At 40.4% G+C, this 142,694-nt stretch overlaps 6 protein-coding genes and 2 long non-coding RNA genes across 9 annotated transcripts; all 8 read right to left on the reverse strand.

Moving 5' to 3' along the window:
- Positions 1–35,893: 35,893 nt before the first annotated feature.
- On the reverse strand, positions 35,894–42,342 carry LOC117542675 (trypsin-3-like). The gene is made up of 4 exons (XM_034210481.1): positions 39,967–42,342; positions 38,794–39,047; positions 38,017–38,153; positions 35,894–36,906 (listed from the first exon to the last, which is right to left on the reverse strand). The coding sequence occupies exons 1-4, from the start codon at positions 39,969–39,971 to the stop codon at positions 36,757–36,759; spliced, it is 546 nt and encodes a 181-aa protein (XP_034066372.1). The 5' UTR covers positions 39,972–42,342; the 3' UTR covers positions 35,894–36,756.
- Positions 42,343–42,815: 473 nt separating this feature from the next.
- Positions 42,816–78,336, reverse strand: kmt2ba (lysine (K)-specific methyltransferase 2Ba). 2 transcript variants are annotated; one of them, XM_034210479.1, is made up of 36 exons: positions 77,925–78,336; positions 69,802–71,230; positions 69,397–69,569; positions 68,887–68,970; positions 68,425–68,581; positions 66,246–66,528; positions 65,770–65,831; positions 65,371–65,616; positions 65,156–65,265; positions 62,208–62,312; positions 61,758–61,871; positions 60,615–60,761; positions 59,993–60,085; positions 59,724–59,841; positions 59,470–59,583; positions 59,011–59,201; positions 57,924–58,025; positions 57,625–57,735; positions 57,049–57,125; positions 56,706–56,887; positions 56,238–56,323; positions 55,942–56,076; positions 55,633–55,791; positions 55,033–55,150; positions 54,824–54,902; positions 54,250–54,410; positions 53,917–54,078; positions 51,337–53,812; positions 50,698–50,823; positions 50,280–50,398; positions 49,935–50,060; positions 48,271–48,523; positions 47,866–47,976; positions 44,772–44,855; positions 44,546–44,675; positions 42,816–44,018 (listed from the first exon to the last, which is right to left on the reverse strand). In XM_034210479.1, exons 1-36 carry the CDS (start codon positions 78,222–78,224, stop codon positions 43,743–43,745), a joined length of 8,799 nt encoding a protein of 2,932 aa, XP_034066370.1. In that variant the 5' UTR covers positions 78,225–78,336; the 3' UTR covers positions 42,816–43,742. The 2 variants fall into 2 exon arrangements, with proteins under 2 accessions (XP_034066370.1, XP_034066371.1); XM_034210480.1 differs by lacking the exons at positions 68,887–68,970; positions 69,397–69,569; positions 69,802–71,230; positions 77,925–78,336 and adding an exon at positions 67,067–67,129 and having other exon boundaries at positions 43,743–44,018; positions 68,425–68,477.
- A 3,280-nt stretch (positions 78,337–81,616) lies between these two features.
- Positions 81,617–84,433, reverse strand: LOC117542562 (zinc finger protein 595-like). Its single transcript, XM_034210298.1, has 5 exons — positions 84,386–84,433; positions 83,798–83,929; positions 83,604–83,719; positions 82,909–83,052; positions 81,617–82,809 (listed from the first exon to the last, which is right to left on the reverse strand). Exons 2-5 carry the CDS (start codon positions 83,895–83,897, stop codon positions 82,081–82,083), a joined length of 1,089 nt encoding a protein of 362 aa, XP_034066189.1. The 5' UTR covers positions 83,898–83,929; positions 84,386–84,433; the 3' UTR covers positions 81,617–82,080.
- A 1,655-nt stretch (positions 84,434–86,088) lies between these two features.
- On the reverse strand, positions 86,089–94,407 carry ndufv1 (NADH:ubiquinone oxidoreductase core subunit V1). The gene is made up of 11 exons (XM_034210261.1): positions 94,277–94,407; positions 93,001–93,110; positions 92,831–92,913; positions 92,513–92,683; positions 91,977–92,160; positions 91,633–91,822; positions 89,800–90,012; positions 87,727–87,893; positions 87,558–87,639; positions 86,748–86,893; positions 86,089–86,358 (listed from the first exon to the last, which is right to left on the reverse strand). The coding sequence occupies exons 2-11, from the start codon at positions 93,103–93,105 to the stop codon at positions 86,269–86,271; spliced, it is 1,431 nt and encodes a 476-aa protein (XP_034066152.1). The 5' UTR covers positions 93,106–93,110; positions 94,277–94,407; the 3' UTR covers positions 86,089–86,268.
- Positions 94,408–96,473: 2,066 nt separating this feature from the next.
- hcn3 (hyperpolarization activated cyclic nucleotide-gated potassium channel 3) lies at positions 96,474–110,837 on the reverse strand. Its single transcript, XM_034210397.1, has 7 exons — positions 109,805–110,837; positions 105,409–105,838; positions 105,153–105,314; positions 104,409–104,627; positions 103,744–103,890; positions 98,360–98,600; positions 96,474–97,900 (listed from the first exon to the last, which is right to left on the reverse strand). Exons 1-7 carry the CDS (start codon positions 110,287–110,289, stop codon positions 97,698–97,700), a joined length of 1,887 nt encoding a protein of 628 aa, XP_034066288.1. The 5' UTR covers positions 110,290–110,837; the 3' UTR covers positions 96,474–97,697.
- Positions 110,838–112,541: 1,704 nt separating this feature from the next.
- Positions 112,542–114,557, reverse strand: LOC117542662. Its single transcript, XR_004568465.1, has 3 exons — positions 114,096–114,557; positions 112,965–113,076; positions 112,542–112,883 (listed from the first exon to the last, which is right to left on the reverse strand). It is a non-coding gene; the product is annotated as an uncharacterized LOC117542662 (long non-coding RNA).
- A 19,211-nt stretch (positions 114,558–133,768) lies between these two features.
- Positions 133,769–134,966, reverse strand: LOC117542550. The gene is made up of 3 exons (XR_004568453.1): positions 134,837–134,966; positions 134,045–134,317; positions 133,769–133,855 (listed from the first exon to the last, which is right to left on the reverse strand). It is a non-coding gene; the product is annotated as an uncharacterized LOC117542550 (long non-coding RNA).
- A 787-nt stretch (positions 134,967–135,753) lies between these two features.
- LOC117542564 (IgGFc-binding protein-like) lies at positions 135,754–137,440 on the reverse strand. The gene is made up of 4 exons (XM_034210300.1): positions 137,058–137,440; positions 136,344–136,911; positions 135,879–136,078; positions 135,754–135,810 (listed from the first exon to the last, which is right to left on the reverse strand). The coding sequence occupies exons 1-4, from the start codon at positions 137,397–137,399 to the stop codon at positions 135,754–135,756; spliced, it is 1,167 nt and encodes a 388-aa protein (XP_034066191.1). The 5' UTR covers positions 137,400–137,440.
- Positions 137,441–142,694: the final 5,254 nt, after the last annotated feature.

Genomic DNA, 142,694 nt, shown 5'->3' on the forward strand with positions numbered 1-142,694 from the left:
GTACAATTTCCACATCATATATGAAAACATCGATTACAACTGAGCCATTTATTGAGACATAAAAAATATATTTCAGCCCCCTCGGCTCACTGACTGCCTACACAGTATTAACTAATTGTTAGTGCATGAGTGTGACATTGTATTTGAAGAGCTAGGGACAGGAAACAAAGTTTTTTCTAATTACTTAGATGGCAATGTATAACCAACTTAAATGGCCTTCTTTAAATGTAAGAAGACACACGCATTGGCTTCAGCTGATATTTAAATGCATTTATCTTAACTATCCCCCTTATTTAAAGCAGTATGTTGTACCCTACTCACCAAATCATGAAGTTAGACATTCTGTTCAGATTTATTTCTCTGTCCCCTCTGCAAAAAAATTGATTGGCAGAAGAGCGTTCATGTTCAAAGCCCCAACTGACTGGAATACTTTACCTGCTGCTATTAGATCACTTGCATCGTAGGGTATGTTTAAACATGCATTATCATCTCACTTTCAACTGGTCTGTACTTGTTATTAATGAAACTGATATTGATGAAACTGATTTGCTCGACTGTCTCAAATTGTAATGATTGTATGCATTGCTTGAATTTTACTTAACAGACTGTATGTGGTTTGTCTTGTGTGTCATGTTTTGCATTTTGTCTTTTTGTTTATGTATGTCTGTAAGTTGTTGCTATTGTCGGGACCCCCTTGAAAACGAGATGGTGCATCTCAAGGGGTTTATCCCAATCAATACAAATGTCTATAATACTGCACAGGTCATTTTGTTTTCTCATAAGGTCATATCATATGTGCTCTGACACAATCAACTTCAGATACTTACATTAAAGTTTAAAGAGGAATTCATTTACATGAAAATAATGAAAATGCTGATGGCTGACACAACTGCTTTAGTTTATATTGTTTAAAGCGAGACTACGCAACTCTTAATAGAAGACAGTAAAAATGTTTCAATTCAATACACCTCAGGGTTTTGCTGCAACAGACTTACATGCTTGTGGTGGTCATACAAATCTAAAATGTATATACGTTGTAAATTAAAAGCAACTTAATTACTTATCATCACGTATATATATATATAGTTTTCAAACGTCATATCACATAGAAATAGTCTAAGTAGAACAAGTACCTTAAAGTTGTACTTAAGCAATACAAATGATTAAAGAAACATACACTTGTTATTTTCCAACATTTAAACTAAGACAATAAAGTTGTAAGAATAAATATCCTTGATAAGAGTTTCAAAAGACTCATACGGCATAAGATAAGTTTATTGATCCCTAAGGAAAACAATCACAGCAGGAAAACGTTGATTCATACTTGTAACCTTTACAAACTAGAATAGGCCTAATGCTACCGTTTATATCCTAAATACTATTAACTTTAATATTACATGTATGATTGTGGATCTGTCTTCGATCAGTATCAATTTAAACTGAGTTTATTAATTGCTTTCGCTTCCTCATGTCTTTCCTGTGCTTCACCACAGAGGGGAACCACATTGTCCAAGAAAGGAAATATATAGGAAGAAAAAGACCTAGAAAAATCAGAGGCAGATTATGTTGCAGAGGCTAGTTGGATAAGGGGGTGGAGTTTGAGGTACGGGCAGATTGATGAGGTCAATAAGAAGAATGCAAGAGAAGAGAAAGCAATATGCAAATGGTGTTTATATGACTGTGAGGAGAGCCAGAGAGGCTGTCGGTTCAAAAGGGGGAGAGGGAGGCTGAGAGAAAATGACAGACGTGGCCGGAGGAAAGGAAAGGAGCGTTTGAGAAAGACAACCCCTGAGAGACAGCGAGCTGAACCCGCTGCCCCAACTCAACCCCCCTCCTCACCCCAACCCCTCCCTGTGTGCTTTGCCATGGTTACCAGACAGGGCTCCCAATGCAGCCAGTTAATGTGTTTTTCAGCGGCAGGAGCGAGCTGGGTACTAATGTGTTTCAGTCTGTCTACTGCACAATCAATGTCAACTGTCCTGGGATGCACAAACACATGGAGGGGCTGAGAGCCAGGGAACACTGAGCCCCCTGGCTGAGAGTCAGGGCCACACACTGAAAGAGGACAGCAACTTTCATTTATTCACCTGAAAACTGCCGGCTCTAGCTTTGTTAAGCAGTACAACAAAAAAATTGACTTGTTTTTTGTGTTTTGTATAGGAGCCAGATATTAAATTGATGATTACTTAATTATCTCACATTTAATCTGATTTGAAATCAAACATTTATTCTACACCGCTTACAAACCCCAAAACGCCAGTCAATAGAAAACAGCTGATCATGTTTTATTTAAATCCTTCTCAATGTCCTTTTCAGTATTTATTGGATTTATATGGAATATCACAAAAACAACATGTTTTTACCATTTGTTGAATTTTATTGACATATTTTCATCAGAAAGAGAAGATTCAGAAGGTGCAAATCATTCATCCATAAAAATCATAAAAATGTAAAGCTGCAACAAGCTGTTGATTCATTAATTAGTAGATCAGGAGAAAAACTACTTTGCTAGTCAATCCTTTAGGTTTCACTTTTTTCTGACATCTTATACGGCAAATTATTAATAGATTTATTGAGAAAATAATCAGATGATGGAGCCCTGTGAAAATTCACACCTTTTAACCAACATGTTCCCTGTCAAAATCCAACAAATGAATGGGCATCAAGGTGATGACACTTGTTCTCTTGAAGACACGTCTTGGATGCCGTTGATTTTAAAATCCGATGTGAGTCATACATCGGGGTCATGAGCCTTGGCTGTCTTTTTATTGAACCGTGTAAGTGTTCATTGCACAAAGCCAGCCGAAAGGTACTGCCCCCTCCAGAGAACACGTCGTCTCCTCCTGGCTTTCCATGATGTCTGGAACATTTCGGGAATTCTCTCCTGATGAGTTCCTTCAGTCGATACGGCTCTGCAGATTATTTTTCCTATGTTTCTCTTAATCTTATGATTTATAAAAAGTCCATGCCCTCAGATGCAGCTGCATGCGACTTTGTTCCCAAGGACCTCACCTGTGACCTTTCACATCATCACAGGTTAAGGGTCTCAGGGACAATGAAGCACACCGCCAGACAAACAGCTGATCAAACAGCCTCGTCTGCAGGTGAAATCCAACTCAATGTTTTTTCTGTAAACTGTGAAATTATAACATGAAAAAGATCCCGTGACGTATGTTTGTGTGTAAATGACATATTGGTCTATTATTCATTATGTTGTTCGTTAGCTTAAGGAGATTAATTTTGACATGAAATCAACATTTCAACTAGAGACAGATACATCTCATCTTATATTAAAATTAAAATAGGCCGTTAATGAGCGACAGTGACTACATCATATCGGCTGGTTACCGTTGTTTGTTAACCGATGCAGTCCGACTGTTTCGTCTCGACACGTCTTCACAAAATGGATTGCATCACATCCTGCGGAAAAATACATATTTAGTTAGAGTACATTGTAAACCATAAAATCTCGTTATTTATCCGTGGCTCCATCGTCACGGCCCGTTTACCGTCCGTCCTCCTGAAATAGCCAGCGCCTTTTGTCCAGTGCAGGTCTGTGCGGTTAGACATTCAAACGAAATGCCCCCTGCTGGCAGACAGATAGACAAAGACACATGTACGCAGAGGAAAATCCTCAAATTCTATGTATAAATCTGGATTTTGCATTTGGGATGAGCAAACGGCCTGTATGAGCGTTAAGCCCTGACCAAGCAGTCATACATTTCACAAACACGCTGAGACTCGACTTTCCGCTTATGCACATGCATGAAACATCCACAGACAGCTGTGCCCGGAGCCGCAGACAACACTGTCGTCTTATATTTCCTACAGGCCCTGTGATCTCACAGGATTATGCAATCACTCCCCCGTGACAAAGATGTTCAGCCTTGAGGGAGTTACACTGATTTACTCTTCACCAGACAAAATAAATGCCACACAAGCCTTACACTGCAGATGCCACATGAATATGAGCCAGGGTCCAAATAACTGGTAACCAGCTGAAACGCTCCTTTTGCATCACATGCAAGTCTGTGCAGACGACAGCTTCATCGTCTGGCAACGAACCAGAACAATCCATTACTTACTAAATCTGTATGTGGCCAGGTGCGCACACATGCAGACAAACATGCGACTCCACAAAGGCACACAGAACATGAAGCGTTTGGCTGCCAGTGTGAGAAATCTGACTGCCTCTCTGTTTCCTCTTTGTCTCTGTAAGATGTTTTCCTCTGTCCCAGTTTCATGAGCTCCACTGCTGCTCCGAAAAGCACCGGAGACAAAGACCAGAGGATAAAAACCAGAAGCTAGAGAGAGAATTAAGATAAATGTTCACATGTAAAAAAAAATTGACCTTAGTCTAAAAAGAATGAACATGAAGATAGACACAAAATGAAGGAAAGATGGCGGGTGGACGTGGACAGTCGAATAGCTTGTCTGGATTTGTTAGCTGGCCCATTAAGTCATTCTGAACTCACCGTCTGCCCTTTCCGACACACACAAACATTTGTCCATGTACACAAAACATGTACTCATACACACACACACACATATATATATAAATATATATATATATATATATAACACATGCTCTAACAATGAGTTATTGATCCACTTTCCCTTTCGGAGAAAAAAGAAAGCGATAATTAATCCAGTCGTAAAGAAAATAACGCTTGATAAAACCTATCCTGCCTCGTCTTCACAGTCTTCTTTTTCTCTGAGCGCTGTACGCGGCGGCGGCAGACAGAAAGGCTTTCCCCCCCTCGCTACCCCTCCATCTCTCGCTCTCTTCTTTTTGTCTCTCCTCTTCTTCTATCCCTCTCTCAGGCGCTGTCCCTGGTTCTGTGTGTGCCCGTTTCCCCTCTGCCAAGTCACATCACTAATTCTCCAGGCGATAAGAGTCCGAGCCGGCAACGTCTGTGATGCAGGTACGCTACACATGCACATAGTAAAACACACACAGACAATTGATTCCATTTTCTGGTGCTGTACCAACACCCACCAGCAGCGCCTCCATCTATGACCCCCTCCTTTCATTAATCTGTGTCACCTACATACATCAAACACACACACTCACTTATGCAAGCATGCAGTATCTCCAGCTATCGCTCTTTCTTCTTCTCTTGCCTGAACACTCTCTATCACTCTGTCCTCGCCTCCTCCTGCTCTGTCTCAGCCCTTCGCCTCATTTTCATCCTCCACTCCTGGTCTCTCCCTCTCTCCCACTATCACCCGTTAAAAAAAAATCCGCCGTGACGTCCCAACTTGCCCATCTTGCAGTCTAGTTCACACGTTGCCATGTCTCTCGCAAAAGGGTGTCTATTACTGTGTTTGTTTGTGTGTGTTTGAACGTACGTGCATCTGGAGGAGAGAGTTAACATTTTCGGAGGGAGGTGCATGTGTGTGAGTGTCCTTGTGCACCGCTGTGCACATACGCATCTGTGTGTGAGAGAGAGTGTGTGTGAGAAGGGAGGGAACGGGGGGGGTTGGGGCGGTGGAGGCAGCTTACAGAGGGAGGCTGTGGATTTTACACAGCATGAGGATCAAAGCCACGGCGAGCCCAAAGGTGATTAACCTCGCAGCCGTTCTGACCACAACACCGCTGCTCCTCCTCCACAATTCATCACATATCAATCTATCCGCCAATGTTACACAAATTCCCAAAATAGCCTTAATCGCATAGTTAGTGATACATTATCATCAGAAATGGTGAAATCCCATAGCTGAACTTTCATCTTTGACAGAAAGCTTCCCAAATGACAAGCTGTGTGTGAATATTAAAAATCTCTTGTGACAATTTTCACTAAAGAATATCTATTTTTATTTTCATGTGAATAAACGGATTAATACAATATTATTAATATTTAAGAATAATTTACGGGAAAATAGAGCTGGTAAGAGGAACAAACAAAAGTAGAAATCCTGTAATAAATATAAAAACAAATGCAGGAACCGGCCACGTTTAATAAGACAACGGGAGGCAAGCGGCTTTATTGTGACGCTTGTATTTGCCGGGGAGTCTTCTCTTTGTGTGCGTACAGAAAAGAGCAGTGCTCTGCAGATATGCTTATATATGCTCTTTTTTTCCCCTCCTCGCTGGAGCACTGCAACGCAATGCGGATACCGAGTGTCTGAGCCACTAGCCAGACACACTGGGGGACAGAGGGGGGTGGGGAGCGAGGAGAGGGGGGAGGGGGGGTTGGTTGGGGCGCAGGGAGGAGAAGAAGGAAAAGGAGGCGGAGGCGGTGAGCAAGTTCACATACTGCCTCGTGCTCCAGGACACTATCGTCTGGGCGCACTGTAATTATCTACCATGACTCTACAGAGGGGACAGTGTGTACAGATAGTTGGGGCATTCTTATGAGTTACATGGAGGACTGCTTTCAAAATTATTTTTTCTTTTTTAAATAGAAAGATTTTGACATGAAATGCTAAATATTTGTGGAATAATTCAATCCAAAGTCCCTTTTCATACAGCAGTTTAAAATCTACATTATCAACCATGGCAAAAAATCTACCCGACCCACAATACATTCATTATTTGAGGTCTCGAAATGTTCCCGGGGTTTTCTATGTTCTCGATCACATTCCAGTGCAGTGTCGCCTGAAGCCTAGATGCCAACAGTTATTGATAGTTGGCTCTCTACCCCATTGGACTGCACCAAATAACAAATCAAACAGCACTGCAGAGCGAGCTGGGTGTATTGATGTCTGGATTAGCTGGACCTCCACAGCAAAACCTGATTAGTACTTAGATGTAAAACCGGTGCAAAAACTGTAGCTAGTTCTCGTGTTAGTATGATTATGGGCTTCAAATTAAATGTGTTAAGGGGAAAATGTGGAATTAATTTTCAATTGGTGTTGAATGAGAGCGCATCTCTTTTGTTCATCACTGAAAATACATCCATCAGACCTTTTATAAGACAATGTTTCAAATGTACTATATATTGTTTTACACCTATGAATGTTATATTATTACTATTTTGTCATGTTAAATTTGAATTGTAAGTTAAATAGAATAACAACTTTTGCCTGTAGCCCTACATAGAGTCAGTCGATTATTTTCCTTTTTTCTTTGTCAGATCAGTCGTTGTACTTACCTCTTCGAGAGGAATCAGAGGTGATGTCCTTCTTGAGAAAGATGGGTGACACCGCAGGGAAAGCTAGAAGGTTGTACAGTTATCTCCAGGCTGTTTATGATGCGAAACCATACAACCAACTACCTCAAACTGCAGAGCACCAGAGCGATGGAGTCTCTTCTCTTCCATGCAGAGTCTTCTTTACCTTTAACACTGTCTGTCTTTGTCTTTTCCTGTCAGCTGGGTCGTTTCATTGATAAGCTCATTTATTTATATCAGAATAACACGTTTTATAAAGATAAGACAAAAATGGGTCTGCTGCTACATGATTAAAGCTTAACATTGTGATACTATTGGAAAGTAAAGATAATATGAGCTGAGGGTGGATAAATAACTGCACAATATGATTTTCGGTAGACTTGTCTCCCTCTTGTGGGTAGACGCAGTACGTGGCCCACCCCCAGCCCCCACTAGAGGCCATGGCAGACCTTCACTGTCTCTGAATACAAAGACAAGCACTTAACCTGCAGTTGCAAACTGTAGGCGTCTGCCTGACCTACTTCTGCAAGTGGAGCTGGAGGAATCTTCCGTATCCTCACAGACTCGATTCAGCACTACTGAGCACACTTCATTGTCTTTCTGAGGTTAAAGTCGAATACTCCTTTTCTGTTTTCATTTCATCGAACCAATAGTTAAATTCCAGTCCTGTCATAGTACCTGAAGGAATCTGATACAGCTGGTTGAAGAAACAACATTTCTTCTTTTTACTTGTCTACGGTACTAGTATATTATTCAAGATGTTTTTTCTTAGGATTAACACATTAAGGCTGCAACAGACATTTATTTTCATTACCCATAAATATACTGTGCAACTGTTTTCTTGTTTTTCTAAGGGGCATTTGATGGGTTTTGTTTGATAATGATAGTGGGGAGTAAAAGGGAATGGTTGGAAAGAAAGTAGTGAATGATATTCAGCTTACAGTTTCGGCCAGTCGGGGACCAACTGGAGAACCGCTGCTCATGGCATTAGCGCCTACTGTATGTGGTATGCGCTCTAACCACTTGGCTATCAGGTTGCCCTCAATGGGGAGTTTTTCATATAATAAGTTGGCTAATAGTGAAAACCACAGGTCAAGGTGGCGTCCCCTCAGACTGCTTGTTTTGTCCTACCAACTAAAAAATAAGATATTATGCTCGCTATCATTAAGACGCAGAGGAGTACCAAACATAACGTTGTGGCATTTACAACGACGATGGATTCATTAATATTTACATTTTTGTTAAATATTTTTCTGGAGATGTACAACTTGAGTAATAGACTTCTCATTGCAGCTCTGCATTATGTCATTTCTTATGCTTTTTAATTCATTTATCTCACTGTACTGTGCAAATGTATCTTTATTCATAATGTGATAATATTGTTTTCTTTAAATGTTTGATTATCTTTTATCTCTTTTGTAAAAATTATTCCCTGTTCAATTGAAGTATTCAGACCTTAACCTGAGTCTCTTTGTGCTCATCTCTCTATCGAATGTGATACAAAGGTACAAATATTCTTTGAAAAGCTATGGTACTTAAAAAGGCAAAACTGACTTTGTGGGGGAGGATTATCATCAAGTGTTACCTAATAGGATAGCGGGAGTAGTGAACAACGCGTCACTGCCCTCAAGTCCTAACATTAACATGGGCAAACCGTGCCACAGATGTGAAGCACCCTACAGAGGCCAGATAATGACCTCTGTAGAAATGGCCATTCCTCCTTTCAGCCTAATGTTAGTGAGTGTATTAATGAATGTGAGGGACTCTTACCTTGAAACCAGTAGCGTGGCGTGGGGAAAAATGTAGGGGAAGCCCATTTTTTGGGTCGGGGGGCGGTCAATAACGTAACCAGATGAGTGATTACAGCGCCCGGTATCATTTTACACACATTTGTATCAGACAGATGCAGGACTTGCACACGCCTGTTATCTAACCGACAGGTCCGCACGCACTCTCCAGCTGAAACTCTCTTCTTATTAATTTAAGCATTTTACTTATTAATGTATGCAGACAATCACACAATCTATGTGATTTTTGGATTTACCGTGCCTCTCAATTGCCCGTGACAGGTTGGCAAGGTCGATGAATCCTGAAGTTGCCCAAGTATTGTTCAGGGAGCACGAACCCTTGTCAAAAAGAAGACATGGCCAGCCAAATAGACGCTGAAGTTTAGCGCTTCCAGTTAGCCACTCTGTGCGGACATAATTGTCCTCATTGAACGTCCGATTATCTCCCTTTTTCCTCTGTGTACACACAGCTCGAGTGCGGGCATTGGCCTGTCATCTGATTTAATTTTTAGTTGCTGCTGTAGCGGAAGTTTAGTAAAGTTATGTTTGATTAAGTACGCCAAATCTCCACCCTCCATAATGCTTCATTTGCTTGATAATTTCTAACGGCGGTGATGACAGTTACAGTATTAAAACTGATGTTGATGTGATTTGATTGGATGGCAGTGTCCAATCAAATCGCCAGCCGCCAGCCGCCCCTGAAGGGAAGCTAGAGGCGGCTGGCTTCCCTTGGCATGGCCCTGACCAATCACAGGTTGGCAGGGGCATCACGTGGGCCTCATCTGATTGGTCAATCCCTCCATTTTTTTTCACCAAAGGAAGCCAGATTCGGCTGGCCTCCTCTCGCAACAGTGAGTGCAATCTACTGTTTCACCATAACATCTAGAGGGGCGCTGTTTGTTTCACTCTTTGTAAAATACTCAATGAGAATGGGGGAGAGACTGGCCGGCAGCAACACACAGTAAAGGAAAATTATCGAAACAAAACAAAGTGTTTTTATTTATTTATTTAAATTATAACTACAATCCGAAAAAACAGAGGAAGCCTGGCTTCCCTTGGCCTCCGGGAGAAAACGCCACTGCTTGAAACGTGACATTATCACAGCAAGTTCAGGTAGCTGTAGTCTTTTATCGTCATTAAGTGAAGTTAGGTTTTGCTGATGTGTTTATGTACTTTTACCCTCATCAGAATTCCAGAAATGGTTAATATATCTCGACACATTAAGAAATGATAAGCTTATTTTCAATGTTTAATAAGCTACGTTCTGAGTAGCACATACATTGGCACAATTTAGAGCTGTTTTCAGTATCACAAATAGGATCTAATGGGTGAGTAATTGGATGACAATTTGGATTAACAGCACTATCCAGTCAATCTCTCCCCATAAATATAAAAAGGGCGCTCCCACACATTGGACTTCTAGCTGAAGTGATCTCCTGCAAAAGCAGCAAATTGGCCGTTGTTAACAGTCAATGGCTGTGTTTTGAAACTCCTCCTGTGAGCCTCAAGGACTCATTGATTACTTGATAGCTGCTGTGCAGCTCTGTTGCTTGGCCTCATTTTCAGCTTGGTCAATGCACCAAAAATACAACCTTGAAGTCTTGGATGACTGGGAGACAGAGCTGGATTCAAACACAAATGTTTTAGATCCCTGAAACCTCAAATGTTAGCTCACTATATCCTGCCAGGAACACAGATGCATTTTATTATGTACTGCATATGGTACGGTATGGCATCACTGTAGGCTTAATAGAGACATATTGGTTTTTTGTATTGGCCAGCTTCCAAACGCAAACCCATTCACCTCGCCTCTCTCCACTGCCCTCTGCCAGGCTAAAAGCCCACCCTCTGCCTACCCTTCATTTTCTTTCTTTGGCCGTCCTCCCACCTCTCCAAGTGTCTCTTATTTGTTCTCGATCACTGAGCATTTCAGCCCTCAAATTCTCCTGAAACTTCTTTCTTTTTTTTCCTCAGACAATCTTTCTGTTCCTAATAAGTCTCCCCCTCTTGATCCCCTTGATTCTGCTCCACCCTTTTTTAAACCTCTCTCAACGCCTCATTCGAAGTCGGATCACGCATGAATGCGGCATGGTTGTGCCAATGCAAGCCCTTTGCCAATCTGCCTGGGTGTGTTTGTGTGCCAGTGGAGGCTGGTGGGAAGCCCCTGCATTGGAGGCCAGGGTGCTGCATTAGCCCAAACCCCGGCTGGTGTCGGGTCAGGTGAAGCTTTGTGCGGATTACAATTTGGCCTCTTGAGAGAGCAACAACAAATTAATCATGTTGAGCAAAAGTATATTTTGGTAGGCCTGAATCATCAACATATGAATGAAGCCAAAAACACACGGTGTGCTCTAATGCAGTACCAATAATCACAAAGATATCTAAACACTGATGTTATTTTCAACAAAGATGTTCTAGAAGGCCAAAAGAAGATAAAGCTTGGTAATAAGTGCACCTGAATTAGGGCTGCACGATATATCGTGTCGTGACGATAATCGCGTTATGCGCATTATTCACATCGCAGGACGTGCAATGTTTTCTCTTTTTTTTTTAGGACGTAAGATATTAAGTAGGCAAATTAACTCAAACACGTCATGTTACAATTCTTTTGCTGCTTGCTACAAAAGGAAAACTTGCATGGCTCTCTTTTCAGGGGTACTTGAGTGAGTGACATGCATGCGCAGCAAACCACCAATCACAATCATTCTTGATCAGATCACAGCAGGATAACCGAGCTAGCTCAGCTTGTTGCTCTGATAACTTAAGATCCAGAAGTCCGTGACTAAAATCCATCATCCGGTTAAATATTGTTAAAAAAAAGACCAATTGTATAGCATTAAAGTTCAAGAAAGGATGGTTTGCGGACAAAACAAAACGGTCTTTTCTTCAATTCCTGTATTTTTTCATATCGCAATATATATCACAGGGGAAGAAAATATCGCAATGTCAGTTTTTTCCAATATCGTGCAGCCCTAACCTGAATACTGAAGAAAACAGTATTATGCTAAGCAGGTGTATTTTTCCAAGGAAATTAGCCCTTTTGTTAGTGAATTAGAAGTGGCTTATCGAAATAAAGATTTAACATCAGGCTCATAAAAGTGTTTATATGAATACATTTATCGGTAATGCTATTTTTTTCTAATAATGGGCATATGGATTATCACGAGCATGATCAAAATGTTTTAATCCTGCCTTGCAACAGACAAAAATGAATTTAAAATCTAATATCTTTGTTGCTTATTTCACCTTAACTTAATGTTAAATATATGGCCATTTTCATGTTATGAACCTATAAATCTCAGTCTGCATTTCAAAAATAGGCAAAAATAGGTGTATAATAAATACATGGAGTCTGTGACCAACAATGGACTGGTAGAGAGGAAAGTCTCAAATAGCACCATGTGGTTGCATGAGAAATGTGGCAAAAAAAGAAAAGAATCCATCGACCAACCGGAGAGATAATTATTGAGAGAACATCATTGAAATCAATCACACATCTGCCTAGCAACAAGACATTTTGGTTAATTAAAGCAAAATCCTTTCTTGGCAAAAAAAGAAAAACCTTTCAGGCTCTGCCCAGTTATAGGACAAAACAAAGACTTCAGGTGACTCTCCACCACACCTCCTCTTTGAGAAGTGACGCACAGAGACTACAGCGCCACCCAAACAATGTAGGGGCACGGAGGAGCCGAATCTGCCCAGTGACAGCCAACAAACTGTTCACCGCAGCTATGAATCTTCTGGAAAGTGCCAGCTCAACAGGAATGCCGGCGTCAGACAGCGGTTTTCAAACTCTGGGCCGAGGACCGCTGATAGACCGTTTGTTTTTAAAGAATGGCACACACTGTTTATGAAATCATAAAATGAAAATGTTTTGAGAACAATGAAAATGTGTGCAAAACTAAAGTGAATGATTAGAACGAGAAAAGACAAATGTGTACATAGACAAACAAATAGATAAATATACATGAAATAAATGAGATATTCTTTCACATTTAACTTCACCAAAGCTTGAAGTAGATTGGAATTATTACTTTTAACGATTATTATTTAAAAATAATACATTTGAAAGCTAGCGGAGGGATTAAGATGAAATGCTTCTGCCAGGTCTTCCTTAAAACTGAATCCGACCCTTTGTGTGGGAAGGATTTAGACGTGAGCCCTGTTCGATGCTAATGCACCTCTTGCCTCAGATGATAGCTCAGTGCAGGGCCAGGGTAAGTATTTACTACTCACAAACCACAAATTATTAGTTCTCTCAAGACAGAAGAGATTCCATGGTGCAGTTTCTTCCAAACCCTCCTATTTCGCTCTCCAAGTACCTTATTTACAAAGGCAGAAAACGTTGCCATGGGAACACAGTACCAGGCAACCTCGGCGGCTTGGCATGATGCCCAATGGTTGCTAGGGCACTGTTGTCAATGGCTATTGGGCAGTATCGGCCAGTATGTGTGTGTATGAGTGTGTATGCCCTGTATAAGTATGAGCAGGAGAGGATTAATGGTGTGTCTGTGTGTGCATATTCAGAAATGTGCACAATGCACACAGCATGTCTACATTTAAAGAAAATTGTTGAAAACTCCTATTCCATTATGAGGGCTTTTATATGTGTACAATATGTAATCATTTTAAATAATTCCATTTTGTATGTTGATTTATACTGGTTTGACTGCATCGGTGAGAAATTATGAGGCAGCTTTTGTTGCTGGCTTGTATACTTGCTTATGCAATTTATTTTCTTAGTCATTTATGTTTTCCAAAAAGAAAGGAAGAAAAGAGAGAGTTCAGCTAATAATCCCAGCAGTTATGCAAGTGCTATATATAATTATGTTGAATAACATACAGGATTGCGCTCTGCTTTAGTCTTCTTTTAACAGGTTTGAATGTGTGACAGCTAAAAAGTAGTCAGTTTATATGGTGCTGGAGATTAGGGCTGAACGATTAATCGATTTTAAATAGAAATCGCGATTTTAAATGATGCGATTATCAAATCGCAAAGCCTGCGATTGTTTTTAAAACATTTTTATTTTATTGTGTATCAGTCATCCACACCAATCAGAAGTGCTGTGCTCCACATGTACCAGCCATTGTTAATCAATCAGAAGTGGCCCATGATAGAAGGTGATAGACAGATTGATCCAATCACCTGCCAAGTGCTTTTGAAAGTGCCTGCCCTTTCCAAATGGCTTCCAATGGAGCTTTCCTAGATGGTTTCTGAGTCAGGTTAGTAATGCTCCATCACGTGTTTCTATTACAGGGTGAATCTTAAACTGAAGCTTGACTTTAAAGCAACCCAACGGAAGTTTCATGTAAGTTTAGTTTTTTCACTCGTAGCTCGGCTGCGGGGGTGCTAGAGACGGGAGCACGTTGATACGACCTTCCTAGCCGGAGTTATGGCCGCATTTTACAATAAACTTCCGTTGGGTCGCTTAAAAACAAATATCGCAAATCGAATCGCAATCGCAATATTTGTCAGAAAAATTGCAATTAGATTTTTTCCCAAAATCGTGCAGCCCTACTGGAGATATAATCATTTTGCTGTGATACATGCTGTCAATAAGAACAATTGTTCATATGTTTGTGTGATGAGAGTAAAAATGAAAAAGACAGGGAGGAGACAAAATTAGAGGAGGAAAAGAAGCTGAGAGACATGGGAAATGTTGGCGTCTTTGAATACCGAGCTGATGTTCTCCATCACTAGCTGAGATCTCTCAAGCTGTTTGCTCTCTTTCATTTCAGTTAGTATCAAAAGAGTCTTTGTTGGTATAAAACGGGAAGAAACAGATGTTGCCAAAGCATTTACCTCTCAACCGGGATGTAGTTGGTTTTCCCATGGCTCTCTCCTCACTAGGGTGCTTCTTTGGTTGACCAAGGCATTCCTGAAATCAGTAGAGCATCATGCAAACTATTAGCATACCACAGGATAGCAAGGGGAACATCAATAAACACATTGAGCCATGAAGTTTGGATAGGTAAATAAATAAAGTCAGTCACCCAGACACAACCTTATCTAACCTTTTATCCAGGCCACATAGTCTAAGAGAGCCGTTTATTAGCAAAAACCAGCCTGGACTCATGAAAGTATACTACGATAATTAAGCCATAATAAACCAATCCCTGATTAGAGATGACGCACTGTGCAGCACAAAGAAATGAAGAGAAACACTAGCATTTATGATGAAGGAAGCAACGCGTGCGAGTATGAAATGGATTACCAAAGTGGGAGATAATGGAAAGAAAGAATACTGTGCCGTCAACAAAGCATGTATGAGAGAGAACAGCGAAAAACGTTTAAAGCCAACGGTAATGAATAATACATTATTAACGCTGGAAAATCAAATTCACCATCATAAATTAAACAGCAGCGAGACAAACAAATGCAGTAATTATGACACTGCAACACAATGAAAGACGGAGATGTGCAGCTTTTGTGTTGGTGTGCGCTCATTAATTCCCACATGTGTAAGTATATATAGGTCTCTATGTTCCCGTCTGCATGTACTTAGGGAGAGTGAGTAGTGCCTGTTGTGCATCTTATCTAATATTAGCGAGAGAAAACACAGCCTCTCCCTCTTGCCTCTTTTCCCCCACGGCCCTTTGAACTCAAGCCGCTGCTGGAGATGTAGTCTGACTGAGCACAGCATGTCCTGAAAGGAGGTCAGAGGGCAGGACAAACAGTCTGGTGTCATGGCAACTTGATGCCACCAACCAAAAATGTTGAGTGTCTGGGGGTCGCGGAAAAGGCTGGTCAACCTGTCGAAGCTTATTGAATACGAAGAGCCGCCGCTTGGCTAACTAAATTAACATTCGAGCCATAAAGGACAAGGCTGGAGATATTCTTTTTTTTTATTTAAATGAATTCCCACAAAAACGCCAAACCAACCATGCACTGACCCTTGTAACAATCAATATTCTGTTTAGTAGGGATGTTCCGATCCGGCCGCCGATCGATATCGGCCGATACTCACTCTCTGCCGATCGATCGGTGCTCTCTAAAAATGCCGATTGGGAGAGCCGATCGAATGACGTAAAATACATGACACTTTTCTCTGTGCGTGGCAAAACAAGCTCGCCAAAATGGCTTCACGGGTCTGGAAGTATATTTTAAGGTGTCCGAAAATGACAATAAAATAGCGTATGCAACGTGTGTGAAGCAAAGTCCTGCAGCTCCACCCGCTGTGACGGATCGGTGAGCGGAGCGAAACACACACTAAGAGTTAGACCTAACACACTTAGCTATTTTATCTACCTCTGGAACTAGCTAAACTAGTTATTATATTTATATATTTATTCTTCACTGTCGGGTCACTCATTACTGGATCAGTGAGCTGCATGAGGCTGTCAGGAGAGAGAGAGAGAGAGAGAGAGAGAGAGAGAGAGAGAGAGAGAGAGAGAGAGAGAGAGAGAGAGAGAGAGAGATAGAGAGAGAGAGAGAGGAGAGAGAGAGAGAGAGAGAGAGAGAGAGAGGAAAAGAGAGCGCTTCCGCTCATTTCTCCCGTGTTATTATCCAAAGTTAATGTAAACTTGAATAATGTACTTCATTTGAATGTAATAATTATGTTGGTTGTTGTTTGTGGAAACGCCAGTGAATGAGCCCCATTAACTGAGTTTTAAACATCACTTTAAATGGAAGATCCCCATAGGCCCCGCCCACTCGATCGGATCGGCGATCGGCCGATACTGATTCCGGCGATCGGCCCCAAAATTGGCGATCGGAGCATCCCTACTGTTTAGCTATATCTTGATATATTTTCTTATTCTATATTTGATTATTTTGCATCATTGAGGTCTTTTGTTGTACAAAAATGTTGGTTGCTGTGGAGATCAGCGGCTCGTAAAAATGCAGCGGCGGGTAGCTCTCCTGAACTTTTTCCATCGTTGTCTTTATTTCTCTTTTACTGGAGCATGTACAGCCAATGACAGAGATGCACTCATTACAATTGGAGAAGGAAGCAGGAAGACTAGATAAAGTACAGCAGAACTTAAGACGATCACCACCCACAACATCAGACCAGATGGACCAAAAGGCAGAGTGACCGCCCCAGGAGGAGAGCCGAGTTGGGAGCTAAGCTAACCCAGCTAGGAGCTATTCAACTACCCAGCATGCTCCTTGCTAATGACTTGTCACTGAAAAACAGATGGAAGTTAAAGACTCAGGCGAATGCTTGATTTATTCTTGGCGCATCAGCAAGGATTTTTGCTGCATTTTACATTCATCTTGAAGCAAATGTAAGGATGCACTACCAGCATGTAATACTTTGTAGATTGGTTTGTCATGTTTTTTTTTGTGTAGCATAAATGTTCTACAAGTGCATTTCTTTGTACAGCCCTGTATTGCAGAGTGACAATACATAATTTTCTGTTTTGGGCTTTTTGCACAGTACATCTGGTTCTTACAATCTTCTGTATTCCTTATGATAAAGACCATCAATCAACGTAGGGTAGAATACAACTTGATTGACTTAATTTATCTATTTTATTCTGACAACTATGAAAGGTGTTCAAATAAAACTCTATTACTGACACAAATGACACTTCAGCTCAAATACCTCCTGGAACAATTGCCATTGCTAAATTCATATCATTTGTTGAACTAATGACTGAGTATGATTCAGAAAAAACATGAGAAATTAACTGCAGCTGTAATCGTGTCGCCCCAGACTGCCTGTGTTTTCATCTCACTCTTGAGGTGTTGGATCAATATGGAATCCAGGTTTCTTTGTCATTAGCTTGTCTGATGTTCGAGCTGAGATCCCTCCATCCTTTGTTTGCCTTTGAAATCTGTCAGATAAAGAGTGTGTGATTGCAGGTGTGTCTGTCTGCAGTGTGTGTGTATTTTTGCGCATAATAACCTTCAAACCAGCAGTTCAGCTATAACGGGTGAGTAAACGAGCGTTTTGACCCTTTTTTTAATTGCAGATTGCACGAGACGCACATGTACTGCATCCTGCATGGGTGGGTGGGTGGGTGTGTGTGTGTGAAGCTTGTGTGCACATGGTGTGTGTCCTTGTGTTTGTTCAATGCGGCAGAGGGTGGAGTGGCAGATCAATAGGAAACAAATGAATTCAGATCAATATTAAGCCAGGGAGTAAAGGAGAGAGAAGGAGAGACTGAAGCGATTGAGTGGGGTGATGCACCAAAGAGGAGGAGGGGGGAGGGGGAGGGGAGGAAGAGTGCTGATGGGTTGGAGGGGTGAGGTGTTACCAGCAGCACAGCAGCTAACTGTGCTCACGGGAAAGACCGCTAACTTCTACAAACCAAAACCTCAGTGATTTGAGGTCATTGACGGTTAAAATGGACAGTTAGGAGAGGTAGAGAGGATTCAGAGAGAGAAATGAGAGCAGCTGTGCACCGGAGACAAGCAGGCATTCCTTCATCACAGGGCTGAGTATTCACAAGAATAAACAGTGAAACATATATTTTTCGGCAAATCTATACAATATAACAAAACTAAAAACAGCAATACTAAAGTGTATCGGGATGTTTATTTTTCCTTTATAACGCTATTGTTAATACAATGTCATTGTTAATTAAAGTTACATATTTGATAACATTATTTCACTTTGTTGTAATTTATCTTCCATGGAAAGCCATTTGAAATATGCTCGAAAAAATTATGCCTGAAAAAGATAATTATGTTTGTGTTTCACGCTCGATTAAAGGTGGGGTAGGTAAGTTTGAGAAACCGGCTTGAGATACACTTTTTGTTATATTCCATGGAATGCTCTTAACATCCAGATAGCAATGAATATCTGAAGTGCTTTGACAAAAAATCCATTAAAAAATGTCATCTGTGTAAAAAGCACGACCAATCATCTGAGCCGGCCCGGCTAAAGTAACTGGATGGCCTACCTGCCTGTCAGCCTTCCATCTGTGCACAAACTTATCTCGTGCCCTCATTGGTCATGTGCGCGTTCGTGTGTGTTGGAGGAGGGGCTCTGTAAGGAAGTAGCAGATTTCTTCCGGCTGTGTATTTTCAAATTCTAGCGCACTCGAGCTGGTTTCTCCAAAATGACCTACCCCACCTTTAAGTATTTCCTGTTTTTATTCAATCCACTCTTTTTTAAATGATTAATGCTTGTAGTGCCATGTTTTCTAATAAAAGAGCCTTTCTGTATTACTTTGTAAAACTATTTGTCCTTCCACCAAGCATGATAAGATTAAAAATCCCAGGCTAGCAAGGGTTTCATTCTGACATTTCTACTTAACTCCCAGTTGGAGCTTGGCATTTACAGACAAATCTGTAAGGACCATTCAGATGTAGACTTGTCTAGACTCTCATTGCTTTTATGCATGACTGAACACAACTGTCTACACTTTACTCTATCTTTAGTTGTTCATTTGTTTTATTGTTTTATATAACTATCTTGCAATGTTTTCATTGCCATTTCTACACTCTAGCTAGTAAGTGTGCATATGATATTTAAGCCTTTGAATCTTAAATCGATCTAAAGCTACAAGTACCTGTTATTCATTTTGCAAAGTAATTTTTTTAAATGTCTCCTTCCTTCAACCAAAGTCTAAAATCCAAAGATAATCAGTTCAATTTCAACAATTATGTAAAATAGGGAAAATGCTGAAAAGTCTAATTTCCAAATCTTGAATGTGTGGCACTAAGCTTGAAAAATGTGTGAAAGAGATTTATCTATTATCACCGTTTCAAAAAGCTGCATTAGATTGGTGAACTGATACATCAAAAATAGTGCTATAGCTTCAAATGACAGGTTTTAGTTTGGGTTTCATTCACTTAATACTCTCCCTATTGGATTTGGACAAAGATTGCTGCTCTAAAATGTGCTATTGAAGCTGTATTCCTGTCAAACAGCACATGTAAGGTCCTCTGCTGAAATATGATATTCCTATCGACTATATTTGTCTAGACTGTGATGGATAAATCCCCAGAGATGTTATCGAGTATCATGTTTCTATTGTTGAGAATATTATTTTGAGCTGAGCAATACATAGGCAATGGTTTGTAGCAGTATCAATTGCAGCCGCTCAGACTCTTTTGAGTGTTGTTAAATCTTTGTGTGTATTTAAAACAATTATTGAAGTTTACAACTTTGCTAATTTGACTCTTAGTATTAAGATATATCATACCAGTGCCGTGATTATGCAGAACAAATATTTGAGCCTCTTTTGCTTCAGAGTATCGCCTTGAAATTACAAACAGGATTGCTTATCTTTAAGTATCTGCTCATCTCCTTGCAATGAGATCAAAGAATCAAGAGCCATTTGGGAGTTGGAAGTGAATGAGACTTTGAAGTGATGGTGGTGAAAACAAACACATGGGGGCTGAGTGCTTGTTAACGGGCACTCTCCAGCTCAAGGCTCCTCAGCTCTTGAGGAGAATTTCAATGATAAATGCCTGAGTTAGCTTTAAGTGCAGTATGTCTGATGCCTTAGAGAAAACGGTATGTAATGTTGTTTAATTGAAGAGGTTACCTATAGAGGTGCATTTCCCACAATTCACGTTTCACCTCGAAAGAGAAGCATGAATGGCGACGGGGATATCACACACAGTTATTAATCGCAGTTATTATGATTTGCACATAATGCATCATGCGTACCAGGTTAAATATAACAGGCTCTTTCATTTCATCTAAAACTTTGATCTGATTAGATGTTATTTGATCATTTACAGTAAGATCGGCTAAATGCCCATTATGCAACGTTGCTATTTTTACTAGTCTGGTGGAAAAAATGGCAGCACTGACTATCTACCTAACAAGTTATTGAGTTATTCCTGACACATTTTTGTCATATTAAAAATAAATAAGCATTGACATATGATGACATTATTTTTATAATCCTGGGGATTTAACTTTGCCTATTTGAACAACTGTGGGGCTACAAATAACAATAATTGTCACTTGTTTGGATTCATAAATGTCAGAAAAAATGAAAGACAAGGTGCAAGATGATTTCAAATAACTCTTTCATCTATGATTGTGCTTATTATTTTTCTTACAATTGACATATCAAATAGTTCTTAAGATCTAAATGAAATGCGAGTTAAACTTTATATGGCCATCAAATCTGTTTCTTGCCTGTAGCCATGGCCTCTAGACAGTGAGCAATTCTTTCACTTCGTATGTAACACTTTCACCATTAGCCAGGTTTCAGATCATACAACCATTGTCTTTTAATAAGTTTCTCCGTGCTACATAAAGGCTATTATCACTTTATATAAGTCATTATAAATTAGCATTCAATGTACCGACTAGAGAAAATCAGGGACTGTGTTGCAGAAAGTATTTGCAGCCAGCGACAGCAGCTCTCCGAGTCGATACATCAGTGTTACGTGGAGAATAATGTCTGAAGAAGTGAGCTCAGCAGTCCTTCAACAACATCACTGTCACTCATCGCATGCTTGTAGAATTCACACCACAATTTTACCCTTTTGAACCATGAGTCAAGTTGAGATAGACTGGTGGTGGATACAAATGAGACAAAAAGGGACAAAAATTGACATGAGAGATTTTGCGGATACAATTTGTAATGTCTGTTATCCGAAAGCAAAAGAACATTAGAGAGAGAATTCGATATAGAGAGATCACATGTAGGACTGCTAAATTAATGTTATTTTAACTGTTATCAACTCTGTTATCTTTTTTATCTAACCGCTTTATTCTCTAAATTGTCCAAAAAGGACTGAAAAATGCCAATCACAAGCTCAAGATGGCGTCTTCTGAGGCCTTGTTTTGTCAGATCAGCTGTGCATAACTACAAAGAATTGACTGACAATGACATGAGAATGAGACAAGCTGAAATTCCTCACATCTGATAAGCTGGATTCAGCAAATGTTTGGCATCATTCCTTGTTAAAATAGTTATCCACTATTATATAACTTCATATCAACGTTTTTCTAATTTTCATGCAAAGACTCATTTTGTCTGATAGAGGAAGTCAATCAGACAGACAGACAGACAGACAGACAGACAGACAGACAGACAGACAGACAGACAGACAGACAGACAGACAGACAGACAGACAGACAGACAGACAGACAGAGATACCTGAGGCCATGATGTAGAACTCCAACCAGACAGACTGCAGAAAAAAGAAGAAGCCTAGCGAGGCAAACATCGCCATGTCTCTCAGCCTTTCTTCCTGTCTCTCCTCTTTAATCTGACAGCCTCCCCCCTCTCCTCCTCTCTTCTTCTTTGTCTCTCTCTCTGTCTTTCCCCCTGAGCTGTGTTCTGTGTGATCCATCCCGGCCTCTCTCCATCTCCCTGCCTCTAATGTGCTTTGGCGTGTGTTACCCACGGGTGCTTGCGCGCCACTGTCGCTATCCTAAAGCCGGGTCATGGGGGTAGCTGAGGCTGTGACATCATCAGTCGCTGCTATTACTCACGTCTCACCTCCCCTCACTGTCTGAAACTGCCACATTTAGGTGCTTTATGGCGGGACGGGCGAACATGCACACTCGAACAAACACAGATGTCGTCAGAGAAAAATGAGAAAGCATTTGAAAAGCTTTATCACAAAAGTCTGTACCACTTTACAATAAGACTACCCTTATAAAGGGTTTACGAATAGTTTGTAATTCATTTATTAATTAGCTTGTGAACACTTTATAAATCATTAATAAGCTTTTACAAGACATGAGATAAACAGGGCAACTGTGACCGGTTGCTTGCCAGATAGTGAGCCCACATTTATCTGTACTGCTAAGTCTTATATTGGCTACTTCGTCTTCTTCATCAGCCAGCATCCTTGGTATCTGTTGCTCACTGAGTTGATTCTCGCTAAGTAGCCAATATAAGGCTTAGTCATCTTGCCAAATAGTGAGCCTGTGTTGATGTATGACAACTATGTTAGGACTGGTTTATAAATGGTTCTTAATGATTAATAAAGTGTTTACAACCTAATTCATAACCTAATTATAAACCTTTTATGAATCCTTTATAAGTGTTATTGTAAAGTGGTACCCAAAAGTCTGTCATTCCCCTTGTTTTTACTTACTTTTAATAGTTGAGGCTGGCACGCAGGTGAATATAATATCGTTATAGTGTGACATGCATACATATTAATGCTTCATTACAAGTTGTCAGTTATAGTTTCCTAAATGTTGAATATTTTGTATTGAATATTAATTTCCTTATTAATTCTGTGGAAACCTAAATCGACAATGAGACGGGTATGATATTACGGTTAATAATTTAACATGACAGAACAGTTACTATGGTATGCTGTCAATCAAAGTTAAGCGTGTAAAACTTTGATGTGTAACGACTTATGTATTATGGCTGTAACTTTTGTCATTATTGATTTATTTGTCAGTTTTTTTATTTAGCTGGTAAACATTTTTTAGATATAGAAAGATATAAAATATTCGCATAAAAAAAAATCGAGTGAATTCTGAATTTTTGCTTGAAAAGGAATTCAACCAGTTATTAATAAACATTCAAAAATAATTGGCAATTGTTTTTCCTGTCTATTGAGTCATCATTTCAGCCTTCAATTTGTCACTTGTTTATTTTTGAATATCTTCCTTTGAATTCAGGCCACAAGATGAGGATTACCTACAGTCAATACTCTAGCATACAGTTAAGAGAGACCGCTAGTCTAATTGGAGTGCAAAGGGGGGGAGAGTTGCATACATTGTCGCTCTATGCGGATGATCTTCTTCTTTTTCTTTTGGATCCCATGCTACTGTACCTATTGCCTTGGAACTTATCGCCGAGTTTGTCCGGGTGTCAAGCTATAAATTAAACCTGAGTAAAAGTGTTCTATTCCCCATAAATGATAAAGCACGTCAAATGTCATTTCAGAACTTCCCTTTCTCTGTTTGTAAGGACAGCTTTACATACCTAGGTGTCTGTGTCACTTGCAAATACAAAGATCTGATGGACAATAACTGTAAAACAGTGCTTGGTAAGGCTAAACTGGACATGGAGAGATGGTCGAACCTCCCCCTGTCACTAGCTGGCAGGATTCATTCTGTTAAAATGACGATCATGCCCAGGTTCTTATTTCTGTTTCAGGCAATCCCAATCTTCATCCCTAAATCCTTCTTTAGGGAATTAAATAAATGCACTTCCACTTTTATTTGGAATAAAGCTGTACCTCGAATTAGGAAAGAGTATTTGGAAAGGCCAAAGGGGGAGGGTGGTTTGTCCTTACCCAATTATTTGTATTATTATTGGGCTGCCAACATCCACAAGCTGATGTTTTGGGTTGATGTGACGGCCGAATCCCCAGTTTGGTCTGTAATGGAGCAGCATTCAAGTAATCCAGTGTCACTTTGCTCTTTAATTTGCGCTCCACTACCCTTGAGTAAAAACTACTGGATGAATAACCCAGTCATCCAAGGCTCTCTAAAGATATGGACTCAGTTTAGAATTCATTTCAAACACAAACAGGCACTTATTGCTTCCCCAATTATGTCAAATGTAAATGTTTCTCCATCTCTCACTGATCCATCTTTTCGGTTATGGCATGGGAGAGGGATTAGGTGTGTTAAAGATCTTTTTAAAAATGGACACTTTATTTCTTTTGAACAGTTAAAGATACGTAGTTATGTCAGGACCCACTTCTCTCTAGCAGCCCCAGAGTACCTGGATTGATGACTGTTTAAATATAGATCCCTGTGACAGGGGTCTGGTGTCTGTATTATATGACAATATTCAGAGGGTCGCCGCCCCGTCGCTTAATCACTTAATGAGGCAATGGGAGGAAGAGCTGGGAATAACTATATCAGATACTATTTGGCAGGCAGCTATTACATTTGTCCACTCATCCTCAATGTGCATTAGACATGGGCTGCTACAATTTAAGGTTTTGCATAGGTTACATCTATCTGCAAGTAAACTGGCCACATATTACCCAGGTTTAGACCCAACCTGCATCAGGTGCAGTCGGGACCCGGCCAGCCTAAGTCACATGTTTTGGCTCTGTCCAAAATTGGCCCCTTTTTGGACTGGTATATTTAAAACCTTTTCGTACATGTGTAACACGGCTGTAGATGCTAACCCATTGACTTCATTATTTGGCGTGGTCCCACAGGAGACACGAATAACAACTGATCAGGCTGAGGCTGTGGCATTCTCTACCCTACTTGCTAGACGTCTGATACTCTTTAGTTGGAAGAAGGCTGCACCGCCGTCTCATAAGCGCTGGGTAGAAGAAGTAATGTCCCATCTTAAACTTGAGCAGCTAAAGGACACTACCCGGGGCTCCATCGCAAAGTACTATAAGGTCTGGCGACCATTTCCGTCCTACTTTGAGAACGAATTCTCTGACATTAAAACAACGTAGCCAACCCCCCCCCCCCCCCTTGTTTTTATTTATTTATGTTTTCATTGTGACTCTTGGTTATTTAACCATGTCGTTTTTAATTTAATAATTTATGTTTATTTTTGATATACCTATTTTGTATCTCTTCTGGATGTCAATTGATATATTGTATACTTTCTGTGTGTGCTGTATTTTTTAGTGTTGAGCGCTGCTGTTTGTTATATGTGGAAAATCAATACAAATATTTGAATAATAATAATACTCTAGCATGATATTATATATGAAGTTTATACAGGAGAAAAACAACAGATGGTGTAGCATAATGTCAATCACAGAAAACTATAATTACTTAAAAAACTATCATTCTATTTTTTTAACCAATACTATCTCTCAACTTAGTGAAACAATAAATCACAAAAGGTTTAAGCCAGTTATTCCAAAAGTAATTCACATGTCTGTGGATGCAGAGCTCAGCAGAACAAGAGATTCTCCAGATGTGGCTGCTCATATCCCTCTTCATGAGCTATGAAACTGTGCACAGCCTACATCTGTGTAAAAGGGAGAAATGTGCTTCCATTTCAGGTTCAGACTGTGTCAAATCGCCACATCTGCCATCAGCGGAACCTATCCTCCACCTGGGGGTCTGTCTGTCACCCCCGCGGTCAGCCAATGAAAAGGTGAGACTCTGCAAACTCCTTCACTCACAAACACAGAAAGCTGCTATGAAAACCCTCAGCCTGTGTGTTACGTACACGCAGTATAAATCATACATGACCAGCACCACCAGGCACCATATGCATGCTCCAGCACTGCATGAATAACAAGCATGCCAGTGTCAGATACACAAGCATATAGAGAGTGTATATGATATCTTTCTTTTTGTCTCACTCCCCCATGTCCTCTTGAAAGCACCTGCAGCTCTGAGCTCAATGTGACATAGAAGGAGACAAAAGTGGGAGAGACAGACTTGATACAAAAAAAGGACAAACAACAGCGTAATAAACACCTACAGGCATGAATTATTGAAGAGGAACAACACGAGCAAAAAGTGCACGGGGACAAATAACAGACAGAAGAGTGTGAAAAAACATGCGGCAAAGTAGGACAGCAAAATAGACGGCTATAGTAAGAGACAGACAGATTAACTAACAGAGACAGGAGAGAGAGAGACAAACTACAAAGAGCGAGCAGGAAGAACAAAAGATGAAATGATGAAAAGGAAAAGACTGGAAGGCGAGAGAAGGACAGACTTGGAGTCAGACAGAGGAAGACGGGGAGAGAGAGAGAGAGAGAGAGAGAGAGAGGCAGGTAGAATTATAAAAAGATAGAGGAGGGCAATGCGCAAGCTAAAATAGGTGGCAGACTCTTGTCAGTGCAGTGACCTAGTCGCACAAGAATGAGGAATTCTCCCCGTCGACATTCCTCCTGTCCTCAGACGTTAACTCATGCCACACCACCATACTGTACTGCAGTGGCTCACATGGCTACCTGACCCATGAAAGTATCACTAACAAACTCACACATGCTCCAGACCCTACACAGCTCACGAAGCAGCATTAACATTTCACATTTTGAGTGGCTGCTGCGTATTAATGTTAAAATAGAATAAAAGACCTGCAGTGTATTTACAAAGCTCTTTCTGACAGCGGAAGCAAACAGCTTGAAATCTCTGAGGAAACACCTTCAACAAGAATGGAAATATCAGGTAAAGTGCACAGCTCAACTAGCTCTGAATCCACGGTCTGTGTGTGCATCGAGCCCTGCAAAAACACATTGTGAAAATATCAGGGCAAGAAGGGCTCTATTGTGTCGCAGAGGCAGAATGTAGCTCTTATTCTCCTGCTGCTGGACCGGGGGCATGGGGGTGACATCAGCACAAAGACAAAAATGTAATGTGAGGCATCTCCAAAGCTAGCTCATAGGCTAGACCACAGGCCGCTCTTTATACCCGCTCTCAGCAACATCTGATCATCTGGATGTGACCAACAGATGACCCTTCTACTTGTTGCTTAAGGCACAGCCAAAAGTGTCTCACCAAACTGACTCAAACAGGCATGCCAGCAAAACGAAAGATTGTCTGCCGGCTGCTTTCACGTTAGCACATATCTGTGAGGTTAATCCGGACAGAATGACTCAGGGAAGAGTAATTCAATTATTCTAAAAGTGCATCGACTTTTCGATCGGGCCACAGACTAAAATGGCTGACCAAGTGTTCCTGACTGCTGAGTGCCATTAAGCAAAACTCTCGACGGTAAGGCACTTGATTTGAAACAAACCTATACATAGATTGAATCTTTAGGAACGCGCAGGATCAGAGGCTTATTCGGGACCTTTTTTTGAGTTAAATAAATGAACAGCAAATCTTTTCTTACCTGATCAAAATCAGATCTTCAATGAAACGGTTCAGGCTGTCTCAGAGACTCAACCTGAAAAACAGACATATTATTAAACATTAAACATTATTCGCATTGTAAATAACCTTGAAAATTGTAGATACTTAAAAAAACATGATATTTTGATATGATTTGTGAACTGTTTTTCCAGATACTATTACTATACTAGAAACTATCTTTTAAATCCTCGATTTGTTTCAACACTTATGATTGTTGGGCTACATTTCATTGTGTTATTAAAATGTCACACCACGCCTGTTAGGCTGTTGTACTGGCACTAGTCAGTTTCCAGCTGGGAAAATACAAATTCAGCAGCACAAATTCAAACCGGCTACACAACAATGACAGCTTGCATGGGAATTCCTGAGGTCTGTTCGATCCATTAATGTATGCTGCGGTTAAATGTCATCAATTATGAATGAGAAGCCTTCATTCACATAGAGGCTGTAGAGAATCATGGGTCATGGCTGTCGACTGTAGTACCGTGAATATCTGCTGTTTGTGTGAAGCTACAGAGATTCTGCTTTCAGATTTATGCTAGTTTTCAGACAGCGAATCTTTGCATATTTCAAGCAAACCAATTATTAAATTATAGATTGAATTCAATCAGAGATGAATTACTGATTTAAAGTTAATTATAGCTATATTTCTCTTCAGCAGGAATTGTTTTTTTATTGTCTTTCCTACTATAGGTTTTTCTATTTCCTCAGACTTTAGGTGTCAGGCACTTAAGTCCATATGTGTGAATTCTGCAGTATCTTCCTGCAGCTGGGGCCCCTTTCCCTTTAAGGCCCAGAGTGTGTTGACCCTGCCAGTGAGTTCATACCATAAGCAGACCCATATAGCTTCTCCTCCAGAGCCTCTGATCACGACCCTGCTGAGCTGCCGCCTCAGTTATGTAAGATTACATAACACCAGGTCTGTTTGAGTAATATCTCATAACCTGGGGGTCCCACTGTACTGACATTACCAGCAAATCTCCTCAGGAGTGGAATCAAAGGTGCTAGGCAGGTTTGGCAAGATAAAAGTCAGATTTAAAAACAAATAGGATCAAGTTGACAGCTCTCGTAAAAAAATCGCGTACGTTTATTCCTCCACATTTTTTACATCAAAGACTTCTCCTTTCATTTTTTTGAGAGCTACAGTGGAGGTCATGAAAAGGTCGAGCCTGGGAAGCCGCTAAACAGAAGCGTGCTTGGCTTATCACAGAATGCAGTGATGCTGTCTGCCCATAAATGTCATATCATTGCGTATTAATCAACTCCTTGCATAGGAATTAATTTACCGCACATTTAGACTCTGAATATTATTACAGAACTAGGCCCGTGACTGTTATCTAACAGCCTCTGATTTCAAATCAGCCATTTTTTCCCCCACATATGCAGTGTGTAGTATGAAAATGTCTGGACTTTTTTTTTTACCACCACCTCCTCGCAAAACTTCAATAACCTCACATCATTCAAAAACAGATGACATATAAAGATTTAAAACCAAACAAAAGGACAAACACAAGCACAAATATTCAAAGGTGTCTCTGTAATTATCCCTTAGCAACACACACTCACACACCAATAAAAAAACGTTGGCGGAGGAACACACACACTCCCCTTGAAATGATACCAGTTGATAATCTTGGATTCAGATAACAGCTATAGCAAGTATAAGAGAAAATGCGGGCAGAGATAACAGGAGTCAATCTAAATAAAAAACACAACAGACAGATATAAAAACACACAGGAGTAAAAAAGGAAAAGTAAAGAGATGGCAGGAGATATCTGAGGGTGACACCGAGGGAGAAATAGGTATACTTGATCGAGGTTAAAGCAGATGGACTGCAAATGGACGATAGACTTTCAAATGCCTCTGTCTAGTCTTCAGGTCCTTCGTACTTTCAGTACAATAACGCATTGATGTTATCTGCTACTGTCGACATGTAGTAATATGTGACAAAGCCTTCAGCCTCACCTGTAACTTCCCCACCAAACTAAAGTAATCTCATCCAAATACGCAGGTTATAAAATTGAAAAAACTTGTCGAAACGGACTCAAGTTTTTAAACTTAGATTATGCTTTGTAATAAATATACCCATATATTTTTTTATGATACCGAACCACATCTCGGACCGTGGGTTTTGTCTTCACAGGCGGACCAAAAGATAGATTGGGAGATACCCGGATGAACGGATGGATGATGGGATAGAAAAAGGGGGAGAAGCATGGGAGGGAGCAATGAGAGGAGAAGAAGAAATCCCGCAATACTTACAGTAATTCACTGTTTTGCTACATTCCATAACGTCACCTTTCGTTTAGTTGCGTTTTATAACAAACACCACCGCAATCATTTCACTACTATGAAACATGAAACGTGATTGTGCGAATCCGCGCATGCGCATTCAGGAGTGACTGTCCACCACTGCCAGCTATGTTAACTCTAAATCACACCCCAACATACTAACACACACACATGCAGACACACATGACTAACACAGATAGGTACACACATGTAATGCACACACCCTGCCTCCTTCATGAGCTACCCTCCCATGCATGGGCCCCCTAAAACTGGGTGCACTCAGTGATCCCTTTCCAAAGCCCTCATCTAAATGTGAGCAGAGGTAATCCTTCAAGGCGAGGCTAAGAGAACAGCGATAACCCACGATATAGAGCAGCTGAAGGAGGAAGGAGAGAAAGAGGGAGAGAGGTGAAGCGCGAGATGGGATAGATGAACAGGATGGGGGGGGGATTAGCAACCTAGGGAACACATTTCTAAAACAAGAATTAAAAAAAAACTGGTGAAAATGTTGGTGAGGGAGAGGGAAATGCTTTTACATAGAAATGGAAAGCAAGAGAAAATGAATGTACAGTATGGAAAAGGACGTGCATGTACAGTATACTCACAGATGAATGAGAGGGTGACCGGAGAAGTGATGAAAAATCATGTCAAAAAATGAAAATCAAAGGCGACCACGGACCGCAGGGCATAAGTTTGGCGAGAAGTCCAGTTCCTTCTCATTCTGGAGTTTTGTTTTTTCTCCCTTTTCCCGCGATTTTGCCAATTCTTATCCAGCCGTCCCTCCTTCCTAAGTCTATCCCCTACTGGTCCCCCTTCCCTTCTCTTCCCCCTCCTATTTTTCTTGCATGTGCCGGTACTCTTTCTCCTACCTCTCTCTCTCTCGTTCTCTGTCTTTCTCGCTTTCTCCCGCAGACCATGCTCTCCATTTTCCCCTAATTCTTTGCCTGTCCCCTTCATCTGTCCATTCATCGGACACTCTTTTTCTTTTCTTCCACCCTCTGCTCTCGCTTCAGAATACGGATACTGTTTTTAAAAAAGAGATCTAAACAGAAGTCGGGTTCTGACTGAATGAATACTGTAGAAGAATAGAAAAAAACTGTTAACAGGAAAGGACAAGCGGTTTCTAGCATTTACTGTAAAGCGGGGACAATCCACGGCCTGTGTATTACAGGGGCGCCACGCATTTTGGGTGATGGTGCCTCTGTATATGAGGGCATACCCAAAAGCAAATAGAAAGTAAAAGGAATAAAACGGAGCTAGTTGCTGTCGGTCTCCGGCGCGTGAGGGGAAGGAGTGGGAAGGACTCCGGGGTGAGTGTGTGAAGAGGTGGGAGGAGAGAAAGAAAAAAAAAGAGCCAGCGAGAAGACAGAGAGAGAGAGAGACTGGGGGTTCATGGAGAAATATCCAAGAGGGAGGGATGGAGGAGGAGTGTGTCGGTGGGGAGAGGAAAGAGGAGGGGGCAGAAATAGGAATACATTTTTCTGCTTGTCTTTCTTATGCTCACAGTATTCGAATTCTGTGCTCTTGCATTTTTTCCCCCTCTCTTTTACAGCTTATACCTTTTCTTTCTGTGGGAAGAAAACAGAAAGGAAGGAAGAAGAGAAAGAGCTACTGTGTGCTTTGTCTCTCGCCCCTATCGTTCCTTTTCCTGGTTTCCTTTCTGAAGTGACTCTCCTCTATACAGCCTATTTTCTGCACGTGCACTTGAACTCTAAATCCTGTTTGCTTTCCCCTCCCCTCCCCTCTCTCTCTCTCTCTAACTGCGCATCTGTTTGTCTCTGCCTCTCTCGCTCTCTCTCCTAGGCAGAGGCTTGAAATAGTGCTAGCAGGCAGGAGAGAGCGAGCGGGAGGGAAAAGGAGAGGGCGAGGGGGACAAAAAAGGGGAGAGAGATGTTGAGAGGGGGGAGGGGAAGAAGCTTAGACCGGCTGACATAGAGAGCACTGGGCTGCTCTGTGTGTGTGTGTGTGTGTGTGTGTGTGTGTGTGTGTGTGTGTGTGTGTGTGTGTGTGTGTGTGTGTGTGTGTGTGTGTGTGTGTGTGTGTGTGTATATATGAACATGTCTGCACATTTGTAAACTCACATTCATCTACCTTGGCTTTAGATGCACTGTTTCACACGCTGCTGGTAATCCGCATATCATGTTAGCCTACATACCAGAAAGGAAATACATTACTTTTTGGGGTCAGAGAAATAAATAATTTAATGAATTGAAATTATTTGGAGACCTACAATTGAATTAGTGCTGCAAGCAATGATTGGATGTTCATTAATTAATCCTACTTTTATTTTCTTGGTGAATCATTCAGTCCAAAAATTTCACAAATAATGAAAGAGTCTTATCTTCAGCTACCAGAGACAAAAAGTGATGCCTTCAGTTGGCTTATGTTTTTGAATTGACAATTAAAACCCTAAAGGGATTCAATTTACAATCAAATAAGACCCGGAAAAGGAGAAAACCCTCACATTTAGGAAGCTATTACAAGCTAATGTTTGGTATTTTCACCAAAGATTACAAAAAGTACACAATTAATCGGTTGTTTTTTATTTGGCAAGTTATTACTCAATCTTTAGCGCAAGCCTGCAATTGTGACATGCACACGTCAGACTTGGCTCAGATCGTATTTTATTTTTTTACTTTTGAATTCATAGAAAAATAAAATATTATAATTCTGATAGACAATTAATATTGTCAGGTTTGCATTCGCTGGTCACAAACATTTTTAAACTTTCTATATGTTCTACTCTACGTGGCAACAAGTCAGAATAAATAACAATACTATTGGGATGAAGGTTGGCATATATGCCATTGTGTTAAAATGTTATACAGTAAAAAGCTGAGTAAAACTGACATACTGTGACCTTGAGAGGCTTTTGAAATAAGTGATCTTTAGAAATAAAATAATTTTATGTTTTGCCACAAGTTTCCTGCAGATGTTGAGAGTGGCATTATAATGCTTTGAGATGATTTAATAAATGTTACTAATATTTTATCAGGTGAGACCAAATAAGAAAAAGGCGGGTCATGGCAGGACAAGAGAGCTACTGAACATGTATGTCAATTGGTTATGAAGCTTCATCTATTTGCTATCTTTAGACATTACTACATTCGGGCCAGGTACGATGTATTTTATTGATAACACCCTCATAGTAGTCACTGCATAATGCATTACTTTCTACCTTGGAACACAACAAAAAGATGGCATGACAAACATGCAAGTAGATTTTATGAAAAGTGTTATCAAAGGTCATAATTTCAAATATATTATGATAGACATGAATTCGTCATTTGTTTAAATCCATAAGCACTCTAAGCAAGTCAAATCAAAGATGCAGTTAGACTGTATAATATGTAGGCAGCTAAGGCTCCTGGTTGGTTGAAAATAAAAGAAGCCAAAGTAAAATGTTTCTCACTGGTGCTGTTTTCTCATGAAGTTGCCTTCTCGTAAACTGACTGCAGCACACTTCTTGAAAAGTCTTCATAGGGTCTGTTTTAACCATGGTTTTAACCAGAGATGATGTGAAATGGGTGCCACAACAACACTACCCTCTGCTGGGAAACAATGGGAATAGTTCATACACCATCACGGTGAAGAAGCTCATTAAACATTGTTTAAACCACCATTTGACACGAACTCGAGGCAGGCTATGCAAATTAAATATACAATTCATATTACCGTCAGTGGTGGAGTTATTTTGGTTTAAAGGCTGGGTTAGGAGGAATTTGGAGCTGCTATGGAGGTCATTTCAGGCTATCATCCATTTAAATCGGGCAATCTCCCTCCCTCCCGCCTCAGAATCCATCCTCCAGCTGCATTAGCTGCCATGGCTTAAAGTGAGACAAACCTACATCCAAAACCCGACCACATGGCTTTGGAGTGTATATGAAAAGGAAGATATATTGTATTAATTCATAAATTGAGAGGCGTATGTGTCGGTAACTGATAGAGCATATTATGTCATGACTGCTATCAGTAACTTTGGCTAACGTAAGCTAACCGCTCACTATTTTAGCTATATTAGCTAGCAGCTAGCTAGCAAAAGTGTCAGCCTTTCCAACGGCTGCGACGGGCGTAGCGTAGTTCTAAAAAGGCATTATGATACAAGTATAAATTAAATTTGAGCTCACCAGTCTGTCTTTAATGTGTCAAGGTGAAAGATGTCAACCAGCAGCAGGAGTTTGTGAAGGTTCTGTAAGCTCACCTCAGAAATGATGAAATGGCTGATATCCACCTGTCCAATTACAAAGGCTGTATGCAAATTGAACAAAAAGGGCCCAACACACAAGTGTACTTATTCAATATTTCGTATAATATCTGGACCAAAGAAACAACCAATCACACAACCTTGACATACACCTAAAAACTAAATATAATATTGAGAATACCTTACATCCTAGGTATTAGGTTTCATATACTTTTGTATAAATATCAACAAAATCAGAAATGTGCTTGATTGTTGACTTCCACATAGCTTTGTAGGTCAAAACTATTTCTCATGATCAGAGAAGTTGGTCGGTTTGATTCTAGTCAAATGTTCCTGCAAATAGTGGTGTACTTGAATACATGTTTCCTTTCTTAATGCCCTCCTAGTCCTGACTGATGTAGCCTACTACAGCACAATGTTTGCAGATATTATTGGAGCATTGTTACGCATGGCTGCTCCTGAAATTATGTTTCGGATTTGTCAAAAAAGAATTTTAGGCACTTTTGGTTGACGTTTTTGTAACCCAAATATTATAGTATAGTGGTAATTTAGTGGTAATTTTTTATTTATAGATAAGATAATACTGTATTGATCCTAACCAGAGGTTTTACATGAAAAGATGCATAGTTTATACATTATAAGTATCTTAAAATTAAGAATTAATTAATGATGTTGTTTACAGACACAAATATTAACTATTAAGTGTATTCAACTAAATAAAGTCAGTCAAGGAATTTTAAATTGAAAGATATTAAAAAGATGCACTTGATAAATTGGAATTGGATAATGTGTAAAGTGTATTGGGCCTGCAGAGGGCAGTGTGAAAGGAATAAAAAAGCAAATGTGGTTAGAAAATATTGTATGTGGGCTACAATGGATGCGAGAAATCACAGTAACAGCCTGGGAGTCAGCAGGGATGCTGCGGCAGAAACCTGGCACTGCAGTTTCCTTTAGAGCCTGCTAAATGTCACAGACTCCCAGAAGAGGACCTGGCTACAGACAACATGGCATACGTCAATCATCACTGGCATACAGGGTATAGATAATGTGACAGGAGGAGAAAGACAGCACCAAGTCTGCCGCAAATTTAACAACAAGGAAATGCATTGTCTCTGATTTATTTACGGCTGTAAGTGTAGTAATATTTAGAACTAGTGAAATACAATGTCGACATTTTAATCAAGGAAACCATATCTTAAATTGTTTTCGCTATTCATTTCTCTGTATCAAGCTTATTAAATGCATCTGAAAATCAGATGGAAGCGGTGGTGCAAGAAGTACTTAGATTGTTAACTTGAGTTAAAGTAGTATTACACAGTAAAAAAAATGTACTCTATACAAGGACCTTCCTAGTATAGAGAAAACTGCATGCAGCCATTGCCCTATTATTATTTGTTGGTCCTGCCCCATCAGTGCGCCCCTGCACACAGTAATAACTTAAAATTCCATACATATGTGTTGAATAAATCCCATTTTCATTTGCCTCATGTTGTTTGAGAAAACGGTCCAGTCAGCTGGTTCATCACATAAAATCATAATTGATTTTTCAGGTTTGGCCAACTGAAGATCCCAGAATGGGTTGACACTGAAGCCTGCCAGACACAAGGAGCTGGCTCCTTGCGATGACAAGTGGTTTTACACCAGAGCAGGTTGGTCACACTGCCAGTGTTTCCCCTTGCATTGATTCATCTGCTGCCACAGCTGAAACGATTAGTATATTCATTAATTGTTTCACTGAATATGAATGTTGGAAATTGGTATATTCCATCTTCTCTAATCTCAAGGATTTGCCTCTCAGATTGCTCAGAAATAATAAGCAACTGGATGACAGAATGTGTATTTTCCTTCATTTTAGAGACTTAACAGTTAAACAAAAACATTATTTCTTTATTAATCAACAATGGGAATATTGATTACTTCAGCCTTACCTAAGTACATGCATGTCCATACTGTATAAGTATATACCACGTGGGATTTATACTCATGGTGTCAAATGATGCCTTCATTGGGGCACTTTTTTTTGTTGCAAATTATAATTACGATTAGGCCAAATCTATGCCATATATTGCTGGTACTTATGTCCTTAAGTTTGATATATACTGTCTTGCCATCCCTAAATATATTTATGACCCATGCGCATGCTTTCCTGTTTAATATGGCTGCATGGCTCTCCCCTCTGCTGTCAGTATCTGTTCCTCTGTATGTTTAGATTTACTCAGTGAACAAGAAACAGCAACGTTTATAAATAACTATCAAAGAAACTCATGCAAAGGCAAATAAAATGCAGTTATGCCTTACTTCTTATTTACACAAGTTACTTGTCTCACATATCACTCCATTGCCCAGAGTGCAGGAAGCATTTTGTAGACATGCATGTGTCTATAGTAAAATTAGTACAAATTAACTATTATACTTGGCTGTTTTGCCAAAATGTATAGTTTAAAAATGAATCTCAAGACAGTAGTGGCCTTGTGAGAGAACAGAATAAGTTAAAAATAAGTTAAAACACAAAGCATGTTTAGTTGACAATAACTTTGAAACTCAATGTATTAAACAAAACAGATTTGGGGAATGCTAATGAAATATTTTTTATTTGTCTGATTCTTTTGAATATTATGCCTTAACATGTGATTCATAAGTTGTATATGAAAAAAATACAAATATAACAACAGTATGGTGTTACAAAGTCAGCTTGCATGTGGATGTATGGGCGACTGTGTGTTTAGTTGTTGGACATGGTGCTGCTGATCCAGCTGTTGTAGCGGCACACTCGGGCGTAGACGCTGGGATGTCCCTGCATGGCGCAGTCATAACCCCAGGACACGACCCCCTGCAGCTGACCGTTACACACCAGAGGACCACCAGAGTCTCCCTGCAACACAAGCAGAAGAAGACACAGGTTTACATTTTACTGTAATAGTACAAACACGGTACATGGCAGGCATTGCATTCAAACTGTCTTTCTGAAGGTTTCAAAAGAAGATCACATGGAATGACATGTAATACCCATATAACTTGTAGCCTATGAATGAAAATATGTTGACAGATGTTTGCTCTATAATGAAAAACTGCTGCAGGTGGTTGAAAGTTGTGGATTGAGAGATTATTTTTCACAGAAATACATCTCTTTATTATTTTATATGCTGCTTAATACGTATATCATATACTGTATGTTCATCATCATCCAATTGTACCCACAGCATCTGTAATCTTTAAGCTTCTTTCAAGTCACATTGATCATATAAATATAAAAACCTAGGGGTGAACTATATATATCGGGTTCAGGGCAAAAGGATTATCAATTTACATTATTATTTATTGTTCCGCTAATTTAATTATAACCTGTCAATGATCAGCCGTTCATATACCAAGTTGTTTTTAATTAAAACGCCCAAAATCTACACACTCTAATTTACTAAAATGTATAATAATTTGCAGAGTCAGAACTGTTTTTCTTTTGTTACCAATAGATACTAATAGGTTGGTTGGATTCAGTAAGTTCAAAGCTGTGGAATTATCATCTTTCTTTGCTCGCTGCATCTTGGCCTTTTTTACCTTATGGCACTAATAACTTTTACAGGTTATCAACTTATTTTCAAAGACGACATTTTTTTTTAAATGATCGGATATTTAATCAGTGTATGCCATGAGAAACATGTAATTATCGGTCTCTGCTGAAAAAATGAAGGATGTCCAGTGAATTCAAATGTCTCTTGCAATACTGTTGCATCATCTTCCTGCAGTCATCAATACAGACACAGCAGTGGCAGTGGTGTGAATTAAAAACGGATACACTGAAAACGTATCTGTTTTATAATTAAAGGATTTTAGAGTGGATTCATGCAGCATTTGCATTGAAGGAGTATATCATCTAAATTCTCAGTGAAATAAGTGCTATAGTGTGTCTGTGTACTGCTGGAAGAAATGCACACTCCTGCACATCCTGACCCCTGTGTGTTCACTGTGGTTCAGTCCGACTCACTTGGCAGCTGCTGGCACCTCCGCTCATGAATCCGGAGCAAAGCATGTTGTCGGTGAGGAGGTGGGGGTAGGCGTTCTTGCAGATCCTGTCATCGATGATGGGCTGCCTCAGACACTGCAGCCTGTCAGGGAAGTTGTCTGTGGAGCAGGAAGGAAAGTCTCAGTTACTGTATCTGCCAATATTCAAATATTATGAGTGAAGTAAGATGACTTCATTTTTCAATGGAAAGTTAAATGACTCCCATTTTGCAAATTAATCCTTATATATACAGCTCTGGAAACCACTGCAGCATTATAAGTTTCTCTGGTTTTACTATTTGAGTGAAATGACATTTGTTTTTATTCTGTAAACTACTGACAACATTTCCCTGTGTTGGCATTCAACAGACACTGGAATGGAATGGCTGCCATACATGTAGAGATTGAGATTTAAGAACAATTTTGAGTGGTCTCTTAATTTTTTTCCTGAGTTGTATTTGATTACTTCGGGATAAGGTTTTAACAATTTTTTTAACTGGGCGATAAAGCTCCACAAAATGTTTTAATTGCTGTCAAATTTGTATTTAACCGGAATTAAGATGGGAATAGAGCAAAAAAACTGCTATATTTTTTAATTAACGTTTTTTACTGAAAATAATATTTCCGGATGTAACTCCTTGAATCACCAATCAAAAAAATGTGAACTACATATGTTTTCTTAGTGACTGATTATAATTACATGTGTTTTGTTATGCGATTGTGTAACTGTAAATAACCCTGGGCATGAGTCATCCCTTACCTCCGTTGGCGGAGAGGTTGCCCCAGCCGGACACCATGCAGTTCTCGTCAGCCTGGGGGCAGCGGTTGGGCAGGGCCACGGTCTGGACGTTGCTGTTGAGGGTGGCGGGGCGGCTCAGTTTGATCAGCATGATGTCGTTGTCCAGGTTGTAGCTGTTGTACTGTGGGTGCTTGATCATCTTGACTCCATCGATCCACTGCTCCGTGCCCTCGTTCGCAGCGATATTGTGCTCGCCAAGGCGAACCTGGATACGACTGGAGGAATTATGAAAGTTACGTTTAGAAATATTTCAAATGAATTACAATCATAATGTATTTGGAGTCACATACATCAGTGGATCTCATTTAAAGGGTGGATTATCAATGATAAACATATACAAAACTTCTAGCAGCAGGCAGCAAGTCTGTCAAAAGGAAGTGGCTTAATTCAGAGCCACACTATTGATAAACGGATATAAATAATATATGAAATATATATTTTGGAAAGGTTGAAGTCTTCCTTCAAATTCCCAAGATTCTTTTCCACGGGTTTGCACTAAGTGGACTGAGTAGACTAAACCTTCGAGGTTAGACTTATTCGGCCTGATGGAAGAATGTAATGTGATTTAAAATATGTTATCGCATCTAACTTCTCTTTTGCTTATTGTAATTTCTAAGCTACAATTATAAATAATGAAAGCTGATGTTATAAAATAAAATTATTGGAGAGCCACACATAAAATGGTTATCAAATATACTGAAACATGTTGGTTTTACATGTGAATCTACTTGCAGTAATATTTATGTTTTGTAAAATTATGAATGTTAAACGAATGCTTTTCCAATACAAAAAAATGCATACTGTATATCTAATTTCAGATTTATTAAGTTTTTGACTGACTGTGATTATAAAGCATTAACTCTAGTTGGTGTAACTCCAGCTTGCCATCATAGCAGAGTAGCAAAACATATAATTATATTGAAAAAATACAGAAATGTACAAAAGAACCAACTCACAACATCTTTCGGTTTCTCCTTTTCTTATGCAGCGGGACGTTATGATTGATTACCTTATTTAAGATTTTCAAAAAATAACCAGGGATTGAGGTTACAAGAAAAAATCTGCCTGATGAGGAAAAAGTATTATTCCAGACTCGGGTTTCAGGGGGAAAACGTTGTGACTTCCTGTACTTACGACATGTAGCAGTGAGCAGCAGACACCACCCACTGGCTGGAGATGAGGGATCCTCCGCAGAAGTGGTATCCAGCGTTCAGAGACACCTGGTAGGGAACCGAGTTTCTGGGACACTCGTACCCGCCAACAACCTTCTCCTCCTCAGCAGCAACTGAAACAGCACATTAGGTCACTTTATTAACATGAATACAAAAATAAACAAAACCATTAATATGTTAAAAGTATTGTTTTAAACTATAAGGTCCAGAAATATTCATTTATCAAAACCAGAGAAATAAAAAGTGATCGGCAAGTCTCTTACACACTGCTCCAAGCAGAGCCAGGAATATCAGGGCCTTCATGGTAACTTATCTTTTGAATGTCATAGAAAGTTCAGCCTGTAACTCTTTATATACGCCTCATGCTCTTTACATTCGCACATTTCTCAAGGTCGGGAAGGTAAAATGCAAAACTGTTCTGGGAAAGAGCCATATGGCTGCAGGCAACAAAAAGACCTTGAACGACATCAGAACTAATAGATTAAACTCTGTTTAAAAAAAAAACTAGTTATGTGTTCAGCAATTAGGTATTTGTATGTTTTATGTGCATTTTATTGAGTAGATCAGAACTCGTGAATATGTGTTTGTATGTGTGTTCAAGGAGACCTGGCTAAGGTAGGCAGCAGTGTGAATACAACTGAAAACACACACAAAACATTTAAAAGGAGAGAAAAATCAAGAATAGGGAACTCAACATTAAGAGACATTTAAAATAGTCCGTTTTTTACCAGGTACAGAGTTATATATTTGTAAGTAAAACATCGATTAACCATCACAGATATTTAAGTTATACATATATCATGATCATGTAGATAATGAATATGAAACCTTTTCCCAGACGCCAGCACTTTTGAGAATTAATGGAGTCCAGTTTTAGATGCTGATGTGCACTGAACTGATGTCACATTTCTTATCTGTCAATAATATGTGAGACAGCAGTTGAGCAGGTGCTCCTTACTCAGCAGTTCGCTGCAGGAACATTCAATAGGTTTATCAGTGATCCACTCAAACCTGATAAGACTTTCTTTCCAAAACTACAGCAACGCTGGAAAAAAGGAACAACGTAAAGGAAATACTTGTGCATACAGATAGGTGACAAATTAAGTGAAATCGTCAATAAATTAAGGGGAACTATTATGCTAATGTTTTTTATAGTTGTTTTTTAAGTTTGTGCTTCTACTGTGACATGTTTACATGCTTTAATGTTCAAAAAGGTATTTTGGCTGCAGCCACTCTTTTCACCCTCTGTCTGAAACCACAGCCCAGATAACTGGCATGAACTTTGGGATTTTAGCCTTTGCAGACACTTTACATCAGGGGTGTCCAAACTGAGGAGCCACATACAGAAAGATATATGAAGGAATGGGCCCCTCCCAGAGGTGAGGTATATCGCCTCATAAGTTAAGTTATAAGTTGGAAAAATCAATCCAATGTAGGTAAACTTGAAAATGCTGTAAGAAAAAAAACAGCCTACATCACAGCTCTCCATAGGGTTTCATTTATCTTGTTAGCAGCTCATTCCTTGAAACAGAAGCTTCAGATCGCTTATAAGAGGAAATATGAAGGGTATATTTCAAGGTTGCTACGTAAATGTGTTATTTGGCTTTACATGTTTTCAACTTTAATTGACTGAATTTATTTGAAAAGTGGTATTTTTAACACATGAATACTGTGTAATATATTTTGAACATATATATTTAAGAAGTACAATATAAGACAAGCAGAAGTTTATTATACTCAAGTCATTATACTTTTTGAATTTGCTGAGGGCCTATTCAAAATGGCCCCCGGGCCGTAGTTTGGACACCCCTGCTTTACATGCAAGAAAACCTACTAACACACTACAGGAAAGAGAAAACATCAAAAAGCACAACAGGGCCCCTTTAAATAACACTCATGTAATGAAACAGGACAATAGAGGATTCTAAATAGTTTGTTAAAGATTAATATAATTCTGCTATGAATCCTCCGTCACCAGATATAAAACAAACTGAAGACATATATTTCAAACAGTCAGCAGACTTTAGAGGCTTTGCCATTGAGCACAAACCTGCTGCAGGTTAACACCCTTACACTTTTGTATTGTTTTTTTAAATGTTCTTTAGTTTATCACTGATCTGTAGATTTCTTGGTTCCGCTATCAGGAAAAAATACCATAAATGTAAAAAATATTAGACACATTTAAAATGTATATGGGTATTTATACAGCACATGTTCACTTAATCATCTCCATTAAAAAAATATGTTTACTGATTTGAAATCATATGAAAATCCAAGGCACATTTTAACATTTCCAATTTTTATTGAACATAAATTAAAAAATAAATGGAAGGTAAAAAAATATTTAACAGGTTTAGAAATTCTTTATACAATTTTGTACAAGCAAGGATCCATAATAAGCCAATTGAGTAACAAAGCTTTGCGTGTCAATAAATAAAAGAAAACATATTTCCACAGCATTCAGCCTTTTAACTAAAATGTCTCAAATCTCTCTAGATCCAGGAGCTAAACTCAGCTGCACAAAGGGGTAGGTCGCAGGCAGAATAGCAATAATTATTATTGATGTTATTTGTTTTATCAAGAAGTAATGATTGGAAACTGAACAATAAGGAATCTTTATTTTACCAAATGTGTCGTCAAATTCATTAAATCTTGCTTCATAATATATTTGAGGTAGTACAACTGTGAGAGACAAGAGGATGTGAAATGTAAGTTAAACTTTGATTAACTCAGCAATAGCTTCGGTTTATAAATTCAACCTCAACTTACAAAGAGAAAGTTAAAAGCTCAAACACATTTATTTCCATCAGCTTGTTGAATATACATTTATTGTTCAAATATACAAAAATACAAAAAGGTGTATAAGGGACTCACCGGAGCAAAATCATTATATTCAGTTTGAACCCTGGCTTCACCAGGGAACTCTCCCTTATAGACCTCAAATACACAAACATTACAAATTAAGAGATAAAGAACAGACAGTAATTGCGGGATAAAAGCATTTAGATCACAGCATTTCTGCCGTCACAAATAAAAACAGGACATTTCAACTGAGGGGGGGGAAAAGGGTTTGAGTAACTATATTAAAACTACCTTTTGGGTTAAATGTCCCCAGCACCTTGTGGTCTCCAGACTGAAGTTAAAACGCAGCTGCACTAAAGTTGCCTGGAGATGAATGTGTTTGAACGTCCCTCCTGCTGCTGGAGAAGGTCGTGTCAAAGTAAGGTGCTGAATAAATTCTCCTCATCCGCCTCTGTGACCTTGTATTTACAAATATACCAGCATAACAGTAATAGCTGCAATCGGGCTATCTTAGCTTGCACTGTTTGTAGCTGGTAATAATTGCCTTCTAGCAGAGGCTCCAGACAAATTCAATGTAAAAAAGTAAGAATGTGTGTATGAGATGGTGAAACGGTACAAAAATCCCCCAAAAAAGGTGCATTGTCCTTAATTTAACTGCACTTTCTCACAGACCAACACTCCAGCATTGACCTAAATAGTACTCATCAGAAACATATGGCTCTAATCTGGTTCACAGCAGTTCAGGGGACAGCAATGTCCTCCACCAGTCTATAAATTATGTTTCCAAGAAAGCAAAGCAGATCTGTGTATCAAAGAATTCCCTCTCATGGCTACGTCACAACAGTCGCCTTCATCAGTTCATCAGAGTCAGCCTCCTGAGTTCAAATGCATTTGTCAAGATGGCTATTTGTGCGTTGTGTGTGAGTGTGTGTTGTACTAGTTCAGGAAGCGACGGCAGCGCCTCGTCGAGCAGTTGCAGTGCAGCTTGCTCTTCTCGTCCTCGATGGGGAACTTGTAGTCGTAGGTGAGTTCTTCGCCCCGGTGGATCTTCCTCAGGGCGAAGATGACGATGTGCTTGCGTCCGTCGACGTTGATGACGCGAGAGTAGCAGTTGGGCTCGCAGGAGTGGTTGATGAAGCGAGCCGCGTTGCCTTGCATCGTCGCGTCAACCACGTCGAAGTCGTCGATGCGGAACATGTAACAGCCGATTCCCTGAGGGAGGGAGATGAAACCATCACATTTCACATTTTCAGTACATGGAACATCTTAAAGAATAAAAAAAGGTACTGTTGAGCCCAAAATCTAAAATACATATATTTACTCTTAACTTTAGAGCAATCCATCAATCTAGATTATGTTAGTGTGAGTTACGAGTGTTGGATATCAACATTTTCTGGACTTTTATCAGGTTTTGGACAAATCTTTTCTGTTTTGGAATAACATACTTTTAGAAATGTACAGACTTTTTTTTCCAGACCATATTTTCAAAAAGCTTAGATGTTAATTATGTAAATAAACAGTTTGAGATTCCATGTACGTTGCATTTTCCGTGTGCTATTATGCTGTAATTGCCAGGCAGTTGTAAAAGGAAATATATGAAATACATTATACCATACTATCTTTCATTTATTCCACCCTGTTTTTCTAACCTTACCCCTTAAGTTCTGCTGAATATTGTATAATAAGTTGAGTGTGATTATGAAGACTAACACAGTATAATAGTGTGTGTGTTTTCTAACCTTGCCGTCATAATATTTCTCCCGCTTATCAGTCAGCACAGAGCGAATGACGGTGCCAGCGTACTCGATCACCATCTCGCCAGCCTCGATGTTTCTTTTGCAGAAAAGGCCGCGACCATGAATTTCAGATCTAAGAGAGGATTTCAGATTAGGATCAGTTAAATACATTTTAACAAATGATATTTTGGACATTAATGAAATTGTCTTTTTGTCGTTTTTTTTTAACCTGTAAACTCCTACTGCTTCTTTGGAGATTTTTTCCAGGTGTCTGAATCTCATTGCCATGGGAAGCTCACTGCTGGTGGCTCGCCTGTAGGAGTGAGACACAGAAAGGATGACGTCACCATACCCATGATGTCCCGAATACCATTTTTCGGGCACCGGATATTCGGTAGTAATCAGTAGGGATGTAACGATACCAAAAACTCACGGTACGATAATATCGCGATAACAAGTCCACGGTACGGTATTTATCGCGATATTGAATAATAAAAAATAAATAAAAATAAAAATGTTTCAATAAAATATGTTTTTACTCGGAAAATGTTTCTTTATTACATAATAAATCTGATTTGTACAGCATTTTAGTAGGATAGCAGTATTTTAAAGTGTCAAAAACAAAGTGACAGTAACAGACTGGAACAAGAAAACCAGTGTTTTTGTACCTATAGTACTACCAAACAAAGTAGGCATTTTCTTTGTGCCACTGCATCTCACAAATAAACAGGACATTTAATAATCAGATCCTGCAATAAAATAAATCAAGTTTCACTTTAGTTTTTCAAGTAACTCAACTCAAACTCACTAGTCACTCACTCAGCATCATCAGACAGGTTTTTAGGAATATGAGAATGTCCACATTTCCAGGTATTTATACACTGGGATGTTTGGGCATTTACAATATCCCCTGCTCTGGAAAAAACTCTCTCGCTTGGTACTGATGTTGCTGGGACAGCAGTGGTCGCGTTAACGGAATATTTTATTTATCATCCATCCATCCATCCATCCATCCATCCATCCATCCATCTCTCGCTTGGTACTGATGTTGCTGGGACAGCAGTGGTCGCGTTAACGGAATATTTTATTTATCAATGACGGGAAAATCTGAAAGCAGTCTGTCATTTTGACAGATTAGAACAAACTCGGAACAGCGCCAACGTTTCCCCGCAGCGAGGCTCTGGTGTTATGCCGTGTTATGCATGCCCTCCAAAAGGAAATTATATAGTTTCCAAACCGTACTTTGCCGTACAGATCAACACATGTCTGGGAGGTTTTGCTTTACGCTGTGCGCGCTCCCGCGAGGTGCATGCACACACGGCATAACACCGCCCCCCCCTGTTGACAGTTCACGAGCGTGCTCTCTTATGAACTGTTCAGACCCGACGGGTAATAAGGGATTATGACGGATATTTTACGATCCTGTCTGTCAAAATGACGGACAGCGAAAAAGTCTAACGCCACCTCAGTGGGACGGAGAGATATGCTTTGGCCATGGGTGACAGCAGTGGGTAAAACTGTGCATTGTCTCTCCACCACCAGAGATGGGGTCGTTACTAAAAAAAAGTAATATATTACATATTACTTTTAAAAAAAGTAATATATTACACTACTTCGTTACTCTCTACATAAAGTTACTCGTTACTTTACTTGTTACTTTACTCGCAGGGCGGGCCCGCCCCTCCCTGCAGGCAGATCACGCAGACTGCTAAAGTTTCAAATGTTCTCTTTAGTTCAGTTTCCATTGTCGCATAAGACTGATCCAGATCCTGAATGTTTTCCTATCTGACCATGGCTGTCCTCTGTCTCCTGATATCTGTATATTTTGCGCAGTCTATCTCTGCTCACGCTGTTGCGTCGGCGTGTTCTCCTGCGTGTTGGCCATGTGTTGCACTGGAACCAGACACCGCAAAGACTTCAGCCGAGCACGTACGAACTGCGCATGCGTGAGTGGCAATAACTCTCCTTACCAGCAGGCGGCGGTAGTGTGTATTCATCATTCAAAACAGGCAACAACCGGAAAACAGAGAAGAAGAACAGACTACGTGATATAAACAAACAACAAATAGCTGTGCGTTAGCTTCACCTTAGCATGTGTTCTTTGCAGGTGTTTGTTGAGGTTTTATTATGACTGATTTTAGTAAGTAACGAAGTAACGCGTGTCGGGGCAATGTTAGTAACTGTAGTGTGATTACTGAATTATAAAAGTAGCGTGTTACACTACTCCGTTACTGACAAAAATAATATTATTACAGTAACGCGTTACTTTGTAACGCCCAACTCTGTCCACCACTTCAAAACAATACAGTTTTTGCCAAGAAGGTGCGGCTTATTGACAGGGCGAGATATAAATATACTGTTGGTACTTGTCAATGTCTCTAGGTGTGTAAATGTAGCCCTGTAAATACGATGTCCTTTTGTGTTCTGTTGTTTTATGTTCATGTTGTAACCTACTTGCTGCCATGTTGGACAGGTCTCTCTTGAAAAAGAGATCGATGATCTCAATGGGACCACCTGGTTAAATAAAGGTTTAAAACAAAAAAGTAAAAAAAAAAAATATATATATAAAAAAATTAATAAAAAAAAAAAATCGCGGTAGATTTTGTCAGTCTCACGACGGTATTGGGACGTTTATTTACCGCGATACCGCGATATTCGGTATATCGTTACATCCCTAGTAATTGAAGCAGTGAATATTCGGCCCGCGCGGGGGGGGGGCGGGGGGCGTAGTAATCAGCAGCGAACCGCCTCAACACGTGTATTTCGGTGTATTCACGGCATTCATTTTCTTATTCTACAGTATTGTTGTTTTATAGTTATTTGTTAATGTAACCCAATTTGTGTTCTGTGAAATTTAAAAGGATATCGCATTGTGTTTGTTACTTTCGTTGCAGTTGTATATGTCTTAAGTGTAATTTGGCTTGGCTTCCTATTTATGGACATGTAGCGCTGTTGACAGGAAGTTGTTGTTGCTTTGGAAACGTGACGGAGATTAACGGAGAAAAGTAATATCTACATATAAAGACGGAGAAAGTAAACGATAACGTTTATGGTTAAGTGTTAGCACCCCCTGAAGAGGCACAAGCTCTTACGTTGATATTGGAGATTTCAATAAATTCCATTTGAAAAAAAAACGGGGAAAAAACAAACAAAACGAATATCCGATAACGAAATTGAAACCCGAATAGTCCTCCAACGAAACGAATATTCGGGTACAGCCCTACCATGGACAAGGGGCAGATAAATTACCACCTGGAATAATACTGTTCAAGTTAAGATTTTTAAGCTTGGATCATAAAGTGCCACTAATGTAATCCTCTTACCTGGAAGATTTAAGTGGGAATTCATCCTCCTCTTCATCAAAGGGGCCCACCATGACAGGGAGCTCTCTGTGCTGCGATGCCAGGAAGTTGAACATATCAAAAGTCGCTTTCCTGATTATAGGGAAAAAAGTTAATTAATTTGAGTTGCAATTTAAATTTAAATCAAGTTTTATTTATATAGCACATTTCTAAACGATTTTTGGTCGAGCCAAAGTGCTGTACATATAATAAAAATAGCCTACAGTAGAGACACTTTACAGCAAATACAACCGCACAGATTGTTCAGAATATCAGTATGAGAAAAAAAAAATGAATTGAAATAATAAAACAAAAAATTACTGAACAAGAAGAAGACACAAACCAACCCTGAGCAAATTAACTCCAGTTATGACAAAAAAACTGTACCGTGTGTAGACTTCAGTACGAGCGCAGCCGCTTGGATTGAGAGGAAGCTCTTCCTCTATGTTCTCGCAGCGGTGGAAGCGGAAGCGATGGCGTTTGCAGTTAGCGGCACCATGCAGCTGCTCCAACAGGAAGATGACGGCATCGTGAACGACGCCGAGCACCCGCGGCCCGCTCATCCCGCCCAGAGGCAGCTGCTTCAGGTGGAAGCCTGTGCGGGCCTCAAGGACGCCGTCAATCACCGCTCGCCAGGCCACTGAGGGGGGGCGGAGATAAGAGGGTGTGAGGACTGAACTGCACACAAGCTGACCAGACTCTCTTGTTTTGCTTGTCTCAAATGCTTTAATCCATGCTAAGATTAACAGTAGTTTTAGTTAAAATATTGTTAACAACAGTGTTGAAGTGTTCACAAAAGTTTAATTCGGTAATCATCTTAAATACTGTTTCACCAATACACCCAGAAGTAGGGATGGGTATCGTTTGAAATTTATCGATTCCGATTTCGATTCCGGTTCTGCTTATCGATTCCGGTTCTTATCGATTCCGGTTCTTATCGATTCCCCGTTTTGATTCCAAAATTGTAAAATAAAGAGGTCAAACGTTTAGATAACAAAAATATATTTATTCTTAAAAGCTTTAACTGAAATTGTTACTAAAAAATATACATGCAATACAAATGTATTGCACAATAGCTGTGCTTTATTTTAACTGAGCTATGCCTGTGGCAAGCTATTAACAGGCATTACACTTTGCCTTTTCTTTTTTAGTGTAGTGGAGCCTCACTTCAGAGTGTTTACCGCGACCTATCTTTGGTGTTATGAAGTGACTGAGCTCGTGAAATGTCTACGGGAGGGCGGGGGAGCATCGCTGCGGGGCAACTGTGGACCTCTGTCGCCTGTCAGCGCAATTTATATGATGCCGTTTAAAAAAATTAAGGGCGGTGCCGGCCGTCAGCGTACCTAGCCGGCCGTCAACGGCCCGCTGACGACCGGCCGTTCTGTGATTCTCCAGGTCCGCCCTGTATTCCACCGGGTCACCGCAGCACCGCGGTGCAGACGGACCCGCTGGAATACAGGGTCTACCGCGTTTAGGAACCGTTAAGCAGAACCGAAATTGTGTATTTTGTATGGGTACCCGGTACCCGGCATTTTCTTATCGGTTCTCATCTGGAACCGAGTTTCGGTTCCCAACCCTACCCAGAAGAAAACACTAGACCTAAGATGAAAAGCTTGGTTAAATGGCAGTTAATGCAGGATATTTAAATCATGTTCTTGTTATTTAATTACTCAATGCGAAAAACTAAAAGGGATTAAAGCAATTGCAGCATAGCGCCATCTGCTGGAATGTCAAGGCTCTTCAAGCCAGAGGTTTAATGTAACCAAAATTGGCAGTATTATTTCAGTCCCTATGATAACATCATTTGTAACCAGGCAATATCGTATCAGTTACATTTTGTTTTTCCTGAAAGGATATGTTGTTGTTGTTGTTTAGTTTCAGATTAGGACATTATTTTTCACTTATTTTCTCCGTTTTAGTTTTAGGTTACGATATAAGCCAGCTCCAAAACAGTGTCCCAAGCACAATACACCTAGAAGATTATACCTCAGCTACTAGGTTAGCTTTGTTAACATATTCAGAGCTAAGGACAGAACACACGCAGCTCTTACCCTCTATGCTGTTAGCCTTCACACTGAATCCGTCCTCGCTGGTGATTTCGAAGCGCAGGTGGGGCTGGTTCATGTACGTCCTCTTCCTGTGTTTGGGTACAGGTGCATCTTCTTCTGAGCTAAAACCTGTACACGTAAATAGTTATCACAAAAAGGTGTTACATTTCCAGAAAGCATTGAGAGCTATACATAGTTAAACAAACACCTATGTATTAAGGTCAATATTAAGAGATAGAGAGATAGATAATGTGTGGCAAATTAAGAACAAGATCTAAAATTGCCAGAATACAAAAGTTTTAGTCTCTGAATGTTTTAAACAATTGAAGATAATGTTTAGTTGCAAACCTGAATAAGGGCCCCATTCAGAGAGGTCTCCGTGGCGAGCGCCGACCCACGTGTGTGTTTTACTCTGAATGGGACTGTTGGTTTGTACATGTGCGGGCGGAGTCTCAACCCGAGGGTGCCTGAACAGAGAGGACAAACATTTAAATAAACAATTATATAATTATAATATATAATACAAAAATGAACACATGTAAATGAAATGTAAAAAATGGGCATGATTTGGTCATCTCCAAAATAAGCCAATTTAGCAAGAAATACTAAAAGCATACATAAGATCTTGCACATGGCGATGGGTAAACACTAAACATTGATCATTAAATTCATGAAACCCAACAGCAATCATTACTCCAATCATTCTTGTTTCTTTATAGCACAGTTATAAGGCTCTTTTTTGAGAGATCCTTTCAGATTAACTTACCTGGAGGGTGTAGGAGGAGGAGGTGGAGCGGAAATCCTTAACTGCTCAGGCTCATGTGAAATTTTTTCCTGGTCCATATCAAGGATGTCCGTCATTGATGGAGCTTTAATCCTCACACCACTCGGTCTAACGGAAGAAATCGAGAAAGATTTTGATGACTTAATGACTTATTCCTGAGACTAAAACGTTATGCGATTGATTGAAATTCTACGCCTCCAGGGTCATCAAGTTTTATTGATGCCACCATGTTTTATCTGACAGTTGAGGGTTGCAAAAACTCATGAATTATGGCGTCAAACTCTGCATCTACTGCTGTAAATGTCTTGTTCAAGCTTTTTCCTTGATGTAAAGGAGTACTGTGATTTATTGAAATGTAATTTTGCTGCATTTATCAGTAATGTGTCTTCCAAGTTATATCCCTTTAAGAAAAGCAGCATTGTTATTTATCGTAACATTTTTAAATGTTGGTAGGTAGACGCTAACAATAAGTTCAAACTGAAACAGAAAATCCTTTTTCTTTTTAGAATTGAATGACATTGGTAATAAGAAAATATTATCCATTCTCATCCTTTTTAATAGTTATTATCATAGGTACTAAGTTAAACATGCATTGCCGAGAAGAATGGAATCTTTAAATACCTAGCTTCATTAACTTGATCCAGCTCACTTGAGGGATCCCTCAAAAAGTCCATCTTGGATTTCTTATTGGAGGGTCGTTCGGACACCGCCGACACTCTCTTGACTCTGACCTGCTGGCGTGATGACGAGGCTAGTGCTGGTTCGATTACTAAACTGCTGTGGGATTCTGAATGTGCAGCTGGTGACTGATCTGAGACCTCTGAAGCCTGAACCGGCAATGGCTTTCTGACCTTTGGCCGGCAAGTTTTACTGAGGATGAGGGGTGTAGTCTTTGGCACTTCGCGGTGGGTGGCCATGGCTCTGTCGATGATAGCCTGGGCTGTGCTCGCTTCAATGCTAGAGAAACGTGCGTCAGGGGTTGTCTGCAGGGCCGTCTGCAGGGCCGTCTGCAGGGTCGTCTGCAGGGTCGTCTGCAGGGTCGTCTGCAGGGTCACCGGGGTCGTGGCAGCTGCAGCGGCGGCGCTTTTCATAGGCATCACTCTGACGATGATTTTTCTCTCGGTGGTTGTGGTGTTGTTACTGGCGGAGGGGACGTTTGTGGCGGAGAGGCTGGACCGTGGCTTTATCACAACACGAGGGACCGAGCGCTGCAAAGCATTCCCGCTGTGGAGAATCTTGGCAATCTGGCTTATTTTATTGTAGGCAGGAGAGTTTGTGCTGAGGGTCTGATAAGTGTTGGATCTCGGGTCTTTGATCAGGATCTGACCCTGTCGGTTGACCAACAGGACCTGAGGGGCGGGAGCCGGCGAGCTAGTGGCTGCGGCTTGATTCTGAATCGCAACCTGCTGCTGACTTCCTGTCGGGTTGTCCAGGCGAATGGCGATGGTTCGTCCCTGTGTGGCAGCAGCCTGAATGGGTACGTTTAAACCATTGATCATGATCGGGGAGGTGATTGTGCGAGGAACAGTGACAACAGCGGGGGAAGAACTGTTTACAATCTGTACAGGCCGAGGTGGCAACATCATTTTGAAGGTGCGCTGCTGTGGAAGACAAGGTTTTGGCGACAAGCGATGGAGGTTTGTTGGTGGACATTTTGTCTTTATGATGATTGCTTTCATCGGCGCTGTGGGAGACTTTTTGGTTTTACGCTCCTGACCCTCAGCACGATCTGGAGAGTAGTCAAGGTCTTTCAAATCATCTTTAAACCCTTCAACAGAGTCGACCGATGAGCAGCTGTCTTCTTTGAGGCCTAATTCAATATTATTCGTGCACACAGCAGTGACAACTTCAGTGCCAACTTCATTGACAACTTCAGTGACAACTTCAGTGCCAACTTCAGTGCCAACTTCAGTGACAACTTCAGTGACAACTTCAGTGACAACTTCAGAATTAGTAAAATGGCCTGTGGTGGAATCCAGAAACAGATCCGCTTGAGCTGTTGGCGTTTCAAAGCTCATGGGAACTTCTTCCTCCTGAACTGACACCTCGTCATTTTCATAACTATTTTCAAGGATATCACACGGTGGAGTACTTTCATGTACCTCAAGGTCATGGCTTGACTTTGGCATGCTGTAGATTGAATCCAACCTCTGAAGAGTGACTGTCAGCTGCTTAGTTGGTGTATTATGTGTGCTGTGGATCTGACTCCCTCCATGTTCTATTTCTGTGTCCTCCTGAGCTTCATCATCGATCGTTTCGCTTTCATCACTCTCCGACCCTCCGTCCGCTCCATCTAACTGGGAGATGGACTGCGTTGAAGTGAGCTGTGCTGAGGCGTCCGAGCTGCTAGCTGCTTCACACACAACTGTGCGGGCAAATTTAAAGTAATGGCTTGAGTCTTCAACTTCAGAGTCATTTTCCCGGTGGTCTTCTTGCATCTGCAAATCTTGCACTATGTTTTCCACCTCTTCCCTCCCGCCCGGTGCTACACAGTGAAGGCCAACGTTCTCAGTAAGCAGAGCCTCGTCAAAGTCAAGCTTAGCGTTCAGCATGGAGGCCACGGCTACCTCTGTGTCCGTGTCGAACACCGTGTATGGCAGCTCCTGGGCCATCAGGTGGGCCACCTCCTCCTCTAGGTTACCAGGTGCTAGTGAGATCCCATTGGTCGTGGCCACCGCTGCGTCTTCTGCCTCAGACGATGCTAGGAAGTCCTGAGGAACTTCTGCAGAAATGGGTGTGGTGATTTTAAAGTTCTGCCTCCCTCTGGGGGAGTGTGTGATGGCTCCTTGTCGAGGTGACAGCCCTGCAGTAATGCTGGAGTTGGATCGGGGTGGTGAGCTCCAGACTGGTGGTGATACTGAGTTTTGTCGTGACAGAGGAGGAGACGCTGCCCCCAAATTGGATGTCCTTGGAGGGGAGCTGAACAGAGCACACCTGGATTGGATGGTGCCTCCAGAGCGGAGGGTCATCGGCACAGACGGGTCGCTATCTGTTGGCGAGGAACTGCAGCGGCTTCTTGATGAGAGCCTGCGAGGCCGCCGGGTGTCCTCCAGGTCCCTCAGTGTCAGGATGTGATGCGATTTGGGAAGAGCGGACCCTGAAGGCATCAAACAACAAAGAGTGAAGAGAAGGCACCAGTGAGGTCTACTTCAGGAATATAGTACCATTTTAAAATCAAAACATATTAACCAAACTATTTACCTGGAGATGGAAGAGGTCGAGAAGACCCTCCTGCTGGTTTCCTGGTCTGTGTGTAACCAGGACTTTTGGACCCGGGTGTGTTGTGCTGTTTGGAGTTAGGTGATGGAGTAGTGGGCTTCACTGGGCTGGATGACGAGCTTAAACGCTCCGGGGACTCCATATCTGGCAGGGAAGAAAAAGTGTTAAACAACCACAACCAGCGTGCAACCGGAATCATTTATCCTCTACTATTAGCATTGTAAGATAAACACTTTAGCGCAACCAAAAATACAGTTGGATTCAGAACAGCAGTCTGTCTGTCATTCAATAAAGAAATACAAAGTTCCTGCTGACCTCTGTGGTGGTTGGGGCTGTGGATTATGGTGTGATTATCTTCATTGTCCCACCGTGGATCTTGTTCCTCGCCAGGCAGAGGCGTGCTAACTTCTGTCACTTTACATGTGTACTTGCAGCGTCTGCGAGGGTCCACAGTGCTCCAGTACAGCCGGGAACATCTGGTAAAGAAAGGGAAGAAGAAGACATTTACATAAATCAAGTCGTTTTGAGAACAATAATTATATAATCCAATACATCTGATTATTTTGCCAGTGAACACACGTGCAGCATGATTGTTGTGTGCGATATACAACTTCAACTTGCTGTTTTACTGACACAGATAGTAAAACAGAAAGTTCAATTGGTTAAATTTAATTTAAAGTCGGATTTGATTTTTCCAGCACAATTAGTTTGACATGGTTTGAGTAAAAGTGGCAGAATGTCCTGGAAATTGGTTCAGTTTTAGATTCTCTTAAGTTGTTTAATAGTAAATGCTTTTGAAAAATGAAATATTACAATCAGTGCATCTCTAGTTTTTAGTCACCAACATAATGAGAGATCTATCAGTTGAATGTTGTCAATGAGCACTTACTGATAGCCGACGGGATACAGCATCCTCCCATTTGACGACAGCTCTGATAACACACCAAGTTTCTGAATCTGCAGAGAGCCTTGAAGAAAGGAGAAATTATGTGTTTTAGCACACTGAGGGCAGTCTGTCCTTTAGCAGTAATATTTCCTCTCTTTATGGAGACACAAGTGGCTCAAATCAACCACAGACAGCATACTAGATAATCTCACCTATGGTCATGTTTATGGTTTCTGGCTCCAGGCCTGTGAGGAACTTTCTTCTGAGAGTGATCCCATCAAAGTCCACGTATACCCGCCGAGCGACTTCAAACCCTTTCCCAGACACCGTCTAAGAGACACAAATAAATACACATCGATATATACTTGCACCTTGTGTGAGTCTGTTATTTCTGATCATTCCTGTATTTTTTTTTAATCTATTAATATTCAATTAATAGACAGCTTTTCCAAGTCACTAATGTGCGAATATTCAGGATTATACCAATAATGGAAAATTAACACAAGTATCTCAGTATGAGTTGTTTTTATACCGACCCGTGACAAAAGCCTATATTGTCCTATCCCTACCAATCAAAACAATATGATAACAAATATTTTTGAAATTGGCAAATCTTCGATGTTATTAATTTCCCTTTTGGTACTCTTATATTTTTGGAAACGTATACTTTACTAATCTTGAGTAAATGAGTTTATTACAGAGTCTAAACTATTGTAATTCTACTGGTAACCTAAATAAAACATCTGAGTTCATCTTCCACTACTGTTTAAAAACAAATGCAAGAGAAACCTGGGAGGAAATTATGTCTATACCTTCACACTGACAAGATCTCTGTGTTTGAAGCAGAACATCTTCCTGTCCCGCTGAAACACACAGTGCTGGGCACGTGCACACATGAAGTGGAAATTACTCTGGCAGGTGGAGAGACAGCAGCCCACCGTGGCTCCTGACTGTCCACAACGATCACAGCGCTGGAGAATCAAGGACAAAAATCATGTTTTATTGACTAAAAATGATATCATAAAATGTTTCACACAGGTTTTCACTTATAAGCCAATCCTAAAACATTTAGAGCTAGAGAGACAAAATAACTATCCCTTTATTTCCAGGTAATATCTTACCAGGTGGCGCCCTCTTGAGACAGCGCTGTGCACTTGTAAAAGAGCACAGTTATCCTCATACACCTCTGCAGACCAGAGGCAGCAGTTAATGTGAGCCCACTCATTCTGTCCCAAGTACAGCAGCCGCCCTGCATCCTGTCAGGAGGGAAATACAATCATGTCGATAAATAAGCAGCAGATAGAGTAGCCTAGACCAAACAATGAATCAAGGAAATAAAGTGTAAAATAGTTGCTGGTGGAAATGTTTAGTAGTTGCAGCCGCTGCACCAAAAACACATAAAGACAGCCAAACTCACCCGGGGAGGATAATCTCCATTTTGTTGGCACAGGGCACACTGCCTCATATCTCCAGTGTTGGTACTATTCAGATCACCCTTTACACCTGTGAACGTACATACAAAAGAACATACTGTATCATACTGTATATATTTAATGCGAGAAAGCACAAATAAGTACAGATTCAAAGATATTGCATTTCCGGCTACACAATTATATTAAACATATTCTACTATATATAACTACCTTGAGTTTTATATTTGTACATGTTCACTAATATTTAAAACGTTTCTCCTTATTATGTTTATAAACTAATTCATGATTAAGGTCTTGACTTTTCAGATACTACAGAAATATGACAAAGAAAGCACCTTTTTGGCAATTGCATGTGAGAATCCTGTAAAGACGATACTTCCCTATCATAAATTAACAACAGTTGTTTGTCAAAAGGTTGATAAAACATGATACAAATACAATAGTTTACATACCATGTGAATACAGAGTGCGGCCGTGCGGTACACCAAACTGCTGTGTCGTGACTGAGGAAACCACAGACTCAGCTTTCCCCGCATGTGGGCCCCTGGGCTCTTTGGGCTGGTATGTCCGTTCCATCCACTGCGCATAGCTGTGCTCCTTAGATGGAGGGAGGACTGCTTCAGGGAGCATGCCACTACAAAGAGAAGTGTATTTGTTATATATCAAACCAACTTTTGGGGGGGTTATGGACTAGGTGAACATAGTCTGCAAATTAATCGATAATAAAAAAAGTGATGTTAGTTGAAACCCTTATATTAAGGGACTAATGTGTGTAAACTTTACTTGGTTTTTTACCTTGGTAATTCTCCAGATGACAAGTTCCACTTTTTCAGTTGGCTTGCAGGAAACCAACTGAACATCTGCTCAACGACCTGTAAGAAAATAAGAATTAAAGTGAGATCACCGGTAATGTTATGAGGTAGAGGTGTCTTTTCTTGGCTGTGTTTTGGGTCTAATAATTGAATGACAGCCTGTTAACCCAGAGGAATTTAGCAGTGACTTAATCTTGGTAATCTGACAGAGGAAACGGTACTAAAATAAGTACTCAGTCTAGGTTTTGGCTGATAGCAGGAAAGCAAATCGTAGAACATGGTATGGAAAGGATTCCCCTACACAAAGAAATGGAGAAACTAACACATATTTTAAGAACAAAAGAAGACAAATATTGAATTTAAAAGATAAAAATCGCAACACCAATAGCCTAAGTGAATAGACATAAAGATATAAGATTGTGACTATAAGATGTCTTCCCCTCCTAGTGATGTTAATGTGGAAAAAGGAATACAAATGATTAGATTTCTAGTGGACATTTTGAAACGTTGATCTCTAAAAATAAACTAATACCGTGGGAGATTTGTGAGGAAAGCTTACTTTGACATAGCGTTCCCCAGCCTGACTGGTGGGTCTCAGCTCCTCGGGGAGAAGCTCCTCCTCCTTCAGCGCTTTCCTCATCACAGAGACAACATCCGCATGGAAAGATTTCTGAAGGAGCAAGAAAGAGAGAAAGAAAGAAAGTCAGGGCTTCAATTATGAGGATTTAACAACAGTAGATATCCAAAAAGGAAAATGTCATTGCTACTCTCATTTATTTCTGACTGCTTTTATACATGCACAGGAATTTAAAACAGAAATGGCTCGTCTTGGTAGATTGTCAGTAAGAATATACTCACTATTGAGCTGTATCCGCCCACTTGAAACTTGTTTTCCATGGCTTGTAGATCACACACTGGTTGCTGTTCCCTGATAAGTTGTGTGTTGTTTGTTTCCCGACACTGAAACACAGAAACCACAGGACAATGATATACAAAAACAAAAAACAATAACACACTTGCAACAAAACCGAAGAATTTTAAGGGAAGGAAAGCATTACAAATGTTTGTTTATCAGTGTTAAAGTCAAGTATTAGAATCTTGGGGTATTATCTTTTAAAACAGTGCTTGTTCTGTTTAAGAAACTGGAAGACTTTACCCTGTATCATTGCGTGTGGGATTGGGTAGAAATGAATAGATGTTGGACTTCGGTGACAAGATATATTTCCCAAATAACCTCGTCTCCAATACCTTTAAGCCCTACACTTTGTATTTTAAGCATTTATCAAGAAGACTGTTCGCCATCGGTTAGGGAAAGAAAAATGGTTAACCTATGCCTTCTACAAGCCAAGCGCTCAATTGCTCAAAAATGTTGGTTGCCCCTCCCTGGGCCACTGGTTTAACAATTTAACTTCGAGTCTGGCTCTTGAGAAACTCACATATATAGTAAGGAAGAAAGCTTCTGAATTGTACTCCATTTGGAAGTTGTTTTGGGAATTTATAAAAAAATGGGGACATTGCAGAAGCTATGGAAGGTTAGAGTGAAAAGACTAAACTCCTGTGAGGAAATGTTGACTATGGTTGATCTATTTGGAGAATTGTAAGCTGTACTCTGCTCTGTTTGTGGATGTGCCTTTATTGTATTTTTGTTGAATTTGCAAATGTAATTATATTCTTGGTCTGTACTTTAAACTGATTTCTAGTAACTGCACACTTTTTATTTTAGCATTATTTTGTAATCTGCCATAAGTCTAATGTTGGGGATTGTTCGGATGTGTTTGTGTAATGTGATAAATGTAAAAAATCAATAAATACATGTTTTTAAAAAAAAAGAAAAAAAAAAGAAACTGTTAGACTTTTAACCTGAGCTTAATACACAAATTCGGAGAAAAATTAAGAATGATTATGACTGAAGAAAAAAGGCAATGTCCAGTGGATAAGCTCTTACCATTTTGCACTTGAGGAGGTGCTGTGTGGTGTTGTGGGAGAGGAGGTCAGTGAGCACCTCCTCCAGCCCGTCCACCAGCCTCCCCTGCAGCTCCACCTTCAAGCTGCTGCCTTCAGTCGGCTGCCCTCTGCAGGGGGAGCAGCTGAAAAGCACTTTCTCCGTTTGGCTCGACAGCATCCCAACCAGCTCATCTGCATGACAAACAGAGAGAGTTCATTATTATACAGATTTATCATTCATTTTGGCTTTAAAATAAGTAAGCTGTAGTTGAAGTTAAAGCATGCACTTGTATTATTTTTACATTAAAACTTATGTTTCATTATACATACGAAACTATGATAATATATACTGCAACATAACATGGTGATTATCTAACTAACAAGAAATGAATTAGTGTTTGTAATATAAAACTCTGAATCATTTTTGGAATTTAATAAATAAATAAACAGAGTTACTCACCCGAAAGTCCTTCACATGTGTAATGGATCCAGTGGCTGCACTGCGAACACTGAATCATCTGTGTGTGTTGATCATTGGCGTTGTAGCACGTGTTGCAGACGGTGCAGAAATTACCTGATGGAGATACAGATCATATAATTAGTGACATCATCCATTGCTAGAGCCACACATAGAAATTCAGGTCAGCTTTCCAAACATATAGCCACTTAAAAATATGGCTGCAAATCATAAAGAAAACACTAAAGAGGTCTTACCTTTTTTGTGGAGAGAAGAACAGTCAGGACAAAGATCCTGCTCGTGGTTCCAGTCCAAGTCCCAGGACTTTCCAGGAGTCACGCCGCAGCTTTTACAACGAATGCATGTCATGCACACCTGCACAAAGACAACACAAAACAGCAAGCATGAGGCTATAGGAGTGATCACGATGAAAAGGCAATTTTTGTTATGGTTTATCTCTCAACATCCCTCAGACACTCCAAAACATTTCAAGGAATAGAAATATGAATATCTATTTGTATATTACCCAAGGCATGCTGCAGTTCATAGGTTTGGGGTAGGTTGGTCCCAAGCAGGAGGGGTGGTAGGAGGTTTGGCATCTCATGCACTGCAACACTGGCTAGAGAGGGGGGAAAACAGAAAAGTACTTTAATAAGAAGTTAATAAATAGCATAAATGTTTGACTAGCACCTCATCATCTAAATAAAGCAATATGATCTATTATTCTACCTATTATCCTATAGTATATTTTGCATCGGAGTTGGAAAAACATAGCGTGTTAATTCAGAACATAAAGTAGAAGAAATAGATATGAAATTAATAAAAAACAAAACAGTATAAAAAGTAACGATCGTGTTACCTAAAGACACTATTGATATACATTTCTCTTAGAAATCCATAGATGGAAAAAGTCCAAGAATGAATTGCCTAGTTGCATGTACAATATTTTAAATTATTCATATTGCTTGTGTGGAAGCCAACTAATTAAAACTAATACTGTTGGTTTTGTACCCACTACTAAAGGATATTACCAATGGGTCTTTATATTTACAGTATGAACTGAAGGAATATGTTGAGCAAGGAAAATAAATACATATACAGCTGTTTTAGAAAAAAGGGTTTCCTTTAAGGGCTGCAGGGTCGCATACCTTTGTGCTCTTGCTTCGACGGCCACACACGTGACAGAACTTGCAGCGCCTGCAGCACCAGTTCTCCTTGTTCTCCTCCTGGGGGCGCTCCTCGGATGAGAGGCAGAAACTGTGGAAAGGCTCACAGCAGATCTGGCAGAATATCATCTGAAGGAAGAAGGAAACAATAGTGTTATTATTGGCACTGCAGAGCACCAGAACACCTAAACAACAACCTAAAATCCAACTCCAGACATGCCATGATTAATATTTGTTTAAGCATGGGTTTGGTTTCCCACATAAATAAAAAAAAGTCTCTCATCCAGAAATTCTTGATCCGGCCTCGTCACGTCTAACACTGATCGCACTACCTCAAGTTGTATGTATTGTGATGTGCTGGAGCAATAAGTTCTGGCAATTTTTTTTTAATGTTTACATCTCAGATTTTTAGATACTAGGGACAGGGTTTCCCACACATAGACTATACTTGGGCGGGCCGCCCAGGTATATTAACGGCCGCCCAAGTATATTTCGCGACCCATTTAGGTTTTTATTTTCTTTTTTCTTCGTCCGTGACCATGACGCCATCTGTGATCGATTAACTTGTGGCCAATGATCCCTCGCTCTACGCCTCCTGTACCCAGTCCCGGACTGGCCATCAGGAGGACCGGGGGATTTCCCGATGGCCTGGCCTGTTAAGTGGCCTGCCTCACACAGGGTGACTGGCTGTCTACATGATGTGGCCTGCCGACATGGCCACTGTCATACAGATCATAAATCAAAGCCCTTGATTGGTCTCTGTGTGTCATTCAAGCTTGGGATAACCTCAGCTCAAAATAAATGTTAAAAAAAAAAAATATTTACATTTTCTTTATTTTTCAATATCGTGATACATACCGTACCGGGGACTTGTTATTGCGATATTATCGTACTGTGAGTTTTTGGGATCGTTACATCCCTATTAGATACAGATACAACTTGGCATAGTCAAGGTCAGACCTTAAGAGATTAAACATAAGTGGAGGGGATCTTAAAGGACATCATAGATTGGAGATTAAATATGAAATACTTAACGAACCGCTATATTTCTCAGAACAGTGTTTTTATAGGTAACTATAATACCTTTGTTCTATAAGCTCTGGTAAAGCTCTGATAAAGAATTACCTCATGTCGTCCTTTACTGGCGCAGAGCAGGCAGACAGGTTGTGGGGTGGTGGGGACGGACGTGAGGACGCTCAGGCCGCCCATCAGCCACACGTTCTGGACAGCACAGTCTTCCTGGGACACACAAGGAAAGGAACAAAAAAGGATTTTGAGTATCAGTTCACAAATCAAATGTATAGAAAAAATATCTACTTCATATTCCCATAACCTGGCCTATTTATTTATAATATCAGGATTAGGCAAGTGCAGTACAAAATATTTAGTTGTTCATCTTTTCAAGCTAGAAAAAAAATGTAACTTAAAGCCAATGACAAAGCAGTTTCTTTCCAATTAATTAGTTTACTAGTAATTTCAGACTCTGTTCCCTAAACAGTTCGTCATTAAGAAAAGATAATGTGAAGTTGTACACCTCATGCTATAAAATGACCCAAAATGTATGCAAAAACTCACCTTGAAGTCCACACGAATCTTGTACTTGTTCTGCAACAGGCCTTTTTGGGGAAAACCGTTGGTTAACCCAGTCAGGCTGTTCCCTGATGCACACTCTGCAGGATTCTGGGAACGAAGGACATATTGTGTGTCAGTTTTTACAGAACTGTCCTCCTCCTCCTCCTCCTCCTCCTCTTCCTTTTGAGGCTGATCCACTGGCCTGTCCTCCCGCTCCTTTAGCTGGCCCTCCTGCAACTCTGTGTGTGGATGGACGGTCTGAGGGAGCACTTGAACAGTTTTATCTTTGTTTGTTCTGTGCGTCTCAGGCAAAACATCCGAGGGCCGCACCTCAGACTCTGGATGTTCCTGAAAACACAACTTTGACGAAACCTCTGTCACAGCTGACTGCAGTGTGGACTGGGGTTCTTGTTGTTGTTCTTGAGATGATGGGATCATTTCGGGCAAATGCAAGGCTGATTCCGCCAGAGTCTTAGGCAAGCGGGCCAATCGTAACGACAGGAATTTCTGTGAGCGGTCTGTTATGGGATAGGGGGAAGCTGGAGAAGCGGGATGTGTTACAGGCTGGGGAAGTTCTGGAGAGCACTGCGGTGTGGAATGTGATGAATGTGAAATAGCAGGCTGCGTCATTAGCTGGGTGAATATCGGAGGTGACTTTGCAGCACCAACATCCGGACACTGGGGGCACTGCTTTAGCAAAAACAGAGCGGACTCCAGGGTATTATCAGGCAGGCGGTGTAAGTGTATTTGTAGCTGCCGCTTCGGCTTTGGGCTTCTGGATGGGCTGGTTTCTGGTAAAGTGTCTCTGGACTCCATCGGCTCCGTGTTCTCCTGTTCCTGTGGAGGAGGGCACTGCCTAAGCCAACCAGCACGACAGGTTCCACAGTGACACGAATACGAGTGACATGCAGAGGTGGCGACTGGCAGCAGCCAAAGTGACAGAAAAGGAATGCAATAACAAGACTAGGCAGGAATAACAAGTAAGAAAAGGTAAAGAAGAAGCAAATGCATTCCAGAGTAGAAAAGATAACCCAGAGTGGAAGCTCAAAGTAGAAGAACTAGATAAGTAAAGTGTGCAAGTCTCCAGAATCATAAAATCATTTTTATAAGCTATATTCTCCAATAACTTTTCATGTTTTGTGTTATTTAACAAGGCAAGCATTTAGGTGTGTAAGCTGTGCCATGCAAATAGGCAAACAGTACGAGAATATATGATAAGTTCATTTACCTTGATGTAACCATTGATCTATTTAAAAAAGACACTTGATTTATACTGTAGATTTAAACCTCCCTATGACCTCACCTGGACACGCAGATTTGAGGTTGATACCGATTTAAAAAGAGCAAGAGAAAAATAAAGTAGGATTTGGCACTGAACACAAACAAAGAGAGTTCTCCAGTGTTGTAGCTTCAGTAGAGGGGTTGTCTTTGTTCCCTGTGCAATATGCAGTATGACAACAGACATTCAAAAGCTTTTTACAAACCTTAATAGAAAAAATAAGCATCCGTTAGAGCCTAGTTCATGTATGTCTACATTTTTTAAAGTGCATGAGTGATTTCATTTATGCAGGTTATCTGAGGAAATATAACAATTTGTGAGCCAAATCTGCAGCCAACAAAAGCTAATTGGGTGTTTACGATGTCACCTATAAACACCACATGTGGTTGATTTTGTGAACTTGCTATCCCTTTATTCTCGTCTTCAAAATATGGTGGCTTCCTTTGTTGCTGGTGTGTGAAGGAGGAGGAAGATGGAGTGACTGGATTGAGTCAATCATCAATGAAGAGCAGCAGGCAGTCGCCGACATTTTTCCAATTGTGAAATGCATGAAGAGGTTTTTAGGTGCGTATGCATGGGTACATGGTACTTCGACAAAAACCAGTAAAACCAATTAGCATACACAGAGTTAGATTAACTCAGCAATTGAAAGCAGCGACTATACACAATAAAAGAGAAATTTCTCATGAAGAATGTCAGAAGACTTAAGCAATTAGAATCTCAAAAGGTGGAAAAACAAGCCAAAAGTAATGTGCAATTCTTTCAAGACAAGAGCAAGCTGTTCCTAATAAGATCGGAATGTGAATTGATTAAATCAAACTCACGAAGAGTCAGGCAGCACAGCCAAGATGCATTATTTTACTTCAGCTCAAGTTAAATATATAAGATAAATATTGTGTTTATTGTAACCAATTTCAAGTGGTGCTACTTTCATTAAAAAAAGATCTTATTCTGTGTGATAACATTCAGCTAATGTGGTTGGAAGTTTGTGTATTTAATGCTGACACATTAAAATATAAGGTCATTAATTTAACCCATGTAAACAACCCATGCCATCGCATTCATAGGGTTCCAGTGAATGGTCCCGTGTGTAAGACTTAGGGCAGAAATGGACTACAATATATATTATGTTACCAATAGTGTATAATCACCTGACACTAAAGTGCGTGCTATTTAGTCGGTTGCAATCATAATCCTGCATACTGGACCTTTAAGATACAGATTACATTTCAAAACTGGATGGTAAATAGGCAGCATTTTTATATGAGCACAGCTTGACTCATATATCATTTATAAAACATAAGGTTAAGCACATGCAAGGTGTTTAATATGAAGGAGAAACTTAAAAGTCAGAAGCAGAAAATTAGCACAGTTGAATTTGAAAAGTAGATTAAAATAATTAAAATTGGAAACAGATGAAAGTGAGATGCAGACCTGGGCAAAGTGTTACTTGGAAATATGTATGGTCTTTTCTGAAAATGATTATTCACAGTCAGTTAAGTGTTTAATTTAAACCAACAACAATTTGTTTGAGGAATAAATGTTCATAAATACAGACTGTTTCGTTTTTTTATCTTTACATTTTTACTCCACTTATTTGGAAATGTAACATTTTTGCCCCAGGTTTGATCAGGTGGATCACCAAGGAGGGAAATCTGCTGGATGTTTTTACCTTGTTAGCTCTGGGTTTGGTCCCGGGTCCTCTGGAGAACAGCCGGCGAGGCTTCGGCATCTCAGTCGGAGGGTCGCCTGGTAGCGTTCCTCCATCTTGAGGAACGAGACCTCCAAAAGAAGAAACAGATCTAAGACACAATTCTGATTCGATTGTGGTGATGTTTGGTCCTAACTTCTCATAAAGCTTAAAAACAAAACCTAAGCTTCAGTTACCTTGCTTGTTATCAGAGGCTACAGCCGTCTTAACTGGCGATTTATCCGCCTTGTACTTTTCTTCTACTCCCTCCTCATCCTCAGATTCAGACTTCAGCAGGCTGCTGTAGGAGCGCGGCGTGATGTTACGTAGAGAATGTTTCCTGAGGCCAGGCGCCTTCGATGGCGATCCCTCGGCTGCGACTCTAGATTTCCAGCTCGTATCCTCACTGCCTGACACGGGGCGGAGGAAATGCCTTGCCCTGACTGAGAAAAGGGAGCCCCTTGATTCATTTTGAGCTAGATATTTTTGATATGTTGTTGAATATTTTCAAGAAAATTAATTACAGCAACACGTTTGAAAATGTACGGATACAATTATTGCAGGCTCTTTATTACATTTGAGAATTAGAGACATACGTTTCAATGGTTTGATGACGCGATCCATCCTCGCTTTCTCAATCCGATCACACTTCCTATATCTGAGGAAGAAGAAACAGTAAAAGGTAATTATATACATGATTAAAACTGAGTAAATGTAAGTGGTAGACGAATCATAAATAGATGAATCATAGATAGGTTTGCTTTTAACCTAAAGGGTAAACAGTATTGTAGGCACCATTAACTGCAATATATTAGAACTTGGTAAAACACTCTTTACTATAATAAAGAATATGTTTCATATTTGTCTTTATAGGTGACATCAGAGTTAGATAACTTTAATTCAGTATTCAAGCATTTCTTCAAGTATGCAAAACTTGAGATCACCATATTTGAATAGTTCATATATTTTGCTGCCATCTCTTGATACCCTTCTGTTCCAATGTCCATAAAAGATTTGCTAAAATGTCAACAGCCCTCTCTGTGAATGTAATAACCTGATTAGTCTAACTTACACGCAACACTGCCGCTTGGTGTTGGGCCCTCCGAACTTGGGCTTATCGAGGCAGTTGGTGCACTCTGTGCAGTCCTCCTCTATCAAACAGCCCTTGCAGCATCCACAGCGCCGGGAGCGGACTCCCCCAATGGCATATTGACCCTGGGCCTTCTTCTTCTTCTTCCTGAACATTTGGCCCCTCCCCCTCCCCCGGACCCTCCTCCTCCTCTGAATGTGATTCTGAGTGACAAACCACTGATCCCGGCCCGGATCAGGCATCTCATCGTCATCATCGGCCACATCTGCAAGCAAGAGACCGAGAGGATGGGTAAAAGAGCCACAATATACAGTTTGAATATTCAGTGCATGTGTGTAGGGGCGGCATCTTTTGATGCCAAATACTATTGAGTGTTGATGAGGCATTACAGGTCTAAATGCTGTGATTGAATGTGTTACAGTATATACACATTTTCTTTTGTTGTCTGGTTTCTAAAAGGCACTCATTGCTAAAGTGTTGGTATAAGAAAGAGTCACTTTAGAATAAAGTTAGGTGGCTGGTAAAGTCTCTGACAAATCCATTGTTCGTAGAAATCCTCCTACCTGACCTTTTGAGATTTGAAAACTACTAATTCCTTTGACAACCTCTGGCATCCCCCAGTGGTGTTAATGTCATCTGGCACAGAGCAACTTCAAAAGGAAAATACATTACATAATTTTAAGTGAATAATAAAGCTGGATTTACATTGTGGAAGGATATCTGTTTCCCATTAGCACTAGATGTGTTCTTCAGGAGACAAAGTGCAGGGCAGTGAGTCTACTTGTCAAACGGCACTTCCTCACCTCATACTGAGTGATGCTCACTCGACCAGTGTTGGGTAAAGCTTTCCAACAGCGGTGGCTAATCTGTGTGTGAGAAAAGATATTTTTGCTGGCAAATATCTTATTTACAACTACATTTAGCTAACAAAGCAGTTTTTTTAATTTTTGTGCTCAGCAGGTAACGTTTACCAAAAGCTAGAAATATTGTGCTCTTTTAAGAAATAATAGATTTGACGTTGTTGTTATAACTGCAGAAGCTTAAGTTTGAGAGAATATTTTAGCTGGTGAAGTTTTCAGTATAGTACTTTAGCAGATCAGCTTTGCCAAACGGAAACTGGCAGAAATGTATTTAGGTTTGGACAACGCTTATGAAGCAAATAGGAGAAATTGAATTGAAAAACAGTTGACCTACCTGAGAGCATGGCTATATACAGTCTCAAGTCAATCAATTTCTTTACAATCAATCTATGAATAAAGTGGAAATCACAATTATCCCACGGTCCTAGCAATAACTGTAGCAACAATTCATGCTGCACACTTTGGGTGACAGCAACACAAATTATTAATAAATGATGAAGCTTCATTAGAAAACCCTGATAGAAGCTTCAAATGTAAACAATAATTCAATTATGTTCAATTATAATTTACACACGGCATCTATTGCACGTCTGTCCGTCCTGGGAGAGGGATCCCTCCTCTGTTGCTCTCCCTGAGGTTTCTCCCATTTTTCCCTTTAAACTGTGGGTTTTCTCCGGAAGTTTTTCCTTGTACGATGTGAGGGTCTAAGGACAGAGGGTGTCGTATTGTCATACTGATATTCTGTACAAACTGTGAAGTCCGCTGAGACAAATGTAACATTTGTGATATTGGGCTATATAAATAATCATTGATTGATTGATGACATTGATGTTCAGCCAATCCAGTGCTCCGAGGAGCAATCCGGTTTCACAACGATCCTCCCTTCAATATAAAAGTGTGTAACAGCCAACAATCTGAAAGAAAAACCATCACTGCCAACAACAGGCAACTACAACTCCAATCATTTCAGACCTTCTTGTGCAGAATTAAAAAATATGAATGCTTTAAGACTTTTCATGTCCTGCAGTTACTAAAATGATTGATTCCCTTATTGCCTTTGTGTCTGGACAACTTCAACCAGTTCCTTAGCAGGGAAGATCAGTTAACCATCTATTAGCTGCTTTTATTCCTTCATGTGATCATCATCACCACAACAGCACCAAGTGAAAACATCAGTTCCTTGCTTGTTAAAATCCAAATCATTGCACATACATAGTGCAATGCAAAATGTACCATCTCTTTTAAAGACGAAGTGAAGATCATTTCTGAATTTTACCTAAAAACATGTGTTTGCATTGTACCTTCTGCTGCGGGAAAAAAGGTGATGCCCTCTCTCTCGTGGAGCGGCAGGGCGCTGAGTCGGGGGATATCGTCTGGCACCAAGGCGCGGGGCTGACCCAGAGCCACTGCTGCTGCCCGACACACATGTTTGATCCTCGGCCCACCTAGCGGCTGCTCCTGAACACAAACCAAGAAAAATGTAAAATGCAGAAATGTTTGTAAACAGATATTGGCAACACCTCACGATGAAATCTCATCTGACATTAAACTGACAGTAGGATACAGTTCCCATTGTGAAGTGCAAAGGTTAACAACACATTTAGCAACCCTTTCCTAATGTAAAATAAAATGTATAATATGTTAAAAGTTTATAGCACTGTATGATTAATTTGAAGCACTCACAAATATTCTGTAAAGGGGAACCTCACCAGCAAATCAGATATGACAATGACATGATGACATTAATATGTTTCATTTATTACCTCAGAACTTTTATCTTTGGGAGATAAGCCAACTCTCCTCCTCCTCCTTCTCGTCACTGGCACTCGTGATTCTCCTGAGCCCAACTGTCGGCCCAGCCGAGGAGGGGAAATCAAGGTTTCATGTTAGACATGCTGCAACATTTCCATTTCCAACATTCTCATTTTGAGAGCCTGAAAACCGCATCATTGACATATCATTTCAGCCTTAGGGATTTTAGTGGCTTTTGAACTGTCCATAGTGCAAAAAGTTAGGGAAGATTGATTGAAATGGGGACACATTAGGCTCAATTTCAGATTCATTCTTAAAATCAAAATGTATCTCTATTCAACCTGTCTGAAATTCCCTCCTGCAATAAAGGCCAGTGTACTCAGATACAAATTGGGTTAAAGTACTCAGATGAGGAGAAGTATATTCAAATGAGCCTGCATGCAACTCAAAAAGGGTATCCAAATCTGAAAGTTTTAAATCTTCCTTCCTACTTCTGCAAAGACTTGATCTTTGGTTCTTACCTGCGACATCTTCAGCTGCTTCTGCTGATCAATTTTGATGAGCTGGACTTTGGCTTTCTTCAGCAGGTGGAGCATGGTCTTATTAGCTCCACTGAGACCAATGCGATAGCTGGGACCGCTGACTTCCACCGCCTCATTGTTCTCTCCGGGAACGCCTCCCGCTTCATCTGTAGCTAAATACATTAATAAAGCAACTCTGGTTAGATTGTGCACAACCTGACACATCATCACTGCACACAAACTACTGAAAACACATAGCCTATGCATGGCTTCTATTTTCAGGCCTAGAGATTTGTTTCATTCTCAGGTACATTTTTTAACATATACATTGCACAAATGAGTGCTGTAATGTTTGAGCTTCTGTAAAAACAAGATCTCTCTAAATAATAACAAACAAATTCTTACTGTTGCTGCCTGTATCTCCTGACGCCGTACTTGAGGGGGCTGCCACATCAGCATTCACCAACACGGCTAGTTTCCTGACAACACCCGGCGCATCCATCTCCTCCATCATGAGCTTCGTCCGCCGCTTCTTCCTAACGTGAGAGGTCAACCCGTCGCCACTTTGTTGATAGCTCCCTTCAGTGTCTGAGTGGCCTTTCTTTTTCTCCGCCAGTTTCAAGGTCAGTTTCTTAAGGTTCTTGTAAATCTCGAGGTGGCTCGTGCCTGGCCTGGGCTTTGATGGAAACTTTGCAGACGGGCTGTCGGTCACAGATGTAGAGTCACAGTCTGACTGCAGCGAGTTGCCATCATAACTCGAGTCATGGTATGATGGACTTGGTTTTCCATCCTCTCTCTGTTGACTTTTCTGCCATGTTGCCAGAGAACCCTTCGGAAAGGGGATAATTGTCTCGTCCAGGAACCTCTTTGGAGTTTTGATGACGCGGGAGGACCGTCCACTCGTTACAGTAGTGGAGGTGTTGGGGTCACCCTCAGATGGGGCGATACTCTGACTCTGCAGCTGCTGCTGGTTCCCACCCGGAGTCAGTGGGGCTGGACTGGGCTCCGTTACATAGGTGTAAAAAACATGCGTAGTTCGAATACGACGAACATTCGGACGTCTAACTTCTGGCGAATCGTTTGGCTTTGGCTTTCGCTTGTGCCCATACAGAGATTTTTTGCGTTGCCTTTTGAGTATTCTTTTTTCAGGGGAATCTGTGGCTTTACACTTGAGTGGCATTGCTGCTTTGTCTCCACTCTGGGCCTCAGCTCCGGCCTCTGGAGAGGCACCCATACCCTTAGCCATTCTCTTCCTCTGCCGTTTCTGAAAGGATGTGAACGACAGAGCTGCTGCTTGGGAGGTGCGTCTGGTGTGCCCAATCATGCGTTTCACAGATCTCTGTGGCTGAGATTGGTCCGTGTCTGAATCCTCAGACACCTCGCCTGGTTCTTTGACCTTGGAAGCTTGCCTGGTGCCACCAGCTGAGGTAGCGGCTGTTTGGTTTCGCATGTTGCGCGAGTATGCTGATTTTCCTGCTCTCCTAATAAAGTCTGCTGCTCTTGTACTGCTCTGTATATCTGAGGCCTGCGCGCCTGCATGTTTGGCTGCTACAGTAGGAGCTACCTGCTTGCCGTGCAGTTTAATCAGCACCTTGGGTATATCTTGGTCTTTAGATCGGCTCTTTATGAAACCATGGTCTTCTTTAGGAATTCTGGACACAATTTTTCCAATAAGAGACGATTTTGGACTCTTAGGTATAATCTTTCCTAATAGAGGCTTTATTTCCAGAGAGCGGTCTGAAGCTGGGGGAAGCTTTGCTCGGCTGAGTAAAGACGACCTAGGAGCTTTCTGTGGACTAGCTGTGGTGGTCCCAAATCCAGTGAAAACGTCCTCCTGAAGAAGAAAGAAAGTACAACCATTAAATTGACATAATACATTTAGACATGTTGAAAATAAAATAGGTTTGCTTCAGACAACTTGTTTGGCGTTAGACTGACCTACACAACATCAGTGTGACAAATAAAACTAAATTTAAGGGCCAACTTTTAACCAAAATGTCAAGAAAATCTTAACATTTGAACATTTTCCAGGTCACTTGTAATTATTGCGGTTTTCATTGTGAAAGTAAACCAGATTACATGCATATGTATCACTCCCCAACAATATAAATGAAATATATGATTAGTTTTTGAAAATACTCTTTGCTAGATCAAATTTAACATTGGAAGTGTCCATCGTTTGTGATAAAAATGTAATTTATGTTAAAAAAAAACACTAATTAAAAACTAGGTTTACATTTTGCTCATGCTTTTCTAGGACAAATATAAATGAAACATTTTTTCATTAATGTTTATTATTTTTAATCTGTCATATAATAATCAAAGCCCTGAAGGAAATAAAGCAATTTAACAGCAATTGAAACACAAGAACCACTCAGCCAAAAGTATTTGGCTGTGAAATATAAAGAGATGATGAGACATCCATATAAATGACAGAACAGATATAAACACAAAACAAATACAAACAATTAACAGTCACTATTCATAAAATACAGTATATCCGAAAAATATATTGATGAAGTGACGCTGCAGAACATCATGTGAGTCAATGGGCAAGTCCGTTTAGGAAACACATGATGTACAGAACTTCTTCGTGTGTATAGCACAGATGTACTTGTTGCAGTTGCTGCATGTAGTCTGTGTCTTGGAGTCCTTTGAGGGTCCACAGAGCTGGCTGTGGGGGTCTTCTTGCGGCTGGCTGTGGGGGTTCTTCAGCGGCTGGCTGTGGGGGTCTTCCAGCAGCTGGCTCTCAGTCAAGTTCATCTTCCAATTCGCTGTCAAATTCTGAGTTTACCTCCACATTATCCTCATCTTCAGAAATGTCTTCCTGTCCCACTTCACCGTGTTCCTCTAATGCATTCCACTCACTCTCATCCATTATTAGCTCCAAGGCTCTGAGCAGAATATCTTTTGGCCATTTTGCTGGTAGATAATTGTAGTTCTGCACTATACACTGTAATGTGAGGTTATGTCTCTGTTTAGTTCCTCCTCCGGCGTGCAGGTGCGAGGGGGGACAGTGCGAGAAAATTTAAAATGTTTATACATTTCTGGAAGATCTAAAATGTTTATAATGTTCTAGGATAGTTTTGTGTACACACTACAAAGGGTAAAGATCAAGGGATCACTGCTATAATCACACTCTCGACCTTGTTCTGACGTATGGTATTGAAATTGAGCAACTATTAGTCGAACCGCATAATCCTGCTTTATCCGACCATTTCTTAGTAACTTTTGAAGTACTGTTACTAGTAGACTACAAAGCATTAGTCAAAAGCTCCTGCAGCAGAAACCTATCTGTTAGTGCTATAGCCAAATTTAAGGAAGAGATTCCACCAATACTTAACTCGATAGCATGTCTGCATGTAAGGGAGGAAACTTATACAAAATGTACACCACCCCAAATTGATCATGTTGTTGATAGTGCTACAGATGCGCTGCGAATAAAATTAGACTCTGTTGCTCCTTTGAAAAAGAAGAAAATAAAACAACAGATTAGCTCCATGGCATAATGCCGAAACCCGCAAAATAAAGCAAAAGTCGAGACAACTTGAAAGGATATGGCGTTCCACTAAACTTGAAGAATCTCGTTTAATTTGGCATATTACTCTCAATGAATATAAGAAAGCACTGCGTAAAGCGAGAGCAGCCTACTACTCTTCATTAATAGATGAGAATAAGAATAATGCAAGATTTCTTTTCAGCACTGTAGCCAGGCTGACAGAAAGCCACAGCTCGATTGAGCCTTCTATTCCCATAGCACTCAGTAGTAATGATTTTATGTGCTTTCTTAACGATAAAATTGTTACTCTTAGAAACAAAATTAATGACCTCTTGCCTTTGACCAGTATAGTGTTATCAACAGCTCCCGGAAACGTAAGTTCTAATATTACACTAGATAGTAAACTAGAATGCTTTTCAGCCATAAACCTTGAACAATTAAATTCAATGATTCTCTCTTCTACACCATCAACGTGTATGTTAGACCCAATTCCAACTAAGCTGTTGAAGGAAGTTTGTCCATTAATTAGCACTTATTTATTAAATATTATGAATATGTCTTTATTATCAGGCTATGTTCCACAATCATTCAAAGTAGCAGTGATAAAACCGCTTCTTAAAAAGCACAACCTCGATCCAGAGGTTTTAGCCAATTATAGACCTATTTCCAATCTTCCGTTCCTCTCAAAAATTCTTGAGAAAGCGGTCGCAAAACAGTTGTGTGATTACTTAAAAAAACAATGATTTATTTGAAGATTTTCAGTCTGGCTTTAGAACACATCATAGCACAGAGACAGCTCTGGTTAAAGTCACAAATGACATTCTAATAGCCTCTGACAAGGGATGTGTCTCTATTCTTGTTTTGCTCGATCTCAGTGCTGCATTTGATACTATCGACCATGATATCTTATTGCAAAGACTAGAGCACTTAGTTGGCATACAGGGAACTGCTTTAGACTGGTTTAGGTCCTATCTATCTGAACGCTCTCAGTTTGTACGTGTCAACGATAAATCTTCCACAAAAACCAAAGTTAGCCATGGAGTGCCACAGGGCTCAGTGCTCGGACCTATTTTGTTCACATTATATATGCTTCCGTTAGGCAATATTATAAGGAATCATTCTGTAAACTTTCATTGTTATGCGGATGATACTCAACTATATTTATCAATCAAGCCTGATGAAATTAATCATCTAAATAAAATTCAAGATGGATGACCTTAAACTTTTTGATGTTAAACACGACCAAAACTGAAGTTATTGTACTTGGCCCGAAGAATCTACGAAACAAATTATCTAAGGATATACTAACTATGGATGGCATTAATTTGGCCTCCAGTGAGACTGTAAAGAATCTTGGTGTTATATTTGATCAGGATTTATCCTTTAACGCCCACATAAAATCAATTTCAAGGACCGCCTACTTCCATCTACGTAACATTGCAAAAATCAGGCATATCTTGCCTCAAAACGATGCAGAGAAACTAGTCCATGCATTTGTTACTTCAAGGCTGGATTATTGTAACTCTTTATTATCAGGGTGTACCAAGAAGTCAGTCAAGTCGCTTCAGCTGATTCAAAATGCTGCAGCTCGTGTACTAACCAGAGTTAGGAAAAGGGACCACATTACTCCTGTTCTGGCTGCCTTACACTGGCTCCCTATAGAACACAGGATAGAATTTAAAATTCTTCTTCTCGCCTACAAAGCCCTTAATGGGCAGGCGCCATCTTACCTCAAAGAACTCATTATACCCTACTGTCCTACTAGGGCATTGCGTTCCAAGAATGCAGGGTTGTTGGTTGTTCCTAGAGTCTCTAAAAGTACAATGGGAGCCAGAGCCTTTTCTTATCAAGCTCCACATTTGTGGAATCAGCTTCCAGTTTGTGTTCGGGCGGCAGACACCCTATCCGTTTTTAAGAGTGCGCTTAAGACCTTCCTTTTTGATAAAGCTTATAGTTAGGGCTGATTAGATTCAGCCCCTAGTTTTGCTGATATAGGCTTAGTTTGTCGGGGGACATCTTACTTCTTCCTTCTCTCTGTCTATACCTGTGTACTCTCATGTTCCGATTAACCCAGCTTCCCCAAATGTCTTTCTTTTTGATGTCTATAGACGCCGGGATCCGGAGTCATGGATGATCCTGCGCTCCTCTGTCCTGGATCGTGAGCCCTGGATCTTGAGTCGTGGCTGTGGTCCTGGATCATAGGTCCTGGATGGATATCCTCGTGGATTCATCTTCCTATTATACACACATGCATTTCCAAACATTTGGACTACCTATGTTGCAAATGTATTATCTTTTCAATTTACACACGGCATCTATTGCACGTCTGTCCGTCCTGGGAGAGGGATCCCTCCTCTGTTGCTCTCCCTGAGGTTTCTCCCATTTTTCCCTTTAAACTGTGGGGTTTCTTTGGAAGTTTTTCCTTGTACGATGTGAGGGTCTAAGGACAGAGGGTGTCATATTGTCATACTGATATTTTGTACAAACTGTAAAGTCCACTGAGACAAATGTAACATTTGTGATATTGGGCTATATAAATAAACATTGATTGATTGAAGGGAAAACAGGTTCAAACAGCTTCGCTATATATATATATATATGTGTGTGTGTGTGTGTGTTTTTCTCTGACTGGCTGTCCTGGTATTGTATCCGGGTCAGATCTGACCCAAACCTCTTATGAAGGACATAAATGCGGGTGGGCATTTTTTCACAAGTGGAAAAAGATAAAAAACAATTCCACATGTCCTTCACAATAAATAAGCCCCGGCCATTGAGTTTCAAGTAAAACGAAAATATCCTTATATTTTTTTGTATTCATTGAAAATGGAAATCGGGTCAATTTGACCCGAACACCACACAAGGGTTAAGAAATAACTCAGCCGATTCTCTGCATGTGCATGATTGATAATGGTAGTTATACACAGTGTTACACTCAAGCTACATTCGAATAAAAAGCAGGCTTTTCTAACCATTTCTCCCCTAAAAGAGATTTTGATCAAGCAGAATACTGGGTAATACACAATCATCTATATCCCCACAAATATTTAAGTAGATCGTTGGAACAGTCAGCGTGCAGCAACCTTCACATTCACGCCTCTACCTGAGATGCAAAGATTAGATACTACAGCAGATCAAAATCATGCTTTGACCCGATTCCATATCACTCACATCCATCTTCCTGTGCAATATAATAACATCTCCATAGATCTGTCAGATATGAAATCTTCCCACTGATATATATTCCAAACCCCTGAGGAGCACATGAGTGTGGGGCACTAGGTGACGTGTGGTTCTCCAGTTGAACAGCACCCACAAGCTTAAGCACGGGCCATGTGACTGTTACAGTCCACTCTAAAGGGATTGCATCAGTGAAGTCCGACTGATGTCAGACACTAAAGCCCCTGCTCTGGATTAAATAATATGATTAGATACAAATTTGGCATGATACCATAATCAACCCGGATCCTGTCTGGACGGAGCTACAAGGAGACCACCCTTGATGTGAATGACATTTAAGACACTTGCTTCTGTAAACAAACACAGATAATATAAATACTGGGTGTATTCCTCTTTTGTTTGTCGTAAAATATTGAGTTTCATTATGAATGAATCCAGGTCTTACTAAGGATCCATTGTATACAACAAACACTTTTTATTGGGTGATAATGGTAAATGTACATGTGTTTGTATTATTTAGTGGGTGGCGGCAAGCACCTGTAACATTTGTTTTGTGATCCGCCATTACACGCAGAACAACAAGAGCAGCACACCGACAAGAAAGCTGAATGTGTTGTCAAAGGTGGGGACGTTTTTCACCGTTCCACAAATAACTACAACAAAAATATTCACATGAAAAAGAAATAGATTCCTGACAGGAATTGCTTTTGCATTTGTTATCTAAATAAGGCCAGAGTGCATAAAAAGCATTAAAAGACTGATTAAGCTTGTTTATTTATAAAGTGAGCCTAAACCCTGAATGTCCACAAAGCCTAAATATGATTAATAATCAAATGGAAAAACTAAATAAATCTCTCCCAACACGATTTCTACCTCAGTGCTACTGACCCCTCTCATCCATGTCAATCAGCCAGACTTGATTTTAGCAGATGGCACTTTGCATTAACTCCTCATTTGTGACAAAGCCTGTGCAAGCAACATGATTTCTTGTAGCTTGCAGACCATCAACTAAAACTCCTGCTATTTTAAATAAAGTGATCTTATAAAGAGAAGAAGTTTGATTATTCTTTAACTTTACCTCAAAAAAACATCAATTATCAAAAGGGAGAGTCATGATGGGCTTGATAAATGTTTATAAACAAAGGGCTGTGCAGAATTAAGTTTAAGAAAGGTTTAAGATTGTTTAGTGTGGTCCAATGTTTTTTAATGATTAAAATCTAGGTGATTTTTCTTTTTGCGTCCCCTTTGCATCACTTTCAAAACACCGAGCAGTCAGCTGACAGCTACAACGTGGAGAGTGTGAACCCAGATCAAGCAGCTGCAACGTTAAATACGACAAGATAAGCCGCCTGTGTATGTCAGCACAGAGTGGGAAATTCAACTCAACAAAGCGCGTCAGGGGATGAATACAAAGACATTTAGTGGTTTCAACAACAACACTCATTCACGATTGTCATCATACCGCCAAAGTTTCCGCCTAATGCTCTTATCATGCAAACAAACTCAGCTGGACTGACGCTGGTATCTGTGTATGTATGGCTGTTGCAACTTACAGCAATGATATCACAATTTATTTATGTCAAAAGACATAATTCATATTTTGTACAATATAATTATAATATACTCAACCAATCTTAAGCATACCCTGCAGGCAGACGGCTAGCATAATGCCTATTTTGGGTTACTGTTTGCTATCCAAGATACGGCTAACTAGCTCTACGTTAGCCTAAATACTTTTTGTAAGTAACAAATAATTTAATTCTAATATCGTTATTTGAACAAACTGGCTTTATGCGCCCCGTTAAACCCTTTGTTACACATCTAGCTGACGGGCTACAGTTAGCTTATTCACCTCCTCTTCACTGGACATGAAGCCCGCATCTCGCTGCCTGCTGTGCTTCTCCCACAACCCGAGCAGGCGCAGCAGGGCCGGGTCCTCGCTCAACGCCAGGCCGATGTTTACGGGCCTCGGCCCTTCGGAAGCCAGATCCCCGTCGTCCGAGCCCAACCTTCCGCATTTGATACGTTTCTCCGAGCGCAGCCTGCTGCGAACCGTGCACGGCCGACCCGGGAAGCGAGCCCGAGCCGGCGCTTGGATGCTCAAGCCCGCCACGGTAGCGGGAGGGGATAATCCGCCTCCCGATGCCGCCATTATTTACTACAACAACACGGAGCAGGCAGCGGCTGACAGCAGCAATCTGAGGATCTGAGAGGCAAGATGGTCTGCGCGAGCAAAGGCGCGAGATAGAAAGGAAACACAGGTGCATCATGGGAAAACGAACTTCGCCGGCCCAGAGCGACCCCTGCTCGACACACTGCGAGACTTCGCTTGTGCAGATCAGTTTTTATTTAATTAAGGGTATTTATGGGCTTAGATTTGTCTCATAAATATTTGTGTGAACATACAAATAATTTGTGTGTAAATATGTGATTTGTAAATGAAAAACACTATCCACAAATGCATTTAAAAGATTTGCAAACTCACAAATAAATGTGCAAATGTAAAACGGACCTGCAAATGCGCAAAAATATGTTCACAAATAAAAAAAAGATCTGTGAATACTATAATTAATTTACAAATAAACAAAAGGAATTTGTGAATATCTCTTTAACATCGACAACTTTCGATCAGGCAATTGTGAATCTATTTAGTATTTGTCAACCAAAAATGCGCTTGTGGATCTCAAATCTCTGCTTGTGGGTCGTCTTTGTACACACACAGAAGGCTTCTCAATTCTCTAATTTCCCCTCCTCGACTCCTCGGTCCTCCGGTAGTGACCCGGAAATGGATTTCAGCGTGCCATGTTGAAGGACATCTAATTTCTCTAAATGCACATCGAGGACCGAGCATCGAGCATCGAGGAGGCTCTCTGGAGGATATAATCGAGGATACACTGGGGGTGTTTCTCAATGTCGAGGAAGGCTGCTCCAGAGCCACTATTTCCATAGAAGCCTGCCTGCATGCGCCAGTCTCAGGATACCTCCACCCTGAGGACACCTCCACTCTCAGGACAGGAAGTGCATGCACGCTAAGAATTACAAAATAAAATCGCCACTATCAGTATAGCGCCACTTTCCGAACAGGAAATGCCCGCAAATACAAAATAAAATCGTACTGACACTTATTATATACATATGTATAAATATGGTGGCCCTGAAGTGCAAGACACCACAGCATTTCACAAAACACTACATAATTTCACAAAACACAACAGCATTTCACAAAACACTACAGCATTTCACAAAACACTACAGCATTTCACAAAACACTACAGCATTTCAGAAAACACTACAGCATTTCAGAAAACACTACAGCATTTCAGAAAACACTACAGCATTTCAGAAAACGCCGCAGCATTTCATGGTGTTTTGTGAAATGCTGTTGTGTTTGTGAAATGCTGTTGTGTTTCTGAAATGTTGTTGTGGTTCTGAAATGCTGTTGTGGTTATGAAATGCTGTTGTGGTTATGAAATGCTGTTGTGTTTTCTGAAATGCTGTTGTGTTTTCTGAAATGCTGTTGTGGTTCTGAAATGCTGTTGTGTTTCTGAAATGCTGTTGTGGTTCTGAAATGCTGTTGTGTTTCTGAAATGCTGTTGTGTTTCTGAAATGCTGTTGTGTTTCTGAAATGCTGTTGTGTTTCTGAAATGCTGTTGTGTTTCTGAAATGCTGTTGTGGTTCTGAAATGCTGTTGTGTTTCTGAAATGCTGTTGTGTTTCTGAAATGCTGTTGTGTTTCTGAAATGCTGTTGTGTTTCTGAAATGCTGTTGTGTTTCTGAAATGCTGTTGTGTTTGTGAAATGCTGTGGTGTCTTGCACTTCACTTGCATGCTCCAAATGGCCCAAAACTTCACAGGTTTGGTAACGATGCAGCCATCAACGCATCTAAGCGTATTATGGGATGTCATCAAATGCCGTTGGCATGGCGACAGATCATTCGCCATCAAGTTTGTTCAAAAGTTTGCAGTTCAAATATTCTGCTGCTTTTCCAAGCCTTTTTAGTTTATTTTATTTTCTCATCACACATTCAAGCCCCCAGTGTTCATGTATCATTTCAATCTAAATGATTCACTTTCTTCTTACACATTACATTTCAGCATAGCAGTTTAGCGTCAGCTTTTCAGCATAAAGCATTCCCACTATCAATTTCTTCAGGAATTGCATTCTCTAGTTGATCTTGTTATCCCCCTGGTGAATTTGGTGCAGGTTGGAGCTGTCCAATAGTCCTCTTGCTGGAGAACGCAGGTGTCTCCATAAAGACTCAGCTTCCGCAGGTTTCTGGAGAAAGATAAAAAGCCAATGTTAGAAATTTAGGAAAAAAAGGTTTTAATAATAGATGCACATATGCTTATATCATGGCAACATGTTGATGTTTAGAGCGACTTGCTCTCCTTTTAGCTGACAGACTGGTAACCAATCAGACCGTGTAAGCAATAATACATTACAAACAGATGGGTTGATTTAACTCAGTATTATGCCTTATACATCAACAGGTAAGCAAGTGATATTCTTACCAAATAACAGTGTGCAGTGATAGTCATTACTGAGACCCCTGAACTAAAGAAAAACAATGATACTCAAAAGAGACTCAAAGTATAAGCTACTATGTTGTAGCTGTGGGAAGCGAACACTTTAAAATTCACCCACTTTCACCGAACGCGTGCACGCATGCGCGCGTCACGAGTGCGCTCCAGTTGGCTTTCAAACACAAAGCAACACACCTAAGTATTCACATTATTTACTTAACCATGGACAACATTTCTGTTCTACTTTGGCTACGATAATACACTGGACTGGACATACACACCTTTTTACTTTTGCCTGTTTTTTGTTGAATTGCATCTCTCTATGGTTGCTCCGGCTATGTATTTTGTGTTATTTTGCCCTACAAATCGTTTTATAGTTGTGTTTGTATTTGTGGTAATTATTTGAGTGTTTTTGGTGAACTCGCAACTCAGTCCGGTGATCACAGTGTCTTTCAATTATACTTTTGATGTTGGAATCAAACTTTGAAGAATATGATGTTGCATATTTTGTACCCACCTATAGTTTGACTTATATGAAAGAACAACCATAAAGTCCTGAGTGCAAAAACAAATGAGTGTTAAGTGCAAAATGTTATTAAATACAAATTAAGCAGAATGTCGCCAAACTGCTCGTGCTGTGGTACAAAATATGACTGTTTTCTGAACGCTTCCAACATTTTTAGCTCACTTTCAACTGTCTCTCGACTCAGTCCACCACTGGCTGGCTGCATAGGTAAAGTCTTAAAAGATTGCACGTACTCAGGGGCGCCGCCAGGGATTTTGGCCCCATGAAAAGATATCACATGGGTTACTTAAAAATGTTTTTCTTAATGTTCTAAAATTGTTTGGGCCCCTGTCAGTCACGGGCCCTTAGAATCGTCCTAACTTTTCACCCCCTTACGGCGTCCCTGCACGTACTATACTTTAAATGTTGCCTTTTATTGTCCCTCTCTCTCGCTCATACATACACACACACACACACACACACACACACAGAAACAGTGACCAAACAGAAACAAAACTATTGTATAATGCAACAATTATTTACTTTTGGAAAGAGAAAAGACTTGCAGATTACATTATTGAAGTCCCTTAGTACAGAAATGTATACAGTGCCCATTTATCGGATTGTGTGATGTTTAGGATTTACATTCTCTGTGTAATTGTCACCTTTATGTGAACATACTGAAAATAGTCAATTTAAATAAAAAAACATTCCAAACTTGAGGGAAAATGTACTAGTTGGTCTACATGAATACAAAAAAAACATTTCAGTTACAATAGACAGCAAAAGGAGCCTTGTTACACAAGCTTGTATTGGACATAAATCATATGTATAGATCAGAGGAGCATTTTACTCACAAGTGCAGGATGTTTTTCTAAAAGCACTTGAAAAACAGCATTGCAGAAACAATCTCCATAAATGATGTGTTGCATAACTGCTTCAAAAACTCTCACCCTTAAACATTAACATACAAATGTTCTACTAAATAGGATGCAGTACACCCTGAATGATGTTGTTTGCCAAATAATATCTTTGTTCTGCTGCCTCCTCTCCTTCAGTGTGGGTGTCCTGGTGGGTCGTCAGGGTGCTCTCTTGTGCAAAGCTCTCTCCACAGGTGGGGCAGGTGTACCCAGGGTGGTGATCCCTGGCCATGTGAGCTTTTAGCTGCTCGGGCCAAGCGTAGCTCTCTTCACACTCTGAGCATGTGTGAGCATTACCAGAGGGAGGCCCATGTGCTTCACTTTTGTGCGCCCGCAGGGCTGCAACAGAAGGGAAAATTAGGTCACAATTTGCCTCGGAACAAGGAATCTTGAGCCCCGGTTGCAGCGTAGAGGGGCAATCCTCTGTTGAAGAGTCATTGTCTTCTTTGCATTCCCCTGCTTCCTCTTCTTGTTTGATCTTCTTGCTCTCAACCATCTCTCCTTGAGTAGCGTTCTTGGGTTTTCGACCACGTTTTTTGGCTTGCGGCTTCACGTCACAATTGATATCATTGGCAAATCTCTCTTGATGCTCCAGGAGCTCTTCCTCTGTCAGGAAACCACTACTACATTTGCAGCATTGATAGGTGTGGATTTCATCAGCCACCGTGGGGTTCTGAGGGTGCACTGCCAGGCGATGGTTGCGAAGGCGTGAAGGGCTGGGGAACAAGGCGCCACAGTCTCGGCAGGGACAGCGTCGTTCGATGCAGTCATGTCGTCTGTGTTTGTTCAGCTGTAACACATTAACCATTCGTCATACACAATCAACAACTATTTTATCAGTTCCCAAGCACAAGAAAATTGGTTAACATGTGGCCAGCTGCATCCTCACCTCAGTGAAGGTAAAGAAGTTCTTCTGGCAGTATGCACAAAGGAAGGGTTTCTCCTCTGTGCTGTGGGTGGCCTGGTGTTGGCTGAGCTCCTCAGAGAAGGGGAAGCTCTTGTCACACTTATAGCAAGTAAAGACTGTATCGGTCTGCAAAATGATGAGAAGAAAATGTGTTACAAAGGTGTAATCAATCACAAATCAAAGCTTGATTCAGCAGTTTTATAAAAAATTTAAAAAAAATGGGCTAATCATGTGCCAGGGGGTAAGATCATGTCTCATAGTAATTTGTTGTATAAGGAATAGTATTCAAAATAATATAATATAACACTGCAGCAATGTTAGCTTTTGATATGCTATCATTCCTTTCATTCCTCCATCATTACAACTATTTCTTGTTTTCTTTAATCATTTTTCAAAAAGCCAGTATAAAAGAGTGTTCAAAGAACATCATGAAGTCATATATCAGTGCAAAGCTTAGACTGTAATAAATCCAGCAGTAATGTAACTGTGGACATGATTTGAACTTTGACCTCTGACGCTGCAAAAGAAGCACATGTGCTGCACATATTATTATCATTTATTAATTGTATAATTGTGTGCAAATGTTCAGAATGTTGCATTGGAAAGTTGCATTTTCAGTTGTTCTCATATTCAACGGAAGAGAAGATAATGGACATGTTTCTCAGTCTTTTCCCTACCTGCTGCAGGTGCTGCTTGTACTGGTCCCGATGACTCTTCCTCATGTGTCTCTCCTTTGCTTTGGAATTAGTGAAGGTGATGAAGCACTGAAAACACTGTAGACTCTCATGCTGATCTGTATCCCAACGAAATGAATTAGGTTAACAGGCAGCCTCTCATCGAGTATGAACTGTGCAATTAAATGTTATCTTACAGGACTGCAAAGGGGCGACCACGGGATCAGACTTGATCTCCGCTGAGGTGGATCTATTGTCACTCCCAACAGCGACTTGCTCTATCTTCAACATTGCCATGCTTCTTTCAGACACAACTCTGTCAGATGTAGCTGTAACATAGGAACACACAGCAGAGGTTTACACAACAAACATGCATTCTTCATGTAACATAACAGCAAACGACTGCAGTGAGGCTAGCGTGGAGATAACCCGCGTTGAGGTATCATCGGAATGCTTCACATTGTTATTTAATTACTGGAGAGTGGGAACATTTCTACATTTGAAATATGTTGTAAAATAGTTACAAATCTAATGAGGAGCTGCTTTTTCGTGGTATACAATAAAGACGAAACAAATAGCTAACAGTGGCTATTGACAGGAGGACAGAGGCAGGGTTACTGATACCACTGAAAACGAGACGGTTGTGCTAATATATTTTCAATAGTGCCGCCATGTGCATACTTTCGCGTGTAAATTACCATTTGAAAGCTGCAGAACTATGATAAATTGTGTATAATTTTGAAATAAGTCTTTGTAAACAATTCAAAAAGGCATCCATTTCTTACCGCAAGATACATCCACCAAGATGAAGCAGCAGTGAGTGTTTTGCCCCAGTCACGTGAGGTGGATATGGCTGCCGAGCTCGGAGCTATCGCGAGATTTTCAAATTGTAGTTTTATGCTTGTGGAGTGTCTTTTAATCGAGTTACAGTATTTTATACATTAAGATCAGATAAGAAGTACTTTATTGATCCCAATTTGGGAAATTGTTGTGTTGCAGCAGCATAAAAAGACATGGCATTGTACAATACAAATTAAAAGACTAGAAATAAACAAGAAAGTAGAAAATATACATGTTGAATTACAAAATGTACAGTAATATAAAGCAAGTTATTATATATAGGCTACATGTATGTGAGGCATGGAATATTAAATATTAAATTGAACATGTACAGTGTGATGTTAAGTCCAAGAGAAATATGGAGCAGAGAGTTTTCTGCCAGCCAGAGGTGATTTGTTATATCGAGTTATTGCAGTGGGCAGGAATGTTTTCCTGTATCGGTCCTTTTGACAGCGGAGCTGCAGCAGTCTGTTGGAGAAGGAGCTCCTGTCTGTCCAGCTGCAGGTGGAGAGGATGGGTGGGGTTATCTATGATGGACAACAGCCTGTTCAGTGTCCACCACAGCTTCAAAGGGGTCCAGCTTGATGCCGATGACAGACCCAGCTTTCCTGATCAGTTTATTGATTCTGCTGGTGTCACCAGCTCTGAGGCTGCCCCCCCCCCCCCCAGCAGACCGCAGCAAAGAAGAGTGCACTGGCAACAACAGACTGGTAGAAGATCTCGAACATCTTGCTGCACACGTTGAAGGATCTCAGCTTCCTCAGAAAATAGTCTGCTCATCCCCTTCTTGTACACAGCGTCAGTGTTGATCCTCCAGTTCAGTCCTCCGTCTAAGTGCACCCCCAGGTACTTGAAATTCTCCACAACAGCCACATCCTCTTCCAGAATGCACAGGGGCAGTGGAGACGTCCTCTTCCTCCTGAAGTCAATGACCATCTCTCTGGTCTTGGCCACATTCAGAAGCAGATGATTTATTCCAGTCCACTCCACAAAATCACCCACCAGCGCTCTGTACTCCTCCTCCCGTCCATCCCTTATACACCCTACCCCTTATACACCCTACCACTGCAGAGTCATCTGAAAACGTCTGCAGATGGCATGACTCAGAGTTGTATTGAAAGTCTGTGGTGTATCAGGTGAACAGGAAAAGAGAGGATTACTGTTTTTCAGGACGCATACATTGTCTTCAATTCTACTTAAATTCAGACATTCAGTTGTATTTAATAGTAAAAAGAGACCCAGAAAAACACTTAATCTCTACACATAGGTCCATGTCAGTATCTTCCTTCTTTCATTCCATCTAATTTTCGTTTTTAAAATGGTCATCACTTTAAAAAAAACAAGCAAAAAAAGTTTCAAGACATGTTTATAAGTGTTTACCACTGGTTGTGTTGAACATCTGTTAATACATATTAAGTGTGTGCTGTTCTGTTCATTTGTAAACATTGAAAACAAGCAAAAAGGGAGCTAGGGAGTAAAAAAACATTTATATTACAACTCTGGTGTTTCAGTTTTTGGTGGGAATAATTATAAACAAAACTGTTTTCTGAAATTACTTGAGTGAAGCAGGTTTCTAATTTCCACAATATTATAAAAGTAAAAAATAATTTTAATAGCCTAAAAATTACAAAGACACAACAAAGTCTAGTTTAAGGTTCATAGAATTTTATTGGTATTTTCACCACACAAGGCAGACACATCAATGCAAAATGTGATGATGAGGTGATAAGACGGCACATTATCGCTTTAAATAGTTTGTGAATTACAGAAGCACAGGGTTAAGGGCAAAATAGGCAGAAGAATGAGTTCAAGGAGTTATAGGAGCCATTTAAGCTCTGGCCTGCTGCTGCTGCTGCTGCTGCTGCTGGTGTTCAGCAATTCGGCTTTCCATCACAGGCCTGAAGTGCCTGATCAATCCCTGAGAACAAGGTAAAGAGCAACAAAGGAAGATAGTAAATGAATAAAGAAGAACAGCTCTACAACAAACACGTCAGAGTTTATTTACAAAAAACTGTGCGAGTCTTAATTCCTAAGTGTTAAAAGTTTAATGTTCAGCTTAAAAATAAAAGACACATGACAGAGGCACTCCTGTTTACATATATATTGACATATTCAGTTTTTGTTAATTCAATAGTAATTTTGTCTGCTGCCAATAGGGATGATTTTCAATGTAATACAATTCAATTTAATAACACCAAATACTGCAGCCTGCAAAAGGTCAACCTATTAATGTCCCAAGAGTCCCCCATTGAATCCATCAATGATCGTCTTAGCATGCCAATGCATTATGACAGTAAATGTGTTTACCTGCACTGGCCAAGCCGCACCATCTCCCAGGGCACAGATAGTGTGTCCCTCAATCTGCTTACTGAGCTCCCAAATCATGTCGATCTCTGCTGGCCGTGCATTACCACTCACAAAACGCCACATCATGTTATTCATCCAGTCCACTCCTATAGATACACACGAAAGAGACATTTAGAAGTTTGTTGATGGTATTAAAAGACATTGGTGACAACTAATGTGTGTCATTTCAAAGTGGTAGTTCAGATTTTCTTAATAAGGGTTGTTGTGAATGGAAGTGTGCATGGCCTCAGTTTGGAGAAACAGACGGGATTATGGGCACAGAAGCTAATCAATGTACTGTACTTCTGTGGAAAGGTAGTAGTTAAATGTATTTTAACCACCTAAAAACATTTTTATTTATTTATTCATAGATCACAGAAGTTACTGTGCTACCACTGCCTCAATCTGTTAGTTTGTTTGTGTTACTCTATGACGATAGCGATTCAAGTGCTAGATCAGATCCATCATAGGCACAAAATAACACCAACAAATCAGATAGACGCAGTGGAAGTTCAGAACATCCTGTTTTCTGCAATGGAAAGTTAGTTTAAAAAAAAAAAAGGAGTCTGATGGGTTTGGAAAACATAGACAACAGCGTCAGTTCCCCGTCGGAAAAGCACCATCCAGCAGCAAGGTAAAGCAGTGAAAATATTAAACATACCCTTGAACAGATAATAATTTAGGTCGATGGGACTTGCTTTTAGTTGGTTGCGTATGGATAAGTGCCACATACAGCCATACTTCGAAAATCTGAACTGGCACAGCACTTACCTTCTCTGCAGGGCGTGCACTGGCCACAGCTCTCATGCTTGTAGAACTCAATCAGGCGGGCGATAGCTCTAATGATGTCAGTCTGGAAAAAACAAAGCACCCAATGTAAGAGATGTTTGATGATTTCTTTATGCATGATGTATTATGTAGCGGAATTGAAAAAACGTACAGATTTGTCCATAACGATGATTGCAGCGGTGCCCAGGCCAGTCTGAGCCTGGAGGAGACCGTCAAAGTCCATCAGCACCTCTGCACAGACGTCCTTGGGAATAAGGGGGGTGGAGGAGCCACCGGGGATAACAGCCAGCAGGTTGTCCCAACCTCCACGCACACCACCTACCAGACGGATGGTCGTGTGTTTACTTTAAGTCATCTTAATCATTTTGTAGTAGGACCCCATCAATGCAGATAAACAAATGATGCATTTAAGTTTAACTTTCACATTTTTACAACCAAAATCTAACTTGTGTCATTAAAGAGATCTCAATAATATGAGTCAAGTAGGATCATTGATACATTTTGTGTCATATTTACCGTTAAACACTCCACCATCATTCCAGTCCCCAAAAAGACAAAAATCACCAGCCTCAACGATTACCACCCAGTAGCTCACCTCCATCATAATGAAGTGCTTTGAGCGGTTAGTCAAATCATTCATCACCTCCTCCCTCCCTTCCTGACTCTCTGGACCCCCTGCAGTTTGCCTACAGCGCAAACAGATCCACAGACGACGCCATAGCCCTCACCATCCACACTTCCCTCTCACACCTGGACCAGAGGAACACATATGTGAGAATGCTGTTCATTGACTACAGCTCAGCCTTCAATACCATTGTGCCCTCCAAGCTGGCCATCAAGCTCAGAGACCTCGGGCTCAACAGCGCCCTCTGTAACTGGATCCTGAACTTCCTGACGGGCAGACCCCAGGCAGTGCGGGTGGGAAACATCACATCCTCCACCCTGATCCTCAACACCGGTGCCCCTCAAGGCTGCGTGCTCAGCCCTCTCCTCTACTCCCTGCTCACGACTGCGTGGCCTGGCCACACACAGCTCGAACACCATCGTGAAGTTTGCTGACGACACGACCGCCGTCGGCCAGATCACAGACGGCGTACAGAGAGGAGGTCGGAAACCTGACATCTTGGTGCCAGGATAACAACCTCAGCAAAACAAAGGAGCTGATTGTGGATTACAGGAAGCAGCAGAGAGAGGCACACGCCCCCATCGCCATCAATGGGACTACGGTGGAGAGAGTCAGCAGCTTCAGGCTCCTTGGGGTCCACATCACTGAGGACCTGACATGGACTCTTCACACCACCACCATCCCCAAAACAGCTCGACAGCGGATTCAACATGGACTCCAGGATACTCTGCAACTTCTACAGGTGCACCATAGAGAGCATCCTGACCTTCTACAGGTGCACCATAGAGAGCATCCTGACCTTCTTCTACAGATGCACCATAGAGAGCATCCTGACCTTCTTCTACAGGTGCACCATAGAGAGCATCCTGACCTTCTACAGGTGCACCATAGAGAGCATCCTGACCTTCTTCTACAGGTGCACCATAGAGAGCATCCTGACCTTCTACAGGTGCACCATAGAGAGCATCCTGACCTTCTTCTACAGGTGCACCATAGAGAGCATCCTGACCTACAGGTGCACCATAGAGAGTATCCTGACTTGCTGCATCACGGCCTGGTACGGCAGCTGCACCGCCCTCAACCGTAAGGCTTTACAGAGGGTGGTGAAAACTGCACAGAACATCACCAGGACGGAGCTGCCATCCATGGAGGACCTTTACTCCCAGCGGCTCAGGAAGAAAGCCCTCAGGATTATAAAAGACCCCCATCACCCCAGCCACAAACTGTTCAGTCTGCTGCCGTCTGGCAGGCGCGACCGCAGCATCTGGACTAAAACCACCAGACTCAGAGACAGTTTCATCCCACAGGCAATAAGACTGTTAAACAACTGAACTGTTGAAACAACATCCATAACATTCATCTGCTACTTAGTAATTAGTTATCTATTTATCTAATATATCATTCCAATAACTTGCATATAGACTCTTATTGCACTTTTTTAAACTATTTTTCTTTTTGTATTTACTATTTACTTGCACTATATTTTTCTGTTTATCTGTGTTATTGTGTTGCACTGTTGGAGAAGCCTTTGACCTAAGATTTTCATCGGCATAACTACACTGTAGCTATGTTCGTGTGACAAAATAAAGACCCTTGTACCTGCGTGCCTCTCGATGAGTTCTTTCAGGGGGATAGACATCTCCTCCTCTACGGTGCAGGGGGTGTTAACGTGGCCAGAGATGTTGAAGAGCTTTGTGCCAGAGTTTCTCTCTCTGCCAAAGCCAAGAAACCATGAGCCTCCACGACGACAGATAGTGGGCGCCACGGCAACTGTCTCCACATTGGCAACAGTCGTTGGGCAACCGAACACACCTTTAAGAAAAAGGAGATGTAGATGTTTCACATGCCAGTCGTTCATTTAGCAAAAACAAGACTTTAGTAGTTTTCTGTGATTAGATTAGTTTGTCACAAACTGGAATTTCTTACTTCTTAAGGCACTTTAAAAATATTTATATTATATACAATTATATTTAAATGTAATTATAACAAGGATGTCAAATGACATGACAGGAAAATAGCTTTTATTTGAATGGATTGGGGATCTAGACTTAACAGTGCCAGCAGTGTGTGTGTGTGTGTGTGTGTGTGTGTGTGTGTGTGTGTGTGTGTGTGTGTGTGTGTGTGTGTGTGTGTGTGTGTGTGTGTGTGTGTGTGTGTGTGTGTTAGGGCTGCAACAAACGACTAATTTGATAATCGATTAATGAAACGATTAATCGACTATTCGGACTATTACTGTATGCCTTGCACAATTTCTCAAACGCTCTTATTTAGCCATCAACTTTTAGATTTAGCTTGAGGTTGTTTTAGGCATGTGGAAACTAGCAATGAAGACAAAGATGAATACTTGATTCAAAAATACATATATTATTAAATTAACTAAACACATTTTGAACAAAATTAACATAGCTTTTAATTTAAATAAAATAAATAATATTTCACATCAAAAGAAACAACAGTGTTTTAACAAATCGTATTAAATAATCTGATGACAGAACTGTGAACAGAATAGCTGAAACTTTAACAAAATAAGTAACTCAGTTTCCTCTAATCATTAACCCATGTTTGTATAATGTAGTTAACTCCGGGTGGTGCTGCTAGCATACATAACACCTGACAACACCTGACGTGGAAACGTTGCTCCTGGATGGAGCTACAGAGCTGCTAGAGAGACAGTCGAACCCGGTGCATTCCTCCGTCTGGATGCGGTGCACTTTTGCTAAATGTTTAGACAAATTGCTCGTGCTTACATGCTAAACTCTTATTGCACTTATGGTAACAAGTATTCTCCACATCGAGACGGGTAAAGTTTAACCACACCTCGGAGCGCGTTCTCTCCGCCATCTCCGCAGTGTGCTCCGCTGCATGTAGCAGCTGCGTGTGTGTAAACTGCCCCGCCCCCTCGCACACAGACGGGGGAGAGAGATCTCGTCTGATCGAAAATACATCAGACGCATTTGTTTGTCTTTTTGCATATTAGAAACGAGTTGGCGACACTAAGACTGCGAGATAATGTTTTTGTAGCAATAATACATGACATATATTTTTTAAATGTCTCCAGTACCGATAAAAAGACCAATAACGTTGGAGTTTAACGGCGTGTAAAACACATGTGATGACGTCACCAACGAATCGACGACAGAATTAGTTGGCAACTAATTTGGTAATCGATTTTAATCGATTAAGTCGATTAGTTGTTGCACCCCTAGTGTGTGTTTGTGTGTGTGTGTGTGTGTGTGTGTGTGTGTGTGTGTTTGTGTGTAGTTTATTTTGGGCTGGCGTGGGTGAAGACGGGTCATACAAAGTCAGCAAGCCAAATGTCTCATTAAAGAGAGGACACGATTCAGGAACTTCTGTCTGTACGGGTCATTTTTTCCTCACGTTTTCGATATTTTATGCAACACCTTTCAAACCTCTCTGTGGCCATGAACTCACCAACATCAGCAGGAAACGGGGGCTTCAGACGGGGCTTTCCCTGCTTCCCCTCAATAGACTCAATGAGAGCGGTCTCCTCTCCACAGATGTACGCTCCAGCACCACGCATCACAAACACATCAAAGTCATAACCGGATTCACAGGCGTTCTTTCCAATTAACCCAGCTGCATAGGCCTCATTAACAGCCACCTAAGAGCACACAATTGAAAATAGAAGAGTTAAAAAGGATGGAATTTTTAAGAAAACATGTACAACTACACCTCAACTGCTTTGGATCAATCTAAATGTATATTTGTACAATGCATTTAAGGTTTATACATCAAGTTAGTCAGTCCATGTCTACCTGCAGGTTAGACGACTCGTTGTAGAACTCTCCTCTGATATAAATATAAGCAGCACGTGCCCCCATGGCCCTCCCAGCCACCAGGCAGCCCTCCACCAGCTTGTGTGGGTCATGACGCATGATCTCCCTGTCCTTACAGGTGCCAGGTTCTCCCTCATCTGCGTTCACCACCAGATACTTTGGCCTAAAGCAAGAAACCAGAACTGGGTTAAATAGAGAAGAGCAAACTTCAATTTGATTGGAAAAGACAAGGTGAGTTATTGATGAGTAAATTCATTAAGAAACTGCAAAATCTGAGATTTTTCTAAATGGCTAGTAAGAGGGAATTGATGAATAATAAACATGCTGCCTTGTTGATTCAAATATCAAGCTAACTGATGTATAGAGATGCTGAAAGAATAAAATCAATCTTCATTGTGCTAGTTGCAAGAGCTGGTAAATGTTTTGATGAATAATCAATTAGATTGAATGTGATAGTAATTGTCAGTTAAATGCAAAAGAAGCAGATGTGTGCATCTGTCTGTCTCCTTCCTGACCTTCCATCGCTGGGCTTGTTCATGAAGCCCCACTTCATGCCGGTAGGGAAACCAGCACCGCCTCTTCCACGCAGGCCAGAAACCTTGACCTCATTGAGGATCCAGTCCACTCCCTTCAGAAGGATCTCCTTAGTTTTGTACCAGTCGCCCCGCTTCAATGCCCCCTTCAACCTGAAACACAAACATAGGTGAGGATTGTGTTCTTTTTACGTAAAAAAGGCATAACTGAAATTCTTCTTTGACTTTTATTGATCAGCACATAATTTTGTATTGTGTAAGATTTTATAGAGCACATAGGAATAAGGTGAGGGATGTTACCTCCAGTCATGGCGACCATAAAGGTTAGTAAAAATTCTGTCTTGATCAGCCAGAGGTCCATATGTTGTTTTCTTAGGAGCAGTCTGGAAAAATAAGACAACACATTATTAATGTTTATATTCAACTGTATTATTATTATTTCCGTTTTTTATTAAGAGCAGTACAGCTACCTGTGCCGTGCTGTTGTATCGAGTGATAGTGGTCACTCCACCTTGACTGACAGCAGCTGGGGCGCGGGTCACCCCACACATCACTGCACGGGACAGGGCCAGCATACTTCCTGCATAAGGAAAAGACAATGAGATGACAAATCAAATATAAGTTTTAGGTTACTTCTGAGAAAATGTTTAAAGTGAAATACATCATTATTTAATGAAAAAGGCTGTAGTTCAAAAAACGTTTTTAATTCTCATATTAAGTATGGTTAAAATATAGAAGTTATTTACTGGTGGCATCAAAACTATAGCATTGATTGATTGATTGAAAAGTGTATTAACAGCTTGTATATTGGGTACAGTACAGTACAGCTCAAAACATACAATTGTTAAGGGGATGCAGACCAGAGAAAGACGTCTTGTTTACATCAGGGTCCCCCATTTCCAATTCATCATAAGCATGGGGTTAAGTTATAGAATTGCACATATTGAACTGCTTTGTTGGTGCTCTGGTTGACGAATCCACTGGTATGCTGGAAAACTAAGGTGGCACTTTCAGCTAACACTCTTTAGGTTTTCTGAGAGGTGTACAGATTACTTTTATATACGAGAAAAGACCAAAATCAACTCAACTTCCAACAATACATATTAATTTAAATACCAGAGTAATGCATTTGAATTTATGTTATAACAACCTTTTGTCATAACTGCTACAACCTATTAAATAGCATCAAAACAAGAGCCAACGAGTGAGCGCAATTTCTGTTTAAGCAGCATTTTGTTTCATCACGATAAAACCAACTAACAATAGATCAACATGTATTTTAATGGCACCCACCAATAGATGCTTGAATTAAACTAAATAGCTTGGATAGAGACCTTGTGAAACTTGTTATGAGATGTTGTTATGTCAGAGGAATGTTAGCTAAGAAAGGTGAATGCGAGTGCTAGTAATGTTATCAATCATATCGCTGTCAACTGTAATATTTCAGATAACTGACTAATTATGGGAAAACCTGAACGTTTTGCTTCGTTCAAGTGTCTTTTTAAAGCCCACACTTACTCCCATGCTGAATACCTACTGCTGTCAGCCTGGCGCTAAGCTAAGTTAGCTAGCGGTTAACCTTGTAATGTCAGAACAAAAACAGCATATCTAGGACGTAGCATTCAGATATCACATTGACACCATGTGAAATAATTCGGTGATAAAAGCTGTAATAAAATCTGCATTTAAATATATTTAATGGTGAAAGATTTTGGTCTAAATTTGCAAATAATCGCTGCTTCTTACCTTCTCTACGTCCCGAGTTTATGAAACACTACCGGAAATCAACGGATATAGAACCGGAAGCTGTCATCAAAACCACTCACAACCACTCTTCTTCTTCTCTTTTTAAATTGCGGATCGCAAACAGCTTTTAGTTGCATACCGCCACCTACTGTACATGAGTGTGTATCACAGTCTATGGTGTATCATCATGTCATTCCATCTCTCAACTCATGGACGTATATATCCATGATCTAAACAAAAAATAAAGTAAAATAAAAATAAATAAAACAAAACAAAAATCCATGATCTATTCTAACCTAATGTTAGATTAGTTTACCCACCTCAGTTTCACTCAGAAAGGTAAACAGTGCCAGAATACCAAACACATTCCACTCCCTCTCTGCCTCTATAACTTTATCCATTAGTTTTTCTCTTTCAGCTTTATAGATGTCACAATGTAATACGATTATGTTTCTTTAACTCCACAGTTCCTACACTTGTCACTGTTACTTTTCCCCATGACATACAGCGTACTATTCAATGCTGTGTGATTCAGTCTGAGTCTCTATCATGATTTCCCCCCTTCTGTTTCTTTCTTTATAAATATTAATTATGATTGTCTTTTGTACTTTATGATACTCTTTGCCTTTCTTTCTCCCACCTTTTCTGCCAGATCTCCATCCCTTTTTTCTTAATAACTGCTTTTCCTTCTCCTTTTCCAAGTTGAACTGGTAATGTTATTTCCTTTTGCAATGCACTTTTTGCTAACTTTTCAGCACACTCATTCCCTTTCACCCCCTCATGCAGGCACCCAGCAGAACAGAATATCTATACCGCCTCTGTGAAGTCTTAACAAGCTATATGGTTAAGTTCTGTGAGTATATATTCTCTGAGTTGTTGTTGACTATGCTTTTTAATATGGATAATGAATCTGTGCATATCACCCTATCTGGTCTGACCTCTTCAACCCACTGTAATCCTATTATTACTGCCAGCATTTCTGCTGTGTACACTGATAGTTGATATGACGCTCTTTTTGAGATCGATATTTTAAAGTCTGGGATATATATACCAACTCCAACACACTCTTCCTTGTTCTTAGAACCATCTGTGTACATTTTGAGGGCAAGAACTAGGGAGGCTGTGGCGCAGTGGACTAGTGCGTTGGTGTTCGGATCAGGGGAAAACCCCACTGCAGTCAGCATGTCGTTGTGTCCCTGGGCAAGACACTTCTCCCCAAATTGCTCCTGTGGGGATTGCCCACAGTATTGAGTATGTAAGTCGCTTTGGATAAAAGCGTCTAACAAGTAACATGTATAACTAATTGCTAATTTGACTATGCAAAGAGGCTATCAAGACACTTCTAAGTATGTTTATGTTTATTATAATGTATGCTTCCTCTCTACTATAATACAAAGGGACATATAATACATTTTGTAACTCAATTTGAAATGTATACTCACATATTACTTTTCAGAATACTTGAAATTACCCAAAATATATTAGAAGTTTAAAATGTTGCTAAACATAAAGCAATCTGAAACGAGGCACTAGAGTTATATAATATAAAACTAATGGGAGCTTCTATAATTTAACAAGTATAAATTTACTTGTATGATGAAGAGATCTTTTTACATCAAGAAAATCCTTTTACTTGAGTAAAATATCTGAGTATGTCTTTCTTCAGTGGTATGTGTGTGCAATCATTTGCATAATCATATTTGAAATGATTTGCATAGGCGAAAAATAGTTGTTTATTATTTGTTTGAAGGTTAGAGATATTTATATTTACATGACATCATCGGTATGAGGATCATTCATCATGGAGAAGGATAGGCTGGGAATTGTGGTTTAAAAAGAACACTATGGTGTGATAATGAAATGGTCACTGTCACATTGATAACATAGGCTTAACAACCCATGACTCGATACAGTAGCTATAGCACACATACGTTTGATATGTTTTTTGTGTCTGCTAATATGGATCTCAAATGAAATTTATTTTTTAATTTACAATAAATAAAATGAGCTGAACTTTTTGTAATTACATCCCTGCAAATAAACCTACTCAAGGTATAGTTAAATACATAAAACAACTAGGGTTGCAAAGGGGCTTTCCGGAAATTTAACATGGGAAGTTAAGCTGGGGAATTTTCGAAATATTCGATGCAAAATTAAACAAAAAACATGACATTTCAACAGATTTATTTTAATTTTAAAGTAGAACAGAACAAGTTTTAATTATTTTATTGAACAATTATTTGTTTAATTGAAGAACGAAAACAGGAATGTTGAGTTAAATATTACTCATCTGTGCATGTGATGGAGGAATGCACAGTGGCTGTAGGTGGTGTGGGCTCAATAGCCATGCAGTAAGCAGTGTGCTATGGCATGGATATTCAAGTGTACTTGAATGGCATCTGTTTGTTTTAGTCAAGATTATGCTAAAATATACTTTCCCCAACTATATTTAAGTTCCCTATGAAGAGCCAACCTTCAATTTTGAAAATTCCCGTAATTTTGCAACCCTAAAACAGACTAAGGTGCTATTTGAAAATAAAGTATACATAACATAATATTGGATACCTCTTTGTGTACCAGAAAATGTGGCAATTTAAACATTGGTGTCTAACTGTGTACAATTTGTCTCTGTACATTTAGCGTTCTTACGTAACAGCAGCTTTTTAAACATTAGTGTTAATCCGAGACTTGATGCATCCCACAGACCTGAGGGATCACTGGAATCAGCGCTACATCGCCCAGATGGTGCTCCTGCTTTCGTATAAATAAAGCAATGTATAATGGAACTGCAGTGTTAGAAAGCATACAAGCAAATGAAAAGCAGTATTAACATTAGTAAAAGTCAATGTTGTGGCTTGCCATTCGGGGAAAAGCATTTAAATCACCCCAAAAATAAATTGCTGAAGAAACTAGAGATGTTCTCATTTGTTAACTGAACCATGACTCTAACATGAAATATGTACAAAGATTTACCAGAAATTGGTCATCTGTATATTTGTCTTACTCTCTAATGCTTTTTTATTTCTATTTTGAAATGTTTATATTTTAGAATAGTTTTTTCTACTCTTTTAATTTGTTATTATGTGCAATGCCTTTTGTTTTATGCTGCTGCAACACAAAAAAATGCCCAAATTGGGATTAATAAAGTACATCTTATCTTATCTTAAATTATGATTTTAGATAACGACTTAAGATCCAATAAACAAATTGAAATCATCTGAAGGAGCAACAGTTTCAACAAAGTGCAGCACTAATGTGTTAATAAATAAAAACAAGAGTCTCCGTCACTCAGCATTAATGAGAGAGCAAATGTTACAATGTACATCAAAGATTTCTTTGTATCGTGGTCAAGTTCAGTCAAAGCGAGACAAATATCCTCCACATTTCAGGCAGGAGTCTCTCTCTCTTGGTACTGAGTAAGTCATTCATCTGAAGGTGGCTCAACACTGAGTTTGCGAGCCACTCGGTCCAGGCGGTCCACAGCCACGCTCTCAAACGCCCTCCTCATCAGAGGATGCTCCTCCAGGACTTCGTTGAAACTGTCCACACTCAGGGAGTAAAGGCGACAGTATGTTTCCGCCTTCACAGTGGCTGTGCGTCGTCCTTGGGTCAGAAGGCAGATCTCTGAAACAAGAAATAGGTTTAGGTTTAACCTTTAAAGCATAGTTTGATGTTTGGAAAAGAGTCTTCTCATTTAACTATCCTCAAAAAATACTAATATTCATTTTACAATAAAGTATCCAATTAGTGTTGGATTGTTTACCGGATTCTTCACTGCTCAAAAATAGCTTGAATGACTAATGGTTCATCAAAAAAGTTATTATTTTTCTGTGTATAAATCAATCAATTAATCTACTAATTATTTCAGCTCTAAATCAATGTATGTCTTAGTTCTTACATAATGACTCATTGTTAAAAGGTAGCAGTTGGGCAGGTGTCATAGTGATATATATTAGTTGAATGATTTACCCTATTTACCTGCAGTTTGTCCCGTTAACAACGGAGAGCAGCAACACGGTACCACATTCAAAGAGCCTCCTATTGATTGGGACAGCTTTGGGAACAGATTTATAAATGATTTACCTCCAAAATATGCTCCATCGTTGAGCGTAATCTCCCTACTGCCACGTGGTATGACAGTGACGCTGCCGTGCTGGATGAAGTACATTTTACGACCCAGCGTTCCTTCTCTTATGATCAAGTCTGCAGGTTGGAAGACTTCGAAACGCAGCTTGGTCAGGATCACTGTCACAAAATGAGGGTCAGTGTTGGCGAACAGTGGCATGTTGGCTACAAGCCCACGGCAGTTATAGCTGACAATCTCCTGCATGGTGGAGAGAAAGAGAAGACATTGAGATAAGCAGTACTGAGACATTTAGGAAGGAAATAGGAATAGAAAGAGAGCAAGAATCCGGAAATCTACTTATATCTACAATAGCTACTCCAAAAGTAAAAGGCTAGAGGGAAAGCTAACGACTGGGCCTGAAACTCTGATTGTGGGTGACTCTGCTGTAAGAGATGTAAAAAGTCTGTGTAGTAAGAACAACATCAAAGTACTCTGTTTTCCCAAGGATGTGGTCTCTGACTTGGCTGAGAAGATCCTGCATATTGGGGCTGAACATCAGACTGTAAAAAATGTGGTACTGCACATTGGAACAAATGATGTTGTGAAACAAGAGTCAGAAGTGCTGAAAAAAGACTTTAAATGTCTGTTGGAAACTGTCAGCTCTCTAAATGCAGAGGTGTTCATCAGTGGCCCTCTACCGCCAGTCAGAAGAGGAGTGGAGAGATTCAGCAGACTGTTTGCACTGAACACATGGCTTTCAACTGTCTGTATTGACCATTCTGTCCATTTTATTGACAACTTTAACTTTTTCTGAGACCGCAGACATCTTTTTAAGGCAAATGGAGTTTGCCTGAACAAGTCAGGAGTGAAATTGTTTATCTCTAACATATTCAACTGCCTGCGTCATCAATCTGTTCCCTCTGCCAAGGACAAGCAACAAGAGGAATCAAAACAAGAGAAAGACACAACACATCGCTCAGAAAACCTTGAAAATCTATCACTGCACCCGCCTGAGGAATGTCTTGATTATGGGAGACAAATGGAGGAGTCTCCACCGCCCTTCACCCCCCCTATCACCTCTGAGGATACTCTTCCTTCACCCCACAGCTCTCTCTACTCTCCGTTCACCCTTTCACCCTCGCCCACCTTCCTGGAGATCGCTGAACACATGAAGGAGATACAGAGGGTTGGCACCGATTCCTTCCTGGAGTTCAATAACCAAACTAAGGCGATACGCAGGGCTGGCAGCATGTCCTTTACCCCCGCTCCTCAACGACGCCCATCAAAATCACCGAAGCAGAGACGCGCACCACCTCCCCCGTCTCCGTCACCGTGCCTACGTCAACCACCTCCTCCCCCTGGACGTGCACCAACACCCCCGTCACCATGCCTACCACAATCATCCGGACCAAAACGTCCTCCCCCCCTTCAAGACTGCTGTCTCCGAAGCCTGATAAGGATGTGTGTGTAAAAAACGCAAACACTGACTGATATATGCTGGGTCCAGGCTCAAGGGCGTATGGCACTCTCAACTCTTTCCAGGACATGCCGGGGCCCTGCCTGCCTGTAGCTTTGCCGATATCTGTGTTGATAGCTGGTTGATAGGTAATAGATTAAGAGCGGTGAATCAGCTTAGATACAGGAAGCGCTCAAAAGTTTGTGTGAGTTTATCAAATTTAGCAGTGATTCCATGTCAGCCACAGCTTATTACAAAAAACCTGACTGATAGTGTGTTCAACAAACTTAAACTAGCTTTATTAAATGTCAGGTATTTGGCAGGAAAAACATTTTTAATCAATGATTTTATCACTGAGCACAATCTCGATTTTATGTTTTTAACAGAAACTTGGATTGAACAAAATAACAGTGCAGCTGTTCTTATCGAATCAACCCCTCCCAACTTTAGTTTTATGAGTCAGGAAAGAATGCATAAGAGAGGAGGTGGAGTTGCTATTTTGTACAATGATTCCCTTCAATGCAGGAAGACATCTTATGGGAACTTTGCTTCTTTTGAATATGTGGCCCTTCAGCTGAAATGCTCAAATACTGTGCAAGCTTTTTTGATGACTTTACTGAACTGCTGTCTATAGTGTGTATTGACTTTGACCGTCTAGTCATTGTTGGTGATTTTAACATCCATGTTGACAACCCCCAGGACAGAGGGGCTAAAGAACTGTTTTGTGTTCTTGATAACTATGGACTGACTCAGCATGTGACGGAGCCCACGCACAATAAGGGGCACACTCTGGACTTAATCATCTCAAAGGGTCTGAATATCTCTGAGGTTGTGGTGACTGATGTTGCACTCTCTGATCATTCCTGTGTTTTCTTTGAGAGCTCTATTTCTGTTCACAAAAATGTTCAAAAAGAGATAACCACAAAGCGATATTTAACTGAAAATACTAGGGAAATGTTTACTCAGAATTTCTCTTCCACACTTGCCCCTGCTAACATCTCAGTAAATGAGCTAGTAGATCATTTTAATTCAAAAATTTAAAATGTTATAGATCCCATTGCTCCAACTAGGGTAAAGGAAGTGACTGGGAAGAAAATATCTCCATGGAGAAAGGCCATGACCGTGAGAACAGAGAAAAAAAGAGAGTGTCGAAAAGCTGAACGCAGGTGGCGAAAAACAAATCTCCAGGTTCACTTTGAAATCTATAAAGAGAGACTTGGCCTTTATAATTTGGAATTGAAATTTGCCCGACAGTCTTTCTTCTCTGATATCATTGCCAAAAACAAAAACAACGCACGTTCCTTGTTCGCTACCGTCGACAGACTAACTAACCCCCCAGTGTCAGTAGCCTCTGAATTTCTATCCACCAGGGCATGCAATGATTTTGCCTCCTTCTTCACTGACAAAATTCAGAAAATCAGACAATCAGTCAGTGCCTCTGTATCAGGTACAGCAAATGTTTTGTCTCTGTGTCCACCTAATATCAATTCAAACACCATGACACAATTCCATCAGATTAATGATAAAAACCTAGAGGACATTATACAACTTCTGAAATCCTCTCCTGCTGCCTTGATATTATTCAACAGGATTTTTCAAAAATGTTTTTCATCGCATGGCCTCAGATCGACTTCATATAGTAAATAATGGCGCGTTTCCACTGCAGCGGGTAGCCCCGTTTAAGCGTCCTTAACCGTCCTCAAGCGGCCAGGCCGGTTTTTGGTGGCGTTTCCATATAGCCTAGTACCGGCCAGCGGGTACTTTTTCCCTCTTTTTCCGGCCTTATAAAATCGTGGTTCCCTCAGACCAGGGCCAGGGCTGAACTAGTGACGTCAACACTCTCGACTGCTGATTGGTCAGAGAGAATCGTCACAAGATCGCGCGCGAGTTCATCCCTAGCGTTGCATATATATTTAGAAGCAAGCTTGCAGCATTTTTATAAACAGCATTTTGTAAACGGATGAGCTACAAAAATGGCTACGTCTAATAAGAAAAGCACACCGTGGTCGACCGAGGAGGTGACGACGTTCCTACATCTCATTGGGGATGATCAAATCCAGCGGGAGCTCGACGGAACAACTCGAAATGTGAACAAAAACAAAGCCGATCGCCCCGCCTACACTGCGTTGCTAGCCCAGGTCCTAAACTGTAATGGAAATGCGCCACGGCCTGGGCCGGCCAGCGAGGCAGCCCGAGGCCAGAGCGAGGACGCTTAGGGACGCTTAAACGGGGCTACCCCGCTGCAGTGGAAACGCGCCATAAGTCTCTTCACTCAGGTATTTTTCCACAGGCCCTGAAAACTGCAGTCATTAAACCGCTCTTAAAAAAGCATAATCTAGACGCTTCAGTAATGAACAATTACAGGCCCATATAAAATCTCCCATTTCTAGGTAAAATCATTGAAAAAGTAGTCTTTCAACAGTTGAGTAATTTCTTGCATTTAAATAACTGTTTTGATGTGTTCCAGTCAGGCTTTCGTCCAAACCACAGCACTGAGACTGCTCTTGTAAAGGTCTTCAATGACATCCACTTAAACACAGACAGTGGCAGAACTTCAGTGTTAGTAGTATTAGATCTCAGTGCTGCGTTTGACACTGTTGACCACAGCATATTACTAGACCGACTGGAAAACTGGGTGGGACTTTCGGCAACAGTTCTAAATTGGTTTGAATCCTACTTAAAGGACAGAAACAACTTTGTTTCTATAGGTAAATACAAATCTGAGTTGACAAATATGACATGTGGGGTTCCTCAAGGCTCCATCTTGGGGCCTCTTCTCTTTAACATCTACATGCTACCACTGGCTCAGATAATGAAAAACAACAAAATAAGTTACCATAGCTATGCGGATGACACACAAATTTACATAACCATTTCACCAGGAGACTATGCTCCAATTCAAACACTGAGTAAGTGCATTGAACAAATCAATGACTGGATGTGTCAGAACTTTCTCCAATTAAACAAAGATAAAACTGAGGTAATGGTCTTTGGAGCCAAGGCAGAACGTATAAAAGTTAGCGCTGAGCTTCAGTCTGCAATGTTCAAAACAACAGATAAAGCCAGAAATCTAGGTGTAGTCATGGACTCTGACCTGAGTTTCAACAGTCACATTAAAACAGTTACTAAATCAGCCTACTATCACCTAAAGAATATATCTAGGATTAAAAGACTAATGTCACAGCAGAATTTGGAAAAACTTGTCCATGCTTTTATCTTCAGTAGACTCGACTACTGCAATGGTGTCTTCACAGGTCTCACTAAAAAATATATTAGAAAGCTGCAGCTGATTCAGAACGCTGCTGCTCGAGTCCTCACTAACACTAAGAAAGTGGATCACATCACTCCTGTTCTGAAGTCTTTACACTGGCTTCCTGTGTGTCAAAGAATAGATTTCAAAATACTGCTGCTGGTTTATAAAGCACTGAATGGTTTAGGCCCAAAATACATTTCTGATCTTCTGCTAAATTATGAACCATCCAGATCTCTCAGGTCTTCAGGGACTGGTCAGCTTTCTGTCCCCAGAGTCAGAACTAAACATGGAGAAGCAGCATTCAGTTATTATGCTCCAAATATCTGGAACAAACTCCCAGAAACCTGCAGGTCCGCTGCAACTCTGACTACTTTTAAATCCAGGCTGAAGACTTTTCTTTTTGTCGCTGCTTTTAATTGAAACTGAGCCGTTGTGTTCATCAGTAAAGTGGAACTTCTGTGTGAAATATTCATATCTTAAACTGCACTGTAACTTTTTATTCATGTACTTTTTATTCATGTATTTTTTCTTTTAATGTTTCTTTTATTATCTTTTACTGTTTTTATATGCCTTTGTCTGAATGTCTTTCATTTTTGTAAAGCACCTTGAATTGCCTTGTGTTGAAAGGTGCTATATAAATAAACTTGCCTTGCCTTGCCTTGCCTTACTTAAAGTATTCATGAAGCACACACCTCCTTCAGCGGATCACTGAGCTCTCCAAAGATACTGTTCTCATCGAACATCTTGCCTTGGAATCGCTGCTCGTAATAATCATGGATCCTCTGTCTTACGTCCGCGGGCAGTTTATGGAAGGACATGTACTGCTCCACCTGCTTATACTGGAAACATTTGCACAAACACACAGAGGTTTGACCTTCATCACGGGACAATTGAAATTCAACAGAGCTGATGTCAGATGTCACATTTCGTCACATTTTGTACCATGTGTTTTTGGAATTAGTATAATCGTTATGCCTCCATTCTATTCGTTTTGCAGTTTTGTTCCAATTTCAAGTGGATTACAAACTCATTTGTAATGGGTATTAGCGACAGTTATCCACAACAATGGTTTGTCCCTCATCTGTGAAGCTTTATCCTGTGAAAATCCCCAGTAAAGGATCACAGGGAAGCCACAAAATTCATTAGATAATACACATATTCTCTAGGCACTACTGGAGAGTTTCCATGAATCAAATACGAGCAAGACAGCAACCTTATAATATAAAACATGACTGTGAAATTAAACCTCAAAGTCATGATCACATTATCCTCTATCTGAAGCTCCTGGGACATATTGTGCACCAATCAAAATGTGTTTAGCTTGGTAATCATATCCTTTCAGAGCAGAAGTGATTACCTTCTCTTGGTATTGGCGATGTGATGCATCCAATGACTGGACCAGGGTAGTTGCATGACCCAGGAACATGGCGTAGCAGGTGGCCCCCACCACCATGCTGATCATGGTGAGCCAAACGTCAGTCAAGCCTTCTGGGGCGTGCGCCCCGTATCCTATACACAGCATGTGACTCATGGCCATAAACAGGGCATAGGAGTATTGTAGGTGCCATGTAGAATTCTGTAAAAGAAAACAAGAGGAAAGTACAGTCATATTTTTATGAGAACATTTATTAATTAAAATAGGTAACGAGAGGCCAAAGTATGCAGCTTAAGTAAGCGCATTTTACAGATAACCTTTCCTTGGAATAATGTTATTTTGTGTTAAATATATGGATATTAAACACAGTTGATGCATTTGTTCATTCACTTTCCTGCCGAGAATTACCCACTGTGCGTGAAATGCACTGTGCAACAACCAGTAGCTTAGCACCAGACAAAAGAGCTAGGTCTGACCATGTCAAAAGGAGAATAAAGGAATTTATGGTGAGCCTTAAATGGGTATGCATGCCATGTAAAGAAACATTCCCTGGTTCAACCCCCAAAATTCAGTTTGTTTGTCAAACAGTATAAAGAAAGAGTGTTAATTGGATGTAAATGAAACTGTTATTTCCCCATAATTAGGAACATCTTTGAAAATAGCTTTCCAGGTTTAAAGATATCATAAAGTATGTATGTGAGTATGTTTAAATGAAGATGTACTCACCACCATGTCATTCTTGGATACCCAGCAGTCTGGGGGGAAGTCTTGCAGCATCGGCACCATGAAGGTCAGGCAGCCATCCCAGTGGCACAACAGCAGCATCATGCCTATCAAGTTGACTATTCGCACCGCAGCACTGGCCAGGTCATAAGTCATGTGGAAAATCTGAGGGAAAAATTGGTGAAGAGAAAAACTGTTAATTTCTAACATGTACGGTTATTTATGTCATTGTGTGGTGTGTCTGACATCCTTCCTTTACCTCCTCCCACTGGTGAATGTAGCGGATGAGGCGAGACAGTCTGAGGAGACGTAGCAGACTGAGGATCTTGGTGAAGCGCACGATGCGGAGGGCGCGGGCTGTGCGGTACACATCAGACGACTCCTGCAGGGACTCCAGGTCAACAACAAGGAAGATGTAGTCAACAGGGATGGAGGAGATGAAGTCCACCATGAACCAGGTGCGCAGGTAATGAATGCGGATCTCTTTGGGGTCCAGGATGATGTGACTGTCCTCTACCGGGATGCCCGTACGGAAATTGAAAACCAGGTCCATGAGGAAGAGAGTGTCCGACAGGACATTGAAGGTGATCCAGGGCATGGTGTTCTGGTCTTCAAAGAAGGTGATTCCCCACGGCAAGATGACCAGATTGCTCATCATCAACAGCAGCATCACAAGGTCCCAGTAAAACCTGCACAGAACAGGAGTGGTGAAACGTTGAGGTTGTGCAGATGTAAAACTGTGAGTAGATCCAGTGTCCATAATCATCTGACAGCATGAGTCGCCAACTGGACAGCATGTTACACCAAAAGTTTCCAGGGCTCACAGATACCTTCTTTGAAAAGTGGTCCACTGTACATTTAAATATTAACATCGCTCCATAACAAAGGACATTCAAAGTTGAGTTTTTTTCTCCTTATTTAAGCAATTAATACAATCAAGTTCACACTCAATGTAGTTACTAAGAAATTCTGCTCATAACAAGACTGCAGTTTCTACTGTAAATAAATGAGGATGAGAGCATGTGTATGGATGTAAATAGATTTTGGATATATACGAAGACATACACTCATAAGAACACAGATGATTTTGTTAATGTTAAAAAATATATATCACACATTAATAAAACAAACAATATACAAATCAATGTTTCTCTATTGCAGGTTAACATAAATAGTTATTACATAATGTACAATATATACAAAGTCTAACAAACTAAAAACTTGCTGAAAGCCCTGTTGACACAGGACCAAATCTTACTGGCTCATTTGTGTTTCAAATGAATGAATCCCAGTAATAATGTTAGGTTTGTGCTTTTGGGCAGGGACCTTTGCTGAGGGTAAAGGCCTTTCACCCTGCAGGCAGCATGAGGCTTATGGTGAAATCTGTTCACATAATGAGTGAATTAATTGTTGTGGAGTCTGTTGATCACGCAGACTATGTTTGTTTTACTGCAGCTCTTGACGTGTGTCTTTATATCAAATCATAAATTCACTAGATAAAGACACACCAGTTACTAAAGTGTGTTCAAACACATGCATTTCAGAAGTGAATGTTAGCAGGGTGTGAGCATTTGCTCTGAGAGATATTTTCCCTGGATAAAAAAACCGGTTAAAAAACAATGTTTGACTCTAAAAGTTACAGGATTTCAATCTAAAGAAATTTATAATTTTTTGGAAATATGCTTACTTTCTTACAAAGAGTTAGAGAAGCGGATAAGTACACTGTCAGCTAGAGAGATTTAAGATTAGTTTGGCTAGTTGCCCAGTAGCCCTAACTCCCTAAATCACACGTTATTTTTTAAGGCCTACATGGTCATGATCCTGCTCTGCTTAATGAATTTGTTACAAAACACCAGCACACCAGTAGAGTCACACATAGCAGAACTATTGAACTGTCTAACAACTCAATTGAAAATGCACAATGAAGGTTTTTTATAGGTCTTACATCTACTATGTGGATGTACATTTGGGTATGTTCCCATGGACATATAATTATGTTTTCCATTTTGGCTTTTGTTTTCTAGTTTCTACTTTTTTTACCAGTGGACAGGTATTCTTAACTACTACAATGTCTAAACACAGTGTATATGGTCCCTGTGAAGACGCATATTCCAATGCTACTGTAGTGTTCTTATCAAATAGAATAACATGTTGCTGTTGCAATCAAATATACAATATTTAAACGCTGAGCTTTAGTGTTAGTTGGTGCTACTTAGCAAAATGTATTTTCTGTTTTCCCGTCATTCCAGTCCTATTGAAGCTTTTCCCTGAAGTTAAAGAACTTAAAATGACTATCATGTCACCTGGAGCCCAATCAGGAGGATTGCTATGTATCGAGGGAATGACCCACTTCAGAGTTACCCTAAGTCTCGTCAGAAGTTCCTGCCGCAGGAGGAACCCCAGCTCATCAAAAATGAATGGTGTTTATCTCATCGAGCTCAACATGAGGACAATGAAGAGAACGTCACTGCTACTGGAAATGTCTGTCACAGTCTGCTGCTTTCAGGATTTGGAAGCCCAGATGTCTTCGCTGCACATTGCTGCACTCATCACTGTCTGCTTCATGTCATACAAGCCACATTTTCCTTTTAGTGTCCAGTGTCTCGTTATACACAAACAGTACACAGTGTAGGTTTCCTTACAGAGTGTTTCCATCAAGTGTCAATCACTTTGTTCTTTCATTACAGAGGCATAGTAACAGAATATGAAACAGTGTATTTTTGATCTGGAATACTATTTGGTCCAAAGATAAGGGTGAAAAATGACTCACTGTAAGAATGAGTGAATTTTCTTAATTTATGTGTTCATTTTTCATGTTGAGAATAAATTGACATTTCTAGATTTAAGTCGAGTCTGAGAATAAACCAAAGCACACAAAACTAGCACTACTATTTGAATATAATGACAGTTTAACTGAATTATTTTTGTATTTCAACTTTATTCTTAGCATTTCAACTTTATTCTTATCCATTGGACTTGGCCAAATAAAATATAAAAGCTCCACATTTTTTAGGGTTATGCCTGGCCTTGATACTTTTATGTATTGGCAATATGTACCCTGTAAAAAAAAAAAGAACATCTTCTTGAGCCAGTCAAAGTAGAGAAACAGGGACTTATAGGTGATTTCCTCGTTCTCATTCACGTTTATCCCTTCATCAATTTCTCGCGTCCGTGTCCTCAGTGTCTACATGCTGGTTTACATGACTACTTATCACGTCCTCTCATGTTGCAGCAGATTAGTGTTTGCTTAAGCAAAAGAGTGAGAAGCGGAGTTAATTCTGCTGAATTAAAACCTTTTAGACTTTTCAGCTATTAATAACAGCAGGAGTAGAGCAGAAAATAGGAGTGTGGTTTTACAGCATTTTATGTTGAATCTAAATCCAGGATTGAATCTGTTTAGGAAAAATAAAAGATCTGACGAGAGGCCTAGGGATGAAAGCTAGTTCCATATAATGCAATCCTAACACCCTCCTTTGTATTTCAGTGATTGACCTTTGTTGGCCCTCTTTCTTGTCTCATTCTATAGCTGAGCACCAAAATGTGCTATGAGAACTCATCCATTTTAAAGTGTAAATTGGAACATAAGGTTTAAGGAGAGCAGGCCTTTGGTAATCCCCCCTTCAGCTGCCTGTGTATTATTGCATAATAGAGCAAGATTGGAATTATAGGGATTCTTATGGGAAATAATCCCTCTGTCTGGCACAGGCCTGATGTTTTAAAATGTTGTTTAAATTTGACAGTGACTATTAAGTGACTATTAAGTGAGATTGCTTGGAGCATGGCTGCTATAATGACACTTTCCCAAAATATTATCTGATAAATCCTTGAGAAGTGAGGCTGGAATACGGCCTCGATTGGATGTTTTTCAAATGAAACCCAAAATATCACTTGGATTTACTGGATCAATGAATTTAGTTCTCCCTCCTGCCTGGTAAACAGGGAGAAAGGGAGTTACCAGTGGCACCATTAATCCAGATGATCTTGCCCCATATACTGTATCACTAATCAAATCCCTTCATCGCCTTATCATGTGCTATGGGCCGTCAGCTGCGGGCTGCCCTTGAAAAAATTGGATCTGAACACAATCGCAGGCTGTTCAGATGAAACAAGGGAAATGTGTAAAAAATATATGACAAATTGGAGAATCCTGTCTACTGACAAGTGCACAAAATTGCATTTCTGTCAATTTGTAAGTGGCAATATATATCTATTTTTGCTTTTAACTCATTATTATGATGTCATCTTGATTGAATAAAAATACCATCTGCGTTTGGCTTGTTTTACTATAATCCTCACTTTCACCATGCAAATCTGTTTACAATTGTCGATTGACAGCACGTAAGAAATGTGTCAATCATTGCACAACGAAAACAAGAAGAGTATAGTTATTGTGTGTTCCATGTATCAGTAGCTATACCAAGTTACCAAAGAGTATCCAAATGCAGTGTGTCCTGTCTTTATTGTCACTAGTGGCCACGCTCTGAGCAAAACGCAAGTTGTTTTGTGTCACAAACAATAATATTACTTGGAAACGCAGAGGAGCGGGAAGTTGAAAAGCTGTCTGTTTCCACTTTAATGAAAAACTTATGTAGACAAACTTTCCCACACACAGCATTGAAATTAGGGGGTGACTGTGAAGAAAACCTCATGTTTACCTGAAGTCACTGTAGGGATGGATGATCCACACTCCGAAGCTCCTGACCCTGGCCTGCTCAGCTGCAACACCCTTGTGGCTGCCGAACATGCGCAGGGAGAACTTGTTGACCCCGGGCTGCAGCATTGACCCAAACTGCTTCTGGAAATAGTTGGACTCGTCTTCTGCGGGCCCAACGTCCTCGCCCTCCTTGCCCTCCTTGCCCTCCTCGCCCTCCTCCTTGGTTTCCAGCAGGCCTTCTGGATCTGCTGTGTAGTCGTCATTGTGAGTCTGAACCAAGGAGAAGAGCGTCTTGGTCACATCCGCCTTCTTCTCTGACTTCGAGGAGGGGGTACCAGGAGGGCTCGCCCTCTGGGAGCCACTTCTCCATCTCGAGAAGCGGATGCTGCCCCAGCTGCGGTACCTGGGGTTCTCAGGTATGTGAGATGGACTCTCACCAATGTTTCTTTGGTCATCTGTACTCCTGGAGAGGCTTGTCATTTTCATTACCCCTCCACTGAACTTTTAAAAAGGCTAAGCTTGCTCTGCTGTTGATTTGGCTTGTAGTGGCCTGATTTTAACTTACTGTTAAATGTAACTGCAGCTGCTCATTTATCAGATTTCTTTCACTTCTTCATTAAGAAAAATAGCTATCCTTAAAGCACTTTCAAGCAGATTATAAAAAATGAAATTCCGTGCAACTAGTTGAAAAAAACAAACAAAAACAGTGTCACCAAATGAACCTAAAAAAACACAATTAAGTAAAGGGAGATCACTTTCAGAACTCTGTAGAGTTACTACCACAACTATTTTGTCTCAAAATCATGTATAACAGAAACAGTGACTTCCCCAGCCCGAGTTTCACATAATATATCCATAAAAAGTTACAGTGTAAAAAAAGTACTTTCCTGTCCTGGATAGGGCCTCCTCCGCGTCGTAGAGAATGAAAACTTGGTCCGCGGATGTATTTCGTCTCCCTTTGTATGACCATCAGAGGACGGACACAAATTGACAGACAGGGCTCAGTAGCCTTCAATAATCGGCTTGTTGGCATAACTGCGTCCACTTACCTCACTCCTCCTCCTCCCTCCTCCTCCCCCCTCCGGTAGAAGAGCCCTCCCTCCTCGGGAAGAGTCCCGGGTGTTGATGCGGCTGCAGGTCCGGTTGCGCATTGCTATCATTACCGGAAACACGGTTCCTCTTTGAAAACCACTGTGCTGTGCATGCGAGAAGTGTATTAATTTGTCAGGCTCGCTATTCCTCTGATACACTGACTGTTATTTATAATTTTACCAAAGGTTTTTCCCAAAAACCATCTTGAAAGCGTACACTTTTAAATGATGTGCTATTAAAAAATACTGCCTTAGTGTTAAAAGTCCGTATTCTATTTGTTAGACCCATGGTAGGCCTACAGACACTGTATCACTGATTACTGTACAAACTAATATAACTACTTTAAAGTGTCACATTTAAAATGTGCCTATTTATTTGGATTTGATGGAGATAATGTGAAATGGGGAACCCTCATAAATCTGAAGCTTGAGAATAAGGCCGAGACACCAAGCAGATTATGTAAAAAAGAATTGTCTATGTTTACATTTAAACTACAAATGATTGACTGCACAGAACTGCACATTTAAAAGACTTAATTGAAAAGTTTATTAGAGACTTCATGAACCTTTGTGTCGTGACCCCCAGTTATGGTCTCCAAAGGTTCGCAGGGCCCTCTTGATTTTTGTGGGGTGTAACCTATGGTGTAACACAACTTTTGTATTTGCAGTTGGCCCAGTGTTTCACAGGATAAGGGCACAGAGAAGACCCGTAACTTACATATCTATTATTTCAAATGATTGAAATTTGAAAAACATTGTAGAGACAAATTATTGTGTTCAAATGTTCTACACATAACAGGAAAACTCATCTCTTTTGCAATATTCAAAGGAGATTAGCATCTCAAAATTACATTACATTTGCACAACCTTTCTGCAGATTGCTTTCAGTGTTTGGGGTAATTGTTATGTTCACCGGATACTTAATAGTAAATACAGACTTGTAAACATGCACAGAGCAGCCCACAGCAGCCCACCCTGTCTGTGAAGAGGTCAATTTTCACTTCAGACCCCCTGTTAGATCACATTTCACCTTTGTTGGTCCATACAAGCTCTTAAGTGGCAGGTATCCTATCACATTTACACCTGTACCTCCTAACAGGAACAGTTGAGAAGCTGCAGGCCCAATTACTGTCAGTCACAATCACTCCAGGAGCTTCAAGTGCAGCATTTTGGAAATCAAGTCAAAATTGATGATTAAGTAGTTCTTAAAAAAAATTCAGTAGGGCTAATTATGTGATGATATAACATTACAAATATAGGATGATTGAAATCAAGATGGGTAGAGAGTTACAGTATGTCAATTTTGTATGATTCCTATCCAATTTACATTCCACTTATAGGGCCTAAAGCCGGTTCGCATTAAACATAGCCTGGATCTTTTCAACTGTAACTAAAGCTCACTAATGGCATACCTGCGCCTTGAACACATTTGGGACATGTAAAGACCCTATATTCCCCTGATGTGTTATTTCAAAGCATGGTTGAAAATATCATACCCTGATGTTTGCATGTTAACCTCAATGTGATGGATGCTTCATTTAGATGAAAAATGCTGAATTCCAACAGAGCTTAATGCTTTGTCCTTTCATAGACACGGCAATATATGAACCTGTAAGATGAAGAGAAATTACACTGAAGGGACAGACAAAAAGTCTAATAATTTAATATAAGTATATGTCAACAAGAACTTGCAAGAACTATACAAACAGTAACATGAGCCATAATAATTCACTATCAATTTAGTATAATGATAAACTCCAATTATTCTTTCTTTATACTCTGCAACTGGAAGAAGTATTATCCATGTACTGGCAGTTTTATACATTTGAGCTGAAAAACATATTATCCTTTTATACAGCAGTAACAGGAATGACACTAATATCATCATAAACCTAACTCTTGGATCAATTGTGAATTACTGGCGTTGTGGAGATCCAAGATGCCTTCTCTCCTTTATCGACAGGTTTATTTTTGGTGCCACATAATTTCCTACAAGAAACAAGCATGTGATTATTAATGCATTCTGTTCAGTCTTACAAATGTTTAATTGATAGTATACTTGTGACTTACACAGCCAATGGGACATTCTTGACATGATCACATATTGGCCTGTACCCCGAAATGTGTGATTTCAGGCTTTGAATCTCTTGCTCCCAGGCATCAGACTCTGATTTTAAATTTGCTAAGTGACAAAAAAGAAGGACAAATTCAAACCTTAACAGTCATTCTTGTATTTCACCACATGATGGCAATAGCAGCTGACCAAATATCAAGAGTTGTGTTATACCTGCAATCACTGCGTGTTTCTGCTTGATGCTCGCAAGCTCATCAGCTTTTGTTTTGTACAATAGTGTGGGAGAAAGTCAGAAAACACTCAATACTTGTGGGTTTGTAAACCCTACAATAGCATCAAAGCTGTACGGCGTGTAGGGGGCAGGTGGAAAACAGGCAGGTATGGAAGAATACTCACTGGAAAAAAAAACTCAATAACAAGTAAAAGTCCTGTTTTTAAAATCCTACCTAAAAGTTAAAGTATTACGGTTCATGTGAGTGATATATTATTCCATATTACATTGATAGATAGTAATGCATGTTACAATCTGAGGTGCAGCTATGTTTACAAGGGCACAAGAGAAAGGGTTGGGAAATGATGAATAGGGAATTTCATTTGTTTTTAAAAGATTTTTTCTGTGAAATATTGGATTATTTAAAATAGCTAGATATTTTACTCAGGTTGGCATACTTGCTTTTCTAAATTGGTATTTTCCTTAACCTGTCACTTTTTAATTGAATTCAATTTAATTTAATATGGAAGTATCCTTAGTTACCACTAAGATTGTTTTTCATTACAAAAACATGAAACAAGGCTACAACTAACCATTTTGTATTATTATTGATTAATCTGACAAGAGTTATTTGAAGAAAGCATATAGGCCATAAGAGAACACACTTTATTTATATAGCACCTTTCATGCAAGATGCAGCCCAAAGTGCTTTACAGAGTAAGACAAGATACAAAATAAAGAGTGAGGAACATAATTACAAACAAGTTATAAACAAACAGAGTGTTCACTAAGCACTTGCTGCTTATAATAATTGTTTTTTCAAAGGCTGCAGGGTTCACTTTTTCATATAATAAATGAAGCTGCTGACGCAAATACCAAAAACACAACAACAACAACAACAAAAACAACTATTCACCTTTTCAGCTCGACAGGCGTCAAGTTCTTGTTTCTGCTTATCCACATCTGGAACAGGTTGAGCCTCAAGATCCTTTGTCTCTTCTTGCGCAAAAACAGTCAGCCTGACCAACTCAACTTTTACCGTGTCTAAATTTGAAAGTTGTTTATTAAGTTTCTTGAATGTCATTGTAAACGTTTCGTTCTTATTGTTCATCGTGATTATCATTTGTTGTTGGACCTGGATTAACACTGACAGTGCCATGGATAACAGGACGCAAAAAAACATTAAAATCCAGATCTTCATTGATGCAGATTGGTCTGTGTGATGCAGAAAAAGTGAAACCAAAGAGAGTGATAAACAGCTGTGCCGAACCAGGTACACTCTATATGATTATTAGCAGTGTGATAACAAACGATGTTCTTCTTTCTGAGACATGTTTCCACCTTTCTCTCTCTGTCCACTTGCTTCTGCTGCTTTCTGCTGTTTTGCACACTGATTTTGTCCCTTCAGCCCGGGGGAGTTCATGCTCTTCACCTCCCCTCCCTCTTTCTGAGCAGACCGGTTGTCTGATGGAATGTCACACTGCTAGAACATTCAGTGAAGCTGACGTAAGATAAATGTACGGATGATAACGGGTTATTTTGCTCCCAATAAATAAAGGGATCTGAATATAGTGTGGAGAGGCATTTTGAAACAGCTGATCATATCTGTAACTAATCAATGGTTCTGGGATTTCAAAATAAGTGTATTTTACATTAAAAAAATTATTAGGAATATTAGAATCAGTTACAAAATAAACTCCTCCTTTACCAGCTGCTACCTTAAATGCATTAATGTAACAATAGTTGTGACAAAAAAAAGAGAATATTTCTGAAACTCGAAGTACATTGATGCCAATACACTTTTATTATCACACAGTGGTATGTGTTAAAAGAAAATATCTCACTACTGTTGTGGAAATAATTATCATAAGACGCCAATTAGTAACATACAGGACAAACCTTGATGTCTGTTTACCTTCTTTAAGGACACAGGCGGCTTAGCCAATAATGTTATTGTTCCCATTCTGTGACCGGTCAATACTGGGATACAGATGGTCTGTGTTGTGGGTACACTGGGACACTTCCTTCTCTGTATTTGTGGACTCCAAGGTAAAATCTTCGAGGTCATAAGTGTCCGAGGCAAGTAGCTCTGTGTTCCCACACTGTTTAGGCTATCTCCTCAAAATATGTTGTTTACTCTCTGCGAAACCAGTTAGATGGGCTGGCAAGAGAGAGGCTCTCCAGAATTGACGTGGCAACTCTACCGTGAAGTCAGAACCTCTGACTCTTGGACTTGTGATGTGAATCCTCCGGCCGTTTAACTCCAAATAAACCATCATGTGTTTGACATCAAAGCTACTGCTCTTCCCGTGTCTCCTTCCTGAGTCGGTGACTCCCACTGCATAGCTACACAGAAGTTTCCACTACAAATTGGCGTTGTCGGCAGGATGCCAACAGATCTTCAGATTGTGGTAAGTGTGATTTTCAAATCTACTTTGGACATTGCCTTATCAGAATCTGTGATTGACGGTATCCTAAAATTACCTGTGAAACTGATCGGCTGCGTTTCCTTTTGGTTAATGAACATTTGGGGATGATAAACCCAGGAGATCAGTGTCTGGGGACTCAGTCCTGGCTTATTTCCTCTGTGTGTGCTGCTCGGGACGGAAGTGCCATACAGGCATACACAGCTCATGTTTAGAGATACCTTAAAGAAAGAGCATCAGTGAAGTGGAGCTTCTGTGTGAATTGAAAGCAATGTAAAAGATTTGTATTGAACAAATCGCCGGATTTTGGGAGTCTTAGTGGCTAAGCACAGCAGTTGAAAATAAGCAGCCAAAGATATTTGCTGCTATCACCTCTCTGTAAAAACACGGCTCCAGCTGCAGCCTTGCGTGTGTGTGTAAAACCTCCCCGTGTGTGTGTGGGGCTGGAGCAGTGCAGGCTGAGAGGGAGAAAGTCACAGCTTATTGCCTATAGGCTTTAACTCACGGCACCGCCGTCCTTCAAACGGGACGGTCTAAAAGCACTCGTTGTTTAGGACCGCTTTTCTCATGGTTAGACGGGCCAGCGCGAAGTGCGTGCATCACCCGATGTGCTACGGCTCTCTGGAGCAGGTGGCGGTCAGGAGTGCATACATACAATTATAGGCTAATTGATCAGAGGTGTGTAGTGGCAAGCAAGCGTAGGCAAACTGTGTTTCACCTTGAGGTGAACTCGATAGCAAGTGTATATAGGCTGGTCGTACTCAACTGAGCTGTTGTTTGGAGAGAAAGGGCAGGGAAAAAGTCTGTGGGCTCCGATCGGGGGGGCACAGCGCCACTAGAAACAAATAGCCTAGTGGTTGTCGCAAGAGGATAAGCTAGTTATCGTTCTTGGACGGCTTTCAGGCACCGATAAATCACTTGTATGCAAGGGTGAGGCGTGAGAAGACGCCGCACTGGAGATAATTCCCACCCCCTCTAAGATCTCTCTAAAATCCGGACTAAATTGAGCTGGATGAGCTTTGCTGTTGCGCTGGTGTTTATTAAGAGTTCATGTTTTGTTTGTCTGATTGTTTGTATGGGGGGTCTATATTGGTTTGTCCCGCCGTCTTGTGTATGTTTTGTAACAACTAATAATGAATCAGTCCATAGACAGGGTAAAATGAACTAAACTTTAATTATCTCACCAAAAGTAAATGACCTGAGAAAAATAAAAAGTGTTTTTATGTCCTGCCTCTGAGTGCAGGGGAAAATGTAAACAAGAAGCACACTGTTCAGGGTGAGCGCTAGGTGTAAGAAGAAAATAAGATTATATTGCTTTAAGAATCCATTCTTAAATGGTATTGCTGGTATGTTAAGATATCTTTGTGACCTTGTATAAACCCTATGCCCGTCCTGCGCCCCGAGACCCTCAGAGACTTGCCTGAGGAGATCAGGGTTGCAAAATCTGGTTTTAGGTCAATGTTGTATTATTTGTTTCATTTATTCTTAATCTATGTATTGTATAGTAATAATGAATAAAAACGTAATGTATTGAACACATTCCGAAACAAAGCAGATAAGACAGAACTAGACTCAGACATAATACTAATTGTTGTTGAAAACTTTTGCGCTGTTGCAGCAAAATGGAAACTGTGTTAATTATTCTGTTCCAACTGGCCACTGGAATCAGGTAATTAATATAAGTTGAAGTTCAATTACAGTTTTAAAAATAGTTTAACACTCTTTATTAAACTGCTTTAAATTATTTCTAGTATCAACCAATTGGTCTCCATAGAGGATGCTAAAATTAAAATAGTTGTTAAACTACTGACAAGTTTTCTGAAACCGAGCTTATGAACAATAGAGTAAAGGTTGCTGGTTAAGCCAGGATCAATATATTTGTTGAAGTTTTTATTGTGTGCATAATAAATGTGTTAAATTAATTGAGCAATTCTTTAAAAGTATAATGTTGCAATTTCTTTAAAATAAGTAATTACAGTTAAAAAATAGGTGTTGTTTTCCAAGGGCCTCTCTTTCACAGGCACTTTGAATCATAACACTTCCAAGTCCTACAGAGATCAGTATCACTTTGTGTTGCAAGCCAAATCCAGGGGTTCTACTTGAGTCCAATTTTAAATACCATAAAGAAAAGTATTGAACCCAGCTCGAGCTAAATGTGAAATGTATTTAATTAATGTGCAAGTGTTTTGATTTATTTAAAATGTTCCAGTCTAGCTTCCTTCGAGTTTAGTATAAACAACAGATTGGTTCTCATAACATTCTCACTGCTGTGCTGTCCCAAATGTTTTAAACCTTGGGCAGATAAGCACACACACACACACACACTTTGGATGAGTAATCACTTCATCCAAATTGTAAATTGTTGCCTTCTTTAAAGTTATTAGTAATTCAAGATTAATTATTAAATTAAATTAGGTACATAACAATAAACAAAATAACTTTGAATTGATCATTTTGTTCACAACATTAGACCTTGTCCTCTAATCTCTACTAGAACCTAATCTTCTTATCCTTTTCATTACAGAGCTGGGGAAATGGTGTATTGCTTAGATTCGGATCCGTGGAAAGTCCAATTTTGACTGACTTTAGTTCTAATGTTAATTTGATTTCAACCCATAAGTAATTATTTAGATTAACTCAACATTTCACATGATGATGGATTAGTGCTCCACATTTTTCCCACTAATTTGTTGTGCAATTAGGCCAATGGTAAAGAGAGACATTGATGACCTTGTGTCCCTTTTGTTGGTACGTGGTTCCATTCTGTCTATGGCCTTGGACGGCTTCACTAAGAGTCACCCAGTTCTACCTTGCTACAGTCCGGCTGAGTGCAGTCACAGAGATGCTATGGCTGCTCTACATGAAATGACATTAATGGTCTGGTCTGAGAATGGACACCATTCCCTGCTTCCAGAGACAATGCCGCTCCTCAGACTGAACAATACTGTCTCACGTGGGCCACTCCCCCCACCAAGCCATGAACTGAAAGCTTGACATCTGAACACCTGGAAGCCTCCCGGTCACACCAGCACCAACCCTTGGGTCAGTCAGATGGGACTAACGGCTTAACTTAGGGCATTTGGTTCAGAAATATGACTCTCGATACCGCAGAGTGGGTTGTTTTTTTTAAGGCTATTCATACTGCTATGCAGAGGATGCCTGTAGGTTGGCAAGCTGTTAAAAGCCCCTACTATTTTTTAAAATAGGCCTAAATGTCAGGGGCCTCTGAATGTCTAGTTCTACATGTATTCACATTATATGGACAATGTTTCCACCTGGTGAAACTAAAGGCTGCACGGTACTCAGGCTACAATACGACCATTCTGTTCTGCTCTAACAATTCAATTGATAGATTCTACATCAAAACAATTAGCTTTTATTGTTTCCAATGATAACGTCATTTTAAGTGGAGGAATGCAAACCTGTTTTCAAATGTAAGGTTTTGAATGTGTTTGACATTTCTCAGTAAAAACACCCTCAGACACTCACTATCATTTATGCTATGCCATCAGTAGTGACTCAGATGTTAAGGGGGATGAAGCTTTTCCTCCCAAATCAGATATGCTTTGTTTTTCAACAAAGGTATACAGTTCCTGCATAATATATGTTTCTCACAATTGTTTGTTTTTTTGTAAGCTGCACACAGATGATACTGAGTCTTCTCGAGTAATAGATTAATAGATTACACCATGCTTAAATAGACTCCTAAGTTATTATTTCATATGAGACATATGTAAGAAAAGGGAGGGAAGAGTCAATTATATTGAGTAATTGATTTTATATTGGAACATTTATTTCTCAAACCTGTTTTATGGAAGAGGAAAATATTTCTGATAAACTAACATGTTATCAAACGGTAAATGGTGAATTAATATAACATTTAGAATCATTGAGAAGGGGTTATTCCACAGGTCATTCCATATGCTCACCTTTAAATTACAATAACATTTCTCTGCTTTGGACTGATGAGTATATGATTCTTGCATGTTAAATGACTAACACAAACCTTACATTTATGCATGTGCATGTCTCAGGAAGGCTCCCAAATAATTCTGAGGGGCCTATCCTATTTTTGTATTTAAATGATAATGTGCTAATCCATTACCTTGAGTTGTCTGCACTCAGGAAAACATCCCTATCAAGTGTTAACCCAATAACTACAGTAGGACAGCTCTGAAGGCCAAGGGTCAGAGAGAGAGCTACGTGGGTCCACGCCAGCCACTGCAAGGTCCTAGTCACCAACAAAAGTAGATGACAACAAGTGATGTGTCCTAATCACCAACAAAAGTAGATGACAACAAGTGATGTGTCCTAATCACCAACTTGCACCACACTTGCACTACATACACCAAAACACACTACACACAAGGTGTCACAGGCAAGTGCCAGCTGAGCGGTTCCATATGCTCTCTGGTTCCTCGTTTGTGTTACCGGTGTGCGGAGTCTGACTGTCCGTGTCACAACATCGACCGAAGGAATACACACACACACCCCATGGAGCATTCCCACCTCGTGATGACGGCTCGCCTGGGACAACGCAACCGTGAGCAATACAACTGGCCTGGCCCAGTGATGTGGGGTTTAGCTCGCCACAAGATTACGTTTGGTTGTGCGGCGACAAGCTCTATCAAGTTCTGGCTCCCCTCTGGATAGGTACATGCACTCTAGTGGATTTGAATCCAGCAATCAGGCTTAACAACACTACTCTTTAATGTATTATCCATGCATAGAAAGACCTACAATGATGTTTCAAGTACTGGATTAATTTCAGTTTTGGCCCAAAACAAATATTTATAATATTTCATATAACAATTATGTAGCATATTTGATCCTCAAATTAGAGAAGTATAATTGAAAGAAATTGATATTCTCAACATTAGATAAACACAGAAGAATCCTTTCCAAGTACCATAAGTAGCTCAGGTAAGTATGGCTAATAGGAATACTTGATAGACTTAATTTGGTACAGATCAGTGGTAGCATTTACAAATGTAATAATTCAAGGTTTAAAAATGTTTAATCCTTCCTTTCCAGGTTTTTACAAAAGTCTTTGAATATTTGCCTAACTTTTCCTTTTCAGATTTTGAACAATGTACTTGACTAAAATGAATGTATTGATTTCACTAAGTGCCTTACTCTTGACTAAAGCGTATTTAAGTAAACGTAAAAGTAATCCTAAAATTGAGGACACTGCACTTTTGCAGATTACAGATTGATCAAATCACCATTGTGAATTCTATACTCTGACTGTGAATTTTTAGCTGGATCTCTTACGATCCTGAGTTTTAAAATGCTTTTGACTAGTGATTGCCTTGAAGTAAATCTTTAAAGCGGCAAGCTGGTTTTGATTTTATAGTTTGATGAATGAAATTAACTAATGGTAAATGATAAAAAAATATTAGTTTAAAAACAAATATTTAGCCATTGTGCACCTGTGTTTTATGTGTGTTCATTATTATGCTTTTGACAAAAGATGATCAAACCACTGATGAGAGATGATTTTTTTCTATTATGATTGGCTGTATCAATCATTGTGATTGAATGTTTCAATCTTATTCTACTTTGTGATGTAATTAATGTAAGGTGAGACCACACTCGAATCTGGAGACGCCTATTGAGTTAATTATTGACCAAATTATTATTAGACTAATGTTTTTAGGTTATCATAAATGATAAAAAGAGAGGACTGTTGTGGAAATAATTATCATAAGACGCCAATTAGTAACATACAGGACAAACCTTGATGTCTGTTTACCTTCTTTAAGGACACAGGCGGCTTAGCCAATAATGTTATTGTTCCCATTCTGTGACCGGTCAATACTGGGATACAGATGGTCTGTGTTGTGGGTACACTGGGACACTTCCTTCTCTGTATTTGTGGACTCCAAGGTAAAATCTTCGAGGTCATAAGTGTCCGAGGCAAGTAGCTCTGTGTTCCCACACTGTTTAGGCTATCTCCTCAAAATATGTTGTTTACTCTCTGCGAAACCAGTTAGATGGGCTGGCAAGAGAGAGGCTCTCCAGAATTGACGTGGCAACTCTACCGTGAAGTCAGAACCTCTGACTCTTGGACTTGTGATGTGAATCCTCCGGCCGTTTAACTCCAAATAAACCATCATGTGTTTGACATCAAAGCTACTGCTCTTCCCGTGTCTCCTTCCTGAGTCGGTGACTCCCACTGCATAGCTACACAGAAGTTTCCACTACAACTACACCGCCCATCTGCGACACTTTTCTGATATCAATGTAATGACAAGGTGAAAGAGTTTCAGCTCTTTGTTTAACTGTCCGGTCCTTCTCTCTTGCAGTTGAGTAAAGAAAAAATAAAGAAAAAACACAACACACTTTCTGCCCCTCACCTGCAAACAGACACAGTGACAAGCTGCTGAACACAGTGGAGCATTGAGCAGTTTAAGACGGTCTTTTTTAATGTATTAATGAGGAGGTAAAAACTGTAGGTTGGGAAACACGAGTGAGCTTTACTTTGCTATGGACAAAAGACTGACACCTCACTGCAATACATTATCTACTCAGATCTAACAAGCCCGACAGGCTTTAATACAATGGAGTAAAAAATGTGGATTGTTGCTCGCACCCAGTTTCCCAACCAAAGGACGGGTTGGAGAAATGTTATGTGCAACTATTTTATCTTAGTTAGTTAACAAGTTAATTCTCTAATACAACTGCAGTGTAGTTCTCTTCCATGTTTTAATTTCATTGCCATTATCGTTCTCATCATTTCTCTTTACCCATGAAAACAAGTCTAAATATTACAACATGACAGGTTTTTCATTACTAATTGAAGGAATCCTGTGCTTTTTTTGTTGCTATGAAAATAACTTAATATATTTATAAAATGCACTGTGCTCATGAGCAAATTGGAACAAATATTCAAATGGAGAATTTTTTGTCACGATCCTAATGTTATGTCACGTTTTTAGTTTTGTCTGTCTTGGTGTTATTTTGTAATTCTGTTCTCCCTGTCTCTTGTCTTCCTTCCTGTGTTTTTCCTCCTGTGTCTGATTGTCTGATTGTGTTCACCTGTTGCCCTTGTGTTCCTCCCCTGCCCAGCTGTTTCTCGTCCCGTGATTACCCCTCTCTGTATTTAGTCTTTCCCTGTGTTCCCCTGCCGGTTCATTGTTTGTTTTTCCTGTCTTCCTCCATGTCAGTCACAGTCAGTTTTTCGGGTATGTTTCTTCCTTGTGCTACCGTTATGTTCATGTCATGTTTTTTGTCATCAGCTTTTGAATAAAGCTCGCTTTTTGTTTATAGACCTTTTTTACCTTTTTTATAGTCTGCTTTTGGGTCCTACCTTTTTCCGCGATTCGTAACAGTGATCATAACGTTTTTTCAAGCCACATTTCAGCAGACTTGTATACATGTGACTTTGCACTGAAGAGTCAACACGTTTCACTTTTTGGGTTAAGCAAATGTGAAATACACCATTAAAAATTGCATTGTCAGAGCTGAAAACAGGACTGCATTTGCTAAACAAAACACTCACATACCATTGAGATGTGAATTACTGTATAACAACTGCTACTGATGTAAAAACATGTGCAAACATTGCCTCAACCTTTTGTATTGTGCTCCTGCAGATTAAATACAACGATCAGATAAAATATTAATCTATTTCCCTTACACAAAACATATCACTGGTACAGGGTAGAATCTACCCGGCATGACAGCAGAAAGGAGCTCCCCTTGATCCTAGTCACGATAGCATTGACAAAAATGCATTTCAAACAACTCACACCCACCCATTGTTCTTGTAGGTGGTGAACAAACAGCCACAGAGTCAACTAATAAATCATATCTGTTGAAAGCTTTACTATAACACTGTAAAGTCAAATCGATGGGCACAAAGCCAGCAGACCAATCACATACAACAAGAGTCACGCAGTAATCATTATTAAATGGACCTCTATAATAATCACATTCTGCAATATGATTATATTTTACTCTTTTACCACATATTGCTTGTTCTTATGAATTGGTTTTCATTGTAGATTAGTTCATTTGTGACCTGAAAATATTTCATATAGTGAACTTTATTCAATTATCATCAGTCTTCAAGTCACAGCAACACAAAGGCTTTAGAGAGGTGTCACGTAATGTTTTGTTTGCTCACTTCTGGGAAAAGCCATACAAAGAGGAATCTGATTGGTCCATCAGTACAGGTCAGTAAGTATTTAAGCATCTTTAAATCCAGCACCTGTAGCCCTGAATGCCTGCGGACCAGCTCAGGTGAGAATTATTAGGATATCTGAAGTATTAGACGATAAGGACTATTTACTTTTTTCCTATTCTAGCTATTTCTTTAAAAGATTTGTCTGCACATTTTTATTTTCTCAGCTTTTTATTGTTTTTTTAGATGCTGATTAGAGAAATAATGCTTTTTGTTATTTTTCTTGTTATTACATTGTTTATATTACATTTGTTGTGCCCTAACAAGCCTGACATGTATTTTTTTTAAACAAATATAATGTGATAAAAAGCTTAAAGATCAACATTTTTAAAGTGTTTAATTGGGCTTACTCATTGGTTGTAATACCTCCTTTTGTTCTGTTAGCTCCTCTCCACTGACAAACATGGGGTTGTTTGTTGTACTCTTTTCAGCTCTTCTGCTGAGTGGTAAGTTATCAAGAATTACTTTCGAAATAATGATACTTTTTACTCAAATGAGTAACTTCAGTCATTTTCAGTGCATTTGTATATGAGTTGAAGTAGGTCACAGCAAAATGAAAACAAAAAGAATCTTAAGAAAATAGCTTGGACCGCATTTCAAATTGTTCACTATTAATAATAAAAAAAGAGAAATGGCAAGACATAAATTCTCCTATGAAGGCTTGAAGTCATTTAAATAAAACATTTTCAAATACAAAACCTTATTCAAAGAGCTAAATGATATGCTTGTTTTGTTATTGTTATAAAGTGATTCATATAATAGAACTGGATATACTAATGTTGAGTAAATGTTGAGTTCATGCATGCTGATGTTATTCTCGGCCAGAGTTTTTAGAAGTACTGAACCTGTTTATTAAATCTCATAGACACAACAGTTAGGATAAACAAACATTTTTCCAGGATTTTGCAGAGGAGGACCAACGACTACAACACCACCGTCAGGCACCTGTTGGGTCATGGGCAGTCTCTACTACACCTTTGATGGCCATGACTACACCTTCACTGGCAACTGCACCTACACCTTTGCAAAGAACTGCCATGTTGATGAGATACTCCCGGCCTTCGAGGTGGCGACCAAGAACCTGAACGAGGGCAGCGTGCAGGTCCCATCGGTGGAGACGGTCACTGTCAATGTTTACGGGATCAACATCGAGATAGTTCGCAATGAATATGGCATTGTTCGGGTGAGACAGTCAAAGATTTCATGTTTCTTGTGTAGGCATTTTGTGAGAGCTGATGATCTTTGTGTTTTTAATGATATTGGTTCTATATATTTTATAACAGTAGAGGTCATCTCTTTGTTATATTGGCATTTCGGGGTTTTTAGCAACACATGATGGGTGTTAAGTTGGCAGATTAAAGTATTTTAAAAAAAAATCCATATTTGTAAATGTTTTCTCCAGTAGTCCAAATAAAAATAATTAAAGATGCTGAAAGGACTTTGGAAAAGCTTAAACATGACATTTTCTTGTTTGATAATAAACCAAAGGGTCATTTCCCAGGTAACAAATGTAAAATCTAAATCATTTATTCAATTAGGAGACCCTTTTGGTCAATTACACACGGCATCTATTGCACGTCTGTCCGTCCTGGGAGAGGGATCCCTCCTCTGTTGCTCTCCCTGAGGTTTCTCCCATGTTCCCTTTAAACTGTGGGTTTTCTCTGGAAGTTTTTCCTTGTACGATGTGAGGGTCTAAGGACAGAGGGTGTCGTATTGTCATACTGATATTCTGTACAAACTGTGAAGTCCACTGAGATATTGGGCTATATAAATTAACATTGATTGATTGATTGATTGATTGATTGATTGATTGATTGAATGATAACAAAAATGATGTTGGTATGTTGAGGAAAGTGTTTTCATGGCTGTAGTCCTCTAAGCAGCAACTATTATTTGCCTTGACCGCCTTTCCACTTAATGACTGCCTTTCCATTTACAATTGCATAAACAAAAAAAACAAAAAAAAATCATGTGTGATGTGGACTGACCAATTGTTCTTTCTATTTGTTCAATTGAAATATGCTTTTATTTTCAGGTGAACTATCAAGAATGGCTGCTCCCGCTCAACTTGAACAACGGCCAGGTTAAGCTTTCCTTGAAAGGTCTGTATGTCGTCATGGAGACGGACTTTGGCCTGATCGTGCAGTACGACTGGGACCAGTACCTCGTCGTCACACTGCCAGGGAGTTTTTCCGGCAGTGTGTGTGGCCTGTGTGGCAACTTTAACAACAAAAAGGAAGATGACCTCACAACTCCCAGCGGTTCTGAGGCAAGCAGCATATCAGAGCTGGGACAGAGCTGGATGGTTCCCGGTACCGATGCAAATTGCCAAAACGGTTGTGGCGACGATTGTGCCAGCTGCCCTCTCGGTTATGTTCAGAAGTTAGAGAAACAAATCTTCTGTAGCGCCCTTATACAAAATTATCAAGAACTTCTAGGTTGTCTACCTGACATTGACTCCAACCTCCTGAAAAGTAACTGCATGCTGGACCTCTGTAGGGGGGAAACTGTGAACACATATCTCTGCACCACTCTGCAAGGCTTCGCTGACGTCTGTCAGAGGGCTGGGGCCAAAGTAGGCTCCAGCTGGAGGACATCCACTCAATGCCGTGAGTAATCCGAAGTATAAAGACCATACTGTAAATAAATATTAATAAAATAGCTAGATATTGTTACTCAGGTTGGCATACTTGCTTTTCTAAATTGGTATTTTCCTTAACCTGTCACTTTTTAATTTAATTCAATTTAATTTAATATGGAAGTATCCTTAGTTACCACTAAGATTGTTTTTCATTAAAAAAACATGAAACCAGGCTACAACTAACCATTTTTTATTATTATTGATTAATCTGACAAGAGTAATTGTAAGAGTATTGTTTGGTCTATTAAATGTTAAATTATGAAAAATATCCATTCAAGTTAACCAAGTGACGTCTCTAAATGTCTTGTTGAGTCAGTCATATACATATTGATTATATTGAGAATATAAGTGTGGCATTAGTAACTTAGTAGCATCTGAATACTTCTTCCAAGACTGATAAAATGTGAATAACTGAATTTAAGGGGAGGACCTTTCTTCTCTTTGTCCACACAGCTACACCCAAGTGCCCAGAAAACAGCAACTATGAGTTCTGTGGGAATGGCTGTCCTGCTACATGTGCAGACCTTAACCCTCCTACAAAATGCAACTTCACCTGTGTGGAGACGTGCGTCTGTAAGGAGGGCTTTGTGCTAAGTGGCACCAAGTGTGTTCCCAAGGATCAGTGCGGCTGCGCATACGAGGGTCACTATGTAGAGGCAGGAGCCTCCTTCTGGGGGGATGAGACCTGCACCAAACGCATCACCTGCTCCGCCGGTGGAAGTCTGTCCTCCAGTGAGACTAGCTGTCCCGCCGGGCAGCAGTGCCGAGTGGTGGAGGGGATCAGAGGCTGCAATCCTGTCAAAGAGGCCACCTGCATGGTATCTGGGGACCCACATTTCGTGACCTTTGATGGGGAGCGCTTCAACTTCCAAGGCACTTGTTCATATGAGATGGCTGGAGTCTCCTCGAATCAAACCGACATGGAACATTTTAGTGTCATTTTGCAGAATAATGGTCAGGATGAGAAGATTGGATCCGTTGTCAAGGTGGTTGAGGTCCAAGTGAACGGGAACACCATCATCATTAGCAAAGATGACCCTGGCGCTGTTGTGGTAACATATTTTCCAAAGATATATGCTTGTAGGGCTACAACTGATTGTTTATGTTTTCACAATCAATAACTGGTCAAATTATGTTCATACAGTACATTAGTTATTCATCCTTTAAAACAATGACATATGTCCATATTTCTATATTTTAAACATCTAAAAGCTTATGTCATTGCATTAATGGCGGTTCAAAACCCACAGATATTTTCAGTTATATTCCAATTACTTTATGAACCTTTTCCTTTGTCATTGTGTCTTTTAAGGTCAATGGTTTGCGCTCCAACCTCCCAATGACGCTGAACAGCAATAAGCTCCATCTTTATATGAGTGGATGGTTTGCCGTAATCGAGATGGACTCCGGAGTGAAGGTGTACTACGACTGGAACGGTGTAGCATTTGTTACCGTTCCCAGTACATACATGGGTGCAATGCAAGGCCTTTGTGGCAATTACAACCTCAACCCCAAAGACGACATGCAGATGAAAGATGGCAAACAAGCAACCTCTTCTGAGGAGTTGGGTCAAAGCTGGAAAGTCGCCACGATCCCCGGCTGTGTAGACGGATGCAACGGTCCCTGTCCCGGCTGCAACTCAACTCAGAAAGACACCTACAACAGCAACAGTTACTGTGGCCTCATCAGCGACCCTGCAGGCCCCTTCAGAGACTGCCAGGCCAAGGTGGACCCTGCCGGTTTCCTCAACGACTGCGTATATGATGTCTGTCTTTACCAGGGAGGTCAGAACATGCAGTGCAAGACTTTGACCGCCTACACAGCCGCCTGCCAGCTGCAAGGTGCCACAGTGTACTCCTGGAGGTCCGCTGAATTCTGTGGTAAGGACATTAACTATTTATCACGTCATATTCTTGTGATTTTCATCTGTGAGCTGCTAAATTCATTCTGATCCCGCAATCTTCCTAGCTGCCCAGTGTCCATCAAAAAGCCAGTATGAGCTCTGTAGCAGCGGCTGTCCCCGATCTTGTCAGAAGGACTGTGGAGCTCAGTGTATGGAAGGATGTGTCTGTGATGAGGGTTACCTGATGAGTGGAGGTGAATGTGTGCCTGCCAACCAGTGTGGATGCACATATGAGGGACAATACTACCAGCAAGGACAGGTCTTCTACCCTGACGCCCTTTGCCAGAACGAATGCACCTGCAACGGCACAGTAAGGATGACATGAACGGAGAGTGTATGAAGGAGTTATATGTAATTAGTATATAAAGATCTGTTTAGGGATCATTTGTTTGTTCATTTTAACACATGACAATGATGAAGCGGTTTGTCTTTCATAATAGGTGACGTGTAAGCAGTCTTCTTGTGGTCAATTTGAGACGTGTGGGGTGAATAATTATGTGCGATCATGTCAGCCATCGAGAAAAGGACTGTGTTCCATCTCTGGAGATCCACATTACAACACCTTTGACAACACCACATATAACTTCCAAGGCACCTGCACATACATCGCAGCTGAAGGATGCCACCTTAACGGCACCCAGCTCACCCCCTTCTCTGTGGCGGTGGAGAATGACAAGTGGTATGGTTTGTCATTCAATCCCAAGGTGTCTGTGACCAAACTTGTAGCGGTAGAAGTTTACGGAACCATTTTGATCCTTCGCAAGAACGACATTAACATGGTTTGGGTATGTAACTAATATCATCATTGCAGAGTCCTCGATCGATATAATATACATAAAATGTATCAAATTTCAATGTGAAAATAATTGTACAATGTACACAGAGTGGTTCAAAGTGATGAACCTGCAGATAATTACCACCTGAATCTGCAGCTCCTTTTTATGCTGTAGTGTTCTTTTTGGTCGTAGCAGGAAGCTCTAAAAAAACAAACCCTGTTCATTAGCTCCTTACCATGAAACAGCAGACTGTTGGTGAACATGGTGGCGCACTTAGTGCTAAAGAGGGAAATATTTCTCAGAGGAGTTGGTAGAAACCAAAAACAGAGATAAGAAAAAGAGAATATTGGACTTCCTCAAGTGACCAGAGACTGCAAATGAATGATAATATAGCCCAATGACTGCCATATGTGTAAATATGCTTAAATATGCAACTTTACCATATCAATTTAAAAGTTGATGTAATGTATATGCATTGTTCAGAACTTGTTACCACTGCCCAATCTTTATTGCAAACCTCAATTGAGCGAGAGAGCTATGCAAATGAAAACAACATAATAGCAGACATTCCAGCAAATGTGGCAAAATAGTAGGAAGTATGGATAATTCAAGCAAATAATTTAATCTCTGCAGGTAAATGGGATCCTTACTCACCTTCCACTGAACCTCAACAACGGTGCAGTGAAGGTTTATCAGGAGGGGCAAAATGACATCATAGTGACCGACTTTGGCCTGAGGGTGACGTATGATCTGGTGTATCACGTCACAATCACTGTCCCTGGAACCTACAGTGGCAGAACCTGTGGTCTTTGTGGCAATTTCAACAACGACAAAGCAGATGAGTTCCAACTGCAAGATGGAACAATTACCAAAGACATTCAGAGCTTCGGAGCAGCTTGGAAAGTGCCCGTGATTGGAGCCGTCTGTGAAGATGGCTGCATCGGCGACCAGTGCCCCGTATGTGATGAATCTAAAAATGCTGTGATAGAGGCAGAATGTGCAGTCATCAGCGACCCCAATGGTCCATTTGCGGCTTGCCAGGGTATTATCGATCCCTCCTCCTACTTCAGAGATTGTGTCTATGATGTTTGTATGTCCGAAAATGATCCAATGATGCTGTGCCACAGTATTTCTGCATACATGTTAGACTGCCAAGACTTTGGCGCAAAGATTGTGAACTGGAGAAATGCTACTTTCTGCCGTGAGTCTGCTCTTTTTATTATTCCATGTACACTGATATATCCGTTTCTAACTCAACATTTGTTCAGCACATTTACTGTAAATAATAATTCCTAACTCCTTTTTTTTGGTACCAGCTTTACCATGCAGTCCTGGCAGCCATTATGACACTTGTGTACTGCCTTGTACCACTTCATGTCCTGGTCTGGTTGACACCCTCACGTGCACCACAAATTGTGTGGAGGGCTGTGCCTGTGATAAAGACTTCTACTACAATGGAACTGGCTGTGTGCCATCTGACCAGTGCAGCTGCTATTACAATGGCCACACTTACAAGGTGAAAAGATAATATATAATTAATGATTAACAGAAAGATCTGATAACCTCCAGCTACGGTTTTAAATGTCCATTATTAATTAACCCGGATGTTATTCAGTTTATAAATAAAGCCTTTTTGTTTCTAACAAAGGTTTGTCACAAGGCTTATCGAGAAAAGCAAAATATGCTTCTTTCAATGTCTTATATTAATGCATCCATAAAAGCATTTTAAATATTGTATTTATATCTTGAAAAGTGCTAGCAGCATATAAAACATGCTGGCGAACATTCAAACATTACCTGCTAAAGCATGACAGCATCGCTACCGCAATTTGCTAGCATGACTCAAAACTCTGTGGTGTGTGTCATTTAACATAAAGCCCATGTCCAAAATAAACTAGGTTGATTCTGAAGTTTATCATGTATTACAATAATTATTTTAGAATTATCTACCACACTAGGTGGTTCGATCTACATCCTTTAGGAAGTTGTTCTATCAAAATGTAACAAAGGCTGGATAATAAAGTGATATCATTTAACTTTAGGGCTAGTCATATCTATGCAACAACGACAGTCGCAAGTTTCTTCAGAGGGCAATGGTCTGTTGCTTGGAAACTTTATCTCAGCTTTCTACATGTCCTTTCAACCATTTTAGCGATTTCCTAACCCTTTGTTTCGTTGCAGGTTGGAGAGACCGTTATAACTGATGATTGTCACAGGATACACACCTGCCACGCCTCTGGAATAGTTGTGTCCAAAAACATGACATGTGACCCTGACCAGAGCTGTTTGATCAAGGGAGGTGTGATGAGTTGCCAACTTCAGCACTGCTTTTTGGATGCCAATGGGACCCTCAATCAATTTAATGGTGAAGGTGGCACCATAACAGAGCCAGGATCCTATGAGATCATCCACAACTGCGACGTCTCTCAGACAACAGACTGGTTCAGGGTGGTGGTGAAGTTGGAGACGTGTACTCCGGGTGTCAACACGATTGTGGCCGTATATGTGTTCTTCAATGACATGATGATTTCAGTGAACAGCAAACATGACATATGGGTAAGTGTCTGTATCAAGTAATGACCTTATTATCACGTTTTAAAGTAATGTCTTCCTTTTAAGTTTTTTACTTTTGTTCACAGATAAATGGAAGGGAGCTGACTCAGACGCCTTTCACCAAGAGTGATGTAAACGTGGTGGTGTCTGATAATACAGTGATAATTGACAGCACTTCCACCATTCATGTGTCCTTTAGTTCGACTAATGAACTCGCCATTAGTGTCAGTAACGTAGTAGCAGACGTGTTATGTGGGGCATGTGGTACGATCAGGCCTACTATAATAGAACTCCAGGCACTGAACATTGGGAAGTGGAAGGCTCCTGACTTTCCCGGATGGTAAGTTACATAAAATACCTTAGCAAAATTACAAAGTATTTTTCTACCAAGAAAATCAGACATTACATGTAAATGTCACTTTGGAGAAATCTTGCAAATTAGATGATATTTACTTTTGTCATCATCACCATTTCCTATTGGACTATACTATATGCCAATGATATGATTATTATTTGTTTATATTTGTCTTCATTAGGGTCAACTAATTTGTCAACTGAACAATTTGACTAATTATTTTCTCTGTTTCTTTTTCAGTGATATTTAAATTGCAGTCCAGCAAGATTTGTAAAACTGTATCGATGAAAATCTTTCAGCGCTCGCCCGACGTCTTTGCTTTATTCAAATGGAAAAATGGAGACCCGCATAATGATCGTCAAACATATAGATTTTTCTTTTTATCTCAAAGAACAACGCAGCACATTTGATTAACAGAGCAGATATGTATGTTGTATTGAGAAAATGTAATGTGGACTTTACATTTAAACACTGGGGTGAACAATTACACCAGCTTCTACAGTCTCTATTATTTGTTCCTTATCCAATATTAGATGTATATATCCGATGTTGCAATAGTAATTAAAGATACATGTAAAGATGTTTAAAGTGGTTGTGAGAGAATATTTTAATCCGATCTGTGTACTTAGAGGTCCTCAGTCTTTCTGTAAAAATGTTAATCACAAAGTTATGCTTTTTGGTAAACCGCATATATTCCTGCCTGTAATGTGATCCTGTGTGTAACTTCTCAGGAAGACACAGGTCAAGAGGTCATCTGACTTCCTGTGGGGGAGAAGCTTGGCTCATGTGGGTTTGCAATGCAACGAGTCTTTGTCTCTCTATCTGGCTTGCATTAAAGGAAAACCCGCATGTTTTAGGGCCCTCCTCTTCTCAAGTATAGATGTGTTCCTGGCTCCTTTGTTTTCAGAGTTTGCCTGGTGTCCCACAAATAAGTTGTGCATATACCTTGTGAATTCTCTGGCCGTAATATACTTTCAATAAATGTCAATGTTTGACTAAGGCGAATCCAGTTTCCATTCCTTTCACGAGCATTGGCTCAGCATTGATAACAGAAGTTTTCCTTACAGTGGTTATCACAAAAACATTGTAATCATTAATGGAAAGAATTTGATTTCAAGTAGAACATCTTTTTAGGACCTCAGTGTCATAATTTAACATGGCGTCCTCAACAGGTCTGAGCTGAATGATAGGGGATAATTCTCATAATGTGTGGGATTGCCCAGTCACGAATTGTGGTAAAATATTAATATATGGATATAAAAGATAAAAGAAATAATGAATAGTGTAGTAAGAGGTTGCTAAAGGTGTAAATGAACTCAAAGGTTAAAACTGACACACAATGGATTATTTGACAGAGCACCTGCAAATGATAGTGATAACATTTCACACGCAGACCTCAAGGTGTTTGTTGTGTCAAAAAACCCAATGAAGTTTAAATTTGTTCTGAAATATAAAAGAAATGTGATTTCTAAAGACAACCATAATAAACACTGTTCATCAATGAAAATGTATATGGTGTCATTTCATTAACCAGAGGGCATTGTTTCTTTCGTATTGTTTATTACATTATGTACATTTACATGCAAACTCCAATTATTTTCTGTAACTTTACAAAATAAATCAAGAGCCAGACCTCGATTCTGCGTTGAGCATGAAGTTTATTATGCAATTATATTACAAATCATTTCATTAAAAGCTTAAAAAGTATGATTAACACTTTACCATATTGGAAATAAAGCTTTCACTGCTAATTTATTGTTGAATTTTCTGCAGATGATGATACTGTTGCACTGATCTCTGGGTTTGGAGAAGAGGATATTTTCTTCATAACTCACTGCAAAAAGAAAACAAATACACTTTTTATAAATGTGTGGATCCACCAGAACTCACATTGTTACTGTATTCAGAAATGTCTTTCATATGTGGATTGATTCATCTGTACAGTTTAATCAAAATCCCAAAAATAAAAGGAATGTAAAAATGTAGTATTTTTATGACATTGAGTCCACTGTATCATACTCACCAGGTAGGGAAGTCCTGTGCAGAAAAGGAGGCCATATACTCCTGTATCATAAACTGTGTGAAGCCCATGGTGTCTGTGAAGGCTATGAATCTGTCACATGCTCCACACAAGTTGTCCACTATGCTGGCACTCACAGTAACAATGAGCTCCTGGGAATTGCTGTAAGACAGCTGGAAGTGTGACATCTGCTCGATAATCACCTGTTTTCTCATCACGTCTCACAAAGATATTATTTCCTGGCAGGCTGGGGTCATTAACCTTTTTACCATTGACCTGTAAACAGCATGAGATTTATATTGTTTATTTTGAATGAGAGGTTCAGATATCGGGGACATCTCGTATAAGCGCAAATAGCATTTGACAATTTGCTAAATAGGATCACTCACTTTATTGAGGAGAGTTAGATGAGAAAATCAACCCAGCCTTATCTTTGTGTTTAATATGAGGCTGGAGCTAGGAGATGGTTAGCTTAGCATACCATAAAGACCTAAAACAGGAGGAATCATCTAGCCTGGTTCCGACAAAATGTTACTAAATCTGCCTACCAGCAACACGAAAGCTCTTTAATTAAAATATGTTATCTAGTTTGTTAAGTCTGTATAAAGTGTGCTGGACTATTAATTGGCAGCAGGGAGCTCTGATGTCCAAGTCTCTGCTACCTCAAAGATACAAACAGCCTCCAGAATGACCCTGCTCCAAACTGCACAAAACCCTGGTACCAATCTTTCTCATGTAACTCTCAACAGGAAAGCTAATTCCCTAATCATTTTTGAAACATTTAGAAATACCAACCCAGGTCTCCTGTCTGTCAGTGACGGTGATACTCAGCTCATTGAAGAAGACATAAACGGCGACCACGCTCTTCACTCCGGTCAGAGGGCACTCTTGGAGCTTGGCCACAACTCTGAACCAGTCGGCAGCTGCTTCATCACAGTGTGTGATGATCTCATAAGCTCCCATGACAGAGATAGTGCCGGTGGTGCCACTGAAGAGCGTGATGAAGCCTCCCGTCTCCATCCGACACTCCTTGGGACGGCAGGCAAGGATACCGCTGTTGAGCTGGCATTTCTCCGTAACACCGCATGAAAACTGCTCACACTCGACTTCACCAGATGTTGTACAGTTGCAGATCTGTTGGCAGTCGTCAGATACCACAGTCTCGCCAATCTAAAGAAGAGAGTAGGGCAGAAACAGTCTGAGCATTGTGCAACCTAATGTAGTTGCAAATGACATTTCAATGCTATATCAAGTATCTTCTTCTTTTTAGTACATTGGACGGGCAGTGCGTGAAATACTAAAGAGATTATTTTTCATAATCAAATAACTGTATGTTTACCTCTACATATTTTTATAGTGTAAACATCATCATGCAATGTTTGTATAGGTATAGATAAATGAAGGGTATGGCTGAGATGAGTCCATTACCTGCTAATTGAACATCATTTCATTTTAATTTGCCAGTGTATATCAATGCATTTCCAGACAATGTAACTTTGATAGAAAAAATGTCAATCAATCAACTATATTTGTCACATGAGTTTAAATTTGGGATGCAATCTCAAATGTCATTATTGGGGCCAAACAAGGCATTTTTAACCTGATCAGTGTGGGCTATATTGAGCTATTGAGCCTGATTAATCCCTGTTTAACATCAGCTACCACACACGTGTTTCTTATTTAAGACCAATTCAGACCAATGTGACAGGTGCTTAGCTTAGTGTAGAGACATCTAACAGGCGTAAACTACCATTTCTGCCAATGTCTGCCTGGAAAGCAGGTATTAAACCTTAAGACATACAGCTTTCTTTGGAAACTTCACAGTGGGATACCTTACCTTGTAGGTACGTCCATTGTGGTAACAACTGCATTCGTCCAGGGCAACGCAGCCTGTCCCATTGAAGTAGTATCCTTCATTACAGGCGCAGCCTTCAGCACAAGTGGCGGGGCAGCTGATGGTGTCGGTGAGACCAGGACACGGAGAGCCACAGGTTTCAGAGCAGATCTGGTAGTGACTGTTTGCAGGACATGTAATAGCTACAAAAGAAAGCATTTAGGATTAACTGAAGCCACAAAAGCATGACAGTAAATTCATGGTGTGTAAAGAGAAAACTAGACAACTTTTTAAGATTTTTAAATCTCTTTTCTTGGACACAAGGCTAGTTTTACAAATATAAAACCTCAATGGATTAGAAAATCATGTTATAAAGAGTTACATTTTACCTTGTTGCATTTAAAAATGATGGTCTATGCGAACCTTTAGCATATGAGTTTCATTTATCATACAGTCAGCAGTACTCACGGCAGAAATCAGGCGTCCTCCAGTTGTCAATCTTTACTCCGATGGTCTGACAGTCAGTCACGTACGCTGAGATACTGTTGCAGAGAACGTCTTTGCGTCCCTGAGACATACAGACGTCATAGACACAATCTCTGTAGTAAGACTCAGGATTTATTTGGCTGTGGCAGGCAGCAAAGGGACCAGTAGGATTTGTGATACTTTCACAATCTTTCTCAAAGATTTTTTTTAGTGTGGCGTCACATTTAGGGCACTGGTCTCCACTGCAGCCATCCTCGCAGACCACCCCCTGCACAGCCACCTTCCATGCTGATCCAAAGGTCTGGAGGTCCTTGGTAATTTTTCCGTCGGGTAGTTCTAACGCATCTGGCTCGCTGTCATTAAAATTGCCACACAGACCACAGGTTTTGCCCTTGTAGTTGCCAGGAACAGTGACAGTGACTTTGTAGATCATATCGTAAGTCACTTTCAGTCCGAAGTCAGTTACAATAGCATAGTGAAAGCCCTCTTGGAAGACTTCTACTTGTCCATCATTGAGGTTAAGAGGAATGGTTAACAAGGTGCCATTCACCTGAAGAGGACAAAAAAAGGATCAGCTGTGTTATTTTATAGGTTTCGTTTGAACAAATTATGTTGTTATTGAGAAATAAGTATACTTTATTTTATTTTTAAAAGTCTGTAATTAATCAATAGGACAAAACATTCTTCAACACTTACCATGATCGTTCTGAGTTGATTCATTCGGAGGACTAGAGTGGTGTTGTACACCTTCACAGCAACAAGCTTGGCTACAGCCACATTTGGCGTATCTGTCATTGTCCATTTCTCATTCTCTACAACCACAGAGAAGGCTTTGAGCCGTGAGCCCTCCAGGTGGCACGATCTAGCTGCGGTGTAGGTGCAGGTGCCTTGGAAGTTAAAGGTGTGGTTGGTAAAGGTGTTGTAATGTGGATCACCTGCGATTTGGCACGTTCCATTTCCCACTGGATGGCATGATCCAACATTGTTGGTCAGCACACAAGTCTCAAACAGCCCACAAGAGTGTTTCTCATGAAGCATCTAGTGTAACAGAGATATGTTTAGATCAGCTATAAGGTGAAGTGTTTTGAATAGCTAAATTCTTATTGGAAAAAACCCGCTGCCTAACCCCCAGCAATATACGTTCAATGTTATGTAGTTGATTTAAAAAAACAGCTCTTATATGCTATCCTTTTAACTACAAGTCCCCAGACATAATTACATTACATGTCGATTTCTTTTTTTTTAAGATGGTCAATATAGTTTGCTGATCGCCATAAAACCACCTTCATTCAAACTAAACCTCAACAAAATAAATACCTATTTAAAAAAAGGATATAAAGCTTACCGTGCCATTTTCACTGCAGGTGAACATTTGCTGACAATCTGATGACAGAAAACTCTGTCCCTGCTTATAGGTTTTGCCTTTGTACAGGCAGCCACACTGGTCAGAAGGCACACACTTGTAATCACTGAGTAGGAAGCCATCTTTGCACTCCCATCCTTCCTGGCAGGGCCTCTTGTAGGTAGAAGGAGCTAACCTGTTGTCACAGGTTGCATGGCAAACATTGCCACAGTGTTTATATTGACTGTTGGTTGGGAATTTCATTTTAGATATGGGACAGAAGTCTGGTGCCCTCCACTGGGACACATTGACTCCTCTGCTTTGGCATTCAATGGTGTAACGGCGGAGATGGCTACACCAGGAGCCTTCTTTGCCATTGTAAAGGCACACATCATACACACAACTCTGAAAAACTCTTTCAGGATCTATGGTGCCTTGGCATCCGCTGAAGGGGCCTTTGGGATTTCGTATTAAACCGCAGTATCTATCCGTCTCATATTTGTCTTTCTGGGTGATGTCACAGCTGGGACAATCCTTGCTGTTCTTGCAGCCATCTACACAGCCTGGGATCTCGGCAACCCTGCAACTTTTTCCCAGTTCCTCCGCAGACTCAGCCTGTGTGCCATTCTTCAACTGCAGGTCATCTTTGGGGTTGTGATTGTAATTGCCACACATACCGCACATTGCATCTTCATATGTACTTGGTACTTTGACATGAACTGTCGATTGCCAGTCATAGGAGACAAGCAGGCCAAAGTCAGTCTTTATCTCTGCAAAGTCACTAAACTGGTTCACAGTGAAATTGCGTTTATATTTGACAGGTAAGTGTGTAAGTTCTCCATTTATCTGCAAAACAAGATTGATACATTACAAAAACTAAAATAGCAATCATCCTGTGATAAATGTGCTTACGGGTCTCTCACCATGACAAAGCCTTTGTGTTTTCTTGTGACAATAATGGAAGTTCCAGAAAATTTGACCTCTACCAGCTTTGCACCAGAGTCCACTCTTTTACCATAGGCATCATTCTGCACATAAACTTCAAAATGTGGCAGGGAAGGATCTTTCGAGCAGACCCCAGCCAGCTGATACACACAGTTGCCATGGAAGCTGTAATCATGCCCATCAAAGGTCTCGTAGTGAGGGCCACCAATCATGCTGCACTCAGCGAAAGTAATTGGGTCACATCCGATGAGGTCGTCAACCACCTTGCACTCATACCCCTTAGGACAACCTGGTTTCTCACAATCCACGTTCTTGGTAGTGCCGTTGCACGTGCACCTCTCTGTACAGTGGTCATCAGTGAAGACAGAAGCTCCAGACTCTATGTAGAGGCTCTTGTCTTTGTACAAGCAGCCACACTGGGCTTTACTGACACACTCTGTGCCGCTGAGCAGGAAGCCCTCGTCACAGACACACGTCTCCACACAGCTTTTGTTGCACTTTGCGGCTGCATCTGGGTTTTCACAGGTGGAAGGGCAGGCCTTTCCGCAGAACTCATAATGACTGTTCTCCGGGCATGAGGGTAGAGCTATTTCAGAAAATTGCATCATGTTACCATCACAGATTGTGGGTGAAACCGAAAAAATACGAGATTTGTCAAATACTATGGTTACTCACGGCAATGGGCGAAGTGCCTCCAGTCGTGAATTTTCACGCCGGCCCTCTGACAGGCATCGGCGTACACCTGCAAGGTGTTACACAGGAAGTCCTTGAACCCATCACCCATGCACATATCAAACAAACAGATCTCATGAAGGACTTTAGGGTCAATGACAGCATTACAGTCACTGAGCGGTCCATCCATAGCGTGGCTGAGAATACCGCAGAACATCCTGGAAGTGATGCTGTGAAAAAAGCTGTCATCATCACAATTTTCCCACTTGCCCGAGCATTCGTCTTGACAATGAGCATCATCTGTCACATTAGGAACTCTCCAGCTCTTTCCCAGGGCCGCTACATTGCTGCTCTGTGAGCCAGAAGGAGTCACCAAGTCATCCTCCTTTTTGCTGTTGAAGTTCCCACACAGGCCACACACCTTGCCGGACAAACTGCCCGGCACTGTTATGACAAGATACTGCTTCCAGTCATACTGCACGGTCAAGCCAAAGTCTGTCTCAACAACGACAGACATGCCGCTCTGTGATAACTTCAATTTCCCATTTCCCAGATTGATGGGGAGATTCCACAATGTGTGGTTCATCTAAAACATATTGAGAGACATTGTTTAATTCAATAAGCGATATTTTTTTCACAGACTCCTTGAGTAATGACAGTAGTCGTGTTTATTTAAAGACTGTACTCACCCTGACAAGGCCAAACTCTGAGCGCACAATGGTCACAGTGTACCCATACACCTTAATGATCACCTTGCCAACAAACGTGACCTTTGAACCATCAAGTTTGTCATTCTTAGCATCAACCTCAAAGGCTGGGTGGTCCTCATTAACTTGGCAGTTCATGGCCATCGTGTAGGTGCAGCTGCCCATGAAGTTGTAGTAGTTGCTGTCAAATGTGCGGTAGTGAGGATCTCCCATAGCCCAGCAGGTTCCCTCTTTAATGGCTGTTTTTTTGACACATGTTGATGAGTTTTTTTCTTTCATCTGGCACACCTCATCTTCTAAACATTTTGTGGTACTGCAGTCATGTCTCTCTGAAAAATTAGAAGAAAAATTAAACATATACATGCACTTAGATAATATGTTATGTAAGGCCAAGCTATGCTAAGCTGCACTATGTTATGCTGTACAGTACTGTCAGGCATAGGCGGATTTTGCGGGGGGGGGCAGGGGAGGCCTTGCCCCCCCTGGTGGCTGAAATATGTTACTGCATTACTAAGTCTAAAACTGTTCCAATACAAATATTTCGTATATCAATATTTGAATAGATGTAATAAAATGATTGTTACAATACAAATCTGAATAATATCAGGTTTTGTTTGAAATAATTTCATTTTTTAGCAGTCGCATGTTGTGACGTTTGTGTGTGTGTGACGTGTGAGGTTAAGGACACAAGTTCCCTCGCTTTTTTTTGTATACAAGTGATTCAGCTATTGTATTACAAGAATTAGCAGTAATGGATATTCAGCGATTTTTAAAACGTCCAATTTCGTCTTGTAAAAGCTTCAACAACAGAAGAGCCACCGACTGAGCCTAACCTTACCAACCAGCAGCCGTCAGAATGTGAAGTGGCAGACACACAAACAAGCAGCTCTGGATTAGCTAAACCAGTTAACGTTAGCCCCACAGCGGAGAGCTCTGGATTAGCAGGACCAGCTAACGTCATTAACCCCACAGCAGGGAGACCACCGGTGCCGGGGCCGTCAGTGGGTCATGATGATCTTGGGGAAAAACACAGCTGTCCCAAGCAGCCTACTTTATCCGAATTCCCCTCAAAAATGATTGGGAAAACAAAACGATAATTTTCCACGTACTACAAGAACTATCCCTGGCTGGAATATTCAGTACGAATGGATGCCGTCTTCTGTTTTTCATGCCGCAACTTCCAGACTGACAGCGGTGTGGAGGATTCCTTTAGAAAGGGCCTGAGTGACTGGAAAAAAACTAAGCAGCAAACTGGAGAAACATGCACACTCCCAGGCCCATCTGAACTGCATGGTTAAATGGGATAACTATAAAGTGACTGCGTCTTCTGGATCTATTGCAGCTAAACTTTCCCGAAGCCACGAAGATTCTGTTGAGAAGAACAGATCTTATTTGTGCAAAATTGTTGATATTGTGAGGCTGTTGTCCAAACTCGGATTGCCTTTTCGTGGGCATCGGGAGGGAAGCGAGTCAGAGTCGCGTGGGAATTTTCTTGAGGTTTGTGGCTTCTTCTCCAAGTATGATTCTGCTTTTAAAAACATGCAGTCCAACTATTTCAATGCGACTAGTCCAGATTTCCAGAACGAAGTCATTGACATATGCGCTAACTTAGTTTGTGCAGAAATTGTAGAGAAAGTGCAGGATACTGGATTTTTTTGAAAACAGAACAACGGAACGGAACAATTATCAGTGTGTTTAAGATATGCAGAGTAGCTTGAAATCAAGGAGCGTTTTTTGTGTTTTATTGATTCATCCAAATGTATACAAGATGCTCCAGTTGGCACTGACTCTGCCTATCGGACCTGCCACCTCAGAGAGAAGTTTTTCTGCAATGAGGAGAATTCGGAACTGGCTGCGGTCAACGATGGGAGGAACAAGATTTTCCTCACTTGCTGTTCTTCACATTGAGGACGACATAACTGCACAGCTGTCACCTGAGGGGATAGTGGACATATATGCGGAACGTAAACAAAATTCGTCTACTCCTGCACTAAGGTAGGACACTGGTTAATAATATTGTAGCGTGTTCAAGTAACCAAGGGATATAGTAGTTATCAAATAAGTATAAGATGTGCACAGTTATGATTACAGTTATGTAATGCACTGTTGTTGGGGGGAGAGACCGCCCCTTCCATAATGAGTGTGTGTGTACGGCGCAGTGGCGTTTTCTCCCGGAGGCCAAGGGAAGCCAGGCTTCCCCTGTTTTTTCGGATAGTAGTTATAATTTAAATAAATAAATAAAAACACTTGTTTCGATAATTCTCCTTTGCTGTGTGTTGCTGCCGGCCCGTCTCTCCCCATTCTCATTGAGTATTTTACAAAGAGTGAAACAAACAGCGCCCCTCTAGATGTTATGGTAAAACAGTAGATTGCACTCACTGTTGCGAGAGGAGGCCAGCCGAATCTGGCTTCCCTTGATGAAAAAAAATGGAGGGATTGACCAATCACATGAGGCCCACGTGATGCCCCTGCCAACCTGTGATTGGTCAGGGCCATGCCAAGGGAAGCCAGCCGCCTCTTGCTTCCCTTCAGAGGCGGCTGGCGATTTGATTGGACACTGCCATCCAATCAAATCACATCAACATCAGTTTTAATACTGTAACTGTCATCACCGCCGTTAGAAATTATCAAGCAAATGAAGCATTATGGAGGGTGGAGATTTGGCGT

The sequence above is a fragment of the Gymnodraco acuticeps genome, unplaced genomic scaffold (genome assembly GCF_902827175.1).
Source record: "Gymnodraco acuticeps unplaced genomic scaffold, fGymAcu1.1, whole genome shotgun sequence".
Classification (NCBI taxonomy): domain Eukaryota; kingdom Metazoa; phylum Chordata; class Actinopteri; order Perciformes; family Bathydraconidae; genus Gymnodraco; species Gymnodraco acuticeps.

What these genes read in the sequence shown, in the direction of transcription:
- LOC117542675 (XM_034210481.1), bottom strand. An exon ending in CAACCTCTCCGCCAACGGAG is followed by an intron (nt 38,154 to 38,793) that starts GTAAGGGATGAC and finishes CCTGCTCCACAG; the next exon opens with ACAACTTCCCTGACAGGCTG. An exon ending in GAGGTGCCAGCAGCTGCCAA is followed by an intron (nt 36,907 to 38,016) that starts GTGAGTCGGACT and finishes CTTGTGTTGCAG; the next exon opens with GGAGACTCTGGTGGTCCTCT.
- kmt2ba (XM_034210479.1), bottom strand. Translation starts at nt 78,224, where the DNA reads ATGGCGGCATCGGGAGGCGGATTATCCCCTCCCGCTACCGTGGCGGGC. An exon ending in TTCTTCTCTCCACAAAAAAG is followed by an intron (nt 59,584 to 59,723) that starts GTAAGACCTCTT and finishes TATCTCCATCAG; the next exon opens with GTAATTTCTGCACCGTCTGC. An exon ending in TCGACCTCTTCCATCTCCAG is followed by an intron (nt 53,813 to 53,916) that starts GTAAATAGTTTG and finishes TGATGCCTTCAG; the next exon opens with GGTCCGCTCTTCCCAAATCG.
- LOC117542562 (XM_034210298.1), bottom strand. Translation starts at nt 83,897, where the DNA reads ATGGCAATGTTGAAGATAGAGCAAGTCGCTGTTGGGAGTGACAATAGA. An exon ending in GGTCGCCCCTTTGCAGTCCT is followed by an intron (nt 83,720 to 83,797) that starts GTAAGATAACAT and finishes GTTGGGATACAG; the next exon opens with ATCAGCATGAGAGTCTACAG. An exon ending in ACAAGCAGCACCTGCAGCAG is followed by an intron (nt 83,053 to 83,603) that starts GTAGGGAAAAGA and finishes ATCATTTTGCAG; the next exon opens with ACCGATACAGTCTTTACTTG.
- ndufv1 (XM_034210261.1), bottom strand. Translation starts at nt 93,105, where the DNA reads ATGCTGGCCCTGTCCCGTGCAGTGATGTGTGGGGTGACCCGCGCCCCA. An exon ending in CCCGTTTCCTGCTGATGTTG is followed by an intron (nt 90,013 to 91,632) that starts GTGAGTTCATGG and finishes TTTTTCTTAAAG; the next exon opens with GTGTGTTCGGTTGCCCAACG. An exon ending in GTGCGGCTTGGCCAGTGCAG is followed by an intron (nt 86,359 to 86,747) that starts GTAAACACATTT and finishes CCTTGTTCTCAG; the next exon opens with GGATTGATCAGGCACTTCAG.
- hcn3 (XM_034210397.1), bottom strand. Translation starts at nt 110,289, where the DNA reads ATGAAAATGACAAGCCTCTCCAGGAGTACAGATGACCAAAGAAACATT. An exon ending in CATCCCTACAGTGACTTCAG is followed by an intron (nt 105,839 to 109,804) that starts GTAAACATGAGG and finishes TGTTCTGTGCAG; the next exon opens with GTTTTACTGGGACCTTGTGA. An exon ending in TATCCAAGAATGACATGGTG is followed by an intron (nt 104,628 to 105,152) that starts GTGAGTACATCT and finishes TTTCTTTTACAG; the next exon opens with AATTCTACATGGCACCTACA.
- LOC117542564 (XM_034210300.1), bottom strand. Translation starts at nt 137,399, where the DNA reads ATGCTTCATGAGAAACACTCTTGTGGGCTGTTTGAGACTTGTGTGCTG. An exon ending in ATCAACTCAGAACGATCATG is followed by an intron (nt 136,912 to 137,057) that starts GTAAGTGTTGAA and finishes TGTCCTCTTCAG; the next exon opens with GTGAATGGCACCTTGTTAAC. An exon ending in ACAATGGACGTACCTACAAG is followed by an intron (nt 135,811 to 135,878) that starts GTAAGGTATCCC and finishes CCTGCTTTCCAG; the next exon opens with GCAGACATTGGCAGAAATGG.